This window comes from Lissotriton vulgaris, chromosome 6 (genome assembly GCF_964263255.1).
Source record: "Lissotriton vulgaris chromosome 6, aLisVul1.2, whole genome shotgun sequence".
Taxonomy (NCBI): Eukaryota; Metazoa; Chordata; class Amphibia; order Caudata; family Salamandridae; genus Lissotriton; species Lissotriton vulgaris.
Window position 1 is genome coordinate 1,506,949,030 of NC_141694.1, and position 144,179 is coordinate 1,507,093,208.

The window sequence follows — 144,179 nt, forward strand, 5'->3', positions numbered from 1 at the left end:
TGTTGTGGGACCCACGAGGTAGGGAACAGATGGCAGTTACCCATGGCCAGACCCATCCTGCCCTTTGATCCATAGAAAGATGTCAAAGGGGAACAGATCCAGGCGATCCTTTTGAAGTCGAAGGTTCACACAGACACCAAGAGCCTTGCTCTGTCGGGGATATACTATGTGGATGATGGGAAGGTGTGCAGTTGCTTTTCATCAAGATGGGGCTGGAGGGGTCGGTTTTGAGCAGAGCTTGGAAGAAAGGAGAGTGGAATACAACCACCATTTGGAAAAGAGTGGACCTATGGTCTTGTGGGCGGGATCCTACCATGAATCTTAAGAATGAATCAGAGTGTTTGAAAAGAATTCAGGAATTGCGCAGGAATTGTGATATGATTTGTTCAGGGTGTTCATGCAATCACTGGCGAATCAGTCCTATCAAATGTTGCACTCATCACGGTCACATTAGACTGCTGCTGGGACTGAAGAGACATTATTAAATCAGAGAGGCTAATTGGAAGGAGGTTGAGGAGGGATTTACCTTGTTCCTGATGTCGTGTCACTACGTGCTCTGCGCTTGAACTGTAATAGAGACAGACCTGTGTTAGACCTACTGAGTCCATCATGTTAGTTTCTTGCAGAGAGACATTTCTTTTCATTGCATCGACTCGCAATTGCATTTACTTCCCGCTTACTAAAACCAGCTCTCGTAGGTTTCATGAGGGATTCGCTTTTGCCTTTTGCCCTATATATCAGGAGGAGGAAGACAGGGCTTCCCACAGAAGGGAGACCCCTGTGGACTATAATTGTACATGGATCTCATTCTGGAAATTTAGACCTCCACGAGAAGTGCTGATGAAACTGCGGCGGTCAGGCTGCAAGGGGATTCAGAAGAGATACACACAGCAAGGTAGAGCTGCAGGGCTTCCGCTTATCTGTAAAAATGGCAGAGGAGAAGCAGGCAGGCTCCCCAGACATCTGTTATGTGTTTTTCCTCGTCGGTAACCAGATACAGGGCATGCTGGACACAAATAATGGCACTGGAGGATTCTGTAAATATGTACCTTTGGCTGAAGAAGCATATACGAATGATATTTCCAATGAGCAAAAATATTTTTAATTTTTGCTTCGTGTAACTCCCCGCCTTTTAGCACAAATGTGATAAGTCTGCTATTTAAAACCCTTCTTTTTTAAGCGGATTGCCGCACAATGACACCAAGACACCGTACCCAGACAAAATGGCAGTGTAACAGGCACGCAGCTGGGATTGATTTCTGTTCCTCACCCACTTCCAGGCCATGAACGTCATCTCTGCCTCCTGATGGAGCAGCGCCCCCGGGGTTCCACTTGGCAGCAACGCGTGCGCGAGTCCTGCCGGCGTCAGGCTGCGCTCTGCTGTCGAGTGGAAACTCAGAACGGATAAATATCATGTTCTGCCGTCGCGGTGTAATTCATAAGACTTCATTATCAGAGACTGGAAAGAGAGAAGCAAACGAAGATGGCCTCGTGGTTGGATGTGTTTCCGGAGTCTCGTAGACTCCCACTTATGACTGGTGATAGCACATCGTTTTCCGAGGGGCATCGCGGAGCTGGCCGACCGCCTGAGAGCGTCTTGAACAACAACAAACAGCAATAATGAATTTTTGTTCCTTGGCAGGAGGAAATGAGAGGGATCATTTCCAGGCTCGGTTATTACTCAGTTTCACAAGCTCCTCGCTGTATTTAAAATTCCCATGATTACACCGTTCCCTGAACAATTCATTTTGTAGCTCAGTTTACTTTAGGAGAGGCAGTAAATGTCTAAAATATTAATACATGTTTACCATTGCTCAGTAGGCAAGCCTCCGCTATGGATGCTTGTCATTACATTGCATATGTGCCTAAGACCGAATGTTTGTGCAAGCACTGAAAAGGGCTATAATTGTGCATATGACACAGCAGCATAGCAAAATAAAGAACCCATTGAGTGCTATCACCCCCCACTGGGATGAAGGACTATTAGCTCTGGGGAAAGCCTGTCAGCCATGAAGGTGATACATAACGCAGCCCCCACTGGTGCTAGAAGGAAAGCACTTCACGAGTGTGGTGTGATTAAATCACAAAAGTATATGGAATTGTCGCTATTGAACAAAAGTGCAGGAATTGTGGCGTAATATGACATTATGCCAAGTTTAGCCGCAAAAAGAATTTTAAAGTGGAGAGTGTTCACAATATTAAAAGTTCTAGTAGTAGCGAGAATGAGGAGGATAATGATAAACAAGGAAGTGTGATAAATCTTCAAGAAAGGAAGTTTGTAATCAACATTGATGATAAAAGCACAAAAGAAAAACCTGAATACAACATGTCTATTGGTGGTGTTAGGATCATTTTAGGTCGGGCATTCAGTACCTCTTGTATATTAGTATATACTTATATGTGTATGTCCGGAGATTAGCCCTAGGACTTGTCTGCTTCTGCTTAGGGACTTTTTTTCTGCTCAACTGCCTCTATAACTGTCTTGATAGAAAACGACCAGTAGAGGTCAGTAAAATACCAGAATTGCTTTCTGCTTGTTCAACTGCGCCTATTTAACTGTCTTGATAGAAAACAACCAGTAGAGGTCAGTTAAATACCAGAATTGCTTTCTGCTGAGGGACTTTTTAAAAAAAAATTCTTGCAACTGCTTCTATTCAACTTTCTGGATAGAAAACGACCAGCAGAGGTCAGTAAAACACCAGAATCATGTTAGCATTCTCTAGATTCCTGTCCATAGAAATTGTCTTCCACGAGCACCCGTAGACAATTTTTTTTCAAATCTTTTATTTTCAGTGATATGACCACCGACAGCCCTGCTTTTATATTAAAAACAGAGCTTTGTAGTATACCTTTTCCCGCTGAAAGGCAATATTTCTCTCCATGTGTTCCCATACCTGGCATGTCACACAGTTTGGTGCTTACTTTCCCTCCATGTAAAACAAAAGTAGATGTTTCAGCACGCAGGTCCAAGTGCTGCATAGCTAAATACATAAAAGGTCCCAAAGGCGAGACCGATTGCATTGCAAATGCTTGTTGTTTATTTGCTGCGGAAGGGAGAGCCACTTGCCAACGCCATATCCTGTGGTGTCATTACATCTGAATGTGGTGGCCATCTTAGGAGAGTAAGAAACCACAACACATTAAACTGTGTTGTACCGGCTGTGCTGCTGCTGGCACACACTGAATGATATGCCTATGCAATTTTTTCAGCAGCAATCAACTTTGCTTCCTGTTGGAGCTTGTGGTGCCACAGCAGAGGTGCTTGTTGACAAGGAGAGGAGTAGCTTTATTTCCTCTGGGGAGTCAGCAATAACAATGTTCATGTGGGAATGTGGGAACAGGTTTGGGGTGTGGGTACCATGGTTATTAGGGGTCACTGGGCTCCACTTGTGAAAGATGGAGCTTTTCACCTCTGGTGCTTTTGAGACACTTTACTATTGGATTCAAACTGAGAATGAAAAACACTTCAGTTATTGCAGGCTTCCTCAGGGAGGTGATGTATGTTCAAAACTGAGAATTACGTGAAGCAGACAATAACATTAAATATATTAATGCCCAGTATCTGTTTAACTGTTAAAAAGAAAAAAATACCTTCCTCTTATTCAACTCAAAACCAATCATAAAATTACAAATGTACAAACTGAAAACCAAGGCTCAGTTGCCCCATGTGAAGTAGAGATTTGTGCAAGCTGGTCTCCCAGCGTTAAACAAGGAAAAGTCTCTGCGTATTTGATCTGTCATGGAGTTTACAATGTAAACCCCTTCCTGTTGTATTTGTCAAGGTTCACAATATAAAAGTATTCCTAGTGCATTTGCCAGGTTTAAAGCAAACAAAGCCACTTCCTACTCTATTTGATTTTTGGCCTGTGTTAATGTCTCTGTCAGTTACGAGAAATGGCATACAGGACATATATACAGGGGGTTTGCGGCACAGGAGCATCACTTTTTACGACGCTCTGGTGGCACAATGCCCTTCTCCATATTTACGAGGTGGCGTATTGTAAGCAGGGACACGCAGACAGGGTTGCTTGTTTAATCTTCTTCTTTATTTGATAGTAGCAAGTAGTACAGCAACATGAGCACAGGACCTCCTCCGCCTTCCCCTCCAGTAACTGACTCCCACCTGCATTCTACAAACAACCTTCCACACACTCCACACTCGCACGCTATACACGCTCTACACTCGCATGCCATACACGCGCCACACACACACACGCGCCACACACACGAGACACACACGCACGATACATGCACGAATACCACACACCCTCCTCCTCAAAAAGCTAAGGAACCATCGGAAGAATCACCCTAACTTAAAATCCAAAAACCTAGCTGGCATCTTCCTTACTCTATCGCCACGGCGAAGACATTCACCACTAATATCAACATTAGAGCGAGATGATCCGACACCCTCAACATCTATAACATCTCTAGCACCAGAAGGACCAACGTCACCAACGTCAACAACATCTCTAGGCTCACACATACCTGCATTGCCAGTCAGCCTCAAATCCTTAACCAAACCAAAATCATCGCCTAACAAGTAACCACTACAAGACCCACCATCAGAATGTACACCAACCACACCCCTCCTCTCATTACAAAAACTCAATTGACGAAAATTCCACCTTTTGCCATCTTCCAATTCAACAGCACTACCAAAAACCTTAATTACCTTTAAAGGTTTGGACCATACACTTTCACCTTTCAATACCTTCCTAGGGTTCTTCACCCTAACCATCTGACCTATCTTAACTAGAGGCCAGTTACATCTGTTTCCATGATACTGCTGATTGCGGTCTTGATACCTTTTAACTTCAGATCTGACTTCTTCATCAACGTTCTTGGTGTTACATTGCATTTTATTATTTCTCTTCCTTAACCACCAGGGAACCAACCCCGTAAATGGCTTTCTGCCTCTCAACATTTCGAAAGGTGTCTTCCCAGTAGCTGAGTGGGGAGTTACACGATAGGCGGTCAACCTCTCTTGCAAAGCCTTCCTCCAGGGTAACCCTGCACTCAATGCTAATTCAATCACTTCCTTGACCACCCTGTTGAAGCGCTCAACCTGGCCATTTCCCTCTGGGTGGTACAGTGATGACTTAATGTGCTTAATGCCCATTACCAATAAAAACTCTTCCATTTTTTGTGAAACAAATTGGGGACCATTATCCGAAACCAACATTTCAGGTACACCCTCTCTCGAAAATACATCCTCTAAAAACTCAATGACAACATCCGTAGTCATTCCATTCACCATTCTTACCTCGGGCCATTTCGAATAATAATCCACTAATACAATGGCATAGCAATCTGTAGAAGACAAAGCTGAAAATGGTCCCATAAAGTCGATAGCTACTTTCTGCCACGGGTATTCAGGTAGCTCCACCATGGTCAATGGCACACTCAACGGCTTAGCCACTTTATCACTGCTGTTACAGATTTTGCAATCCCTTACTAATTTGTCCACCATGGAGTCCACACCTGGCCACCAGAACCACTCCTTAACTCTTCTCTTTGAACTGGACATACCACCATGTCCAAAATGGCTTCTCTCAGCAATGTCTTTCCTTAAACCAACTGGAGGCACAATCCTGTCACCTCTTAAGATGATACCATTGACAATACATAAATCATCCTTAATCTTAGAAAAGGCAATAGATTCACCACGTAAATATGACTCTCTAGGCCATCCTTCAACTATGAATCGTTTAATTTCTTTTAGGACCACATCCTTCTCCATCTCACTCACCCAAGATGCTTCAGAAATACTGCTAACAACATTCTCAGCGTCTATAAGAAATACATCCTTAGCAGTAAATGCCACTTCACAATCAGTGTTGGTCTTTGCATCAGACAAATCTGCATTGGGTAATCTAGATAGGCCATCAGCAACAACATTGTCTTTACCGGGAATGTATTCAATGTCAAAACTAAACATTTGCAGCTTTGAAGCCAAACAAGCTAATCTTGGCGTTAAGTTCTTCCCGCCCTCAGGCCTCAAAATGTTCACTAATGGTTTGTGGTCAGTACAAATTTTAAACTTCCTTCCCCATATATACATTCGAAATCTTTCAGCTGCCCATGAAGCGGCTAACAGTTCCTTTTCTATAACGGAGTAGTTCCGTTCCGCTTTGGTCAAGGTACGTGAAGCATACGCTACTACCCACTTTTCAGACTTGACCCGTTGGGAAAACACAGCGCCAATCTCATACCCAGACGCATCCACAGATAGAACCCATTCAGCCGTTGGTAAAAAAGGTTTCAAACAAGGCGTAGTAACTATTTCCTTCTTCACTTTCTCAAAACAAGTTCTCTGTTGATCACCCCATGAAAATGTTACACCTCTCTTTAGTAAGGATCTTAGCGGTTCAACTTTTGAAGCATAGTTCTCAATAAAGCGTGAATAAAATTCTGTCAGTCCAAGAAATGACATTAATTGTTCTTTGCTTGTAGGTTCTGGAACAGCTAAAATAGCATCCACGTGGCTAATTTTGGGTCGAATACCATCCTTAGATATGACATGACCTAAGTATTCTACCTCAGATTTCCCAAATACACATTTCTCATTTTTAATAGTTAGTCCACTTTTCCTTAATGCTTCTAGAACTGCAAACAAGCCTTTATCATGACACTCTTTGTTCTTCCCAAATATTAAAATGTCATCCTGAAACACTTTAGCATTTTCAATCCCCTGTAAGACCCTGCACATTTCCCTTTGGAACACTGCAGATGCACTAGCGAGCCCAAAAGGCATACGCTTATACCTAAACATTCCTTCTGTGGTGATAAAAGCAGTGCAGTGTTTAGAATCGTCCTCTAACACAATTTGATGGTATGCACTAGTTAGGTCTATCTTGGAAAACCAAGAAGAACCACCCACAGATGATGTCAATTCTTGCAAATTTGGAAGAGGGAATGTGTCAACCCAGATAGCCTCGTTTAAACATCTTAGGTCTACACACAGGCGCAAATCGCCATTGGATTTAAGCGAAATAACCACTGGAGAAACCCAATCAGAACTTTCAACTGGTTCAACAATACCATCACTACACAGTTTTTTAAGTATCTCACCCAATTTTTCTCTATAACTAATTGGAACATTTCTAAGTTTTTGCCGAATAGGGCATGCGCCTTCCCTTAATATTATTCTGTGCTTGAATCCAACCATTTTGCCAATCCCACTTGAGAATACATCAGGAAATTTCTCTGGAAGATTTGAGTAAGCATCCTTTTCAACGCACTCATCCTGAATAGAATAAACTGGGCATTCCAGTCTAGGGTCAATTTTCATGCCTAAATCATAAATGTGTGGCCACCCCAGGATAGTCGCACCCTTATTGGCCACATAAATTTTTCCCTGACAAGAGTTGCACCCAAAACTTATTTTGGCTATTATAAAACCTTCTAAAGGTATTCTGTGTCCGGTGTAACTCCCAGGATGTATATCAGGACCTAATAATGGCCTGCTGGGCCACAGAGATTTGAATGAATCCATACCCATAATAGTATACCAGGCACAAGAATCAACCATGACCTTTACTTCTAACCCATCGATATTAACAAGGCAAGATGGTAACTTTTTAACCCTACTTGCCCCTTTAGCCACTTCGTCGTGAATACTGCATATGTCACCCACTACATGGAAAACATCATCTTGATTCTCACCCTGGACACAATTAATGTCATCCTGCACGTCATCTTGCAAATAATTAACTTTAGCTTTGAAATTTCGACACACTCTGGTAAAATGTCCTTTTTTTTACAGTTGGTACAAATTTTATCAAGGGCAGGGCACCATTTATAATTTGCTAAATGAGTAGAAGACCCACATCTAAAACATGCAAATTTTTTCGGGTCATTATTTCTTTCGAAACTCTTTTCATTTCCTATCTTACTGGGATAAGATGAATAATTTGTCATCTTATTATCACTCTTGAATTTGGACTTGTCACCCTTATTTACAACATTAATGGAATTAGAATCAGAATCACTCTTTTCATTCCTGACCTCACGAATGCATTGGTCGGAAATTTCTACACCCCTAGCTACTTCAATAGCATTTTTTAAGGAAGTGCTTCCAGATGACCATAGTTTCTCTTGGATTTTCTTCGATTTGGTCTTCATAAGAATCTGATCACGCAAGACTTGGTCATACGTCATGCTTTCAAATTCACATGTGACAGCTAAGCCTCTTAGAGCTGATACATATTGATCAATAGATTCATCACTTTTTTGAGCCCTTGAATAAAACTTAAACCTTTCCATCACTACATTAATTTTCCTCCCAAATCTTTCTTGCATTTGTTTAACAGCACATTGGTAAACCCCCATGTCGCCAGCATTCTCAATTTTAGGAAGGTTTTTAAACTCCCTTAATCCTACAGCACCTAATCTATGTTTAAGCAATGACACCTTTCTTTCTTGTGAAGACTCTTCTTCAGCTAAAACTTCCACATAGGCTTCAAACATATCTAACCATAAGTCCCATGCAATAGGAGGTTCACCAGATTCTGCTAAAAAAAATGGCGGTGGATGAATTGAAGACATTTCAATAAAAGTACAAGTTACACCATACAGAAGAAAAGAAAAAAAAATATTTAAAAAAATTCCTTTGTAAATACTTGCGCAAAAAGTTCACCAGAGTTCAAAATGGTATGGTAATACCTAACCTCCTTATAATTATGTTGCTCAAACAGTTGCAAATGCTTGCGCAAATAGTTCACCAGAGTTCAAAATAATATGGTAATACTTAACTTCTTATAATTATGTTGCTCAACAGTTCACCAAGGTTTAAATAATATTAAAAATGGTAATTCACAGTTAAAACGGCAACCGGCGTTGGAATCAGCATCCGGCAATTAGTATTTGTTGAAAATCTTTTGTAGACGCGTTATTTCCTTAACGCATTGTGAAGTTGACGCGTTGCTCCGTTAGCGCGTTGCTAGGATACATAGAACAACAAAAATGGCCGCTGTGCGTGAAGAGGATATCACTGAAGCGTGAGCGTGGTGACGATAAGATGGAGTCACGTGATGACGCTCAGCGTAGTGACGACACTCTGGAGTTCCACGCTTGAGAAATAACAGCTTGCGCGTGCCGATGCTGGTTAGGAGGACAACTTGAAAAATGCACTATGTCAAATAGTGTATTTGGAGGTAAAAAATTTTTTTTAAAACGTACCAAATTGCCGAGGAGATCGCCGCTCGTTGGGTAGTTACCGTTCTGAAGTTAGTTGAGCATAATTTCATGAATCATGTAAAAATTTAAGAAATCCAAAAAAAATTCGTGCTCAATGTTGCTGTCGCTGTAGATCCCGCTCGTCGCCATGTATTGTAAGCAGGGACACGCAGACAGGGTTGCTTGTTTAATCTTCTTCTTTATTTGATAGTAGCAAGTAGTACAGCAACATGAGCACAGGACCTCCTGCGCCTTCCCCTCCAGTAACTGACTCCCACCTGCATTCTACAAACAACCTTCCACGCACTCCACACTCGCACGCCATACACGCTCTACACTTGCATGCCATACACGCGCCACACACACGCACGCGCCACACACACGAGACACACACGCACGATACATGCACGAATACCACATGGCGCTAAGCCACTTTGCGTACCTTAATGCCGCCTTGTAAATATGGTTCCCTTTGATGTAGTTTTCCACGTCAAAGGGGCATGCAATGGGTGTTGCTGTGGGCGTACCCAGAACAACACTGAAACTACAACAGAAACAACAACGCGTCCTCCATTAATTGCGGCCACAGTTGCGTCAACGGCGTTTCAACCTTTGTTATAAATACACGGTCATCATCAGGACATAAAATTTAGCTGAGCATCCCAAAAAATAATTTCCAGTCACATGATAGAACAAGCATAGCAATTACCAATGCGTGGGGGAAAATCTTAATGAAATGATGGGTAGTTGAAGACAATTTATTTAACACCTGACGCTATATTGCCCCCGTGGCTGCTTTGAAAAAATCCAGCAAAATTAGCCATGGGATAGGAGAACAATTCTCCTCTATGCTTCCATCAAGCGTGCGGGTGAAATCGTCCCTTTATGTGGCAAAAAAGTTCAGAAGCTTCTGTTCTATTATAACAAAGGTTGAAACGCCGTCGACGCAACTGTGGCCGCAATTAATGGAGGACGCATTGTCGTGTTTGTTGTAGTTTCAGTGTTGTTCTGAAACTCTCTCTATTATGTAATCCCTTCTGTCCGCCACCTGTCTGGTCTTGTATTTTATGATCAAATGTTATGTGTACCAGTCTATACCTCTGAGCTCTATGATATAAATGTATTTTTATTGAATACATTTTGTATGTTTTTCCAGATATTTCCTATATGGGCCTTTTTTCTTTATTTTTCACTTTTTCATGTGTCCACTGATGCTTTTTGTCTCAAATAATTGTTTATTGCGAGTGTTTGTTTGTGCAATTGTAATTCCTTAAATACTGTTAACCATTGTTTGGATTAAATATTGATTGCCCCTGGTTCAGGTGTACAGGGCTGCCCCTGTGGTGGTTAATGTGGCTTAGTGGAGGCACACATATTTGGTTTGTTAGGTCATTATCTGTAGTTATGGCAAGGAGGAGGAGAAGGTCCCAAGACATATGTTGAAGTTGGGTATATGAATGGCTTGGAAATTTGAAGATATTATCGTTCGTAAACTGTAGTTGTTTGTGCTAGGTCCTTATGCAAGATCCACTAAGCATCATCACTCTCCACCATTAATGGTACTTTTCCTAAATTTTTGATGATATGTGATAATGGTTGTATTTTTTGATAATATGTTATAGGGACTGTGGGATTGTGTTATCCATAGCACAGTCATGTTCTGCTTTGAGATAGCATGTAGAGAATTTAAGAGCAACAGGGCAGGGCCCAAGCAGATGCTAAAGTTAGAGGTAGGTTGACATGTATTTCAGAAGCCATTACCTATTCATCTATCTTCCTGTCACAGTGCTAGGAATATGAGGCAGCACATCTCTTGAAACAGCTATCCGGTTCAAATATTACCAAGCACTGGCAAAGCCAATGGGTTGTGCCTGTGACAGAGAGGATGTAGCCTTACGGCTAGAGAGGTCGACCTCAAAGCTAGGGAACCAGGTTTGTGTCTTAGCAATGACGCTCAACAACTTGTGATTCTGGGCAAATCACTTAATCTCCCAGTGCCTAAGAAAAATGAATGTGTCCATCTGTAACGAAACTGGTGCTCATGTAAAGCGCTCTGGTACCTGATATCCTTAGGTCTAGTTCGTCCTAGATAAAACTCTAAAAAAAAAATAACTATTGGCTTCGTCAATAATTTTTAGACAGGTTGCAGAGCATCACAGGCTGCTCTACAACATGGTTTAAAGTAAAGACAAAAAAGTGCTATGATGCGGCCAGCACTGACACCGCCATAGCGCTTTTTAGGGCTCGTCCCTTTTCTATTTCGCAGAAATAGAACAGGGGGAGCCCTTATGTCACTGATCTGCTTCTTTCCCCAAAGGCTCTCTTCAGGCAGCTGATTGGCTGTCCTCAAGGAGGATTCCCAACAGTTCACAAGCTCGTGGATGAGCTTGCCCGATCCTTCCCCCTGCCAGCAACATTTGGCACATCTAAGGCTTCGCTGCCCCGCCCCCCGCTGTCCCTTATTCACGGCCGCAGGCTGTGCCTCCCTGTGTGTTCGTGTGCGGGAAAAACTGGCTTGGGCACTTGGCACATCAAAGGCTTTGCTGCCCCGCCCCCGCCTTCACTTATTCACGGCCGCAGGCCGTGCCTCCCTGTGTGTTCGTGTGCGGGAAAAACTGGCTTGGGCGGGCGCCCACAATCACACACACACACTCTCAAAGCGCATCGCGCTTCGCACACAGTCACTAACTCACATGAGCAGAAGGCAGCCATAAAGCAAGGTCTGGCATCCATCAATGGCCTGGCTTGAAGAGACACGGGGCCCGCATTTCAAAAGGTAGGCAAACTGAGGCCGACACCAGCCTCTGCCTCAGGCCATGCCAGGCCCAGCCGGCCCATGCGTATTTATTTTATTGTATTTTATTTATGCCTGTTTATATAAATTCACACCGTTCACGCTCCCTCGTATTTTTCTTTATTTATGCAATGTTATATAGCGCAGACTTTACCCGAAGGTGTCAGAGAAAAGTAACGTCAAGAGCATAAAGCAAGGTCTGGCATCCATCAATGGCCTGGCTTGAAGAGACACGGGGCCCGCATTTCAAAAGGTAGGCAAACTGAGGCCGACACCAGCCTCTGCCTCAGGCCATGCCAGACCCAGCCGGCCCATGCGTATTTATTGTATTGTATTTTATTTATGCCCGTTTATATAAATTCACACAGTTCACGCTCCCTCGTATTTTTCTTTATTTATGCGATGTTATATAGCGCGGACTTTACCCGAAGATGTCAGAGAAAAGTAACGTCAAGAGAAAACCTCAAGTCTCCGCTGCCAGAGATTTAATAGGTTGAGAAATGCGCTTTTTCTCTGCTTTGACTGCAGTTAAACAAAGTACCAGCAGGAAACCGCTAGCAGCACCGCCCGCCATAGCGGAGAGAATGACACTCCTTCTAATCATACAACCTGTTCTTTACATCAGGCATTTACCACGGCGCGCTCAAAAGAACATTTCTGTAGGCGTTTGTTGTCGCCCATTTGAACCTGTGCTCATTTCATTAATGTTTTAGGATGAAAGGCTCACCTAGATATTCAGCAGTGCAATGTGTAGGCAACCAGCGCTCAACGCACTGAGTTTTAATAGCACACTTATAAAGGGTTTTAATGCTCAGATCTCGCAAACAAGAGACCTGAATAAAAAGGTATTCGAGTTGTATAAACACATTCATCTACGTGGTCAGACTGCTGTCCGTGGTAACTCTCACTTCTTGCTTCTGTTGCATATGTTTAAACTTGCTGTTATATCGGCCCTTGTGTAGCACAAGCAACGGATTAAAAATGCTATAGGTGTCACATTTCCACAAGTTAACACTATTAGCATTGTAAATGACAAAGTTATTAATTTCCAAAATTTCAAAACAAAAACATAAATATTAAATTTGCCATTTACAATACTAATCCCTCAAACTTTACTAATGCGAGCCCTATTGCATTGCAAATGCTTGTTTTCTGTTAAGCCATGTTGCACAGAATCTGCTGTTCAATATTTCAAAAAAATGCAGAGGGGAAAGCAACACAAGAAAGATGCTGGGGAGGAGGAAGGGAGCAGCAGTAGACAGTGTGGAGGATGGCATGGGTGGGGAAAAGCAACATGAGGAAGGTGCGGGGATCAGGGAGGGCGCAACAACCGACAACACGAGGGGTTGGGGGAAAGCAACGCAATGGAGGTGAAGGAGAGGTGAGTGAAAGCAGCAATGGGCAGCGGGAGGAGGGCATGCAGAAAGCAACATGAGTGAGGTGCAGGCTAGGAGGGAGGGACTAACAATAGACAGTGGGAGAAGGCCATGAGGGAAAGCAACACAAGAGAAGTCTAAACAAGGAGGTAGGGAACAGCAAGGGACCGCAGAGGAGGGCATGGGGAAAAGCAACATAAGGGTGGCGCGGGGATGATGGAGAAAGCAGCAGCAACGGACAACGGCAGGAGTGAGACAAGCACTACGATGAAGGGAGATGGAATGTAAGTTCCATGCACTCCGATAAATGAAGGACATTGCCTGTAAACAGGAAGCTGTACTAGGTTTACGTTCTATGGCAGAAATAAAGCTGAAGCCCCAGGCGGAAGCAGGAGGCGAGCAGGGTGCACTGAACAATATTAATATATTAAGCAAGGAAATGAGAGTAACATGGAAGCCAACTAAATGGTTATGAATGGGCGGGCTCTAAGCTTGTTTTAAGCTTTTGTTTTCCTAACGAAAGATTTTGATGACAGTGCTTGCACGCTGTCTACGGCAAAACCCAAATAAAAGGAGTATTTCTTTTGTTTTTATCCTAGCCCTCCCACCCCTTTCACATATCCTCTCATCGCATTTTCATTACTACTTACAGGTACCAAGCCTCTAGATGTGTCAAAGAAAATGAATGTTAAAGGGACTGTGATGGGCAGACTATAGTTCAGTGTAATGAAGATTACCTGAAAGTAATAGGTTCATTATGTTGTTATTACAGTTGCCACTTGTGCTTCACCTTCTATGCTTCATTCCTTTACAGACATCATTGCGATTTTTCCTTGTAATATGTACAGAAGGATACTCTTTTATTAATTTATTTAGATTTTTTTTCTTTATTCTAGCCTCCGTGTCTTTCATAAAATACAGATTCTCTCATCAGTGCTCTTGGCGAATCTATGTTTTATGCCAAGACATTAGGCTATCATAATGCATGATCAAAGCTTCCTAATGAAGCACAAGACACATGTTTAATCAGTTTTAGATAGAAGTTAGCAAGAACAGGCACCAGATCAATCTGCAGCTTGCAGAGGATCCTCCAAACAGTCACCCTCTAGAAATATTTTTGTTGCTATTGCCCGTCCAACTGGAAGGGCTTTACGTTTTGACATAAAATTGTAATTTGTATTTGTAAGTGCAAACATATCACCCCTCAAGGGTTTCAAGGCACTGGGGAGCCACTAGGGAGATTAAGTGAGGTATTGCCCAGAGTCACATGATGCTGAGCTGAATGGCGCCAGTGATCGAAGCATGGTCCACGCACTCCGGAGTCAGCCACTCTGGCCTCTGCGCCACACCTTTCCATCCCATGCCCACCCCGACTCACACCTCACCATACATTGCCAACTCGCTATTGTAGAGATCAGCACTGCTTTAAAAGTTAAAAAATATGTAATAATTGATTCTCACAATGCAATCGGTTTTCATCCATCCTAATCTCTTACTGTCTCAAACAAGACACCACAAACAATTTATGATGTGTTTTGCAGCAAGGGTAGAAAATTGAAGATGACATAATCTTTGATCTCTTTGTAATTTGAAAACAAACTTGTCCTGGAACATAAGTCTTATTATTTACCTCTAATGGCCGAAAATCTGACACCCTCCTAAAAGACATCAAACAAAGCAACGTTGCATGTTTTTTACTTAATTGCATTACACAAAAATACTTATTGGACCCTCCATTCTGAAAATAACTCCATACCAAATTCACATCCCAAAGAAAGTCATACTTCGCCTTCGGCAGCTTTTTTAACCTTATGCCCTTCATCAGTCTGTCAATCACAGAATTCTCTTTAGTTGACTTTCTATCTACTAAATGATGGCCAGAAGCTATTGCTGCTCTGTATACTTTTTTGAAAGGCTTGAAAGTCTACCAACAAGACTGGTTTGGGGAAACATAGCCCCAGTTTGAGTGGGATACTCCTAAAATGCCATAAAACAGGGAAAGATTAGAGGTTTCTGATGTCAAATGATATTACCGTGCCACCCAATCACACACTGCATTATACTGGTGTGACACACAATGCTAGATGCCACATTTACTGATAGAAAGAGACCAGATCACATGCAAACTAATATCACCCTGCAGCTACCAAGATCACTTAGTCTAGTCTAGAAAATATACTGCACCAACCGGTTCTTTTAAGGTATGGCCAGGGCAAGTGACCTGGCACAGATATACTGTCCAGCTATTCCCCCTGATATATTGCCTCCAACAAATGAAGGTTAAAATCTACAACTACGCAGATGACATGCAACTGATCTTTTTAATTGACATGACACAGGACTCCAAGGTAATCTTTCAAAACACTATGTTATTCATCAACGATTGGATGAATAACAACCATTTAAAACTGAACTCTGACAAAACAGAAAGTTATCTCCAACAACAGATTAAACCATTGGACTCGAACATACTGGCCCAAAACACTAGGCACTCCACCCATACCTAAGAGCGCTGTAAAGAGTCTTGGCATTCCAAATCGACTCTAACCTTTCCATGCAATCTCACATAAGCACGTTCATGTCATCCGGCTTTTACCAACTTAGATTTTTTACCAAGGAGGGCAGCACGTTAATCATAATGGCCATGGTCATGTCCAGAATTGATTATGCCAATGCCATTTACCTAGATCTTCCCATTAATCAAACCTATAAACTTCAGTTGATCCAAAATCAGGCAGCCAGAATCATCTTCCAACAACCCAGGCACTGTCATATGAAGCCACTGATGAAGGAGCTTCACTGACTTCCTGTAGCGCAGCGATCTATGTTCAAAACTGTTTGTATGATCTTTAAAGCAATTGGAAACAGAGGCCCCAAATTCCTTTCTATGAGGATCCACCCAAACCTCCCAAAACAGAACTTTAGATCTGCACAAATGAACTTACTGACAGTCCCCAGTTTCAAACACAGAAGAATGGGCGGTTCACTCTTCTCCATGTTGGGACCCCAACTTTGGAACTCCATGCTGATCGCCATTAGACAGACAACTGATTAAATGTATTTCATAAAAAATCTGAGAACCTGGCTCTTCTCTCAAGTGAAGGAAGTGACCCGTTTAGGGTCACCTTGGCCACTAATGACCACCTCTCAGCCTTCCATACCAAATGAAGAGTCGGTCAGACAGTAGAGAATACAAACCAATAACTGTTTATTCATATACACTCAGAGTGGCACCTGATCTGCCGGTCGCTAGGAGTGCTGCAGAGGGGAACTGAAATCAACAATCATATGTACGTTTCGTAAGTGGGCGAAAACACACCACAGTGGAGTTTTCCAAGCAGGTGCAGCTAAACAGCAAAATACAGAAAACACAGTCTCATCACTCATATCTTTACACAAAGTAACAGAATCCAAGGTCGTTCCATCCGGAGCCCGCCACAAGACAAGAGGGAGAGGGTCTCTAGTGAGAAAGGAATGCTCTAATATGAACAGTGCACTCATTACTGAAACAGAACATGAATGAAGAAGTGAAACTCTAAGGGAAGCATTTCTCGGAATTGTACTACAGTTTCGAACAGCCTAAAATGGCGCCCAAATACAAAATGGTGCAGCGAATGCTAACCTAATTAAAACAACGCAAGCATAAACGATTTCTTATTTAACACAAGCCTGCAGCTAGGTACAACATCAGTAGTGGCTTTAAACTCGACACCAAGAGACCTGCTGGTGTACGTGTGCTTTACAAAGCTCCCACAACATAACATGACATAACATGCAACTCCTCAACAACCCAGCCCTACCACCCACACTGGATAAAGGGGTGCAGACCAGACTGGAGATAGAAGGCCTCATTAGGCTGAGGTAATTATACAGAGATAACAAGTTTATATCCCCAGAGCAGTTTATAGAGGGTAGAGAGGGAGCACTCATAGCCATGCTTGACTATTTAAGAATTTGACAGACAGTGTCTATTAGATGGTTGTTGTTCCCACCGGAAAACAAGGAGTTTACCTCATTCAAAGAAATTTTTCAAAATGCTTGTAGAAGAGGCTGGATTGCAACCGATTCCTTCCAAATTACTAATAACAGGATACTGGAGAGGAGAGAACATAATATAGTGGAGGACACTAGCACCGCAATGTGGAAGTATTGCTGTAGCCAGACAAAGAAGGAATCTGTCACCTACCACCACAAACTGATTCACATTATGTTCTTGACCAGGCTGCACTGCTCCCCTAGCTTCCTTAATAAAAGAGACCAGGACAAACCCTCTTGTTGTGCACGCTGTAACTGTGACCCAACCAGCTGCTTTCATTTGGCATGAGAATGCCCCAGATTGCTGTTTACTGGCATGAGGTCACCCAGTTACACCAGCCAAAACATACCCAGAATAATTATTCTAGGATATGTCAAAGACTTCATGAAATCTGCACATAATGGTTTACATAACAAACTGCTGAAATATTGTCCATGCTTAAAAGGAGTGGCCATTTCTCCAGTTTCTTTGAAAAGCTCTGGGTCGCAAAAGAGCTGTTTTTAACTATAGATAATTTATATGGTCTAATCCTTTCTCCGTGTCCACTAGATGGATTGCATCCAAATCAACTACATACTTCGGACATAAACCAAAAATGGCTCACCTATTTCATGCTTCCTAACTGTCTAAACACCAAACCAATTCCTGTCTTGTTGGTCTATTTTAGACACCAAACCTCCTTTTCAACCTCCTTTCCGAAAGTGGTCCCCTTTCATTCAATGAACTTTGATAATCAGAATATCCAAATTCTGAGACACCATTCTTAATTAATACTTATCCCTGCTGAACAAACAATTTATCTCTGATGTTATCATTTTCACCTTCTTCTTTAGAAGGGCCAGTGTAGATTGCAAGATATGTATTTGAAACCCTAAAAACTCCAAAGATCTGATTGGCATAATTATTGATTTCTCCCATTTTATCAGAAGTCCTGAATTCTCTATCAAATCTACAATCATTTTGAAATCGTTCTACAACTCCTTTCAGTCCAGTCACATAATTAAAAAACCATCTAAATATATAATCAAGCATACCCCTCTTCCTGTCAATTTAGAACTTTCAAGAAATACCACTGTGCTGATGCTAGATCAAAAGGAAGACAATGACATTGGTATAAATTTCCTCTCCACTGGAACTGAAGGAAACTTTGTCTATCCTTCTCCACACGAACTGTGAAATAAAAGTCTTTAAAATCTAGTTCTACTAGCCAGTTTTCCTCTTGGAGAATATCTCTCAAAGATGTATTCCTTCCATCTTGAATTGCTGTTATGGTACACATTTGTTCAGATCCCTCATATCTATCATAAGATTCCACCCTTTGTTCTTCTAATCCACCAGGAAAAGCAAACTTACAACATTCCTTGATGATTCTTCCTGAATATGAACAATGGCCTTTTGTCTAGCATCTGAGACATCCCCAAATGCTGCACTGCTACCCCTTTTGGTGTTGCAGTCCCACCGCCATTCTCCCCAAAGTGGCCTAAGGAGGGCAGGACCTGCTGCTTCCTTTGCACTTTGTGTGCAGAAAATAACTCTGCAGTCCTAGTAGCCCGCAACTTTCTGTTGCATTTCTTAACTCTCAGCAGCTGGCCTGCCTGTGCAGTTCTCTCCATCAGCTCTCCTCTCCTCTCCCTTGGGGTAATCAAAGTTGGTCTTGGTGGATTTCTGGATCTTATTCACAGAATTTCTCTGGTAAGAGACAATAATTTCCCCAATCCAAGATGGCAGCCACAATTTATTCACAAAGGCTTTCCCAAGACAAGGAGCTTTCACATGATCTTACTTCACTTCCTGTCTCTGGCCTATTTAAGTGGAGGAACCATACTACTCTTTGCATCGCAATGCTTTGAGTGATTTCTGTCATGTTTCTCGCTCCTCGCACTATCCTGGTGTTGTCTCCTGTATGTTGCCTATTTGTCATGCCTTTCACTGTTTTCATTCAGTTTTGTAATGGTCTTCCAACTCCTTCTGTCTGCCAGACCTCTGTATCTTCCTGTACTCTGGACCATCAGTCCATGTCTTATGTCCACCACTGCCAAGCACTCTTCACCTCCATATACTTGTTTTAGAGAGTTTTGAGCCTTATTTAAGACTGTAAAGGTGAAGGCATATTTTCTACAGTTTTAAGCAGTCCATGTCCCTTATTCTTACAAATTAACCTAGGCTACGATTTCTAAAATCCAGTCTCCACATTGCTTCAGTGCTCTCACCAAATCTTTCCCGAGATCCATTCCTGCTTTAATAAAAATACTGATTGGAATCCAAATCTGGTGTCAAACAAGCTTTATTATTTACCACCGTCTAGAGTGATCAGCCTTCATTACATTCCTAACATCTCAATCAATAGGCCTCCTCATTCAGTAAGCTAGAAAGTCACTCACTTAATCCAATTGTCACAAATCCTCACTTCGCGGATGTCTAATCACACTCAGGTTAAACTTTTAGTCACCTTCCGGATCTCTCAAATCATTCTTGTCCATGGAACTATCCTTCATAACCCTCAAATTTCCTTCCAAACTTTCATTCCATCCTTCACATACTATCCAAAAGATATTCATCAACCTCATCCATAAAATGTTTCCAGTCAGTATAGCAAGGATCTTGAAATATCTACCCAGGATCTCCCTGATTGTCATTGATGCTGCAAAGGACACCTTAATTTGTGCAGCTAAGAGTAAGAACACCATTGTGCTAAACTGATCCATTTCTTGTACGCCCTAACTCCCCTCAATGTGTTTCTCCATCCTCAATGTTTTAATCTTCAGTATCACCTTTTATTTAGGGACCAGTATTACTCATCAGTAAGCATCTCTGCTCTCCTTTGGTTCAAAATGGAGCAGAATGCCTCTTTAACTGACTGCTTCACTTGTCTTCCTATTATTTTTTTAAAAATTATCTCCTCTTGGTATTTTTCACTAGCCATAGCAGATGAACCTACTCGAGCCTCAAACTTTGTGGACTCAGTAGAAATTACCGAAATCCTCATCCTTACTTTCACAATGCCAGCTGTGTGTACCTCAGAGTTGTTCCCACAGCGTGCACTCCATGCACAAAATGCCAACATATCCTTAATATATTCCATTTAGGAACCTCCCAACTTAAAATGGTGCAAAAATCATTCCAGATTTCAAATGTTGTTCAGCCTACAAATTCAATAACTTAATTGACTTTTCCCCAATTCTAAATTGCTCTCAATTCTTGCAATAATTGCGAACTTGCGTCTGCTGACTGAGTTCCGAAAGAAACACGTTGGATTGCCTTTACCAGCATCATTGCATAATGCATCCCCATTTAAATACAGGCTTTTGCATTACTTGTAATTTCTAAATAAAAAATATGGGCCCTTATATTTTTTCCATTTAAAAGTTTGGCTAAAATATATTTATCCACTAGAATTGATTAATTTTAAATGTGATTGCTTTTCAACAGAACACACCCTTACTCAAAATGACCAGTTTTCAAACAAATGCACTCTCTAATTAGAGCATTGGACTGTTGCGAGCTCCATGGAGCACAGTAGCGGCTTCTGGAGGGAGTGCTGCGGACGGTGAGGCAGGGTGGGGGAGGGGTAGGGTGAGGGAGTAGTAAACTCCGGCATATGGCCGATCGGAGTTAGGTAATGAAATAAATAAATAAAACAAATTACATTTCTTTACCTAACTCCGATCGGCCGTAAGCCAAAGTTTACTATCCCCCCACCCTGCCCTTTCCCCGCCTGCCCCACCTCCCCGCAGCACTCCCTCTAGGAGCAGCTACTGATTGAACACAATGGAGTAGCTCCGGTCCTCTAATGGCTGAGCCTTCTGCTCCAACATTCCAATGTTTGTTTTTATGTTTCTATCTTTTTATTTAGAATATTCTACCCTTTGTGATTGAAATGTTCTATAGTCTTATGAAACTTCTGCCTCAGGCTTTACCAATTGTTAAAGGCCCTCTCCCTTGTTATAGGCCCTTGCCTGCCTCTCAGGCCTATAACTAAGGTCCAGGGCTTTTAACAACTGGTATAGCACTCGGAAGCAGGCCATAAGGCTGGATCACTGACAAAATATCGACCTACAAAATATCGACCTACAGGAATATCGATGCAGAAATATCGAAGGCAAAAATATCGACATCCTATCTACAACATGGTAAGTACAAAAATATCGAAAATAACATATAGATGTTAAAAATATCGATGTTAAAAATATTGTTTTTTTTCTGTAAAAATCTAAATGTAAAATAAAGTAAATAACACTAATAAATAAAATCAACATAGTTAAAAATATCTAATAATGTTTAAAATTAATAAATAATACATATATAATAATAATACATTAATTAAACATATACAGAAAATATATATTATATATGTACTTAACAATAAGCTGCAATAATTATTTTAATAATTTATAAATTAATAAAAAATGTTATGAATTACAAATACATTTACAAACATAAAACATTAATAGAAAGTAAAGAATTATGTTTAATAAATTAAAAAAATTAAATATACTTTTAATATTTTATATAAAACGTTGGATAGCGTAGGGGTAATAATTACTATTCCAACTCCAAAAAGTGCAACAGTAGGGAAAGCGTTGGATAGCGTAGGGGTAAAAATTACTATTCCAACTCCAGAGAGTGCAACAGTAGGAAAAGCGTTGGATAGCGTACGGGTAAAAATTACTATTCCAACTCCAGAGAGTGCAACAGTAGGCAAAACGTTGGATAGCGTAGAGATAAAAATTACTATTCCCACTCCAGAGAGTGCAACAGTAGGGAAAACGTTGGATAGCGTAGGGGTAAAAATTACGATTCCAACTCCAAACAGTGCTACAGTAGGGAAAGCGTTGGATAGCGTAGGGGTAAAAATTACTATTCCAACTCCAGAGAGTGCAATAGTAGGGAAAGCGTTGGATAGCGTAGGGGTAAAAATTACTATTCCCACTCCAGAGAATGCAACAGTAAGGAAAGCGTTGGATAGTTTCGGGGTAAAAATTACTATTCCCACTCCAGAGAGAGCAACAGTAAGGAAAGCGTTGGATAGCGTAGGGGTAAAAATTACTATTCCCACTCCAGAGAGTGCAACAGTAGGGAAAGCGTTGGATAGCGTAGGGGTAAAAATGACTATTCCCACTCCAGAGAGTGCAACAGTAGGGAAAACGTTGGATAGCGTAGGGGTAAAAATGACGATTCCCACTCCAGAGAGTGCAACAGTAGGGAAAGCGTTGGATAGCGTAGGGGTAAAAATTACTATTCCCACTCCAGAGAGTGCAACAGTAGGGAAAGCATTGGATAGTGTAGAATTTAAATATAACATACTTATAAATAATTGTTGTAAATAAAATAATTACAATTTTAAATTTTTAAATAACTACATCATTTGCAAATCCCCAATAATGATTACTAAAAACATAATTACAATTAAATAATTAATTAACAATAAATTAACAATAAATACCAATAAATATTAATTAATACATATAAATAACCAAATAATATTGAACACTAAAATATTTTTCAAAACAAAAAACATATTAATAATTAAACATTGATTAACAACTAAAAAATGGTAAACAGTAAATTTATTTTTGAGTAAAAAATATTTTTCATAAAACATTAATTACCAATTATTAAAATAAATTTCCAATTAATAGAAATTAATTAACAATAAAAAATATTATTTACCAATTTAAAAAAATTCATTACCAATTAAAAAAGTTAATTGCCAATTAAAAATGTAATTACCAATTACAAACCTTAATTACCAATAAAAAAATTAACTACCAATTAAAATAATTATTTACCAATTAATTAATTAGAAATAAAATAATTATCAATACCAATCAAAAATAAATAATTACTTAATTACAATTAAATTACTTACCACCCAATTCCCCTATAAACCCACAACCCGCTACAGAACTTAAACGCAAAAATAATTAAAATTAATTTACAATCACAAAAAATGTATAATTAATTTACTATAATTAAATTACTTCCCACCCTATTCCCTTATAAACCCACAACCCGCTCCTGTAGTAAAACATAAAATTTAATAAAAAATAAAATGTTTAATATATAAAAAATAGTACACATATGATTTAAAACAAATAAAATACTTAACAAAAACATATAACACATACATATAAAATACATAATAAAATACATAACAACAAACACATATCGATATTAGTAACATCGAAATTAGTAACATCGATATAATTGATATCGATATTACTAACTTCGATATTACTTACATCGATATAAAAAAAATCGATATTACTTACTTTAGGGTCGATATTCTGTCCAACGATATTCTTGACCTCGATATTATTCACCTTCGATATTTACAACTCGATATTACTGTAGGTCGATAATAGGGAATCGATATTTTGACTGTGCACCCATAAGGCTATCATATACACTACAACCACAATATATTAAATAAAGAAATCACATTGAAAAACATTGTTAACAGTAAAAAGTTCACAACTTAGAAGTAACTGACATATATCCACACTCCCGATATAATTCTGTATCACAAAGATTAAAGATATAAAGGTACTTATCTGTCAAGGGGCAGCGATATGAAGAACGACTGCTTTAGTTGGGAGCGTGTATGTGTTACAGTGGCTCTATTGTTCTTTGTGAGCTTTTAGTTGGAGTAGTAATAGAGAGTCTTCATGTATAATGACCGCCTTGACATAAAATACTTCCCCATCTGTTTGGTGAGCGAGATATTACTGCGCTGCTGATACTCATGTAGAAACTTCTCTGGCAAAGAGGTAAGCTTACATTGCTGATGCCCATGTTTTAGTTTTACTTGTCTGCATGTGGTAGAGCAGCTTGCATTGTTTACGCTAAACCATATGCTCACTTACTCACTCATTCATGCATTCATGCACTCAGACGCATCCTTGCACATACTCTTTGATACACTTCATCATTCCAAGAACTCACTACTGCATCTACTTCCTAGCTATTCATCTGCTCTGATACTTATACTCACGAGCACACGCACAGATACTCTACAATCAAAGAAGTCATACCTATTGGCGTTGTGAATCCTTGCCTTTCTAATGTTTTTATATTTATTGAAGCTAATGTTTGACAACTTTGGAGGTTGTTTCACTGATAAAAAAGTAAACGATAACCCTTCTTTATAAAAGATAAAATAATCTATGTTGAATACTGATTGTCTTTTTATGTTTGCATCGATAATATTCTTTCAAGAAACAACCCTCCACCCTCTTAAGTAAAATATATGGAGGGTACGCGCCTCTCCTGATGACTTAAACTATTTCTTGTGAAATGCCACTTTCAGCTGGAATACCCTAGAGTTGAGATTGCAAAAAAAGTAATTCCAAACCCTGTGTGTTTTCAAAAAAGAAGAAACAAAACTGTAGGAGCACATCTTCATCAAAGACATCAATTAAAGGTAGACAAGGCTAGAATAGATATCCTTGGATTGCCTTTTGATGCCCGTAACACTGGCGCTGCTATACCTGTTCTTACTGGTTCTAAAAAAAAGATCAGGAACCGAAGGTGAAATAGTCTTTTTCCACTCTGGTTCCATCCCTTGCTCAACATTAGTAAAAAAAGAGCAAATAGGAGGGCAAGGGGGGCAACTTTTGATTTCATCGCAGCCACATGGTCTGTGATGTCACTTCTGCTTCCTCGGCATTTTGTTAAATAGACTTAAATAGTGTTCATAAATTCACAGTCTCCCTCACTTATGGTCCTTCCAGTAATCCCGTGATAATAATCAGAAATTAACACATAGTTTAATATTTAATTATCACTCTCGGAGACTATGCGCATCGTAGCACTGGTCTTTTTCAGACAAAGCTTTTCATTATTGATCAGGCGTATGTGTTCATTTAAACTGAATGTCACATGAATATTCAAAAGCTCATTTTGGGAGTTTGATTTTAAATATTTACGTCCTTTGCCTCCTTTACAAATTGATATTTAACTCGTTGTGGCTAACATGTCAGTGTGAATACGAGAACAACCTCTCAGAATATCGATTTCTGGCTTTGGTTATAGTCTCAGGGTCATTTGAAAAGTGAGCATGCTCTGTGATGGTGGCGCCGAAGAAGTTCTGGAATCATTGATCGTTTTACACTTATTGTAGACATTGCATTACCGTTGCCTCATTGGAGATTTAACAACTGAGAAAAACAAAAATGTGGTCTTACTCATAAAGATAACTTTGATCCTAAACGTACATTTACAACCAAATGTACTTGTAATATGCCTGCCAGAATTTCGAGGGACTCCTTGTAGGAGTAAATCAATTTACAAGTGCATAGATGTCCACAATAAGGGGCCCATTATGAGCACAGGCGGATCCACACCGCCGGCCCGGCAGTGGCGACCTGCCCCCAAAATGACCCATTTTCAACCCCCGCCACATTAGTATGGCGACGGGCACCGCGGCGTACAGAAAGACCATCCGCCGCTTTTCCGCCGGTCGGTTTGCCGGCCGGGCAGAAAAAGGCACAGGTAATGGTGGCGGTGCCTCGCAGGCACCGCCATTCATATAAGAATGTATGCCTTTCCATGGCGGAGACTCCGCCATGGAAAGGCATGTGGGAATTCACCTTGGGGGTCCATTGCAGGCCCCTCGGGGTGGGGATTGTGGGTGGTGGCACTGGGGGGACTCATGGTACCCCCATCATTGCCATGCACAAGGTCGCAGACACCGTGCGGTGCCAATCACGTTGTGCATGGCAATGCACAACATGGGCTTTAACATTGCGGCAGGTGCTGCTTGCAGCACCGCCCGCCCCAATGTTAAAGTGGAGGATGCGCCTGCCAGTGTGGCGGGCACATCCTAATTTGTCTGGCGGGACCACCGCAACTTCGGCGGTCAATCCCGTGCTATGTTGTGGTGGTGGGCCGACTTTGTAATAGGCCCCTAAGTGTGTAGTTTGCTGCACCCATAAATACCACATGAAGAATGGGAATGAGTGTTCCAAAGTAGTTTAACCATGGAAGGTTGTGAACACTGACAAAAAAGTATTCTTGTGGTTATTTAGAAACATCTCTCATTCCACTTTCCAACATACAAATGGTAAGATTTTTACTTCAGCACGATGCTGGTGTAAATTCCTTTGCAGGGTGGTAAGGGGAATGTCCCACCCCCAGATTTGGTGTGGGTGTAAAGGAAATCTTTCATACATTGAAATATTTTTAATAATTTCTTTTTAAAAAAAACGTTATTAAATTTCCCAATAGATTCCCAGTGAAGGAGATCCACTAAGAGGTTAAAAGTTACTGGTGGTAACTTTACACTTGTAAATTCTCTTGTATGCTCCCACCCTTATTTGAGGGAATGGAGACATGAAAATCTACACATAGGTGTAAATCTCCACTCAGAAATGGTCAAAAAGAAAAAAAGTGGCCAATTACAACCAGATTTAGTAGGATTTCTGCAGGTGAGAAAATATAAGGTATAACCAGAGGGGGGAGAGAGAGAGTCAGTGGATTCAGTCTCCCTTGGCAATGCGATTAAACAAAATGGAATCCACTCGTGGAGTGGTGGTGGTCCTTAAAGTGATGGGGAACACACAGTGTTGTTTAAATGCCCCTCACACACCAACAGGCCCCTTGGTGTCATGCTTCATCATCGGGGCCTTTGCACCCCTCTACATGATGCGGCGTGCTACGACTCACGACTACGTAGGAGCACTAAGTAGTGAGCTATGTGAGGGAGTGTGTTTCTAAAAGAGAGTGTGAGTGAAGTGAGGTGAAAAAAGTGAGTAACTTAAAAAATACCTGGCACGTAGGAAAAAATTATTTTATTAAGTCCTCGGCTGATATTATTAAAAAGGTGCAGAGTGGGGTTGTAGGTATACGTATTAGGGTATTACAACCACTTTAGAGTGTCAACATGTTTCGGAGCGCAGGGGCTCCTTCTTCAGGACAAGGATAAGCAAAAGCACGTATCCTCACCTTACTCACATGAAATTTTAAAGTGTTTAAAAAAATTTACAAAAATTACAAAAATGTGTAATGTGCCTAACAATGTTATTGTATAGGTGGGTTCAGTTGCGCCCAATAGGCGTTGATGAGAACCTGTGAAGAAAAGACACAGTAAACACAATAGTCTAAAGTTCAAGAACTAAGGAAAAATAATACTCTTAGTACAAGAGGGTAAATAGTGGAACCCAAAATGAGGTTCAAAAACCTGAAAAAAAGACATTAAAAAAATGGAGAATATTTAAAAAGGACATACACATCGACATACAGACATACAGTCACAGTGTAAAAGCTCTCCCTGGTAAGGTGGAAAAGAGGGAGAGGGTGACAGGTTAAAGGCTTACTTATTGTTCTCAGTCTGATAACCTCATGAGCCTATGCGTGGTATTGGGGGGATCCTTCCATACTTCTCAGTTAAGCAACCTAAAAGGTATTTAATAGTGGGTTTTAGTTTGAGGCAAAAGCCGTATAAAGTACTAAGGTAGTACTAATTGTTCCAACCCTACTCACGGTTACTGCATTGCAAGTCGCCTGCCCTCCCCCAAACGCCGCTCCGATGAAGTGAGCGGTTGGTTGTGGCGGTCTCCTATTTATACTCTTCTAATTGAAAATTAGTGAAGAAGATTGAATAATTACACTCGGAAACTTGCCCAAATCTGGAGTTATTTTGGCTTCTAGATCCGGAATTGCGCGACCGACTGAATGTTGTGTTGGTGAGAGCCGGGCATGCATGCGTAGAGCAGTCACAGTGGTGTTACTGCGCATGTGCGAAACCGGATGTAAACGCGCATGCGCGAAGCTAATACGCTACTCGCAGGCGCTGTTCATGGAGGGGAGTGTTGCCTCCGGTTAAGAAGATAATAGGAATATAGGCTATATTGCGGGCAAAAGATAGTATGGATATACTGAGTTGTAATGAACGCTCAGAACAGGGAATAAATAAATCAAAGGGCCTACTCTTTAGTAGGAAGGTTCTCGTTGAGAGCGATGTGTCCAAGGATAATTATGGAGGAGTCCCCAATGATAACAGTGACACGAGGCATATCAGAGGCCAAATGTAATTATGGGAGAGTCCCCAATGATAACAGTGACAAGAGGCACATCAGAGGCCAGATAAGTAGGCCCAGTTCATATACCACAGACTGTCAGTATCTATAAGAGATGACATGGTTTTATTCATCGTAAAAGGTTCCATGGAATAGAGTCATTGAGGCCGGTAGTGTCGGTCCCAAGGCGGAACACCCACCGTTGCTCTTTTTCCAATAGTCCTACCTCTGAAGGTAACTCTTCGATCACCGTCCACTGCAGCTCATTGACACAGTGTTGGTGGTCAAGAAAGTGGGCTGACATTTTTGTTGTTGACTTCTTGCACCTGATGTTACTTTTGTGCTCGTTAATTCTTACTTTTACTGGTCTTGTTTTCATTCCCACGTACTCTTTTCCGCATGGACATTTGATCAAATACACAACATTCTTGCTGTTGCAATTGGTAAATGTACGTTGTTCCCAGTTTTTGCCATTTGAAAAGGTAAGAGTGTGACTTTTTTTGGTAAGATGGCAGCTGTTGCAGTTACCACATGGATGGTGGCCCTGTATCCCTTGTAGTCTTGGCTGTTTTTCTCTGACTGGGGGGGGTCTTGTATGGACAAGCATGTCTTTTAAGTTCCTACCCCGTCTGTGTGCAAACATGGGTTTTTCCAGCGACAGAGTACCACTTGTAAGTATGCGCCAATGTTTGTTGACTAGTTTGGCGACCTGGTTGGTTACTGGGCTGTATGTGGTAACACAAACTGTTCTGCCTGCTTGGTTGTCTTTAGATGGGTTATCTTCCAAAAGGGCCTCTCGGTTGTTATTCCTGGCTCTCTTCATGGCTTTTTGGATCACCTGGTTAGGGTATTTTCTTTGTCTCAGTTTTTCGCTGAGATCCTTCGCCTGACTTTTATATTTCGCAACGTCACTACAATTCCGACGAAGGCAAAGAAACTGCCCGTACAGTAGGTTCTCTCTCAGGTGACGTGGGTGAAAACTGTCAAACCTGAGGAGACAATTTCTGGCCATGGGTTTAAAATGGGTCTCTGTTTTTAAGAAGCCGGCCTCATGATAAATGTTCAGGTCCAGGAAAACCATGGTACTGTTTGACATTTGTTGGGTGAATTTCAGGAATGCGTTCTGGTCGTTAAGCCAATGCATGAACTCAGAGATCGAGTTTTCATCACCTTCCCATATCACCAAGATGTCGTCGATATATCTTCGCCATGTATGGATCCTGCCTCTGAAGGGATTGTTCGGGTGTAGGATCTTGGAAGACTCTAGGTGATGGACATAGAGTCCCGCCAGGCTAGGGGCAAAAGTGCTTCCCATGCTGGTCCCATGGCTCTGCCAAAACAGAGTGCCCTCATACTCAAAAAAGTTTTCTGTGAGCGCTAGTGAGATACACTCCATCACTACACTGCGAGGAGTGTGGTATCTCCAGTTGGTGGAATGGAGTACTTCCTCAATAATTTGTAGTGTCTCATCATGTGGGAGGCTCGTGTAGAGGCTCTCTACATCCAGGCTTAGAAGCATTTGTGAGGTTGGATCAAATGTCTGGTTCTGTAACAGTTGTAATACCGCTTTGGTATCTCTCAGATATGTGTCGGTGGCCTGTACCAGAGGTCTCAGAAAGGCATTGGCGAACTTAGACAACGGTTCCAGAATTGATGAGATGCCGGACACAATCGGGCGTCCTGGTGGGTTCTCCAGGTTTTTATGCACTTTTGGTATTGTGTAGAAATATGGAATACGGGGATTTTTTTGAACCAAGAATTCTGATTCTTTCTTAGTTAACCAGTCATGCGCAAGTGCCTCCTCAATCATACCACCAATTTGTACTCGTAAGGATTCTGTAGGGTCTTCAACTAGGACCTGGTAGTTTCTACTGTCCAAGAGGAGTCTTCTACATTCTCTGTCATAGGCTGTGGTGGTTTGAATAACTACTGCTCCACCTTTATCTGCAGGTTTTATGGTAAGGTTTTTATTGAGTCTCAGTTCCCTTACTGCCTCATTCTCCATTCTACTCATATTTTGGAACACCCTCTGCTTAGTTTCCAAATTCTTAAGTTCCTGCATGACAGCTTTTTCAAAAGCCAACACCTCCACCGGAAGTTGGTTATCCAGTGGTGTGAAAGTCGACGTAGGTTTTAGCCCTGTGTCTGAGTTCTCCAAAGGGGGTTTCTTATCTTTGAAGAAAGCCCTCAATTTGATGGTTCTAATGAAGTCCTGCATTTCCTTATGCAGTAGAAAGATGTCAGGTTTGTTGGTAGGGACGTATCCCAAGCCTTTGTTGAGTACCTTTTGTTGTAACTCAGTGAGGGGCCATGGGGTTATGTTGATTACTAGGTCCCCCTCTTGCTCATAGAAGCTTGATTCGCCGTCATGCTCCTCGTCAGGACCCTCGGATCTGTTTCCTCTGTGGGTTGCCAGTTGACATTGTTGCCCTTCTTGTTCCTCCCTCTGCGGGGTCCCTGCCCCAGGATAAAAAAGGTTGGGCATTCTGGGGTACACTGGTTTGTTCCGGAACCCACTGGGGGTACATTTGTCCCATTTGTGGGGGGACAAACTGGTACTGTGGAAACTGGAAAGGGTTCTGATAGGGATTGAATTGAGGTCCTTGAAAACCTCGCCAGCCTCTCTGGCGGGGGAACTGAGATCTTTGCTGTCGAAACCCTCCCCTTTGTTTCTTTTGTTGGAAACCTCCTGAATTGGTACTTGAAGTGCTGCCATCAGAGCTCACACTGTCCGTGTCACTTGTGTTCTCTTTCATCACATAGTCTGCTCGTGTATATGGGTAAGCTCTTTCAGGGGTAAACCGGTCCTTATCCTTTTTTAATTTGTTGAATTTACTTTGTTTCAAAGTTGCCTCAAACTCCTTCATTTGTTGATTCAGTTCTTCCAAACCTTTCTTTATGTCTGCTGGTGAAATGAAAGCTTTTAACTGGACTCTACTTTAAGTTCCAAAGATTTTCTTGTGGCAGTTTGGACTATCAGCGCCAGCCAATCCCTGGTGCAATGCCACGAGATAAGTGACCAAGCTTTTTTAAAAACTAGGTCATCCTGGAAAATGAAAGGTTCAGTTTTAACCAATAAACCCTGCGGGGCTATTTTGTTTCTTAGGTATTCCCTCATCAAAAGGCCATGTAGGGCTGTTCTTATTTGGGTCTTTGCGGTATTCATTAGCTCATCCCAGTCTGCTACCGCTGGGCCTGGGTCACTGTTGCTAAGGCCTTCAAAGGGATTGACATCAGCGAGAATTCGGTCGATGTCATCCTCACTGAAGGTCAGTCCATGTTCATCCTCCATGGTGATATTAGGAGGGTAGGAAGGTTCAGAATGATATGATGTTGTGTATGAAAAATGTCTGTGTATGTCCTAAAAGGGTTAACATTAATGGGAAGGGGCTCCCACGGCTGTGCGCTGTCTAAAACTAAGGTATAACCAGAGGGGGGAGAGAGAGAGTCAGTGGATTCAGTCTCCCTTGGCAATGCGATTAAACAAAGTGGAATCCACTCGTGGAGTGGTGGTGGTCCCTAAAGTGATGGGGAACACACAGTGTTGTTTAAATGCCCCTCACACACCAACAGGCCCCTTGGTGTCATGCTTCATCATCGGAGTCTTTATACGGCTTTTGCCTCAAACTAAAACCCACTATTAAATACCTTTTAGGTTGCTTAACTGAGCAGTATGGAAGGATCCCCCCAATACCACGCATAGGCTCATGAGGTTATCAGACTGAGAACAATAAGTAAGCCTTTAACCTGTCACCCTCTCCCTCTTTTCCACCTTACCAGGGAGAGCTTTTACACTGTGACTGTATGTCTGTATGTCGATGTGTATGTCCTTTTTAAATATTCTCCATTTTTTTAATGTCTTTTTTTCAGGTTTTTGAACCTCATTTTGCGTTCCACTATTTACCCTCTTGTACTAAGAGTATTATTTTTCCTTAGTTCTTGAACTTTAGACTATTGTGTTTACTGTGTCTTTTCTTCACAGGTTCTCTTCAACGCCTATTGGGCGCAACTGAACCCACCTATACAATAACATTGTTAGGCACATTACACATTTTTGTAATTTTTGTAAATTTTTTTAAACACTTTAAAATTTCATGTGAGTAAGGTGAGGATACGTGCTTTTGCTTATCCTTGTCCTGAAGAAGGAGCCCCTGCGCTCCGAAACATGTTGACACTCTAAAGTGGTTGTAATACCCTAATACGTATACCTACAACCCCACTCTGCACCTTTTTAATAATACCAGCCGAGGACTTAATAAAAGAATTTTTTCCTACGTGCCAGGTATTTTTTAAGTTACTCACTTTTTTCACCTCACTTCACTCACACTCTCTTTTAGAAACACACTCCCTCACATAGCTCACTACTTAGTGCTCCTACGTAGTCGCGAGTCGTAGCACGCCGCATCCCGTAGAGGGGTGCGAAGGCCCCGATGATGAAGCATGACACCAAGGGGCCTGTTGGTGTGTGAGGGGCATTTAAACAACACTGTGTGTTCCCCATCACTTTAGGGACCACCACCACTCGGTGAGTAAATATATGCATGTATATCAATCTGTGAGAAATGGGTTCTAAGAGTGCAGATTTATCACTTTCTTTTTTGTGTTTGCCATTTTTCTTGTTCCTGCAACACAAAAGACACATAATTTCAATCAATCAATCAATCAATCAATCATAACACTTGTATAGCGCACTACTCACCCGGAAGGGTCTCAAGGCGCTTGGGGGAAGGGTTCCGTTACTGCTCGAACAGCCAGGTCTTGAGTTGTCTCCTGAAGGCGAGATGGTCCTGGGTCAGCCGAAGGTGGATGGGGAGGGAGTTCCATGTCTTGGCCGCCAGGTAGGAGAAGGATCTGCCTGCGGCGGTGGCTCTTCGGATGCGTGGTATGGCGGCGAGGGTAAGGCTAGTGGATCGTAGCTGGCGGGTGGGCGTGTAGAAGGTCAGGCGGTCATTGAGGTACTTGGGGCCCAGGTCGTGGAGAGACTTGTGTGCGTGGGTGAGGAGCCTGAACGTGATCCTCTTGTTGACGGGGAGCCAGTGCAGGTCCCTCAGGTGGCCAGAGATGTGGCTGCGTCAGGGGATGTCCAGGATGAGTCGGGCGGAGGCGTTCTGGATACGTTGGAGTCTTTTTTGTAGCTTGGCTGTGGTTCCGGCGTAGAGGGTGTTTCCGTAGTCCAGTCAGCTGGTGACGAGTGCCTGGGTGACCGTCTTCCTGGTTTCGGTCGGGATCCATCGGAAGATCTTGCGGAGCATGCGAAGGGTGTGAAAGCATGATGAGGAGACGGCATTGACTTGTTTGGTCATCGAGAGGGAGGAGTCCAGGATGAAGCCCAGGTTGCGTGCGTGGTCTGTCGGCTTGGGGGCGGTGCCCAGGGCTGGGGGCCACCAGGAGTCGTCCCAGGCAGAGGGCGATGGTCCCAGGATGAGGACTTCCGTCTTGTCTGAGTTCAGTTCAGGCGGCTGTTCTTCATCCACTCGGCGACGTCTTTCATCCCTTCGTGTAGGCTGGTTCTGGCGGCGTCGGGGTCTCTGGTGAGGGAGAGGATCAGCTGGGTGTCGTCGGCGTAGGTGATGATATTGAGGTTGTGTTGGCGTGCGATGGCTGCAAGAGGTCTCATGTAGACGTTGAAGAGGGTGGGGCTGAGTGATGATCCTTGCGGTACGCCGCAGATGACTTCGGTGGCCTCGGATCGAAACGGGGGGAGGCGGACTCTCTGGGTTCTTCCAGCGAGGAACGAGATGATCCACTCCAGTGCCATCTCTTGGATGCCGATGTTGCTGAGGCGTTGAACTAGGGTGCGGTGGCAGACAGTGTCGAATGCTGCAGAGAGGTCTCGGAGGATGAGTGCCGCTGTTTCCCCGTTGTCGAGCAGGGCTCGGATGTCGTCGGTGGCTGCGTTGAGGGCGGTCTCGGTGCTGCGGTTGGCTCTGAAACCGGACTGTGAGGGGTTGAGGGATCCGTTCATCTCAAGGAAGGCGGCAAGCTGACTGTTGACGGTCTTCTCGATGACTTTGGCAGGAAAAGGGAGGAGCGAGATGGGGCTGAAGTTCTTGAGGTCGGTGGGGTCCGCTGTTGGTTTCTTCACTAGGGCGCTGAGCTCGACATGCTTCCAGCTCTCCGGGAAGGTGGCGGTGTTGAAGGATGTGTTGATGATGTTCCGGAGTTGGGGTACGATGGTGGAGTCGGCCTTGTTTTTTTTTTTTTTTTTTTTTAAAACCTTTATTGAACATTTGCAACCAAATACAGACAAGGGCCTACAACCCCAGGGGCTGCCCGCTAAGCATAGGATACGCATCGGTTGCAAAGGTAATACAATTTAAACACAGGATAGGAGGTTTTCATTTTTAAATATTAAGTCGAAAGAGCCAGGTATCGCACAGTGTCTCGGATCACAAAGGGGGCGAGCAAAGAAACAACGTATCCAAAAGAAACTCGTCATCAACTAAGTCAAAGGAGTCAAGATGTAAGTCATCAGGATAAACTAGCACATTTTGTTCGTCTACTCCCTCAGTATTGTCCGCCCCAGAGCACCAAAACCTCAGAAAGTCAAGGTACAGTTATAGAGTCAAGGATGTAAGAAAGCCGAACCCACTACACTAACCCGGAAAAGGAAAAGAGAAGAAGACAAGGGAAGAGAAGGAAGAAAAGAGGCCATAGAACAAAATAAAAACGAAAACCCATCTCCACACCCCCCACCCTGCACCCCTGCTGATGACTACGGCCACCCCCCTCGCAGCGTGCCTGTCACCCAGTAATCAGAACCCGAAATATAGAAGAAAGAGAAAGATAGAAAAGGCAAAGAACCCCACTCGGTGAGGGAAATCGGAGGAGGGCATATTTCTACGGACTCCCGGTCTCCTTTCCCCGTCATAACCAACCCCGCCCCGGACTCCGTTAGATCAAGAAAACAAACCCGTTATACCTTGTGCACTATCAGAGACCCAGATAACAATGCACCGTTCTGATTGTCGGGCCAGTTCGAGCCTGCTCCGCCAGCTGCCTTTCTTCCTCCAACATGGTGGTCCCCACGGAGTGACGCCTTCTCCGGGGCAACATTAGACTGAGCAGGAGTAAGCCATGAGGGACTGATGGTTAGCAAGCAATAGTACACAGCGAGGTACCGACCCGGATGGGTCGACAATGTGAATGTCGAACCCCCGGTCAGGGACCCCCGCGACACATCGCCGTGCGTCACTCGTCGCCTCACCTACTGTAGGGCACCAGGCAGTTGGTGGTAGCAGTCCAATCAAAAGTCCGAACGTTCCGGAGAGCGGACCCGATCACCTTCAGCAGTCCGTTGTTATTCAACTCGGACCCGGCAGAGCCCGCACTCGGGACCCCGGCGTCTCTGCTGGGTTAGGCCTCAGACGACCATCGATGTAACTCCTCTCCACAACGGCGGAGAAACTCCGGGATTGCACCCCTGGAAAGCAGGTCAGATCACACACACGGATCCGGTGCGGGTAACCAGGATAGGCGACAGGATAATAGGTCGGAAGACGGAGGTCAGCGGAGCCGGGAGACTATGCGGCCATCTTGGTTGGTGTCGTAGCTCCTCCTCCCGGAGTCGGCCTTGTTGAAGACGTGGTGGGGCAGGGGTCGGTTGGAGATCCGGAGTGGATGGTGTTCATCGTGAGGGCTGTGTCTTCGGTGGTCACCGCGGTCCAGGTGCGGAGGGTGGCGGTGGGGGGCGTTGGTTCGATGGTTGGGTGCGTGGGAGGTGCGCCGAAGCTGTAGTGGATGTCGGCGATCTTCCGGTGGAAGAATGAGGCGAGAGAGTCGCAGAGATCTTGTGAAGGAGTGATGTCGTTGTTGCCGGTGGTGGGGTTGGAGAACTTCTTGACAATGCTGTCGTGGGCGTTGTTGTCCAGTCGTTCCTTCAGAGATTTCTTCTTGGTGGTGCGGATAAGCTGGTGGTGCTTGCGGGTGGCGTGTTTGAGGGCGATCATGTTGTCAGTGGTCTGGTCGAGGAGTCAGGCTTTCTCGAGGGTGCGGCAGGTCTTCTTGGAGTCCTTGAGTTCGTCTTGCTTCTGGGTCTGCTGGGAGGGTTCTTCAGTTGTGCGAGGTCATTGGTGCAGGCGGTAAGCCACTGCGTGAAGTTGCGAGCAGCTTCGTTGGGGTCTGTTGTGCTGGCGGGAGGGTTCTGGCTGAGGGAGGTGAGCTGGTCGGCGGTGACCTTGCTCCAGCTCCTGTGAGGAACCTGTTGCGGGTGGTGGTGGGTCGTCGTTCTTCTGAAGCTGAAGTGGACGCAGCTTTGGTCGGTCCAGTGGAGTCCGATGGAGTGGCTGAAGGTGATGTGCTTGCTGGATGAGAAGACGGGATCAAGCATGTGGCCGGCGGAGTGGGTGGGGGTGTTGACCAGTTGCTTGAGTCAGAGGTTGGCGAGGTTGTCCAGCAGGGCGGCGGTGTTGCTGTCCTTGTTGTCCTCCAGGTGGAAGTTGAGGTCCCCTAGGAGGATGTAGTCGGTGGAGGGGAGGGCGTGCGGGCTGATGAAGTCCGTGATGTCCTCACTGAATTGTGTGCATGGTCCCGGGGGTCTGTAGACGAGGGTGCCTCTGAGGGTCGTCTTTGGGTTGGTGTGTATCTGGAAGTGGAGGTGCTCCGCGGCGGTGAAGGTGTTGTCGGAGTCGGTCGTGATGCGGATGGTGTTCTTGTGGACGATGGCGATGCCTCCTCCGGTCTGGTTGACGCAGTCCCTCCTGATGATCTTATACCCATCCAGGATGGCGATGGCGATGTCGGGGGCTGAGGAGGCGTTCATCCAGGTTTCCGTGAGGAAGGCGATGTCTGGTGATGTTGTGTCGAGGAGGTTTCAGAGATCCACGGCGTGTCTGTGGACGGAGCGGGTGTTGAGCAGGATGCACTTGAGGTGATTGCTGCTGGTGCTTGGCTTGGCGGGTGCGGTGCAGGTTCAGAGGCAGGTGAACTTACAGGTTTTGCAGGTGAAGGGTCCGTGGATGCGGACAGGCGCAGACGGGCTTGCCTTCGGCGCACTATCGGCGCACCCGCTGCGCGTGACCGCTGGGCTTCATAAGAAGGAGCCGGGAGGGAGGAGCAGCTGGGTGGCGGGAGCGGGCAGCGAATGGGCAGGAGGGGTGCGGGGGCCGCAGGGAGGCAGCGGCGGGAAAGGAGGACAGGGGGCGGCTCAGCGGCGGCTGGGTCGCCCTGTGGAAAACGAATTAAAAACGAAGGCAGCAAAAGAAGGGTAAACGAGGGCACAGCTGATGGAAAACAAAGGCAAGTGAGGCAGTAGCAGGGGTGTGTGGGGGCGACCGCGCCTGGTTACAGGCTCAGCGGTCGCTCCCACTTATTATTGACCTGTGATAATTGTGATACAATTGAGGACAACCCCAACTTTTTTTTCTTATTTGGTTTAGATTGGATTTTTCTTGAGTTGTGTTTTAACTTAGTATACTGCTTGAGTCATACATAAATAGTTACGCCTTGTCTCCAAAGCTAAGACTGTCTGCTGTGTGCCATAACTACCAGTGAATTGGGCTCAGGTTTATTTAGTGCAGGTGTCTCCAACGAGTAGCTCGTTAGCTACCATTAGCTCTCAACCTACCTGTGAGTAGCTCTTCTGTGTGCAGCTGACTAATATAAAATCTTTTATTTGGTTGAATTATTATTTGTGTACCAGAATTCAAAAGCATATATTCGAGATGAAAATATGCAAATTTTTAGAACTCATAAGCTGATCTTTGGAGAAACATGGTTACATTTTCAAAATAAATTCAAAGCTATTTGAATTTGAGAGATGTATTGCTCATAATATTACCTTGGTGGCAGGGGAATTGAGGCTATGCCCATTTATGTATTACCCATGAAGATCCATTCAAAATTGACAGTACTTTTAAAACTTTACTGCTGGCAACCCTGGTTAATACACTGATGTGATCACTGTTGACAATCCTGGATGAGGTAGTCACTATCCCATCACTAACATTAGTAGCTCAGGCTGATTGTCATTCAACCTAAGTAGTTCCAATTATCATAGAAAAGGTTGGAGACCCCCTGACTTAGTGACTGTTGTTGTTCACAAGGACAGTAATTATTATTCCTGTTGGATTCTCACCTCCCTCAATTAATAACTCAATTTCCTACAGACACGATACCATTTCCACTTTTAGTGTTGGCAGCTGGTTTGTGTTGAATCGGACATCCCCACTAGTGGAACTCCTGGAGGCCAGACAATATTCTGCTGAACGTCCTTCTCTTTTTTCTTTTTTTTTTTTTTAAATATATTTTTATTTTTCATCTATGATACAGTGTCCAATCAGAAGAAGATTACTTAATTACAACAACCCCCCTCCCACCCCCCACCCATCGAGACCTGAAGAACCATTAATGTATAAAAATGGGCGCAAAAAACACTGCAAGTAGAACACAGACAGAACGAAAAAAGAGAAAGAATGGAAAATAAAGAAGAAGGCACATAAACGATGAGGAGCAGGATGAGAGGGGATTAAGCAAGTAGCGAAAGAAATTAGAAAATAATTCTTTAATACATTGCTAGCTATCTCCCCTGGTCATGTTGTCCTTGTTGCTCAATCCAGGTAGAGAATTTCCCCCATACCTCAGAACCTATCTTCCTCTTTCTTCGTCCTTTCTTAGTGTATATTGCCTTTTCAAAGTGGAATGTAGCAAACAGTCTGGCCAGCCATTGTGCAAAAGAGGGGGAGTCAGTGTCCAGCCAGCCGGAGGAAACACAAATCCTCCATATTGCCATTGCTATGAAAACCAGCCCTTCCTCTTTGATCCTGAGTGAATCGGATTGAGTCCCCAGAAGAATGGTCGTAGGGCTTAACACAATTGGTTGGTCATTTATTTCACTAAGTAAATTTTGTATTTTAAGCAAGGTTGGGGCTAGTTTAGGGCAGGTTGCAAAAATGTGCATTGAATCTGCCCCGACGTCGGAGCATCGCGGGCATAGTGTTCCTTTCCCGGATTCCCATTTAATAATTCTATTTGGTGTCATATAAAGAAAAAAAATTGTTTTAAAGTGTTGTGCTTGTAATTTGGCAGAAATTAATATCTGTTGTGATAGAAGCAAAGAATTATAAAAAAAACTTTGAGGCGACTCAAGTTTGACATGCCATTTCGTGGAGATGGATTCTAGGTCATCTGAGGTTTGCCTATTAAGCATTTGGTAAATGCTTCCGATGCGTGGGATGGTGATATTACGTAGAGCATGTAATAATTCAATTTCGGCAAACCCAGTGGTTCCACCCACCTTCCTGGATAGGTAGCCATGGATAGACAAATATTTAAATAGATCTCGACTTTTTAGTTTGAATTTGGATTGTAGATCTGTGAACGATTCAATCCCCCCAATTGTGATCAGGTCCCCAAGTTTTACTATTCCGGCCCTATGCCATTCACAGAGGTAAGAAGCCTGAAAATAGCTGGTAAATTATTGTTATTGATTATGGGAGAGTAAAAATTAAATCTGCCAATTCCAAATATTCTCCGGATATGGCGGAATACTTTAAATGAATTCATTAGATTATAGTACCCATATGTTGTTTCGCGAAGTAGACAGCCCCAGTATTGATCCCCTAGTAAGATCCGGAAAGGTGATGGTAGGGATGACCCGATTATTGGGTCGTGGGTAGATTCTCTAACTAGCACTGAGCTATATTGTAAGACTGCCGCCCAGTAGTATAAGGTTATATTAGGAAAAGACCAGCCCCCTCTTTCTTTTGACAGTGTAAGTTGTTTCAGTGCTCGTCTTGGCTGGGCATAGGCCCAGATGAACTGAGTGTAGATCTGCTGAAATTGGAGAAGGCTTTTTTTGCTAAATTCAAGGGATATACTACGAAAGAAATAGAGTAGTTTTGGAAAATATGTAATTTTAATGACATTGCATCTGCCCACTAGCGTTAAATGCAGGTTGTCAATCTGTTTTAGAGCCTTCTTGGTCTGAACGGCAAGGGGAGCCAGGTTATCTGTGACTATGTCCTCCAGTTTGGGTGAGATAGACACCCCCAAGTATTTAGCCTTGGGTACCACCCTGACGTCGGACCAAGTGATTTTGGTTTTGACTAAAATCTGAGGCTTATTTTTATTAAGGGCATAACCAGATAGCTTCCCAAATTTCTGGGCCTCACCTTCCAGTGCAAGTATGGTGTTAGCAGGGTCTGGAGAGGTGATGGCCAGGTCGTCGGCATAGGCTAAAATTTTGCAACTATTGTAAAAATAAGTTGCTGGGGTGATGTTGTCATTTTTCTCTATCTGCTTAATGAAAGGATTCAGATAGAGGGCAAACAGTAGAGGCGAGCAGGGGCAGCCCTGCCTGGTGCCCCGAGAGATGTTAAAGGGGTCGGTGAGATGTCCATTTATGGTGACACTGGCTGTTGGATTTGAATAGAGTGCCTGGGTTGCCAATATGAGTTTATCACCGAACCCCATTCTGTACATTACCCCCCACAGGAATTGCCATGAGACCCGGTCGAATGCTTTTTCAGCGTCGAGTAGCGTAAGCGACATCGGGTCTCCAGCAGCTTGTGCAGCATCAAACAGGGTGATAACTCTCCTGATATGTTCCGTGGTCCCTTTTTTGGGTATGAAACCATGCTGCCATTCCGAGACAAGAGATTCCACTACTCGGGAGATTCTGTATGCTAGCACCTTGGAGAATATTTTAGAGTCGCAATTAATGAGAGTTATGGGTCTGTAGGAGCTCATTTCCAAAGGGGACTTCTCCTTTTTTAGAAAGATCGAAATTCTAGCTCTAGACCAGGAAGCCGGAGGGGGGTCCCGTTGAACATAGATGTTATAACCTCAGTGAGTATGGTTTTAATTTGGGGAGTAAAGACTTGAATTCCATCAGGGCCTGATGCCTTCCCGTTCGGAAGGCTAGTGAGGGCATCCAGGATTTCTTCCCACGTGGGAGTAAGATCTAAAAGCTTACTATCTTCTGGGCTAAGTTGCCTTAGTTCGATCTCGCTGAGATAGTTGGAGATTTCCCCGTCTAGAACTTCTCTATTAGAGTTTTCTTCCATGGACAATTTGGCATAGTACTCCTGAAATTCCTTCCGTATATGACTAGGGTCTGTGATCTCAGAGCCAGAGGGTAGTCTGATTGAGTGAATTTCGCTGTTGGTAACCTGTTGTCGTGTCCTAACAGCTAGGTGATGGCCGATGTTATCGCTACACTCGTAGTTTTTTTCCCTCGCTGCTGCCCACTTTGCCGCGATTTTTTCCAAAAAGATAGCTCCTATTTCGGCTCTAACCAAGACTGCTTCTTGTTGGATACCCTGGCAGTCTAATCCTGCATGGATAGTTTGGGTTAACTTGATTTCTATGTTCCTTAGCTTTTTTTGTAGATCCCCGATTAAAGTTTTTTCCCTTTTGTTTTTCTGGATAGAGAACCTTAGGGTCTCACCTCTAATCCCTGCCTTCAATGTGTCCCAGACTATCATTTGAGAAGCAGATCCAATATTTATCTCCAGGAATTCTTGAATCCATCCCTGCATATGAGTTACGTAACTGCTATCGTGCAGTAGGGCTTTTTCAAAACTCCACTTAGAAGCCTCTTTAGGTTGTCCAAGCCCCTTAAAGGTGATAATGAGAGGATTGTGGTCAGATAAGAAGCGAGGTGCGATATCGATTGTGTAATTGCTGGTGAGCGAAGCAGAGATAAAAAAGTAGTCTAATCTAACTAAGATTTGATGCGGGGCAGAGTAAAAAGTGTAGCTGGGTTGTGAAGGCTTTTTAGTCCATCCATGGGTCTGAATAAGATTTGTTAAAGCCTGAAAGACTAAGGGCTTCCTGCCTTTATATCTCCACACTGTATTAGTCGCCCAATCACAAGGTAGATGTATATTGAAATATCCGCAGAGCACTATGGGAGTGGGCCAATGTACTAGCTCGTTGGAAACTTGATTAATAGCCCCAGGGTCGTCGGTGTTGCTCCCATATATTGAGCAAAGGGTAATAGAAGAATTGTTGGGGAATTGAATCTGAGTAATAACCCACCGCCCTAATGGGTCAGATTTAGTCCATGGGTTGCTAGTAACAAATCTTCTGTCGGCTAAAACACCCACTCCCTTTGTTTTAGCCCCCTGCGTGGTAGCACCCACTACTTTAAACCCAAGGGTATTCAGTAGATGTTTTTGTGACTGTTCTACGTGGGTTTCTTGTAGGCATATGATGTTCCCCCCAAGTGTTCGTAAACCCAGAGACACTTTCTGCCTTTTAGATGCATCATTTAATCCGCATATATTAGCTGAAACAATTCGTAATGAATCTATCTTAGCCATCTAATCTGTGTAAAGATAAAGGCAAATAGAAAATCAATATGATTGTTTTTACAGAAATTATCAATTTTTTCAAGAGAGTGTCGTGAGTGTTTTGCGCCCAAGTGTAATATCTGTGTACCATCCCACCCTTCCCGCCCCTCTCCCCAGCCTCCCCCCCCTCCACCCTCCCCACCCACCCCCTTACGTGAGCAATCAGGCCAAGCCTGAATGATGGAAGTCATACATGACCCTCGGCTGCTGGTCACGCCAGCCAGAAACATAGATAACTTTAATCTTATGATCTTGTGATCGGCTGCTAGGCCTGCCCAGTGCTGTACTAAGATTAAGTGCAGGATGTTTTTAGATAGAAGTGTGTAAGTGTTTAGGTGCATGATTTTTTTCCCCCATTATTACCCTCTTTTCCCACCTTTCTGTCAAGGCTCACCCCAGCTTATGCACCCCCCGGACATGTAGGAAAGATTGCAAGCGTACTAAGGATTTAATTTTGACGGTAAGGTTGCTCCCCACTGGTTAGAGAAGTTAGTTGCTAGCAAATAGTTGCAGAACATGAGAGAAAAAGAGAGAGGAGAGCGGCAGCAACCCCCTTTTATTTCTCTGTCTCTTTTCCCCAGTCTTAGGCTTTGTGTCCCTTCTTAAGCTTTACTTCTTCCAGGTATTCTTTGGCTTTGATCTCAGACAAGAAGACCTTGGTAGTACTGTGCAGAATAACCTTTAGCCTTGCCGGGTTCATAAGGTATACCTCCGCGCCTAGCTGCTGGAAGGGGGAGATCAGTTGTCGTAGGTGCCACCTTCGCTCCACAGTCTGGTGGCAAAAATCTGGTTTGGCGAAGAAGGAAATTCCGTTGGCCCCTTTTTTAGAGTTGGGGCGAGCTTGGTCATACACCAACTGTCATAGAAGGAAGTTGCCAAAATACACAAGGAATACCCGAGGCTGCCCTTCAGTAGGTTTTCCATTGTTATATTGGCGTTTCAAGAAAAAGGGGAAGCGATGAGCTCGCTGCACTTCGCGGTTCCAGTCCCAACCTGGATGCTCCGGAAAGGAGTCTTGTAGTAACTTGACTATAAATTGTCTCGGATCTTCCCCCTCCTTCCCTTCCGGAATACCAAGCAGGCAGAGGTTGTTCCTGCGTTGTCGGTTTTCTTGTTCTTCCATTTTGGTCATAAGGTCTGTGAGGCATGCAGAGTTGGACTCAGTCAATTGTTTAGTAGCTACTGCCTCAGTTTCCAAATGCTCTGTCCTAGCCTCGACCATTCCAACCCGGTCGCTAATGTCTGTGCAGATTTTGTTCAGTCTTCTAAGCCCATACTGTAGTTTTTTAGCTGCGTTTTTAGCAGTCCGATTATCTTCTCTAACCTCCTCTTGGAAGTCTTTAATGGAGGTGAGTATAGCCGCCAATGAGGGTTCCTTTGTCTCGGTTGTTTTACTCTGTGGTTTTTTCGGGCTGTGCCATTGTGATTGGGTTGGCTCGTCTTCCTCCAGATGGTAAGACATCTGCGAGTCTGAATAGTCCCATTTGAGTTGACTTCGTCGTTTAGTCTTATTTCTTGCTTTTTTAGGGCGCACGACTGTCTCTGGGTTAAAGCGGGAGACCTCGCTGCTCTCTTCGCTAATACTGTTAGCGTTGTCCTCTTCCTATGTCCCCCCTTCCGCAGAGGAGCTCGGGGTGCTGTCAGATACAGAGTAGAAATCTTCATGCCCAATTTCTGGGGTCCAAGGAATTGGGATCCCAGATGGAATTTCCAGGTTTTGAATAGCGACTTCTGTCCCTGTTGATTGTGCCCTATAGTTAAGACTCTCTAAGGATGTATAAGCCCCGTCGCTGGTGGTTCTTTCCACTATTTCCGGTTGTCCTGGTGCAGTGAGTGGGGTGACTGGCAGGGTATCCGGGAGTATAGGGAGATCTAGAGTATTCGGGGGCCCCTTGATTGCGATGGTCTGATCATGACTTTCAATGGGGGTATGTGCGGTGAGAGTGAGCTCCGACTGACAGCTTAAAAGACAGGGGGGGGGTGGAGATATCTATGTTGTTTGTAGTGAATTGAGCCCCTTCAGCAATGGCATTATCCTGCTGTGTAAAAGCATCAGGTGTAGAGGAGGGTGGATTCCCTGTGCTATTCTTGGCGTTGGCAGCCTGGTTTTTAGCAACCAGAAAGATCTTGGCAGGGAGGGGCTGTGCGGAGTCTTTGCAGTCTTTGCTGGGGGCCCCTACCCCTGTCTTCCCAATATCCGTTTTTTTCACCCCACTCACCCCACTGACCTGTTCAGTTTTGGTCTTCCCGGATCCGTCCGCTGCCGAGGGGTCTTTGCCTAGGATGAGCATCTTCTGTCTGAGCCCTTTCTTGGCTCCACGAGAATTCATCCTTGTGATCAACGAGGTGCCAAAAGTAGTTCTTTTTGGGGTCAGGGGGCAGCTTGAGGGCCCGTGCGGAAAGGTCAATGCTGCAGCGGCCAGGAACAGAGAGCTCAGCTTCCAGCAGCGCCTGTCAATGCTTTCGTCAGGTGTCTCCCTTTCGTGCACGCAAGCTGCGTGAAGGGAGAAAAGTTCCGTTTCTGAGTCGAGTCCGGCGAAGCAATTGCAAGCAGATGTCAGCCGTCTCAACCCTCTCCAGAGAAATCCGGAAATCGCTTCGTGCAATCCCGCACCTCTTGAAAGCGTCCTCCGTGTTTTCGCGGGTGTTAGCTGCTGCTGCCGGTGCCTGTGTGATCGAAGACCGGACATCACTGGTGAGCGCGCAGGCCGGCTGGCTGGTCATCGCAGCGTCCAGTGGCTGACTGGCGTGAGCAGCCGAGCAGCGCGGGACTCACGCTGACTCCATCTTGCCTCTGGAGTCCAGAACTTCTTAGCCCTTCTCTTTTTTCTTAATGAAAATAAATATGTGCTATTCTTGCTTTATTTTGCAAGTTGAGTCAACTCAAGGGAAGAGAATGTGAATGTCGGCAGTGTTTTAAAAAAAAGTATCATCTTTTTGGTAGTGCTACTATTCCTGGAGAGGAAGGGCAAAGAAGTTTAATCCAACTATGCTTTGTTCAATGTGTGCAGTCTTGGCCCATTCGATTGTGATAAAAACATTACTCTCAGTTCCCCGAACAATCTTTGAGGAGGATGCTTTAATTATCAAGTGTATTTTTTCCAAGTTTGTTATTTTCTGGTGGTGATGGCACAAGGCCTGGAGAGTGAGAGACAGAGCTTGAAGTTAGAATCATATATCATTTATCCGTTGGGTTCTGGCTATTCACTCCCTTCATTTAAACATTCTTCCTGTTTTTCTACATTTGTTTGGATGAAGCATGGTTGAAATAAGCGAACTGCTATGCTCAGTGGGCACTCACATTATGTTCTCCTTTACTTGATGGTGACCTGAGGAAGTGGCAATGTGAAAAGAGTAGGAAGCCTAGGAGCTTGTAGTCAATTGTCTTGTTTAACTTGTTATATGTGACACGTTTCTTTAACCAAAAAAACTTTTTTAATTTTTCTTACAATTGTAGTGGGATAAGTTGTGCTCAAAATATTTTACATCAAAATTACTGCTGGAGGAGATACAAGTCACAAAGAGCTGGAGAAGGAATATGTATATACTCTACCCATAGAGGAATCGGACTAAGCTCAATGTTGTTGAAGTCACTTGAAGTGACCTTGGCTAAACCCAGCCTTCTTTCATCATGCACTTGAAGTGACTCTGGCAGAACCCAGCCAATTTTCATCATAAACTTGAAGTGATTTAAAGTGACTTAGACCGAGCCCAACCGTCTTTCATCATGCAGTTGAAGTGACTTAGGCCGAGCCCACCTGTTTTTCATCATGTACTTGAAATTATGGTGACCTTGGCCGCGCTGGGCCATCTTTCATCATGTTCTTGACCGCTGCAGAACTGAGCTACTTATCCCTACATGTAAGTGTGCTTCACATAAGTTAAAATGATAGGAAAGACAAGGGTAAGGGGGCTGCTGCCTTGCATTTTGAGCGTTGGTCAATCAAATGTTTCTAATATGCACTTCAGTATCACATAATTGGACCAGGCAGGTCCTCACTTCAAAATACATTTATAAATTGATTTATATGTTGCCCATCATTTACAGTGTATGTTTATTGCTGAATCCTGAGTGCATTTGTACTTATACAGCCTGCAAGTAGAACAGTCAAAAAAAAAATATTCAGAGAAGTAACACATCTTTAACTGCAATAACGTGATGCTTTAAAAATTAAGGTTTACCTATTCATTTTAAAAGTTTTATAAAGCGCAAACATGACCCAAAAAGGGTATCAGAGTGCTGTACAAAGGAGGGTACATGGCAAGAGGTTTGAAACAAGGGTACAGTACAAAACAGAACATAAAATGTACCTAACAAAGTTACAGCAGGCAATACATCATAAAGGCCCTGTGAAGAGAAACATAACAAATTTAGAGCAACAGGTAAAAAGACTGTCAAACTGGTGATGGAAGTGGATTAAAGATGGCATCAGGGCTCTTGCTGTAGATGGTCATTCAGTATTAGGCCATTGACATGTTTTTTGAAAGCGCTAGTCGATGGGTTGGATCTGATCTCGGGAGGAGCAGCATTCCAAATTCTTGGAGCCAGATCAGAGAAGGCATTGTTGTAGGTACCTTTCTTCTTGAATTTGGGTGGCTTCAAAGCAGAGTACTAGAGCTTCTTAAGTTCTGACACAAGACCGATAGCTCAAGTTTTTTTGCTAGGTAGACGGGGATGTTGTAATGAATAGCTTTATGCATCAGGCAAGCTATCTTGAAACGGATCCTTGCTTCAATGAATAGCCTGTTAAGCTGAATTCGGTCCAGAGTGATATGGTTATCTTTCTGGAGCCTGTGATGAGTCTGGCTGACGCATTAGGAGTAGCTCTAAGCTGAGCCAAACTAGCTTTAGGAAGGCCAGCTAGGGTCCTCAAACCATATTCCAAGCGTGAGATAACTAGGGATTGGACGGTTGATTGGATGTCCTCATGAGGCAAGAATTGCTTGACTTTCCTTAGGGTGCTGAGCTGATGATTGGTATCCCTAATAGTGGTACTGATGTGACCTTGCATGTTTATGTATTTGTCCATGGTGATGCCTAACGATCTAGTACAGTCAACAACATGAGGGGTGCAGTTGAGTGCAGAGAGTTGTTCGATCCAGTCTTGGGTAGGAGCCGAGTGGTTGCGGGGGGAGATCAGAAGGAATTCTGTTTTGAGGGTATTTAACAACAGAAGAATATTTGTTAGCCACGCGTTTTCCGAAGTGCATCATTTAGAGTTTTTATGTCAACACGAGAGGAGATCTTGAAATGTAGTTGCGTGTCATCAGCATACATATGGTATTGAATGTTAGAGCTGTTCAGAATATTGGAAAGAAGTTCCATGAAAAGGTTGAAGAATATGGGCGACAGTGCAGAACCTTGAGGTACTCCAATAGTGATCAGGATACTGGCAGCAAGTGATTGGTTAACTTTGATTCTTTTAACACGGTTATGTAAGAAAGAAGCAAAACAATTTAAGACAAGGCACAATAACCCCATCCTATGTTGAAGAATAGCAATCAAGTTTTCATGTTTAATAGTGTCAAATGCTAAGGATAAGTCTAGAAGGATCAGAAGACAAGGGCCATTTTGATCAAGGGATCTAAAGGCGTCATCAATGATGTGGGTTAGTGCAGTTTCAGTACGGTGCTCTGCTCTGAAACCAGACTGGTAAAGGTCAAGGAGCTGAAATTTCTCAATGTTGTTGCAGAGCTGTGTGTGGATGCATTTCTCAAGTAATTTCACTAAAGTCACAATGCTAGTGATCTGACGGAAATTATTGGGATCCGCCAAGTCGGCATTAGGCTTCTTGGGGATGGGAGCGACTTGCCCCATCTTGAGGCAGTCAGGAATCCTCCCTTGTACAAGAGATTCTTGTATGATTCTGGCCCAGAGTTTAGGAATGGCTGAATTGAGATCTTTGAGAAGCTTAGCGGGAAAAGGATCGCTGAAGTGGTTAGAGGGTTTTTGAGATGGCAGGGAGAGTGCCAACTCTGAATCATCAGGGAGCATAAAAGAATTCCTAGAAGTATTGTTTTTAGGAGACCAGACTATGGGGTGCGAAAATGCAATCTCTGCCTTAGGTGCACCACATGCAGGGAAACTCAAGGACCGCTGGTTTGGTGTGGCATTTTGCAGTTCAAGTTCAATTTTCCTTGCCTTCTCCGAGAAGTGAACTGAGAAATCCTCCTTACTGGGGTGGGAGGTCATGAGTGCCAATATATGCTTTGTGGTATGAGTGGCTTGTTGTTTAATGATTTCAAACAGTTTCTTGTGTCTGTTTTTAGCGCTGTCAAGCTGGGGCCTGACGTGATCTGATTTCACACTGTGAATGTGGCTTTTCTATGTGCTTCTCATCCTTCTTAACAGATTGAGGCTTTTAGTGAAGAGAAAGTTACTCCATAGTCTGCGAGGATTCTCTTGTGAGTTGCTTGGAAGCAAGAGAGTCAACTATACTTGACATGGAATTAATGTAGTTATCTGTTAGGTCGTTCGAGTTAGACATGTTAGGTGGCGGCTGAAGCATATTCTTGCTAATGGTAGTTAGATTACTGATGTCGATGTCTCTCAGATTGCGAACCAGCTGTTTGGCTTTAAGCGGGTGACCTTGTCTGATCAGGACTTTTTCCAAAATGTGAAAGGAGATTTGGTGATAATCCGACCAATCACAGGGTATAATGTCATCAAGAAGTTTAAAGTTGTCTCTAGCTATGATAAGGTCCAGGGTGGGGCCTAAAATATCGGTTTCAGAGAAGATCACTAATGTTGCTCAGTTTAGATGTCCTGGCACAAAACTTTCTGAATTATTTGATAGTTAAAAAAGCAGAACATTGTTCATCCACCACCAGCACAAGAACTAACAATTGTAAAACACTTAAAGTGAGGAGTCACTAAATTAACAAAAAATATCTGTGATTACTGCCAAATCTAGTTTAAGCGACATAATAGAGTCACCACAAACAACACTCTAAGATGTACAAGAAGAAATAAATAGTGATGGTGCCGAAAGGGAGTCCTTCATCACCATCCCCCCGTTCAGCTGATGATGATAGTAATTCCATGTGGGCCTCTATGGGACATTGGACATTTAAGAAAGGGATTTTACAAGAAAGCCCAGTTGTCACTATTGGTGCAGCTCAATGGTTGACCACACTTTACACGACACAGATATGTTACAGACACTTAAGAGACACAAGGTGTGAAAGTGCACTTAGCACATGTTTCATTGTATGGGTCAATGAACCAATATAGGTGTTGCACTCAACACTATTAAAGAGTGCCGTCCGTGTAGGATTAGAGAATATACTCTTATAAATGTGTTTTACCATAGCTGAGTATGAAAATAAGACCGTCCCATTTAGTAGATAATGTACTCACTATACGGAAGACATTTAATTTTTCTAATGTATGTGCTGCATCACATAAATAACATTTATTGATTTGAAGCCCAAATAGAAACCATCCTTACTTATGTAGAATGTGATTTTAGGTGAAACGATAACAAGTGTACATAATGTGTACATTAATATTCAATATATTTGATTTAATGTAGTTCTTAGACATACTTGAAGCTGATTACTTTAATGACTTACTAAACGTAGCGTGAACCCTAATGCATTAGAAACGTATATTCATTTGTCTTTAAATGTGCACACACATAATAAATGTGCACCATTGAACATTTAAGCTGTCATATGTAGGCCTATATTTCACTATGCTGCATAAAGCTGATTTCAATTTTCTGCTAACTCGACATTTCTTGCAGGTATTCACATGCATTGTTAGTTTTTGAATAGATACATTACTGAGCTAAAGATAGGGAAATGAGCCTGAGAAGAAGATCTTGACAGAGGAACATGGAGACAAGAATGTCAACTGAAAGACGCATTGAGTAATTGTTACTAAGTGATGTGGACATGAAAAAACAACGTCGTTCCCTGGTCTAGTGTGTGATTTTCTGCTGATGTATCTATCTGCTACCCAAGAACTGCACTGAAACGATGGACCCCTGAAGAGGCATGTACCGGGTGTTACCCAGTGGTCTTAGGTGTTATAATATAGTTTTCCACTGTTAGACCTCAGATCTCTTCAGAACCCTTTTTTCTAGAGTTGTTGTAGGAGCTCTCTTTCGAACCTTCTCTACCCTTATTGAGGTTTAAATCTCTATTCCTATCTGACACCTTCGTAAGTGTGGCTTAGTCTAACACTTTCCTTTTGATGCATAGAAGACTATTGACCTAGCTTCTGAAATGCTGACTCCCAAATTTAATTTTCGTTGCTCAATTCTGATTTCCTTTATGCAATTCCCTGCTGTTTTGGACTTCTTAGATAATTAGAACCATCCTGTTTGCCTGAACCTAAATTGCTGTAATTCTAGGTTTACCTATGCATAGACAGCAAAACTTGAGAGTTTTCTCTGAGCATCAATTGCTGTTATTAATAGTCTGTATCGCAGTGACTGAATTTCTTGGATGTTTAATTTTGATGTTCCTAAACGTCTTCAGGAGGTCGGGCTTTCAAGTGGGTATTCTGTATCTTTATAGCGGGGGGCTGCGAGTAGTGTATTTGAACGTAATTCTGAATTTGTAACAAATCTTCTTAACCCAAGTTACTGATTCCTGGTCCTCAGTGTGTAACCAAATGGGATGCACTCTGTATCAGTAGCGACTGACATGCTCTTCCTGGCCCTGTGTATGTGACTGAATGTGCATCAGATCAATAGGACTCTACAATGTAGAAAGCATCTCAAGTGTCTATATGTATAATTTCTTCCCAAAATACGAAATCAAGCCATACCTCTAAGAAAGTAGGGTTACATGCACAGTGACAACAAACACAGCAATTTAAACAATATTGCATTGTATGCTCATTGTATATCAGTACTATCAACAAAATACCAAGTGCAGTTACATAGGTTTCCACTATCAGAAAGGCAACATGATTGGTTTTGAATGTTATCATCTTTGGCAAGAGCAATAAACACATTGCTGTACATACAATAGGCAATGGATCTGTTTGAGGCAACTGCAGTAAACGTATACTGAAGTAAAATTGAGTCACTTTAATAGCAAGCATAAAGAGGAATGTGGCCAAACTTTATTATGCGAAAAAATGTGACAGGTGTTGTACAGAGGTCTTGACCAGCAAAGAATATGATGTAGAAATTGGCAAAAATCTCATAATACCAAACCCTATCATGCCGCAACTTTAAGGTAGCCCAAAGATCTTAGCCGTGTTTTTTCCTGGCTTTTGGAGGGTTTTTCTTTCACATCTATAATTTTACAGAGTTTTATATAGCGCAAACTTTACCCAAATCGGGTATCAGAGCGCTTTACATAGCACATGTTACAGTACATCAGGACACATTAATTTTTCTGTCAGGCACGGGGAGATTAAGTGATTTGCCCAGAATCACAGGACGTTCAGCGTCATTACGAGACTCAAACCCACCTATCCAGGTTCAAGGTCGACCGCTCTAGCCGTTAGGCCAACTCCTCCCCCAATTACATCTCACAATATCGAGGCCAGCAATATCAATTTAGACATATATACATATACATATATGGAATCCAGAATATTGACTACCAATGTATCATCAATGTAAGTATGTAAAGGAGGAGTCACTGTTCTTAACTCCATGTATACAATAAATAGGACATGTAGTCATCACCCTTCTAGAAACTTGTCAGAAATCAATAACACATAGTATAGAACTTAGCTTTTAGATTAAGTACTGCTTAATATATTCAAGCAAATTTGATTATCATGTTGCACCAAGAAATAACATAACCTAAATCTGCATTCTATACTAATCGCAGATACTCACTTTTGATTGACTAGAACATGCCACTCAAGAAGGGAAGTAACTAGACATAATAGTCATAACATTCTCGCTATTTGAGACTCGCAAATAGGGATGTATGTACAAAATCGCAACGTTTTAGCGATTTCTTAGTTTTCCTTAATTGCGATTAGCAAATTGCGAATCGCAATTAAGGAATACTTTCCTATTCATTTCTATGGGCCAGGAGGCCCATAGGAATGAATGGGAAGTTATTCTCAATTTGCGATTCGCAATTTGAGAATCGCAAATTGAGAATAATTTCAAGGGTGCAGGGGTGTCCAAAGGACACCCTGTTGCACCCCTGAAATAAGCATGGGTGCACATGGGTGCACATGTGGTGCACATACATGCCCTAAGGGCATGTATGTGCTTCACATTGCACTTTGAATAATGTGAAAAAGTGAACTTTTCAAGGAATTCGCAAATTACAAACAACTTGAAGTTGGTGGTAATTTGCGATTCCTTAAGGCCAATTTGCATTTTTTTTATGCTTCTTACATTGCATTTAAGGAATCGCAAAATTTGCGATTCCTTAAATGCAATCGCAAAATAAGGAATCGCAAATTTTGCAATTCCTTATTTTGCACGCAGATTTCTTTCATACATACCATTTAGCACTAATGCGTTCGCAAACGCCGAAATTCAGCGAATTTCGGCGTTTGCGAACACATTAGTGCTTAAAACATATGGCCCTCAGAGAATAAATCTAGGCACAGCAGTGTAACTGAAGAAATTAAGGTATTTTCGCTTTACTCATCTGACACTAAATTACTGAAAATTACGCGGTTACGCCTGTATGCGTACATTGGAATAGTTTGGGGGAAATAATGCCTACTCAAGAGTAGAGGAACAGTGCGTGAGCAGCTGCTGGCTGCTGTTCCTGTTCTTTTGCATTTAGCGCCATTTTCGTTAGGAAAGTAGCACTAAATACATGGTTACACTTGTCACTTAATTCAAAGTAATTTTGTAATTACACATAACTGAAAATTACGCCATTAATGTCCACCCTTAATTATAATCATTTTCTTAATATTGCAGCTGGGTGCAAACTTATATATCAGAAAAAAAGTAAAAAGATAAATACTGTACCCTTTATGATCTTTTTGTGATGTCCAAAAATGAAAGAACAGTTACTTGCACATCGTGATGCACGTTTGTCATGGATACTTTCTCCCCGATGTTGGAGTCAACATGAATCTTCCAAGGAATTCAGAGGTTGAAGTCACAAATTGTAAGGAAACCATAGATGATGATGAAGGTTCTATAGTAGCCTGTGGAACAAGCACCAGCTGAGCTTGACAGCATGTTTTGTTGTTGCCATCAAAGACTGGGTGTTCACATGTTGAAGCGCAGCATCAATGGAATCTAAGTACGCAGGCACTGAATGATGGCTGTTCTTGTATATGATGCCTCTTTCTTTAGACTTTGACCTTGGTGTTCAAGTCTGTTAGACCTGTAAACCTTAGGATGGTCTTCCTCCAAACATTTTGCCTTTCTCCTGAATTTTTGCTGATCTTGTTTTTGCTGCCCTTAGAACTCTGTGCACTTTACCACTGCTAACCAGTTCTAAAGTGCATGGGCTCACTCCTTAAAGAATGGTAACATTGGCTTATTCCCAATTGCCATATTTAATTTACTTATAAGTCACTAGTAAAGTTTTACTACGTGTACCCAGGGCATGTAAATTAAATGCTACTAGTGGGCCTGCAGCACTGATTATGCCACCCAATTTCGTATCATCTTTAAAAATGTCTGAGGCCTGCCATTGCAGCATGTGTGTGCAGTTTTAAACTACCATTTCAACCTGGCAAAACAAAACTTTTGCCAGTCCCAAAACTTCTTTTTTAAAACATAAGTCACCCCTAAGGTAGGACTTGAACAGCATTTAAAAAGTTGGACATGTACTTTTAAGGTTTACATGTCCTGATAGTGAGAAACTTACATTCATTGTTCACTATTTCAAGGCATACCTCTCCTATAGGATAACAGTAGTTACCATGTTTACATTTAATAAGCTGTAATTTCTAAATGGCAGCAGGTAACCAGTTCATGTTTGTTGTCTTTGGAATTGTAATGAGAAATCTCCTCTTATTGTGAATTTGGATTTTAAATACAGTTTTGTAAATGCCACTTGTAGAAAGTTTACAGCAGAGAAAGTACCCACGCCTGAATGAATTTAATGCAAATAGTTTATGACATGATCAATAATTTTATTAGCATGATTACATTGATTTAATCAACATTTACTGTTATCTTATTCATCAGTTTTTCTTCACAAATGGATCTTTTGGATATCATATACACTAAAATATAAGCGAACATTGACAATGGTCTTTTTATAACACTAACATTGTTTATGCAAAACCTATACCACTAAGAACACACATTTGAAATTTCAGTGAGAAAACATCACAACATAAATATTGTCCAGTTAAATTTATTTAACATGACCGCGGACAAGGAGTGAATGTATTGTGTGTACTGCCTGTTCTCTGTTATTAAACAAAGAACCAGGTGTTGAAACAAGTCCTTTCACGTGGGAGAGATCAGAATTTTCAAGGGTTGACTCCACATAAGAATTATTTCATTGAACTCCCTAGTTAGGGATGCAGACACTTTTCGACCCACTTGATTTTAGAGTCTCTTCAGGACATAGAACTAGGGAAAGCTGAGAAATAATGGAATTGAAAATGAATATCAGCATTTATGAATTTTGTGGGGAGAATGAATCTTAATAGCACCCTTCCAGTCACTTTTATTTTTGTTTTCATAAAAATATCAGAGCAGAGTTTTTTGAACTAGTGCGCAGCTCTGAAAACCGATTTTGCCATAGTGAACCTTGAATGAGACAAAAAAAGGGTAAGAGAAGAGGCAGAAATTTAAAACTAGCAACTGCAAATATTATTTTGCAAGTCACAGTTACGACACAGATTTTAGGATCGAAATAATCTGACTGAATCCCAAGACTGCAGCTTATATTTAAGCATTTTTTATACAGCTGTGGCAAGGCTTACATCTTGGAGCTCTTATGGCGATCTCTTGCACAGTTTTTGAGGGCTCTTCCACAAATGCCAGCATCTAAATGTTCTTAGTTCCCGGTGGGTCCTTTCAAACCAATATCAGGCTGAAGGCATGTGATTCACTTCCTTCAATGTTCTCCATCATGGGGACATGCCCTGGAAGTGCCTACTTAGCACATGCACTAAAATCACCATGGCACATGGGAACTTTCAGATTGAACAATTTAATATCAACAAGTCTTGAAGGCATATGCATCTTCAATTGTATGCCTAATTCCAAATCTTTTGTTAATGCATTATCTTCATGTATTTGTGCAAAAAATTGAAATAAATCAATATAGGAATGTTCTGTTCGAACAGAAGATGTATTGTCAGAAATTCTGAAGTTGAAACAGTTCATCGATTCTCGTAATCACTGTATTAAATCACAAGATTAAATGTGCCTTCCTCTTGATTACATTTCGTTCAAAGTCACCACCTCTAAGGTCAGGTTAGATAACTGATTAAATGGCCTATTTAGAATCATTCTCTGAGTGTTTATGGTTGTGAAAATGATTGACAAGTGGGCTGACAGGACTTTTTTTTAAGAATCCTGGATCTATGCTGTGTAATTCACTGGTGAGCTCCCTGTTTAGTTTTTCCCACACATCATTTTTGTCTTGGGCATACCATGCCATAGACACAATTCTTTGTTTTACAATTTGAAGAGGATATGTTTCCATTTAATATTATCCACTGTGAATTCAAGACCTTCAATTGTATGATCATACGCTACACATGTCCCACATTTGTGGTGCCCTTGTAAAGGGGCTTAAATTGAAATGGTCTCTCAGTGCGATTTTTGCAATTTTGAAAATGTAACATTTAGAGAGTTGGCCTTTTCCTGCTTTCACCATTTACTGCCTGCCTATGGGTCACATGACTGGGAGCAGCTGGTAGTAGGGCTTTGTGTGTTGCTCCTAGACGGCCACACTTGATAGAGAGCGTAGGTGTGCCTGCTGCATAGCCCCTGTAGTTAGTCTGGAGCCAGGACAGGGAAGGCAGGAAACCTGTGCACGTCAGAACGAAAACTCTAGACGCTTCTAAAGATTGGATCTCAGACATCAAATCTTCAGTACATTTCTGGACCCGTGGAGACTCTGTCAGGAAAATGGACAGTCGTGCTGCTTGAAGGACTACTACTTTCCTGCCCTTTTGGACTTCTGCCTTGCTGGACTACTGCCTTGCTGGACTGCTGCCTTGCTGTCCTCCTCCCTGAGTCAGAGGGATTGGACCTGCACTTAAACACAGGACTTCTAGAGAGGCTCCAAGAGCTATTTACATGGCCCTGCTCACACACGTAGCCCGACAGTACGACCTCAACATAATCTCCAATGCCGACCACACTCAGCTTATCCTCTCCCTCACCATGGACCCCATCACCGCCTAAGCCAACCTCCACAAAGGAATGAAGGCAGTCGCCGACTGAATGAAGACCAGATGTCTGAAGCGGAAGTCGGACAAGACTGAGGTCCTCATCCTCTGCTCCAACCCTTAAGCCTGGGACGACTCGTGGTGGCGGACGGCACTGGAGGCAGCACCAACACCCACGACCACGCACGCAACCTGGGAATCATCCTCGACTCAAGGCTCTCCATGACCAAGCAAGTCAACACCGACTCCGACTCCTGCTTCAACACCCTCCACATGCTCCACAAGATCTACAAATGGATCCTGACAGATACAAGAAAGATAGTCACCCAGGCCCTCGTCAGCAGCAGACTCGACTACGGAAACGCCCTCTACGCGGGTGCCCCCACCAAGCTCATCAAACGACTACAACGCATCCAAAACGCCTCAGCATGACTGATCCTCGACGTACCACGCCAAGGCCACTTCACCCCCCACATGAGAAACCTGCACTGGCTCCCCGTCAACAAGAGGATATGTTTCAAGCTCCTCACCCACTTACACAAGGCACTCCACAAGACCGGCCCAGGCTACCTCAACAGACAGCTCTCCTTCTACATCCACAACCGCCAGCTATGCTCCGCCTACCTCTCACTCCCCACCGTCCCGCGCATCCGAAGAACAACCACCAGTGGGAGATCCTTCTCCCAGCTCGCCGCCTAGACATGGAACACCCTCCCACTGAGCCTACGACAGACCCAAGACCTGCTGACCTTCAGGAGGATACTCAAGACCTGGCTGTTCGATCAGTAGTGCCCCCCGCGGGTATGTAGTGGGCTTTGCAAATGATTGATTGATTGATTGATTGATTCCGTTGACCTCCTGTTCAGTGCTCCCAATCAATTGAACCACGGCCAGATCCAGGTGGACAACCCCTGACCCCTGAATGGTTCCACTCAGGTGCTGGACCCTAGGTGTGTCCTCAGATAGGTTGAATTGAATTCATTTGCACAGCCCACCAACACGAAGTTCTGTCAGCCTGACCTTTTGCCTTACAGCATCAAACGTTCATGCATAGCACCATGGCAAAGCACCGGCCCGACGGTTCATGCCAACAACAGACCTATGCCCTATAGCGGCACCAGTCCATGATGCAAGGCCTGCTCTGCGCGCTATATCGACAACCATTTGTGATGTGTCCCTGCGCCTTGCAGCCCCCTCCACCATGAAGGGAACTCTTTGTGCTGGACTAACCTCATCCTTGGTTATGACGCATGCTTCATTGTGGGTGGCCAAAATGTTTGACTTTCTCCCTGTTTTGCATGATCGAAGAGCCGTAAGTGTTGCTTTTGGCTTTTTGGCACTATTTTCTCATAACTATTTAAAATTGCATATCTCCAGATCTACCAAAGGGTTGAGCATAGGTTACTTTGAGGTTTGCTTGTGACTTCACTCTGACCAGTATTGTGGTTCCGGCTTGAGTAGGGATTTACCCCCTACAACCACTAACCCAACAACTAACAAAGTTAAATTGTTAGGGTTAAATACAGCACTCTCGTTTATGAGCTGACATAGCATATTATTAGATTTAAAAATTCGTAATGCCCAATTTAATTATGTAATAGCTTGCATCTGAGCCTGTCCTTGTTGGAAAAGACTCAAGTCTTCTTTTAGAAGATTGGGCGCAGATGAAATCATAGTGGAAATGGTGTACACTCATTTTGAGAGTGTTTGGAAGCTATTAGTTATACCCTTAACCATGGTCTGCATTATTTATTTCTCTGTTAGTTTCCTAATTGTTTGTGAAGCTTCATTTTCTGAATACACCTGCTCTTGTCTAATAATTGTGTATATGAAAGTGTGTACAAATATGTTATTTTTTTACAGAATGTGGATCTAGAAGATAGCCATCCATGTCATAACTAGGGCCTAATTACAGGTTTGGTTTTCCTATTCCTGTCATTTTCTGAGGCAGTAGAGCAGGAGCTGAGAAGACATGGGACACCGCCTCAAGGTTGTCTCTTGATTGATTGAGCCTGAGCCACACGTTCTGTCAGATGCGCTCTTGGAGCTCGGAGCATGGAGCGGAGCAGGAAGCAGTTGGAAACATCCTCTGTGTTTCCGTGCCTCCTTGCAAAGGGGAGCCAGCAGACCTTAACGCTTCTCAAATACGTTGCCCACCTCAAATCCCCCCACCGGCCTTATCGGCTCCATCGGCCCCATCGGCTCTGTTGGGGTGGAATCCCAGGGCCCACAGCTCACAACATTGACATCATTCCGCCTCGCTGTGTGAAAGCCAGTTGGAGTGCTGGCACCGACTACATCAGACCAGGAGCTGCGGTGGCAGAGGTGGTTGAAGCCTGGCCAGCAGGCCCGGACTGGCCGTTGCAGGCACCGGGCAATCCCCCGGTGGGCCGCAGGGGTGGGGGCCGGTTTGGGGCCCCTGGGGGCCGTTTTTGTTACAGGGCCGTTTTTGCAGCATAGCTGAAAAACGGCTCTGTAACAAAATCGGCCGAAAACCGGCCCTGGCAGAGAGCGCGGCCGCCCCCCCTCCCCCCGGGAGGTGGGGAGGGGGGCCGGCCGAGCACTTTGCCAGGGCCGGTTTTGGTTCCCAGTCCGGCCCTGCTGGCCAGTCAACCAGATTGACAGGTACAGGGATCTGGGGTGTACAGTGACTGCAGGGAAGTGGGCAGGTGGGAGATCACGCTGCCAGCTCGAGCGTGGCTAGTGGTGCCTGCCTTCACCTGCCTGCTTCCTCACCTTTCCCTCGCCACTACTTTATACAACTCTTGACCTGCTTCCTGCAATTCCCAATCACCACAAAACCCTCCTCCCCAGTGCAGCGAGGGGGAGTCCAAACCGAGCGCAGCAGCCCCCAACCTAGAAAGGAAGTCTGGCCGAGACCCAATTAATTCTAGTATAACGGATGGACGTAAGAGGGAAAGGAGCACAGCACAGCAGAGCCAGAGACGTTACTGAAGGCTCAGCTCTATGGCCAGGAAACAAGCATGGCGGTGGTAGCCACCAACCACCAAGAGTGAACCCGGGCCCCTGCCAAAGTGGCCCAGCTAGATCTGGGTGCAGCTAGCAGGAGGCCTGCTGTGTTTCTGCTCGACTTATTTACCAGACCAACTGCATCATATCAACAGACAGAACCAGCTCGCTGGTAGATGTGGAATGCCAAACCTCTGAAAAGTGACCTAAGTACGGCAAAGTGGGCACCGGCATTAGTAACACCTGTGTGGGTATACTAGCACAGCCCAAACCAACTCCAGCAACAAACATACATTTCGAATATTAGAAGACCCTGCAGGCATATCTACGCAATTCAATTGAGTATCAAAACACACAACCAGAAAAATGAGATCTGGAAGGGTTAGAAAAAAAACAACACGAACAACATCAAGTAAAAGGAAAATAACAAAAAGCGCAAAAACCCTCTATAAAAAAATCTAACAAAATCTTTTAAAAACCCAGGTGCGACCCTCGTATCTCCCATTCATTCAATATTTGCAGCAATGAATCTCACGGGAACATTTACCTTCCTAAAGGACCCAACAAGGGCTTTCTATGCAACAACAGATAAAATAAGGGATCTCCCAAAACCACTGACACCGCAAAACCTCGACATTCCATTAGAAGAGGATCTAATTTTAAACATAGACCAGAATTCAATCGCAATAGAAAAGGACTCAAATCCCAATAAAAATGATAGCCTAATAGAAATAGCTACTCAGATTGAGGAATCAAACACACTTTATTTTGCTAGCAACAGGCAAGTGATACACACCCACGAGCACACCAGGATGTTAGTTTATTCTACACCAAGATTGGGGGTATTGAAAAGTGGTATACAACAGGATAATTCAAACTTGGACAAAGCAAATGATTCATGGCTTGAATCAATCTCAATGACAAATAACCGTGGATTTAATGCAGGTACTTGAAATTACTACGAGGAATCCAATTGTCATCAAAAACCAGTAAGATTTCTAAAGAACAACTGGAAACCCAACAACAAACAATAATTGAGATATCAAGCTTACTGGAACAAAGAAGCAGTGACGATTTGAATTAAAAAACACAAAAACCAAGCAAAAAACGGACAACAAAATAATTACATCCAAATATGTAGCAGCGAGAACTCGCCAGCTAGCATAAGGTCACCAAAGGTGATAATTAGGAATAAAGAACCAATCAATACAACAATGACAAAGATAAAAGAGGACAAGCCGGAAATAAAAGTGGAGGACCTTTTAAGTATGCACACCTTACTAATAAACTCCTTGCAAACTTCAATCACTGTGCTTAACATGCAGTCGGATAAACTGGATATCCAGATTAATTTAATGGACACAGTAGCGGCATACATCATTGGTATAAACTCAAAACCTGAAATGCTGACGGACCTTATAATACAGAAAAACAAAATTGCTGCCATCTTAACAGAAGCTCATTGTGTATGTGGTCCTATAGTTGACAAATTTAGTGCTGTACCAACCATTCTATTGAGCATACCGAGTGAAAACAACAAGAGGAATCATACACCCGCACTAAACGGTACACCGAAGCAGGACTCAGTAATTGTGAAAAAAACCAACTATGTCTCAGGAAACATGCACATTGCTAAATAAACCCACACCAGGGATCACTATCTTTTCACCTGTCAAAAATGACAAAAATATATGTCAATAAGAAAACCCTTCACGGTTACCTAACATTTCAGCTAACATCAATACAGACTCATCTGAGCAATCAGTTAATCAGCAAAATATTAAAAATAAATCCCGGCCTTCTACCAAACAAATAGACAAAGTAAACGTGCCTGGAAGGCCAGAAAAAAACTACAACACGAAGGAAATGTTGGCTCCCCGGAAATAAATTATACTTAATATTTGCTGCAATACCTGAGGAGCAAGACCTAGCAAATCAAGAACTTGAGGAAGACCAAAAATATATTCATGAGATTTGATCACTAATTGACTCTTCAGATTTATCAACTAAAGAAACCACGGGGCTATAAAGTGTACATGAACTACTGGACAAGCCCATATGACCAACTACAAAGAATATGCCAACAGAAGCAAAGAACTGCACAGAACAAAAGAAGCTGCTCCTTAAAATTGAAGTGAACTCTGAAGGGGGGAATAGGATATAAAACCATATAGGTCTGGTTGCAACTGATCGAGAAGCAACGCACACAACAAAGGAAGAAATCGATTACCACAAAACACCAGATATACGTTTATCATTTAATTACCAAAATAATGCATCTAACAACAATCGACGAGAAGTGGCCTTACAGAAAGGAAATAAAACAAACAGAGACCAAAGTGATTGAATATTTATAAACATAAATTCATACCATGCCAAAATGATGCAACAAACATCAAGACAATAGCCAGTAAAAACTGAGCCCTGTATGTATCCTCTATCTCTGTCAAAAACTGAGGCACAAGCACAACATGTAAATCACTAGATCATACTAACACCACTACATATCCCAGGGCCCTCAGGATTACTTGAACAGAGGAAATGTCCTAAGTTCAATGGCAGTAATACCAACTTTAAGCCATCTCTCCACAACTGATATACCATCTATTGAGTTTATCAATCAGGGAGACATCAATCAAAACTAACAACCTCTGTTCACCTAGAAGCCCCCAGAGACATCCTCATTAATCCTAAATTCATGTCAACAGTTCGAAGATTGGGGTATAACACTTTCTAAGCCCTTTTGGCGATTCTACCCTTTACCCGTATTATGACAGCACAACAATAGATCCTACACATGCAGCATAACATCAGTTTATTCTGTATTACAAAATGCAAGCAGTGACTCGAGAAGTATTGAGGGGTATGCAGTTCCTAACAGGGGGACAAGGGAAAGGGGAGGTCTTTCTTTGTGATGTCCTCACGCACCCCGAAGATTGTCATGCTTTATCATTTGGCTCTGCGCCTCTTCGGGCCGGCGCTACAATGCCCGACGGGCTCCCGTAAACAGGGCTCTATGGTGGAGATCTTCTAAAGAAGCTGTGGGTGTGTGCAGGTATGAGGGCAAGGATAGAGTAGTGCATGGGTAGTGGGTTTTAAAATAAGTCTGGAGCAGTCCTCTTCAGAAATGATTTATTTATTAAGGTAATTCCAGCTTAGTTAAAAATGTATAGGAGCCTTGCGTGGATGCAATGTTCTTAGAAGGCTACCGCAGAGTAATGGGTCAACATTTTTTGTGCCTTTATTGCCCCTAACAAGTCATGTGGCGCTTCATCAGGACCTAAGTGAGTGTTTGGTGCACTACTAAAGGTTTGGTTCCCTAGATATGGTATGGTATCCAGACACAATAGAGTGAAACCCTATTAGACTTATATTGGGCTGTGTAGGCCCCCAGTATTGAGTCTACGGCCTTACAGGGGAGTTCAGTGCACGTTGCTGCTCTGATGGGCTGTGTGGCAGGCAACTAGCACAAATCCTACAATTCCTCCGGCCCCCGGTGCAAGGGTAGGATTCGTGCTAGTTGCCTACCACCCAGTAAGGTACTCTCTTGTAAGTTCGTAGACTTCCATACAGTGACATAAAATCAGGGTCAAACATTGGCACTTCGTAGAGCATCTCATACAGGGTATGACTACCTAATACTCCTCCAGGCAAGTTATTTAATGCTCTTTGAGCCCCATATAGATTATATATCTAACTAATTCCTGTATCCAATAACCAAGCAATCAAAGCTTGTTTAAATACCATTGTTGTGTTCTCTGGCCCCATTTGATTTTAGGCAGAAAGGGTGTGAATATAGCAATCATACTCCCAGAGAAGACATATCATTCATAAATACCTTAACAATGAATGCAGAACAATTTTCTGAATGAAAGGTATGAACTGCTCCCATTGCACTGCAAGTCATTGCTAATTGCCCGAGCAGGGCAGTCTTTTGTGGCCAAACCCTACAAACATGAATTGACCATAAACAATATATATTTATACTGGTTAACACCGAGGATTAGCCCCAAACGGTTGAAGAAAATTATCCAAAAGTGTTTACCAGATGTAGTAAAGGAAGTGTGTGCTGGTCTTCTAACAGTAGAGGGTTTTATCTTGTGACAAATTATGCACTTACACTCATATTTGTGTAAGCTTTGGTAAATAGGGCCACCAATACTATTGCTGTAGCATAAATACAGTAGCACTAATGTCAGCATGTGCAGATGCTATCCCCTTATGAGCCTGCTCAGGCGAAATATGTCTATATACTACTCAGGATATATATACCATAGGGAAATTACCTTTAGTAAGGGTGTAGGAGTATGTAGAAGGAATACCAGCACAGCTTTCTCTCTCACTTTTGTGTTTTTCTTTGAGATGCCGTTTAGCAGCCCATGAACCTAAGGTATCATAATCCAGAGAGGTATAAAGATATGAAATAATCTTTGGAAGTTAACATTTATGATCTTGAGGGGAATGGCTGCCAACCCCTGGTGCACTGTTGGAACTGCAATTTACTGAGAACATTACTCAAAATGATCAAGGAGCCTGTCTAAAAATAATCTATTAATTTCATCCCTAAATCAAGATCAAAAGCAGGTCCATGTCCATATTTTACTTGTTTCAATACCACTGGTAACACACCAAGAAGGGTGTGCCATGGCAGTAGCAGTTTACCAAGTACTGTTCCCCAAGGTCGTACCATCCCAAAGGAAAGGACACATAGTTAATTTTATTTTCCTGTTCTAGGGTGATGTATGAAGCTAGATCACTTCCAGTTATTTGATCTTGCGAGAAATCCAGAATAGAATTTCATATTGCTTTGTGGGTGCTGTGTCGATGGGAGGGTTAAAAGTCTGTGGATTGATTGCCTTCACTGTGGCATGCACACATGAAGTGTAGGATCAGGAGCAACTGCTTCCATAGCAGTCGTTTGTAAGGCATACTGACTTCTGCATATGAATTTACAACAAATGTTACCCTATGCCCCACTCCGTTTTAGGGACACTCTTAGCCAGCAGAATTTGTGTGACTGATGCCCTGAAATTAACCCTATTGGAAGAGGAGCTTGCACCATTTGCAATGAACTGGGTGAATAAACATGAAATTCATTGAACAGAACTTAAAACTGGGGACTAATCTTTTATAAGTAAAGCCCCTGCCTACCCTGCAACATTTGGAAAGACCTATATAAGTTAAAGGAGGAAGCCAATATTACAGTGGATATCTCAGCCTACTGAAATACTTGGGGGCATATTACCCAGGCAGGCGAAATTAAATTATCGCCGCTTTTGCCGCCATTTTCGGCCGCAAAGCGGCAATAATTTCATCGCCCTATTAGCAAGCTGTCGCTAACATCAGTTAGCGACAGCTTTTAGGTGATAGCGAGCGGTTTGGGGCCCGCTTTGCATGTCAGCGATATTTATCGCTAATGACATGCAAAGTGGGCGTACCCAACCTGTTAGCGTCTGAAAGCAGTCGCTAACATCACTATTGCCTATTATCAATGCAGGCGTAGCGATTAAAATATTCGCGTTAAGCGCGAATATCGCAAAATCCTAATGCCTGCTCATACTACTTCTTAGACTGTATATCCAATGGAAGGTGGATATTCAGGTCCCTATTAGCAATAATGCCTGAATATCGCTGAATTTCCAGTGATATTCATGCATTTCGCCGCTATCGCTGGATATTTTATTGCTTTGGAGATAAACGTTGCTAATAGCACGTTATCTCTGCTATAAAGTCCGGCGATGCGCGTCGATAAAAAAAATGTCGCTAAGCTTATTTAGCAATAAATATCGCTAGTTGTTGATAATATACCCTTTGGTTTCTTGAGTGTGCCATCCAAAATTAATCAAAGATCTATAATATTCATGCACCACACCCGAGCGCCACTGATACATTTTCTATATCGCTCTAGAACACACATAGCAGTTTTTCGACCTTCCTGACACTAAACAGTCAGGCCATATGTCAAACGGAAACAGAGAAACAGAAAACCAACTGCAACAACTACATAACCCAATGAATCATATTTGAGTGAGATGTGTTTCAGGTAACAACCAATTCCATGAGGCAATACAGTTATAGTTAGTGGAACCCCAAACTGTCTTTAATTAAGGAATAATACATTCAATACCTCTACAAGACAATTCATTTGGAATGTTTATTTTAAAATTAAAACTCTGCACCAAGCCTTTCACTCAAATAGCAAAATGAAAAGGTTACTTCTATCACAAAACCACCCATGTGATTCTGTTACATCTGAAAAGAAAGCTGGCCGTAGAGCTTACCTGAGACTACACATGTTCAGAAGAAGATGGACCACTCCTCACGCTGTAAGGCAGCATTCTGCTGAATTCTCAGCATGTGGATAAGTTCCCCCTGCACGCGTACTTCAACGCTCATGGTCAGCAGAACAGGTATTCCAATAACTGTACAGAAAATCAGGCATTAAGAGTGGTATTGGGACTGTGTAGTTCATTGCTGGGAAACAATGTCAAAGTAGGGCTTCTTCTTTGTGTGATACGCCAATGCCACGAGTTTCAGAAAAGGGGTGTAGACAAGCCTTGTTAATGCCCTTTCCATGATGGTAGTAGCCTGTCCATAGAATGTTAAACAAGGTTCTCAATATAGCATGAAGTAGAATCTCTTCCTGTTATGTCAGTGCTATTTAATTCAAGGACACATTTTCAACTGATAGATGTGATTAAATGCATTTGTGCCAGGACTGGGGATTTAGACAGCAGGTCTTCAATGTCAATTCTAAACCTCTCCTTAATATAACTCAGAAATGGAAATGGAAACCAAGGCGGTGTGGTGAGCAGGCTGAGGGCGTTGATCCATAATATTGATGGCAGAATACTGATAATACTTACTATTGAAGCTATGACAATGTGGGTGAGTATATTGTTCTTCTTTTTTACCAATAATATTTTTTTAAATATCTATTACTTTAATGTTGTGGTTTTCTGAGGGGTGTGACTTCGACCCCATCTAAGATTGCTACCTGAATCAGGAGCTCTGTCAGAGGGGAGGACTAACAACTCTTTTCTGGAGTCTTATGAACCTCTTCATGGAGGTTTCATCCTCCAAACAACTGTGGAACATTAGAGGATACCTGGATTTCGTTCTTTATTCTGGTGAAGCATTTCCTGCTTTTCTTTTACCTCACCCCAGCTGCTAAGTTACTCATGGCAGCCAACTTGAAAAAGTGGTGGCTCCTGGAGGGCGTGCTGCGGGCGGTTGGGCGGGGCGGTGGAGGGCAAGGGAGGGGGGTAGTAAACTCTGGCATACACTAAACCGAGTTAAGCACATAAATAAATAAATAAAACAAATTACATTGCGTGCGCTGCACCGCCGATTGGTTGCAGCGCCCGCAATGTAATTCCTTTTATTTATTTATGTGCTTAACTCGGATTGGCCGTATGGCGAAGTTTACTACCCCCACCCTGCCCCTCCCCTGCCCCTTCACCACGCAGCACTCCCTCGAGGAGCCACCACTGATTTTGAACTCACCTCAGTTGCAACTAGCAAATTATTGCACTATGGCTTGAAGGGCATGTGTTGACTGTACATGTGTTTGCTACCTACTACTTGGCTATGCTGGAATTTCTTCTAAATACTACTAGTTTTAACTCTAGTGTCTCTGCCCTTTGGAATTGACTGGCACTGGAGGATGTAATTAATGCACCTTTTGCATGCTGATTGCTCCTTGCTGCATTGAATTCTTTCCTTCATACTACATGCTACATAATACTCTGCTGCATGTCTTTTCTTATCGAGTAATATGACCTTTTGAACCTGATTCTTCTGGCTGTTCCTCTCATTCTTCTAGATTGCACTTCGATATTAGGAGACCATCAATGTTTCTTTTTCTTCACTAACTTTTCTATGAGCTACTGTTGGAAAATATTATGTTTATGGCTCCTTTGTAATCTCTCTGAAGCATAAGGAGCTCCATTTCTGCTGAGGGTCACGAAAAGCTTACAGTACCTATTTATCTACCTTTTTGTAAGTGATTATTTTTGTTGTTCATCTCATTAACTTCATGTGGAATTGCTTGGTTTCCTAGTCCTTTGCACGGGCATGGCTAGACTAAAGAAACTAGTATTACAATAAGAAGGTGAACCCGGTAGTCAAGGGACCTGGGAAGTTATGTGTTATATAAGAAGTGGTCCTAGACCTAATAGAGTTAATTACACATTTACAAAATTCATTAAACCAAATCTTTTTAGAAACACTATTGTTTATTCAGAATAGTGTATATACGTATTTACTGTATTTTTCTTTTTTAGTGCATATATACATATAATGGATCAAAACGTATCAAAACGAAAGGGGGGGAAAAAGGGGGTGCAGTGTAGGAAAGGTGTAGGTAGGTATAAATGACAGAACAAATCAATTGTAAATTATTACTAACAATTGAAGGGGGTGGCTTCACAAGGGAGCCTAAACAGAATTAATCTCAAAGCTCAAAATCAACATTATTGCCGCATCACAGAATGACAGGTGTCCATTAATCACACTCAAATCATGTGCTGTAGCTGGTAGTCAGTCGATGTTTCGACCCTAATTGTAGGGATATTACCCCTTACGTGGCGGGCCTTCTTCAGGACAGGGGGAGGATGGGAGGTGGGCGGTTCCTGGGTCCAGCGATTGGATTGTTCTATAAAAGAACGGTCCTTAGTCAGATGATACCTGATAACCAGTCCTGACATGGGTCATTTCCATAGTTAAGCCGATCTCAGTATGGTGGCCGGGATATCTCGTGGGCTGATAATCTGCAGTCGGGCTTACTGATCGAAACACGGGGGTAAAACTCAGTTTGTAATGGGTCGCTGCAGTCGGGCTTACTGATCGAAACACGGGGGTAGAACTCCGTTTGTATTGGGTCGCTATGGGCATCGGTCTGAATCCTCCATGCACCAGCTCCAACAATGTCCGTGTAGCGCGTAAGTCGACTGACTACCAGCTACAGCACATGATTTGAGTGTGATTAATGGACACCTGTCATTCTGTGATGCGGCAATAATGTTGATTTTGAGCTTTGAGATTAATTCTGTTTAGGCTCCCTTGTGAAGCCACCCCTTTCAATTGTTAGTAATAATTTACAATTGATTTGTTCTGTCACTTATACCTACCTACACCTTCCCTACACTGCACCCCCTTTTCCCCCCCTTTCCCTTGTACAGTGGGCACTGTTATAATACGTTTTGATCCATTATATGTATATATGCACTAAAAAAGAAAAATACAGTAAATACGTATATACACTATTCTGAATAAACAATAGTGTTTCTAAAAAGATTTGGTTTAATGAATTTTGTAAATGTGTAATTAACTCTATTAGGTCTAGACTAAAGAAACAGCACCTTGTCACCAAATCAAGGGTTCAGCCTTCCTCCTTTTCAAGTTCGTGCTCCGCCTCTTGCCATTTATTGATGGATAAGGTCCTTACTACTGGTGAAATGGCGAATTCTGCTCTTCCTAGTACTTCGTCCCTACATATTTCTTCAAACAAAGTTCAATCGGCCTCTTCTGCTACCAAACGTCTAAAACAGGATCCTTCTTAACCTGAAAAGTCTCTATCTCCCATTTCTTACGAAATACGGTTAGTGGAAATTTGGGCACTTCGACCTTTTGTTGAGGAGACTAACATACGTATTCAGATTCGCAACGACAAATGGACGCAACAGAGTGTGCACATAACTTTTTGCAGGTAGACGTGGATCAAATATATATCGAGGACTATAAAAAGGGAAGGGTTCTCAGTCTGTACTTGCATCACAAAGATATATGATTTGGTATAAATAACACAATTAAGGTTAAAATCAAGCGTGAGGTAAGGCTTCAGTAGCTGTTTAAGACATGATACATTTATTGCTAAACAACGGACAATGAAATGGCCACTGAATTTATACTTTGATTGCTAGAACTATGTAGAGCACAAACAATAGTTTGTGGAAAATGGGATTCCACAAATATTTTTCATGTCTGCATCACTGAGTAAAGAGTCTTAATTTGTCTTGATCCTATTAAAATCTTTGCTTCTGTCACATTTCAGAATTTCAAAAAAGTGCTTGGTTAGTTCTTCTGTAACTGCTGATAATTTGAACACACATTTAGAAGTATTTAAATGTTGGTGTATGTTAGAAAAAAATTACATCCTGCAGCCTTTCTTTCACATTAGCAAGACTGTCAATTAGTTCACTTTGCAAAATCCTCGCAATTTGGAGTGTGAGAAAAAAACACCATTCTCTTTGTTTAAAGAATAAGCAGCAGTTTGTCAGAAAACAAAGCCTGAGATTTGAACTGTGACTTTGAATGCACAGCAAATATGACAAGATAAAAACATTTAAAGGCATCTGTATTGTTCCTTCACCTTCAGAAATCAAGCATGGATATTTTTGGGGTGCTACAGCACCACTTTTTCCTGCGCCCATGACTTTGTGATTGCCTCAACAGAATACCATATAGCATGGATGTTTAATGCATGAAACTGGTTATAAATGTTTTTCAGCCAGGGACCCTTATTACACTCAAGAACAGAATTGTTATGTTTCCTACCCTGTATACATAATAAATATTTCAGCGACTTAAATGTGTCCTAGTCCTCCTCTTTAGGTTCGGACACACTACTCTGCCCAGGGCATCGACAAATGTACATGATGTCCTAACACAAATCTGGCATTCCTTCACTTCCATCATTCTGTTCTTCTTTCTTTCTTTCCTTCCTCCCTTCCACCCTTCCTTCTTCTCTTCAATCCTTCTTTATTTACTTATTCCTTTCCTCCCTTCCACCCTTCCTTCTTCTCTTCAATCCTTCTTTCCTTCCTTCTTCCTTTCCTCCCATCCACCCTTCCTTCTTCTCTTCAATCCTTCTTTCCTTCCTTATTCCCCTCCTCCCTTCCACCCTTCCTTCTTCTCTTCAATCCTTCTTTCCTTCCTTCTTCCTTTCCTCCCTTCCTTCCATTCAAACCCTCTTTCCTTCCTTCTTCCTCTCCTCCCTTCCACCCTCCCTTCCTTCCTCCTTTCCTCCCTTCCACGCTCCCTTCCTTCCTTCCTTCCTCCCTTCTTCCTTTCCTCCCTTCCTCCCTCCCTCCCTACCTCCCTTCCTTCCTTCCTTCCTTCCTCCCTTCCTCCCTTCTTTCCTTCCTTCCTTCCTTCCTTTCTCCCTTCCTTCCTTCCTTCTTTCCTTCCTTTCCTTCCTTCTTTCTTTCCTTCCTTCCTCCCTTCTTTCCTTCATTCCTTCCTTCCTTCCTTCCTTCCTTCCTTCCTTCCTTCCTTCCTTCCTTCCTTCCTTCCTTCCTTCCTTCCTTCCTTCCTTCCTTCCTTCCTTCCTTCCTTCTTCCTTTCCTCCTTTCCTTCCTTCCTTCTCAAACATTTATGTTATTCTAAGCTGTGTGAAAAGATAGTAAACCTTTCAATTTGTTCGACCTGGTAATTTGAGAGTAGCCCCTAACAGACACTCTTTCTTGCTCACTGCCCCTTTCTTTAGAAAGGCAGGAACCCTATAGGATACATTGAATACAGGCAGCTTCTGTTTACAATTTCAGTGGCTGAGATAATGCAATTTCTTCTTGTGTGGGATTTTTCTGATCAAGACTCATTAGTCCTTATGTGATTTCACCCATGCACTTTGATCCCATTGACGTGCTGTCTTTATATAGCTTAGTTCTTGAGGTGTTACTTAGAAGAATGTTAAATGAAGGACTCGTTTACAGTTAGAAGCTCATGGCCTATGTGGGAGGAAAGCAGGCTGGTGGGTGCAGTAGACATCTGGAGTGTGTGTGCGTGCAAGAGGTGTGATCAGATTTGCATTTGTTGAAAGAACAAATACATGCTCACTTGTTTGGAGTGTTTACAGTATTTCAGGATGTGAAGAGTTTGAATACATTTGATCTGTATATTAGAGCTGATAATGTATGAATACTCTTTATTTCTATTATTTCAGTGATATGTAAGGTTACATGTGGGGCCTCCTGCCTTAATAGTGAAATTTTCAATTAAAGCAAATAGGAGGTATAATGCAGCCCTCTTTATGCATAGTCACAGAAATATCTGAGTAATATCAGCTTTCCCCACGGTCTGGGGAGATGGGAGCCAATTTGAAATGCCACGAGAGTAAAGCGTTCTACCAGTGTGCTATTTATTTTTCATACTTATTTACAGAAAATTATGTTTTATTTGTCTTGTAACTATGCGATTAAATGTTGTTATTCTTACTTGATGTCGATATTGCATTTTGTCCTTCCTTCCATCCGTTTGTAAAGCGCTCTGATATACTTCGGGATCTTGTTCGCGCTATATAAAACTTTATAAATAAATAAATAAATAAATTTAAAAATGGCTATAACACAGCGTAAGTAGTGCACACAAAAAGGTAAAGGCATAATTTAAAGTAAAAACAAAAATGGTTGTATTCACAAACTAAAAGGTAAGAGGTCAATTCACAAAGGCAGTTACGGGAAATAGTAGTACAGGTGTACTACTTCAGAAGGCATTTATTAGTATGTGAGTTAGTACTGCAGGTGTAATACTTCATGTACTAATAAATGCCTTTTTGATTTTGGTCCCAAAATGTTCAACTCCTTATTAGTTAAACTACAAAGAGTCCCTTTCATTTGTACTAATTCTACATGAATATTCCCTGGGAATTCCAATTTGTATTATAATTTGAGATGGTTTGGGAACAATTGACATAGGCATGTAGGAGTACACGAATTAATGCTACAGAGTTGCTACTTTACATACTCATAAATGCCTTTGTGAATGGGCCTCTAACATTATATATATGCATTTGTATAAGTACACACTTATGTCTCTGCTTAAGGATGCATGTTACTACCACCGATCTAGAATTCATGCAGATTTTCTGACATTCACCTATAAGAGTACTATCAGAATCTATTCAAGTAAAATTCTAGCAAAGATATCCACACAAAACAATGGACATGGATTTCTTCAGTAGAAATCCACATGCTTAGATTTTCTCTGCTCAAAATGACATCAATATCAACATAAATGCATAAAAAGTGGCAAATCGTAGGTTGGCAGATAAATCAGTTGATCAGTTTTCCAGTGAGTCATATTGCACAAACATTTTGTGAATTGGAGCAATCACTCAAACACCAAATTAGCAAGGAGCCAGTCTTCTTCCTCTCATTAGGCCAGATGTACAAAATGTAGGGCTTGCGATTTCCTAATGTAAGAAAACGTACCACCCTGAAATAGCGATTCCTAGTGGGTTGTAGATCCACTTACCTCATAAATATCAATGAAGTAGGTTGCAGATTTAGACCCATTAGGAATAATAGCTGCTTATTGTCTACGATTCCTGCGAATTAAGTAGGACTGTGTAACTGGACAACTTAAATGTCATAATATGGAGACTGAGTCCATCCATTCCACCAGAGTATGTTGCCCCAACTCCTTGCTAGCTCACAGTGCGCTATCTGGACCTTACATGGTACTGGATGGTATCTGCAACCTCAGAACATGACCACTCTAATTCCCCCACAGAAATCGTGGAAACATATCTACCCTTTTACCCATTACTTAGGTATGCCCAAAAGTAGTGTCAAACATTTATTGAAGCAATTGTATTCTTGTATAAAAACATGAGCTGCAATTATTAGCAGGAGGAGACAAAGCATTGTTACCAGCCTTACAAGAATGGTGAAAAAGATAAATCGTTTAACCATGATGACAACATTGTGTGATTATAGGATTAAATGATAATGCATATATGAAAACTCCTACCCTAATCCTACCTACACTATCAAGAACACAGTGAGAGTGCTGACTGCCAGATCTCTTGGGCAACCCAACTCCCCATACCTGTGAATGGTGTATCAGGAAGTCAGTCTGGTGTAGAACAGGCCGCCGTCCTTTGCAGGCTAAGGATTGAAAGCAGGCGGGTTGCATCTCAGTCACAGCACTGAGGACAATTAATTGAAGTGCTCCTAAGAGGAACTTAACTAAGAGGCATTGTATATAATTAAAGCCTGGTTCCATTCACACAGTGTCCGACGTGGAATGCTAATGTGATTGCTTGTCTTTCAGATTCAGTGCTGTCTCCAACCAGACAAAAAAAACAAGGGTAACGTGCTAAGTGTTCCTTAGTTTTGGACAAAGTGTTCAAATGTCATGATAAAATGCTTACCAAGAAATATGCTGCAAGCAGGACTTAATGATGTATGTCTAAAGCACGTAAAAAGTTACTGTTTACTAAGATGTCAATGTGCATTGCAAATGGAGACTTTTGTTCAGGGGCCCTGTTGGTCCCCACAACACTGGTTTCCTTAAAAAACAATAAGATTTGTTTAAAAAACTGGAAAATTATACTTTTAAGTTGCATTTTCTTCTCAAGGTCTGTTTATTATTTTCAGCAAACAATAAACAGACAACAAACAATAGGCATTACAACACACCTGAAAGGCTCGTGGCCACAATGGGTTGCCAAGGTAGTGTCTCATAGTGGCCCAGTAATACTCTAAGAGATGAGGACATGCTAGCCCCCACCTTTCCAACGGGAGCATTAACAATGTATTGGACATGCGGGGTCGTTTGCCGTTCCAGATAAAAGTATGCATAATGCGTTGCAGGATCGCGTCTTGGGGAATTGGCGTTGGCAGCGTTTGAAAGAGATGTTATTTTTCATGACATTCACACGTCCCAGCCAAGACACTTGCAGGGGTTTCCATCTCTGGAGGTCAGACAAGATTGAGCAGGGTAGAGATGGCCGATTTGCCTGCGTCCAGCTTGAGAGCATGGGTATGATGGTGAGGCCGAAATACTTGATCGAGCCAGGGGACCACTGAAAGGGGGCTAAGCATTGTAATGCCAGAAGAACCTGGGGGTATGGTCAAGTTTACTACAGATGATTTAGTCATATTTATCCTGAAGCCTGATGCTTCCTCAAAAGTTCGGAGGCAGTTCACCACCCCGGGAGGTAAATTTCTAACTGGGTGAGAGAGAGGAGAAGGTCATCTGCGAATAGGCTAATCTTGTGTTAGAGACCTCCAAAAGGGACACCTTTCACAGCATCAGCGGTGCAGACCTTTATAGCTAGGGGTTGCACTGCCCGCGCAAACAGCACTGTGGGTCAAGGGGCACCTTAGCCGCGTGCCAAATCTTATAGTGATAGGGTCCGTCAGATGCCCATTGACCCAGATTCCTGCCACTGGAGCTGTGTAGGAGGCCATTATCTTCTAGGCCATTTCTTGGCAGAAAGCACCAGTTAACTCTCTCATTCGCCTCTTCTGCATCTAGGGAGAGAAGGCACGCTGGGAAGTTATGGCGGTTTGCTTTTTATACTAAATGTGCTATTCTGCTGACTATGACCACTCCCTGACTGTGTCGGATGAAGCCGACCTAGTCCGGCTCTATAAGGCCAGAGACAAAGGGTCCAGCCGCAGCACCAACACTTTAGTGAACACCTTAGCATTTGTTTTGAGTAGCGCAATGGGGCGCTAGGAAGAGCAAGAGGCAGGGTCCTTGCCAGCTTTGTGAATGAGAGAGATTTCGGCTAAGGCCATCGTGGGCGTAAGTCTTGACTCTTGGGTTAAGGAATTAAACAGCCAAACAAAGTGGTCTTGTAAGTCGGGCATAAATAGCCGATAAAAGGCAACGGGAAGGCCATCACACCAGGTGTCTTGCCTAGGGGAAGAGCACTCACTGCTTTTTTCAGATCCTCAATGGTGAACGGCTCATCCAGGAGAATGGCGTGGCCATGCGGCAGCAGCTCCCACTCACAGAAGTCTAAGTAGGACTTGATTGTGTCGGGTTCGTGTTCCTCCCGTGAGTAGAGCCCCTGGTAGTATTTATAGAATCTCCTACTCTGGTGTCCCTCCACTGTCGTCCAGCTGCCATCTTCTGACCTCAGCTTAGCGATATGGGCCTTAGCGTGCCGCTGACAGAGCCTCCTGACAAGGAGCCTACCTAACTTGTCGCCACCCTCGTTGTAGCGCTGCTTTAACGCCAAAAGTGTCTATTCAGCCTTCCACGTTCTGTGTGCACAGAGTTGGCCCCTTAGCACGGCCTGCTGCCATTTAATGCAACAGGAGCGGTTGGCCTTATCTTGTTGCTCCAGTGGCTTGATTTTGGCAGCGAGGTTGGACTCTACTATCTTGGACTCTCTCCTCTGTGCGATTGCAATCGACGTGATTCTGCCTCGGGGGGTGGCTTTGAAGCCATCCCATAGAGAGTGCAGCCAGAGATCGGGAAGGTAATTGAGCAAGAACCAGTCGGCGATGCTTTTGCAGATTTTAGTAACATGAACGGGGTCCCGTAGTTGGTGCAGTGGTAGATGCCAGGGCGGCAGGGTGGCAGCTGGATGGTCGGTGTCCTCCCAGATCAGTTCCACATGCACATGGTAAGAGATGGAGATGTCGGATATGTCCACAGTGAGAACGTGGTGAAGGAGGGAGTGAGTTGCATAAATGTGGTCTATGCGGGAATAGGAGGAGTGAACATGAGAGAAAAAGGAGTATTCCCTAACATCGGGGTGTTTGTAATACCAAACGTCGACTAAACCCAGATTCCCCACATCGTGCTTGAGTTGTTGTGTCATGGCTCCTGTGTTTTGGTATGTAGTCCCGCTTCAATCAAGGGCGGGGTCCCACAACAGGTTGAAATCTCCTCCCACCAGAATGTCTCCATCCACTCCCTCCAACTTCCTTCTCAAGACCCCCTGAGGTAAATGTCCTGTTAGGCGTTAGGGGCGTAAATGTTGAGTAGGGTCAGTTTCAGCTGTCCCATGAGGAGGTGGAGCATCAAGTATCGTCCTTCCCTGTCTCGCACTACCTTAGTAAAAGAAGAGTAAAAGCCTGCCTTGCACAGAATGCCCTCTCCTAAAGTCTTTAATGTCCTGTATGCCCAGAAGCGTTTTGGATAACGCAGGTGCACCATGCCGTGACAGTCTGCTTGCGGCAGGTGTGTCTCCTGTAGAAGGAGTACATCTGGGTCATGTTGTCATATTTATTGCTTGCGTTTGTTGGGGGAATCGAAACCCCGAACATTCAGGGATATCAATTTAGATTCCCCCGACATTGATGTGGGTGCCCAGGGGAGGTGTCAAGTGGGCTAAGGCATTGCTCACTGTACCCATGACCCTGATTCCCACCTGTGGTGCTAATGTACAGTGGTGGTGCCCACCTGTGGGTGAGATTGACCTTTGAGAACAGAGAAAGGCGAGAGAAATAAGACAGGTAAAAGAAGCAAAGAAGAAGCAGAGAACAGCTAAAGTAAACAATGGGCCAATCGGGCCCCCACAACTTGAGCAGGCTGGCATATGGTGTGCCCAGCCTGCTAAAGGGGTCATCCTACTGGAGTAGTGGTCATCGGGGAGTGGCCATTTGTGAGTGGTCCTGTCACTTCAAGGTAAGCTGGAGTGTGGTCTCTCTCCAAGGCTCTGGGGTCCACTGCCACCGCCATACTTCAAGGGAGCCTCAGGGCGGAATGATACTGGGATTAGTCACTGGCCACAAGGGGAAGCAGGAGCCAATTCACAGGGGGCTGGTGACGGATCGTGACGAGGCCCCTCCAAGATCACGGAGGTGGTGGATGATTTCCTGTTTGGTTTCCTGTGAGGGGCGATGTGGCCAGACCCTGGTCCAGATTGGTCGCAGGTTTTTCCCAGGAGGGTCCCATGTCTGTGAAAAAGCAGGATTGCCATCTTCGTCAGGAAAGCCCATCGGGTGCTTGGCCTCAGAGAGGGATCTGAGAAATTGAAGCTTGCCTTCCTACTGGAACAGAAGGGCGGTGGGGTGGCCTCATTGATAGCGAATCCCCAACTCACGGAGCTTATCGGTGACCGGCTTGAATTCTCATTGCTTCCATAGTGTTAAGTCCTGAAAAGGTTGCACCGTGTGACCACGGAACGTAAGCACTGCTTTAACTCTAGCAGCCAGGAGGGTCGCCTCTTTTTCTGCAAAGAAGTGTACATTTGTCAAGATATCTGGGACTGAGTCCTTTTGTACTGGGCCCACAGCAACTCGATGTGCTGCATCGATGGTTAGAGGGGAGGTGTTTTCATCCTCCCTGATTTCATGGGGGAGATCTGCTGTGTAGGACAACATGTTGTTGCCTTCAGCACCTCTAGGGACTCCCCGTATGGGCATGTTGTTGCGGCTGCTTCTGTTCTTCAAGTCTTCCTGTTTAGATTGGATCTCTATGTTCTGTTCCTCCATGGCTGCCACCCACCTCTATAGCATTTTTTGGTCCTCAGTGCGAGCATCAACCGTACGTTCCAGGTCATCCACTGTCTCCCCTATGTCTGTGACTTTTTTTCGCATGTCCTTAAGGCAGGATTTAAACTCGTCCTTGAGGGACCCGATATCCACGCAGATTTCTGGCAAGAAGCGGTCCATATAGGCCTGCATGATCGGGGCCTGAGAAATTGAAGCTCCATTGTTGGTGTTCATGGAGAGGCTAGTGGCTCAGACTTGGGGAGGCACGCTTTGGACCAGAGGGAGGTCACTGGGTTATCCTTTGCTGCTTTGGAGAGTGGCATATCCACTCTGCTTTGCTTGGAGGATGGTCAAATTAACAGTGTGTCTGGATGCGATCCACTCCTCAACCTACAGGGCTTGTGACAGTACAGACGAGGCTCTGGCACCCTGGGATGCTGACCGGTAGAGTCGGGGAGGCCCGCAGTGCAGTTTGATACGCTACAAGGCCTGCACCCTCCTGGGGCGTATGACAATGTGCAGGTGTGGGCAGTTAAGCACCGGGCGCCCGTCGTAGTTGGTCGCTCGCTATGTTGCAACCGAGCCGGGTGATGCTTTGTTGCCTACTTCGCAGGCCAACCAGCCACCTGCTGACTCAAGCTTCTGCCTTCAGGGAGTTGCGACTGACCAGGCCCCAAGACTGAGATCAGGTGGGCACCTGCAGTTCCCCCCATCTCCCTGGGCCCAGGCAGCAAAGTCTCAGTGGGCCAGGCAGGAAGGGTGAGATCAGTAGATTCTAAGGTCCCTGTGCCCGGATGGGTGCCTCCCCACCAGCGCCACAATGCAAGAGCCAGACAATGGTTCAGAGGCTCCCCCAGCGAGACCGGGAGCCCCTCGCAGGACCGTAGGTAGGTGCACTGGCAGTGCCAGGTGGCAGGAGAGGAGGGCGCGCCATTTTCCTGCTCCTCACTTCAGTCAATCCGGGCCGATGCGCTGGACTCTCAAACAGCCACCAGGGGCAAGCAGGGCAGTTGGGATCAAGGGCCGCCGTCTCAAGCTTCTGGCTCTAGGGAGCTGCAACTGATTGGGCCTCAAGGCTGTGCTCAGGGGAAGGCTAGATCCACGACTTGGTTTGTTTCATTAAAAAAAAAAAAAAGAGGTTCACCAGGCCCAGGCAGCAGAGTCTCAAAGGGTCCAGGCAGAATGGGTGAAATCAGTAGATTCTGGGCTACCCCCGCTGGGTTGCCATTCTGCAGGCTCCAGGCATGACACGTTGGGGTTAGCCTCCCGGGTCAAGAGCCAGATGATGAGCCAGTGAGTTAGCGGTTCCCCCAAAGAGACTGTTAGCCCCACTCAGGGCTGCAAGCAGGTGCTCCGGCAGTGTCAAGTGGCAGGGGAGGTGGGCACACAGTTGTAAGCATTTCTCTGCCCCTCACCTTAGTCAATCTGGGCCGATGTGCTGGACTCTTCCCTCAGCCTATGGGGGCCAGCAGGGCAGGTGGGGGTCAAGGGCCGCAGGCCTGCCACCGCTGCGGCATCGGCCGACGCTGTCTCCTGCTTTAGAGTAGGCAGTGGTCCATGTGATCACCACCTGCTCTTAAGAAATATTTGTATTTATAGTCTCAAAGAGGAAGGGTCTCTTTCTTGGGCAACCCCTGCCCATCTGCAAATGGTTACCACTACCTTTTAGCGGTCTGTAAAAAATTTATGTTTTGGAACTGAAATTTGGTCCCAAAGCATTAATATATACCACTGTGATTCAATAGTTGGAAGGGACACCCTAAACTCACCCCTTCCAAATACCAAATCGCAAAATCAAGTTGTGATTTGGTAACAAGCTACTGAATCACAATTTGGCATTTGTACTTTAAAAAATGCTTTTTTTAAAGTCACAAATAGGCCAAACCTATCATTCAGCCCTTTTGCCACCTCAAAAAAGTTTTGTATATATGGCCTTAGCATGTTTCCTTCTCTGCCATCTAAAGATCAAATACCAACAATCACTCGCCAACCAGCACTCCAAAGTGCTTGTAAAGCATTAGCAATTCATCACATATACCATGGAAAGCATTTCTCTCACAAATTGACTATCTGGAATCACTTTATGTTAACTTAAATTAGGTTACATTATGTTTTTTTATAGCTCATTCCCAGCGTTTGTATGATCCCAAAGAGTTTACAGTTTCTGAGTGTGCTTTGAGGTTCTGGTCTTCTGGCTGACTTCAGCCCAACTAGTCTGTTAATATTATTTTTGCATGTGCTCGTATTGTCTGTAGGTGAGTTGCACTCAACAGAAGTGTATAAGGCAGGACTAGATGAAGATATTTCTTTTTTAATTAATTATAAAGGGTTGTTTCTGGTTAGAAACCGTTAGTGCTCCTTGTGGCGCTTTCTGTTTATTGAGGTATGTACTGAAGGACATTGCCACATGTTTCATTCTACTGTATAAACCTCATTATGCATTTCTGGGTACTAGATCTGTATTACAACTCCTACAGTCTGTGCAACAGGATATTTGACATCTGAACTACTGTTCTGGGCTTCGTATTCTGAAATTTATATGGGGGAACAACTTCCAGACTTCACATCGGTCCTCACTATGTGTATCCCATTGCTTCTGCATGTCTCATCTATGACTTAAAGAAATAAGATCACATCACTTGCATCCTAATTGAACTTCACTGGTTCCACTTGATGATCCATGCCATTTTGAAAAACCTACTGCATCATCTGGAAAGCCATCATAACCTTCCCCCTACTTATCTTGAAGAGCTTGGCACACTTAAGACACCATCAGACTGGAGACCAAGAAGTGTAAAAAAACAAAAATAACGAAGGAGGCCTTCTCCATCTATATACCCAGAAAATGGAACAGCATCTCCATAACCATCAGTAATGCCCAGCCCTGCTTCAATTTCAGAAAGGGTTGAACACACACCTCATTAAAGTACATTACATCATAATGTAGTAACAGTACACTTTTGCTCCTAACCATCGCTCTAATCACTCATTCACTGTTTTATTTCCTTTGACTGTGTGCAGCTCTCCCCTGCCTTTTGTCCAGGTTTTCCTTGTATCAATACCATACACACATAAATACATACATACACTCATAGTTACATGAACAGTGTTACATGAGTATAACTGAAGTTTAAATGTTTTTCCATGCATTTCCATTGGTAATGTGCTCTGACACTCATGCATCATCAAACAGTTGAGGTACAGCAGGCTCTTTGGAGAAGAAGTTAAAGGGCCTGCAGGCATCCGATGGATGGTAAGAGGACCTGCCACTTGAAAAATCATCTTAATGCTACAGATGAAGAAGATACATCCCAATTAGCAGACTGTTTCGGCCTTGCTTGGTAAGAGTGGGAAGCTGTGTAGTCCTCCCTACCAACATTCTTGACATGATCTATTCTGACCTCAGCTGATTCAAACTTCCATTACAATGGCGAACGACCTTTACAACACAATACATTTACATCACGGTCATTACAATGCAGGTCGTTACAGCGACTTGCGCTGGATGGCGGTCTACACTAAGGAATAGTATGATTTACTATTCCAACACTTTCCCTACTGTTACACACACTGAAGTTGGAATAGTAAGTCATACTATCCCTAAGTCCAACACCTCTAGCGCAAGTCGTTGTAACGACTTGCATTGTAATAACCGCAATGTAACATACCACGATCTAAATGATCGCGTTGTAACATCACATATTCATTCCAACACATGGTGTTATTAATACCTACCCAGTTGATGACAGCTTCTATGACTGTGGACAATACCAACCCATCATTATCGCTCCAGAAGAACTGCCGAGCCCTCGAGAAAGCCTGGAGAAAGGAACCGACACCGGACAACAGGACCTCCTTCAAACTTGCCACCCGGAAACACCACCAGCTGATCCGCGCCGCCAAGAAAACAGCATTCAAGGACTGGTTGGACAACAACGCACACAACTGCAAGGAACTCTTCAACATCGTGAAAGAGCTTTCCAACCCCAGCGCAGGAAACAACGACATCACCCCATCGCAAGACCTCTGCAACTCCCTCGCTTCATACTTCCACAACAAGATCGCGGACATACACAACAGCTTCTACAACCAACCAACGCACACCATGACCGAACAACCACCCCCCACCACCACCCTCCACGCCTGGACCCCGATCAGCACCGAAGACACCATCCGCACGATGAACTCGATCCACTCCGGATCACCGACCGACCCCTGCCCTAACCACGTCTTCAACAAGGCCGACGCTGTCATCGCACCCCACCTGCGAGACATCATCAACACATCCTTCGACACCACCATCTTCCCTGAGAGCTGGAAACACGCCGAACTCAGCGCTCTACTCAAGAAACCAACTGCGGACCCCACCGACCTCAAGAACTACCGCCCCATCTCGCTCCTCCCGTTTCCAGCCAAAGTCATCGAGAAGACCGTCAACAAGCAGATGGCCGCCTTCCTCGAGACGAACGGATCCCTCGACCCCTCACAGTCCGGCTTCCGAGCCAATCACAGCACCGAGACCGCCCTCATCGCCGCCACCGATGACATCCGAGCCCTGATGGACAATGAAGAAACAGCGGCCCTCATCCTCCTAGACCTCTCCGCGGCATTCGACACGGTCTGCCACCGCACCCTAGTACGGCGCCTCAGCAACATCGGAATCCAGGACAAGGCGCTGGAATGGATCATCTCCTTCCTCGACGGAAGAACACAGAGAGTCCGCCTACCACCGTACAAGTCAGAGGCCTCCGAAGTCATCTGCGGCGTCCCTCAAGGATCATCTCTGAGCCCCACCCTCTTCAACGTCTACATGAGCCCCCTCGCGGCCATCGTACGCAAACTCAACCTCAGCATAATCTCCTACGCCGACGACACCCAGCTGATCCTATCCCTGACCAACGACCCCACCGCCGCCAGAGCCAACCTGCACGAAGGGATGAAAGAGGTAGCCGAGTGGATGACGACCAGCCGCCTGAAACTGAACTCGGACAAGACGGAGGTCCTCATCCTGGGCCCCTCACCCTCCGCCTGGGACGACTCCTGTTGGCCTCCCGCCCTGGGCACCGCACCCAAACCGACAGACCATGCACGCAACCTGGGCTTCATCCTGGACTCCTCCCTCTCCATGACCAGGCAAGTCAACAACGTCTCCTCGGCGTGCTTCAACATCCTACGCATGCTACGGAAGATCTTCTGGTGGATCCCCACCGAGACAAGGAAGACCGTCACCCAGGCCCTCGTCACCAGCCGACTGGACTACGGCAACGCCCTCTACGCCGGTACCACCCCCAAGCTCCAGAAGAGACTCCAGCGGATCCAGAACGCCTCAGCCAGACTCATCCTCGACATCCCACGAACCAGCCACATCTCCGGACATCTGAGAGACCTTCACTGGCTCCCCGTCAACAAAAGAATCACCTTCCGCCTCCTCACCCACGCACACAAAGCCCTACATGACCAAGGCCCGAGCTACCTCAACAGCCGAGTCAACTTCAACGCTCCCAAACGCCACCTCCGATCAGCCAACCACGCCCTCGCCGCCGTCCCCCGCATCCGAAGAGCGACTACAGGAGGAAGGTCCTTCTCCTACCTGGCCGCCAAGACCTGGAACTCCCTCCCGACCGACCTGCGCCTGACCCAAGACCACCTCTCCTTCAGGAAGAAGCTGAAGACCTGGCTGTTCGAGCAGTAGCGGCACCCCCCCCCCCCCCAGCGCCTTGAGACCCTACGGGTATGTAGCGCGCTTTATAAGTGTCATTGATTGATTGATTGATTGAGAAGGCAGAGGTGCCCCATTTTCGAAGGCACTCCCCTGCTGCACAAGACTGTGCCATCATGAATGCTGGTCTAGCCATGCACCACACCACAGTGCCAATAATCTGCTGCACAACACTGTGCCATCACGAATGCTGGTCTAGCCGTGCACCACACCACAGTGCCACCAATAGGTGCTGGTCCAGGGGATTATGGTTAAATGTTCACCAACCAGAGGGTGTGCAGGAGCCCCCCCTCCCACAGCAGAAGGCTGTGAAGGCTGGGGTGACAGTATGGTACAAAGAAATGTGGAGTTGAACAAAGATAATTAAGAGGCTAAATGTGTTAGTTTCTGCTTCCTGTTGGCGGCTTATAAACAGAACCATATAGAATGGAAGATGGGCATGTTGAGGCAGCACCATGATGTTTAGAACTCTTCCTGCAATCATGCCCAAACTTTCAGAATATCACATAGCATTCCTGCACCAGCAGAAGCATTGCCATACAGCAGCCCTGTCTCCGCCACCACACTGGAGTCATTAGTTGCTTAGGATGCTCCTCTCAGCGAATGCTTCCTCTCTAAATGGCAGTGACAGGAGGAAATGTCTAAATGAGTAGTAGTAGTAATAATTCGCTTTTTTAAGTTAGAGAAATTAAATCAAATGAAAAAAGGATTTATAAAGCACAAACAATTACCCAAAGGTGCCTTGGCGCTAGCTCGTCGAGCACTATGCAATGAAGTTTGACTAGATAGATCAAGAATTAAACAGTAAGGTTTTTAAGACTTTCCTAAAAGCTAACAGTTGAGTTTGACTTTTTAAGGTTAAGGGAAGAGAGTTCCAAAGTCTGGCAGTACCCACCAGAAAGCTTCTTCCTCCCCAGGTAGTTTTCCAGAACCTGGGGATCACCAAATTGTGAGCATGGGCAGAAAGTAGCTGTCGGGTGGGAACAAATCATTGAAAATTCTGTTTAAAAAAGATGGGTCCTATATCATGTACTGCTATGAACGTTATGCAGAGAGCTTTAAACTCAATGCGTCTTTTTACTGGGAAACAGTGTAATTGTCTTAATGCCGCAGCAGCGGATTTATGCTTGGGAATGTCCATCAAAATACGCGCTGCAGCATTTTGTACCATCTGTAGTTTTGTTAGACATTTTGTCCTTAGATTAATAAAAAGACTATTACAATAATCGGCTCTGGACAGGACCAGGGGTGAGATGACAAGTTTGCGAAGATTAGCAGGTATAAAGGGAAATATATTTCTGTGCCGTTTTAATGTATAGAAGGAAGCAGAGGTGACATTATTCACGTGCCCTTCAAAAGATCGCTATTGACTGGGCAGACTTGTTTCCTGTGGGCCGGGCTTTGCTCCGCTCATTCCTTTTGGCCGGGCTTGGCTCCGCCGAGCCCCTTCTTCGCTGACAGCACCTGTGGGCCGGGTTTGGCTCCGCTCTCCCTCTTGGCCGGTCTTGTCTCCGCCGAGTCCCCTCTATTGGAATACATTTCCCAGCTGCAGCGCCAGCGGCAAGGATGCCGTATTCGTCATCGCGTGGCGCCAGGAGGCGCATAAAGGGCATCCCGGGGCCGAGACCCCTTCGTGATCGCTATTGACTGGGCAGACTTGTTTCCTGCGGGCCGGGCTTTGCTCCGCTCATTCCTTTTGGCCGGGCTTGGCTCCGCCGAGCCCCTTCTTCGCTGACAGTGCCTGTGGTCCGGGCTTGGCTCCACTCTCCTCTTGGCCGGGCTTGGCTCCGCCGAGTCCCCTCCATTGGACTACATTTCCCAGCTGCCCCGCCAGCGGCAAGGACACCGCATTTGTCATCGCGTGGCCTCAAGAGGCGCATAAAGGGCATCCCGGAATCTCGCCCCGCGGGAGCGCGCCAGGAGAAGCCCGGGACAAGGGCAGGGCCGTCCTAGGCCAGACGAGGCCAGGCCGGGCCACATCCCTTGTCTCCACGAACCACAAAACCAGTTTCTAAAGTAAGAGACTTAGTCCTGGATACTGAAAATCAATTCCACTGCACTTCCCCTGCTTAAATTATATTTCCTACACTATAAGTCGTTAGAATAATAAGAGAAAGAAATGTCTAAAGGCCAAACCAAAAATAGGAACTCATTGGCGGGCGGGCCCATTAGAGGAACAATTGATCATTTCCTAAAGGTGGCCGTAAATAAGCTAGATCATGAGATCGCAGCTGCAGAACACCGCATGTCCCTAGAACTTCACTCAAACAAACACTCGTCTTTGGGCTCCATTCAAACTGCAATCTCCCCGCCCACTCAGTTTATAGGAACTAACCCCACATATGACCCAGGGACCCCCTTACTCCTACAGGATCGCTTGGTAACAACACAACTCTCCAAGGGGGAAGATACTGACACAGTTAACCTGGACTCCTCCTCAGATTCTACTCAGGGCAAGTCTTCCTCTTCCCCGGTAATCAATCCTAAAGGAACGTAAAAGAACAATCGGGTTTTGCACCCACACCCAGACCAGGGGGCCACACTAAAGGGAAAGCGGGGCAGGGTACGCCATACAGGCAGACAAGCAAAGACACTTAGACCACGCATGATCCCCACAAAGAAGCAAGGAACCCATGGTTCTCACACTGTGAATAAGACACCTCCCCCCATAATCACTCTAAACGAAGGGGTATTAGAGAGTATGGAACAGCTGGTAAAATCCCTCTTGTTACCACTCATAGAGAGAATCAGGAGGTTGGGTGATCAAATGTCCTTACTACTGGAAGCTACCCATTCCAATAGTGAGACCCTCAAGAAATTGACACCACACTACCCTCCAAATGTGCCCTGTGGCTTGCCACCCACAGTGACTAATATCATAAGGGATTCCCCATTACAAACAGCAGAGGCAACACTAGCGCCCGTCAATAAAGAGAACGCTCCTAAATCACCTAGGGAGTCGGGAACAGGGGGACCCACGAATGTATCTAAAATCAATAATGCTCCAACAACGAGGGCATGTTTCCCAGAAAATGGTACAAATAGAACTGGCCAAAACATATATTTACCACCAGAGGCAGCCCCTTACGTTATTATTCTCACCGGGGTCCCAGAGTTGGGAGAAGGGAGGATCGAAGGCTACAGTGATCTAAAAAATAAAGTAATACATTGGTTAACTAATAATAGACCTCTGCCCCCTAATATAAACGGGGAAATAGCCTTCATGAGGAGACTATCATGGGTGGGACCTAGACCCAAAGATATTCAGGGAGATGTAGTTTAGAGATCGGAGGGCAGCCACCCATATAGTCGATTGGTATCTGGAGAGAGGAGAGGGAGGTATATCAACCCACGACTTGAGCTACTTCTATCCCCGATCCCTTTTGGCCTCCTCAAACCCATTACCTACCCCTGACATTCGCAACACCTTAAATACTCTTAGTTGTAAATCTAGATTCTATACATCCAGACCCCCCTATCTTAGGGCACCCTCATACCAACCACAACCAGGTACAGCCAGACCACTATTCTATCATCCTGACAGACAACAACAGGCAACGTATAACCCACACTGGTCAATCCCTCTAGGAAATCGTTATGAATCCTTAGCAGGCATGGATGATCTAGACTGACAGAAGACGGTTGCCCAAGTGGGGAAGTCGCAAAAAATAGTCCTTAAGCCCTCGGTATACCAGATTAGTACTCAGAGTAACCCACTTTCAGATAGAGTGCGGGGAAAAAAGACAGATAGGGAACTGATGGACAAGAGGGTCTTAAACCACTTGACCGAGAAGGAAATAGTCAAACCATGACTGGACTTTAATGCACTAACCGAACATCAATCAAGGAAAGCCTTCCCTTCTACTAGGACTGTGGTAGATAGGGAAATTGATAAAAACACTACCCCTAAGTTGATCAAATCAACTCATAAATTTCTCTATTGGAACATAGCAGGCCTGGCAAACAAAGTGTTTCAACAACCATGGCTCGATCTAGCTGCCAAATACAGCATCCCCTGTTTCCAAGAAACCTGAACATTAGATTAAATCAATTTACTGGGGTTTCAGACTTTCCATACACCTGCACAAATAACCTCCCAGGGAAGAAACAAAGAAGGTTTGTCTACGTATGTCTCTGATATGGGTGGGCTTAAAGCACTTAGGAATCTGTCTACTGAACATTATCAGATCTTAACAATCAAATGGGGTAATGCCAAGAACATGATTTTAATTAATTTTTATAATAATGTGTCTACACACACCTCGGAAAAGGTCATCAATAACTTGATGCATAGTGTCACCACCATTAAGGAACAGATATGAGGGGAGACGTTTTTGATTTGGGCAGGTGATTTTAATTGTACCGTCTGTCCTAACAGCTCGAAGGGCATATGCGGCCTAGGTGAGCACAAGGACGACAACCCAACCCATTTCACTCTCTCCATACCGGGCAACATATTCAACAATATGATTTTTTATTTTAATTTATCCTATATTAATGAGTTATGCTCCCCAACCATCCAGTTCCAGCCAACATTTCATGGGAGGAGGTGTAACTCTATAATAAATTTTACTCTTTTATCAAAAACCCATGCCCGGATAGTAACGTCATGGGAAACATTGGATGTCACCCATGGCGATCACTACCCGATCTCCTTTTGCGTAAAACTAGATGGGCAAGAACAGACCCGGGGGGACAAATGGGATAAGGTGGATCCAGCGGGATTGCTAATAAATTTAGTATCGACATAAAATTTAGTATCGACATCTAGGGAAGAAATCTACACTTGTCTGTATCTTACAGAAACTCCATCAAAAATGTTGGGCTCTTTCCTAAAAATACAAATAGAAATAAAAAAGCTTCTGACCAGGGAGTACCGTTCTGCATCAAACCGACCTAATGGTTGGTTCGACAATAACTGTACCAAAGCACTTAAAGCTCTAAAAAAGGCATTGCATATATCCCCGAGATCTCAGGTGGAGATCCGCCTAGCCAGAAAGCTATATTACACAGCAGTTAAACCAGGAAAAAATCCTTGAAGCGAGAGGCATGGTCAGCTCTGATTAGAACCTAAAAAAACAGGGATACGACCGCCTTTTGGAAGGCGGTCAATGCCCCCTATCTGCAGAACAAACAGACAGACACAATAGAAATTGTCATTAATGGTGAAACTTGGGTAAACCTTTTCAAACGTCTTTATGACAATATAAATCCCCTTGACTTCGTAGATTCCACATCAGTAACAACGTTAGAAGAATATGATAATAACTCCCTGGGCGTATTACCGCTGGGCATTACCTTTACCTGTGAAGAGGTCACTGCTGCAATTAAAGAAAGCCCCTCAGGTAAAGCTCCTGGCCCGGACGGGGTCCCAATTGATGTTTTTAAAACTGAGATTAATCTTTGGGCACCCATGTTAACCAATGTCCTGAATAGCGCAAACTTCCATGGCCTTATACCTACTTGGACCGAAGCAATAGTTGTTCCCATCTTTAAAAAAGGAGACAGGAACGACCCCACCTGCTATCGGCCAATTTTGCTTCTTGATGCCTTAATGAAGGTAGCAGGCCGTATAATTTTAAACTGAATCCAAATATGGGCGGAGGAGGGTGATATTATTTCTAGCCTTCAGTATGGATTTAGAACAGGCAAAGGCACAGTTGAGCAGGGATTAAACCTGGCCCTTGTTATATCAAAGTATACTCAAGCTAAGAAGGGTAATCTTTACATCACTTTTGTTGACTTGAGTTCAGCCTTTGATTGTGTGGACCACAATAACCTATGGTCCAAACTATCTGACATGGGCATTGATGATCAAATTCTCACATTTATCAAGGAACTATATAGGGGTGCTGAAGCCAGGGTAAGGTACGGCCAAGTTCCCCATCAGGAAGGGTGTGAGACAGGGGTGCATATTAGCACCCCAACTCTTCACCCTATATATTAACTCCATTGGCAAACACCTTATAGAGTCACAGTACGACTATCCATCGATCAAGGGGCAGCCGGTGCCAATACTCCTTTACGCAGACGACGCTGCCATTATGTCCCGAACCAAGGTAGGCTTACAGAGGGCCGTCTTCAAATTCTCCAACTACATGAAAGATAAGGGCTTAAAAGTTAACATCACGAAAACTTTCACTATGGCCTGTGGGCCTGGCTCTAAGAAAGCATCCTGCCCAATATTCTTCGAGGGCAGGAGGATTGAGACTATCGACCAATTCTCTTACCTAGGAATACATTTTGATAGGAAATTGGCACACTGCCGTGAAGGCAAGACATTTAGCTTTCTTTCGGGCAGTAGGAGCCCTAAACAACTTTGCGGCTAAAATAGGGGGCAGACCCGTGAAGGAACTGACCCTAATTTACAAGGCCAAATGCATCTCCACGGCCACATACGGATCAGGAAACTGGGGAATCGAAAATGCATCATCGATTCAACTAACTGAGAACCAGTACCTCAGATACTTGCACAAGGTTTGGTTTACTCCGGAGACATCTCTAAACCGCAATTTAATCTCTGATTGCTTGACCCTTGATGGAGTTAGTACCATCAAATGGCTGGCTTATGTTAAAACAATGATGACTTAGATTGGCCACCCAGAGTACTTCACAAGACCATCTAGCATGGAGGTGGTCACAAGAAAGTCACTGGAAAAAACGGCTCTGGACTATTTAGCTAATAAGAGATGGGACTTGGAAAAAGCTAAAAACTCAGTCACGGATTAACAGCAAATTACAGTCAACAAAGGGCCTCAATTGTATCTTATAAGCGATTTAAACTGGTATTCTAGAAGGCTACTGACCCGTTTTAGGTTTGGTACCTTTTTTCGTTTAATCATCTTTCCAGTCTGTAATAACTGGTCAAGGGAGACACTTACTTGCCCATGTGATGATACCTCCGCCCAATCAAACATTCATTGTATTCTTTTTTGTCAATTTTATTCCGCTCCTAAGGTGGCTTTCCTGAAACCAATCCTGTGGGCATGGGGCCACCGCACTTGTAGAACTACTTTTATCAGGTTGCAACAGTTAGAAAATGTTATCGTTGCACACACTGTATCTAGTTTTTTTAAATTACTGATCAAATTCAGGAATTCATTGTAAAGAATTATGTAAATTAACTGTATTTTAGACTTTTTTGTACTTCTTGGTAGAACCAGATTTTAATGCAGGTGAACGAAAAAACCCCTACATTTTGTAACTTATGTTTAGGCACCTTTTAAATGTATGCTTTTATGACTTCAATTGTGAATTTCGAATAAAGCTTTTTTGAACTTGAATTTGAAAAAGCTTGAAATCAAAGGTGACTCCTAGATTTTCCACTTTATTTGTGGGGAGTGTAGGGGGGGGGGGCAGATAACCCAGTTCCGTTAGCCAGAAGGCTAAACACCAAAAAGTGGCGTTGCTACCAAAAAGTAGGACATCTGTTTTATTGGAGTTTAGTTTTAAAAAGTTAGCGGCCATCCACTGTTGGACTTGAAGAAGACAAGCATGAAACTGTAAGCCTGTATCAGTAAGGGTGCTTGTCACAGATGCAATAATTTGGGTATCGTCAGCATAAGAACTTGCTGAGAAACCCAAAGATCGAATCAACTGAGCCAAAGGGGCAACGTAAATATTAAAAAGGGTAGGGCTCCATGACGAGCCCTGTGGTACCCCGCCAGGTAGTGTAAAATTGGGTGATTTTATTTCATAGAGAGCAACAAACTGTTCTCGATCAGACAGAAATGACCCAAGTAAGGCCAAAGCTTTTCCTTTGAGGCCTAGGAGAACGATAAACACTGTAACACATGCAAGACAAACACACAATATAAAATACAACATAATGTCCAAAAGACAGAAAACAGTTAATTAGACATAATATATAGATTACAAGAAACAAATTATAAACTAAATAACTTACAAAAAGTGCTCTTCATCAAGCAACCTTGAGTGCAAGCATACGACAGCCCTCAACAGCTCAAGTCGGCGAGGAAGACAGCATTTGTAAATATGAAAAAGGCCAATCTGTAATTAGTGAATTTATCTTGCACTAAAGTGGAACAGGCTACTTGATTCGTTCCAGTTTATATACATGACAAAAAAGCATTAAATGTACCATTGTTTGAATAATTACTTTATCACAGGGGCCAATTTTTGTTGTATTAACTGCTTCCTATTTCACACAAAATGATGACAAATGGTGAACAATTTAATTCCTAACCTAGTTAAGAGATTCTGTTTGTTAATGTTAACAACCAAGTTCAAATAGGGCAGCAAATCAGAAATGTATTTATTCAACATAAAAGACCAGACTGTAGACTTGACAAGCTCAATAGTTTTCCTGGATACAGCTTTTCTTCCTAAAAATGTTCCTTCTACCTAGGATTTATCCTATTTCATGATGTTCAATAAGCAAATTAACAGCTCAGAGCGACCTAAATCAAAGGAGATATTTCAAATATAATTTAACCATACAAACTTACCAGCCGGCTCCAACTTAATACAGTCACAAATACATTTTCAGGATAGCCACTGGATTAGTCCAGACTGACTACCATAGCAGAATGAGTGGAAATTTGATAACATCCTCCATGCAATTAAGGGCCTGAGTTATATCTTGGCGGACGAGTTAAACCCGTCCGCCGAAATATAAATTCCATAGGATATAATGGGATTTATATTTTAGCGGATGGGATATCTGCCACTGTTGTGACAGAGTAACCCATTCTCAAATATCTAAACCAGGCTCTAAGTCTTAGGGGCGGATTACGATAGTGGTCGGACGAGCATCTGAGTGCCATCATTCCAGGGTCGGGACCACCCGAAATGCAGGCAGCTGTTCCAACCTCCGCATTACAATCTGGCCGCCGCGAAGGCAGTCGGAAACATGCCTTTTTGCATTAAGGCTTGTGCTGAGGCCCATAAAAAGGCTGTTTCACAAACCTCAAAGCAAAAAGTCATGTTTAGAAACATCCCTGCACCATGTGCCACCAGCATGAGGTGCCTGAATGTTTTGGCAGAACCACTGGTGCCCCCAGGACCCTATAACAGAGGCCCAGGGTCGATGGAGGCCCTGCTAGGGGCCCCCTATATTGCTTTGCATCTGCCTGAGAGAAAAAGAACATTGTAATCCTGATGGCGGTGCCTGCGCAGGCACCGCTGCCATTCAGGGATTACCTATCGACAAGCCTCTCCAAAGGGATCGCTGATCCTGCCAGAGGGTGCAGTCTACTCCCCACCCGCAGGGCTTCAACCACCGGCATCATAATCCTGCAGTCTGACCAAGGCCCTGAATGTCGGGGTACCCCCACCACTGGCCTGTCAGTGGCGATCCGTACAACATAGTAATTGGGGCCTTAATTCCTTGTGATAGAGGAAAGTAGAGGTGCTCTGGGGAAGACTCAAAAGGCACCTAAAAACCTGTTTTACTCAATTTGCATTCTCAATATATTTAAGTTATGCCCCTGACAACTGCTCTATTGAAGGCAACTAATACACATTTAGTAAATAAGTGTGTCCATTCAAACAAGATTGATGGAAATGGGATAGATAGAGCTTGAATGGGTGGGCACAAAATTACACAAAATAAATTAAATGGGAGAAATTATATAAGATGTACAAGAGAAAATGAGTACCAATATGTAAGAAATTGGGGTACTGGTTGAGTGGATGAAACCCTACTCAAGAAGCAACCTCAATCTTTGTCAGGATGAAGTCACAATCGCAGCCCGAATTAACCTGTGCCTAACCCTTTGGCAGCTTAGCACAAAAGCAATCAGGCTTAAGTTACAGGTAATGTGTAAAGTATTTATGCAGCACATCAAACAATAATAAAGGGAAACCCAACATAAGAAATATGCCACACTAATTTAGGAAAATTGATTCAAATTTAATACATAATTTAAGACCAAAACACCCAAATCAAATCTGTAAAACCGGAGATATGCAATTTTAAAGTTTTAAATGAATATAGCTCCAAAAAGCACAAAGCACAAACTGATGTTATCTGGTCACGTCAGACCAAGACAAAGTAACGAGTTTAGGCTGACCGCGATAGAGCACAGGCTCTATACAGGGACCCAGTTAAGCTGTCTGAACACAGTACCTTAAATGCTAGTTGCAGAGTGATACAGAGTCCTGCTTTGAGGATGTATCACATAGCCAAAGTGATGCGCGGTCCCGGAGAGGAGGTGAGTTGTGCAGTGACGGTTGTAGGAAGCTGCGAGGCTGTGTAGCGAGGTCATGCATTGTCATCGAGAATGCTGTCAATGAGGGGCTTGTACATTCAGACACTACTATATCTAGTGCAGGAGTGCACTGTTCAAACTTGCTCTGGTGCGAAATTTTCAACCTCTCTTTCAAGTCATTTATCTCAATGTAAACATATAAAATCAAACCTTCATTGATTCAATTATACCATTATTACTATGATGAAGAATAAAAAAAGTATTCAACATTCTTGGAGTTCGTTGTTTGTTTACTATTGATTTTCAACAGTGCATAATTTTTAGCTCTGTTTAGCTTTTTTTTTACAAACATATTAACAATCGATTTTCATTGAAAATAAGATTCCAATGTCCCCGACAAAATGTCTAACTAATACAAAAACAAGACATCAATTTCATCTGCATTTGCGACGACTCCCAATGCATTTCGATGCCTCAGCATCTTCGTCAGGGGATTTACTGTGTGAAAAGAATAATTATTTAGAAGAACGTAACAATGTATACATCTGTTGTCACATGTCAGTTTATGCACATATATTACGCAAGAAAATAAACATAATACTTCTATTTTCTATTTCAACTACGTTCTCTTGTTGTGTCCAAGCATACCAGCTACCCAAGCAATTATGTAGTTGTTCCTACTGTGGTTTGCCCTATACATGCCATCAAGTTAAGACAAGTGCAGCCAACGTATGTGTCACATGAGCCATAAATATAAGTGTGATACATAAAAAATAAATAAACATACCCTCCACTCGGGTACTGAGCTGCTTATACCCAAGTTCCGTTAAATGAACGACTGGTCCTGCAAACAAAACAAGGAGCTAGCGTGAATCCATCTACCCGTGAACAATACCACTCGTCTCTTACATAAACCTGTCAACAATGACTACTTACTTCCTGCTTTCGATGTATTAGACTCAAACCTTCTGTAGTTCAACTTCTCTGCCTACGAAACAGAAACAACGAACCTTACTATATACACACAAGTCTTCTAGTTGTTAAAGTGCATCAAAATCCGGTGACCGTAATCCTAATCGCCCTATGTAGTACCTTAGAGATCTTTCCGCCTTGTAGACGCTGTCTTCTACCTTTGCTCAAGTACGCGAAGAACCGCCGAACTTCGGCGTGGCGTGCCGGGAAGTAATTTAAAGCCCGTCATCGACATCGGACAGGTGTCCCCGCCCCCTTATTCTCGACCTCTACACCTAATATCTTCGGTGTTTCTAATCACTTCTAGGTATCTCTTCGAGGATATGGTTTGCAAATATAAAAAGTTCGAATATGGGAAATGTATGCTTATTTTATATTCCCAAAATAAACCACGTTATCTAGTAAACAAAGAACAGTGTTCATAGAGAGAGGACTATCGTGTTTACAATCACAAACCCGACGAGGGCAACCATGATTCTAAACCACCACACTACTCTAGCCCCTAATAACTGTTGAAGTGTGTAGAGAATAACCCATGGTGAAAACCATATCTGTGAGATGAAAACTGCATGTAGCAAAAACGTGAAGAGTCCTAAAAATGTGTACAGAAGCAACAACCTATCAGAGTCAAAAAATAATGATAAAAATTAATAAAAATTACTCAAAATGTCATGTGCACAAGAGTTGATGGCGCTTAATCAAAACTTAATCCTGTATTAACAACTGCTTATTACCACAGAAACACAGATATAAATTTAGACATTGTACTTTCATAAATAACACGAAAATTCAATTTTATCGTTCAGCCCACCCGGTTTAACGGTATTCAGGTATCTCATCCAAAATGTCTCTCTTTGAGCTATTCTTGTGTTGGGATCCACATGGGGCTCGACCAACACCTGCTCGAGTACAGTAAATCTTAATTGGGGGATGGTATGCTGCCTATCTCTCCAATGTTGTGCCAAACTTGATTTCTCATTCCCTAGTCTTATGTTTGACTTATGTTCCGTGATCCTAATCTTAATTTTCCTTGTGGTGTGGCCTACTAGGCCACACGGACATTTGATGGCATATATCACTGAACTTGTATTACAATCAGAAGTATGTCTGAGTTTAATATGCTTTCCTGTATGTGGATGTGCAAATGTGTCTCCCATCAGTACATTTCCACAGTGTCCGCAGTTAAAACATTTGCGCATCCCTTTAGCCTTCTCTTGTATTGCCTTTGTTCCTTTTTGTTTCAACAGTTCCTTAAGATTTTTGGATCTTGACAGTGCAAATATTGGTGTATCAACAAACAGTGTTCTGAAGTCTTCTTCCTGCTCAATTAGCTCCCATCTTCTCAATATGCATTTCTTTATCTTAGATGTGAGCGTAGATTGCTTCAACACACAAACTTCTCTCTTTGTTGGTGTTTTCTGGACTTTCTGCAGTAAGACTTCTCGTGTTCTTGATGAGACTTTCATTTTTGCTTCAGTTAATATACTGTCTGGGTATCCTCTGTTACGATATTGTTGCGCCATTTCTTCTATGTCTTCCATGGCCTGTGATTCATCACTGTTGATCCTCTTGATTCTGATGAACTGTGAAAATGGCAAATGATTCTTCAAATGCAAGGCATTGTTTCTATCGGTTGGTTTCTTGAATAATTTCGTTGTGACTTGATTTCCCAACTTTGTTATAGTGATGTCCAAAAAGTTGATGGCGTTCTGATCAATGTTGTTGGTGAATTTGATCCTGGGATGACATTCGTTCAAAACTACAATGGCCTCTTCCAGCTGTGCTTTGGTTCCTTGCCAAACTATCAAAATGTCATCTATATAACGGACATCCAGTTTTAAGTGTTCAGTCCAATTCGAATTTTCCAAGATGTGGGAGTGTTCAAAAATGAGGGGCTTGTACCATGAAGACCTGTGTCAAGGATCCTTAACTCAGCAGTGGTACGGAGAAGGCTGCGGGCTGTGATGTGAAGTCCTGTAGAGGGATGTGTCGTGCATCAGTTCCGATGTGGAGTTTGGTGAGATGATGCGCCATGCAATGGCTTCAATGCAGAGTTTTTCGGAGGTGATGTGTCTTATCACATTAAGAACGCGACTGCACTCATGTCCATGTCCTAGTGTAAATGTATTTGGAAGCTGATAACATCTGTTTTCCCAATAAAAAGATAACATCTGTTGTTACAATACACACCTATTTCAAAGGAGAAAGAGCTTTGTTGAAGTGTGTGTGAGCATAGTAAAACATAGCTACAAATGACAAGAGGTTCAACAAGAACAACAGGGAAGAAGAGGAAAATGAAAGTAGTACTACAGTCACACAGTGATCAGTGGAAGGACAGCAATCAAGCTGAAACAGTTAGTTCTTGGTCCAAGCTCCAGCCGAAAGAAGAGGAAGTGAAGGCAGCAGGCACAAGCCAATTAGAAAGCAGAAAATAAGAGTGACAATGAAGCCAATAAATTGTAAGTAACTGGCGGGCTGCAAGCCTTTTGTATACAATATCTCCCACAAGTGAGAGCACATGTAGTGCATGTGTTGTCACAGGTGGGTCCTAAAAAGGGTCATAGAAAGACACCAGCAGCGAAGGAGACTACAAAAATGACTGCTTAAAAATAGCCCTTCTTAGTTCACCCATGCTGAAATTAGGACAGTCAGGCATTGCCACTTTCAGCATACATTTTATGCCTAAAAAGCAACACAAACAACATGGTTACTCATTTGACGCACAGTACTGAAAGGGGAAGTATAACTTGATAGTGGAAATAAAATTTCTGCTGTCCTTCACCTCTTGACTTAATGTTGAAGAACACAAAATGAAGATCATTTAGCCAACTTGTATCGCTCGTATTTGAGTATTTTTCCCATGTGGTAAAATCCAATATTTTGCTGGTGTCATTGCTGCGCGCCCTTTCCATTCCCTTCTGCAGTTGTATCATTCCTTTGATGTGGCAAAGCCACATTAGATTTACCGGTTTTTCTACAACGCAAGAAATCTGTGTGGAAAAACATGTACTGAGAGGGGTTCCATACTTTCATTTGCATGCCACTTGAAATGGATGCATAGATTTGACACTACCCGAGGTTGGACGCGCCACGTGCTTCTATTTCGATAAAAGGTTTACCGTATATGGAAACCGCCAGAATGAACATACCCTCTATATATATGAAGGGGTGAATCAATAAGAAAATAGAACATCGAGCATTAAGGTTAATGCGGATGTCAGACACGTTACAGCTATAAAGAATACTACAGATTCATATCAAGAAGGAGAACTGCATTTCAACAGTGGGGGTATGAACCATTGAAGCTATTGCCCATATTTTGAAAAATAAAGACCCGTATCAGCTGATCACTGCAACTGAAGAACCAGGGTCATATACACATTTTTTTATCCAACACAGCCCTAAAAGATCTCTGCAGGTTAAATACACTATGTACTTGCTGCACCATACCGGAGGGACGATATTTTAGAGATGATTGAAATAATCTTTTTTAATGTCCTATATGAAAAAAGAGACATTCAACTACTTTGGTCTTGATAAAGGTGGTGCGTAGCAAGCAATACACCGAAACGCGTCGACGCTTCTACTGTAATAAATTCAAGGACTATCTTTTGGGATTGATGACATTAGCCCAATAGTACCTATAGATCCTGATGAATTAATAACCTAGGTTGTTTTCGCATGAATCACCAAAAAATGTCTCTTTTGTGATTATTTTAATGTTTTTATGAATTGTTGGCGGATTGTTTGTGTGATTTATGTATATGCTTATGTTCAAATATTTTTTTATATCTAACTACGAAAATAAAATTGTACGTTTTCCTAATACTGGGACCTTTATTTTGTACTTGTATCCACAGCTGGAAGGGGAACGTATTTTTGGTATGGAGATGAATGCATGGTAGATGATGACCATGGGTGAGATATAACCCAAGGGAATTTTTTATTACACTAGATTCGAAAAGGACAGGTAAGTAAGAAACATTTTGAAAGCCTCACCAAATCAATGGCAGGAACAAAAGTATTGCTTTAGGAATCACCAGTAACATTTTTCACAGTTTCCTTTGCTGCAAAAAAAGATGGATAGTAATCAAGGAAACAGAATTTTTGTGAGAAAAAATATCAGATAATACTCAAAGAGGCTACCTGCGATCTGTAGCAGAATTTACCATGTTAGCCCATGCACATTCAGCCATTTGCAATAACGTCTTCAGGTTTGTGATTTTAACAAAAAGTCACATAAATTGCTCAAGATCTTAATTTAAACAATCCATTTGCCTATTAATTTGAGGATGGTAATCAAATGATAATAAATTCCAAGTTTGAAACAGCATTACAAAACATATTTGAGAGTCGTGATTTGATTTCAATGATAATAAACGTTTTCATAGGAAAAACCTGTGCCTCTTTGTTGGAAAGTGGGTTACTTGTATGTTCAAATGTAGGTCTGCCACTGGCAATAAGGCCACTAACAAATGGTAGGACCCAGCAAAAGTATTCCTATGCTCAACCCTTGGTAACGTGGCTGCAAGAAGACAGACTTAACTTCAAAGACAGGTATGTAAAGCATTTAAAAATACCATTTCAGTGAATAATTAAGACACAACACAAAATAAAAATCCAGCACCAATTTATAGAAATAAGTAATATGTTCATCTTTTAAATGTCACCAAAACGAAAAATAATCCACTGTAGGGAACCAGAGATATGATTTTTTAAAGATTAGTCACTTTCTAGAGCTTAGCAACCAACAGTGCCACTTTTAGTCTTTTTGTTTTCTCTGACAGGGACACCTTTAAAAATGGTTCTGGAGAATCTCACCAAATGTGCCGCCTTCCCCAGCAGGCGGGTCCAGTTATAACTCCTTCTTGAAGTTCTGCTTGCGGGTTCCAAAGTATCCAACACACAACCAATGGTTCTGGAATCTCCAAGAGGGTCCTTGAAAGTGTGAAACTTCAATTCCGCAATGAACTTGAACAAAACCCTGACAAATCCACTGGTACTCCAGGCTGGGAATTCTTTGTGGGGATGTCCAGGGGAGCTCTGTTAACCTGTAGCTTGCAGGGAGTCCTTTAGTCCTTTTGAAGCAAGGTAATCCACAGGGCTGCAGATGTTCCAGCAAGGAGGTAAGAACTGGATAAACACCCCCCCCTGGGATGGCTTATTTCTATGGAGTCTCACCCTATCATCTGCACATACCTTCCTTAAGCCAAGCCCTGCCTCTGGGTCAAGAGTGTCAAAGTGAAACTGAAACCTAGGCCTCCCCTCTGCCTTGAAGATCATGGTTTACAACTCCACCCCCTGGCCTGGCATTCCTATAGACCAGCACACTTCCCTCCCAGCAGAGTTGTTAACCCCAGGGGTTCTTAATCACCTCTTCAAAGCAGCCTGGCCAATCCACTTAACTCTGACCAATCAGGGCAGACCACTGGAAGGCTGAATTTGGACTTACAAACAAGAAAGTCCTATAACCTCTGGTATGTACACTTTAGGAGAAATCCAACAATATTATATTGTTGGATTTACTATTACCATTCTGAGGGGAAGTCTTTGAATGGCCTGGCTAGTCCTCTCCTATCAACAGTTATTAAATGGTAACTTTCTACCATGTTAACCTATGGGCCATGGGATTTGCAATGGGGAAAATGACTTAGGCCAGTTTTCTAGCACCAGGGCTCATAAAAACATATTTTATAAGTATTTCCCTAATTTCTACAGGACCCCCTCCCCTGGGGAGACTTTAGGGGTTCTGAATCTGCAGGAATATTGCAGATCCTCCTTACCCAGTTCTCCTAGCATCAAAGTTGAATTTGAGCAGCACTTTAGCACAATGTGGGGAGTGAAATGTGAAATTCCACTTTAACCAGGCGTAGAAAAACTCATTGTATAAGGGTGTACCTTATAGCTAACTGACCCCCCCACCTATGGGATACCTAGGGGAGACCCTGGGTCGCTAATATGCCGAAACATTATAGGTTTTCCATTTGTAAGTGCCCCTACCACCAAAGTCGAGTTTGGGCACAATTGACTGTTTAAATGCAGTCCTGGCACCCAGTGCTGCTTTTAAATTGACCTCAGGCTTCAGCAGTGCACACATGCCTAGTGCAGAAAATCTGCTGGCCTCTAAACTGCCATGCCTCAGGGTACTGGGGACTTCTAGGTAGTTTCAATCCCCTGCCCTATTATATACCAGGGGCCTATGGGGTAGGTCATGCCAATTACCCCACCATACCATAGTGTACCCTAGTGTATGTTGGATGTTTTAACTGTATTCTAATGTGTTTCTTTCATCAGTTACCACCAGCACCAGTCAGCAAAAAGTTAGGGGGTGCCCAGGGTACAGGATGATTTTACAACACTCTTCATGAGCTGAGAAAACCTTCTCATGGCTAAAACATGTGCCCGCTTAGAAAAATTACAACTGTCAAACAATGGAAGTTACACAATTGAGGGCCATATGTATCAAGATACCCATTTGCGATTCTCAAATAGCGATTTTTAAGGAATCGCTATTTGAGAATCGCAAATGCAAATGTATGAACAAAATCTCATTTTTTTTACGATTCCTTAGAATTCCTTAATTGCGATTAGCAAATTGCGAATCGCAATTAAGGAATACTTTCCCATTCATTTCTATGGGCCAGGAGGCCCATAGGAATGAATGGGAAATAATTCTCAATTTGCGATTCGCAATTTGCGAATCGCAAATTGAGAATAATTTCAAGGGTGCAGGGGTGTCCAAAGGACACCCTGTTGCACCCCTGAAATATGCATGGGTGCACATGTGGTGCAAATACATGCCCTAAGGGCATGTATGTGCGTCACATGGCACTTTGAAAAATACAAAAATGTGCATTTTTAAAGGAATTCCCAACTTACCACCAACTGGAAGTTGGTGGTAATTCGCGATTCCTTAAGGCCAATTTGCGAATTTTTTTGGCTTCTTACATTGCATTTAAGGAATCGCAAAATTTGTGATTCTTTAAATGCAATCGCAAAATAAGGAATCACAAATTTAGCGATTCCTTATTTTTAAAGCACATTTCCTTCATACTTACCATTTGTCCAAATTGCATTTGCAAACGCCGAAATTCTGCGAATTTCGGCGTTTGCGAAATCAATTTGGATTGATACATATGGCCCTAAATCTATTAAACGATTATGCTGTGTGTGAGAAGTTGGCCTGGTATATAATGCTCACTAATTCTAGTGATCACTTTGTACCATGCCAAGCAACCCTTATGATGATGGTTGTAATTCAACCTTGTAGACCAGTTATCCTAGTGGTAACGTGGACAAAGCAGTCTTAGGCTAAACTCTGAAAGGCATGTGAAGCCAGCTGTTATACCATACACAACCCCCTTGAATACCAAATGAAAGGGACACCACACAGATATATATTGAAAATATATATTGATTTATTAACTATTAAAATCCCCTGGACTCTATATGAGCACAGAAGCACAAGCGTTAAACCACAAGACAGTTTAAAATACACAAAAGTTGCACTATATGGATGAGCCCTAGGGGCCACCTAAACCATATACTAAGAAAGTGGTATAAGAGATACCAGGAGGAAAGTGAAGAGGCCTAGGGCCTTGGGAATCGCTGGAGCTATTCGAGACTGGAGTTAACTAAGTCGGGAAAGGCCCACGGGACTCGGGTGCAGTGTTCAAAGTGCACGCACTTCTCAATACAAAGTCTATGGTGCGTAAAAAGCACAAAGTTAGAAAGTTAGGAACCTTCCGAGTGACCTACGGAGCTGAAACTTAAAACACAGGCCCTTGGGATGTGTACCAGTGCAGGAGCACCGGCGGAGCTGAGTTACCTCACCCACAGGAAGCGGGTGCACAGGGTCGAAGTTGTGTCGGGTTTCGTCACGCTGGTCGATGGTGCTTGGAGCTGAAGATGCTGCAGGCGGCTCGATGAGAAGAGTTCCGGTGGATCCAAGGGTGGATCTGAAGATGTGAAGACCTGAAAGCAGAGGGGACAGTGTTCAAAGTCACTAGCCAGTGACTACCGTGGAACCAGATTGGAACCAGGCGATGTCGGGTGCAAACAGGCGTTGTCAGGTAGCTTCTTTCTGCAGCCACGTGGATACCCGGGGTCGAGGACGTCCAGGAGTCGGTCACGAGCTGTCCCACGTAGGCTTCTCGCTGTTGGCGGTGTCGGCGACCTGATCGGAGCAAACAGGCCTTGGCAAATGCAAGCCACGCAGAAGTTGAAAGATGCTGTTCACTCGGACCAGCAAGGTCAGAGCGGGTGCTCCTTTTCACAGGAGCTTGGGTAGGTCTGGAGCAACCAGACCTGCTGTTTAAATCTTCGGGTTCGTCGCCAAGATGGCCGCTGACCACGTGGCTAGTGGCCGGGATGGCGCGTCGAGTGGCACAATGCAAAAGGGCCCCACGCAGATCGTGGAGATGCTGGAGGGCTGATCTTCGGTGCAAGGGCTGCTCGGTGGTGGGGGTTCTCAGTCCCCAAAGCACAACGTCGAGGATGCCTCAGAAGCTGCGCAGTCAGCTTTTCGAGTGTCTTTCAAGAGGTCCGGTCCCACGTCACTCGGTGCCTCCACGGGTCCCTTCTTCGCAGGGACTGTGGATCGGGCTCTGAGAGGTCTGGGAGTCTGGTTCTTGTCGGGCTCTGGGCTCGGTCTCCGGCGGGAGGCGGCGGCAAAGCAGACGTCGAGTTGCTGGTTGGTACCTGTGTTCACAGGGTGGCCACTCCTAGGCCACAAGGGAGATTCTCTTCAGTCTTCTGTGCAGCAGAATGTCGAAGTCCTGTCTTCTTCTTGTTTAAAGTTGATTTCGGGATGATCTGCTGTGCAATGGCACTGCTCCCCCTCTTATTCCCAAACTGGGGGTGGATCACCTACTAGGTCCCTCCTCTGGGAGGAACCAGGAAGGGGGGCGGTTACACCCCCTTTCCTTTGTCCAGCTCCGCGCCAGGACTGGGGCTGGAAGGCCCCAGAACCGGTTTGGACTGGCCTATGCACGGGGACACCTTGTGTGCCCCGGGCATGTCTGATTCTATTCAGCCCTGTCCTACCCAATACACAAAATCCTGTCTGGGGTGGTGCTCGCACCTCCCAAGGCAGGAAACCCTTTGTCCAGGCCACCATCTGCCGAGTTTCGGTCAGCAGCAGGAGGCCAGACTTGTGTCTGTGGTGGCAGCGTCCATTTTGTGAAGCTGAGGCTCTGTTTAACTTTAACCGGGGTTAAGGCTACGCACATGTTGTGTCCCTCTAGAAGGGTGGAATGCTATCCCCGTCGCCAGAATTGGCGAGGGGATAGTATTCCAATTCGTATGACACCTTACTCGACATGTTTTGATAAAGCCAAACCAAAGATAGCATTTAACCGCGAGGATTATAATGCACTTAAGAGTATATGGTATGGCAATATCCCGGAACAGCTTAGGGAGTTGTTCCCGACAGCGGCAGACAGGCCCAGCTCATGCCAGAGCACCCTCTCACATATTTCCACGCACTCTGCCTCCAGGATTGATGAGGCCTTCCATAGGAGTGGCTGATAGGAACATATGTGTCCAGTTTAGGGTTAGGCACAGACATACTGTACCTAAGTAAGAGGTGGTTACACCGACTTACCCCAGCTGAGTGATCAGCCAGTTGTGTCAAATAGGGAGGCCAGGCCAGGGGTGGCACAATACGTGCTGCAGCCCCTGGTAGGCCTTGGATACACCTATGCCCTGGGCACCTAGGGTGCACTATTACAGGGGCTCATAAGGTGAACCAGTTCCAATTCGTAATGCACCTAAAGTGCATTGGCATCAATTTAGAGAGAGAACAGCAGGCTGTGGGTCTGATTAGCAGGCCCACAGCCACATTAAGTCAGAAACCAGTGAAGCAAAAAGCAAAAATTTGGGGTGACCATAGGATAGCAGACCCTACTCTCCTACATAACCCCCCCCAAACGCAGGGACATTAGACTAACCTTGACCAGTTGTGTCTTCATGTTCTAAGTGGAAGTACCTGGAGAGACCATCTGCGTTGCCATGGTCAGTCCCTGGGCGGTGCTCCACTGTAAAGTCCATCCCCTGTAGGGAAATGGACCACCTGAGTAGTTTGGGGTTTTCACCCTTCATCTGATTAAGCCATAGGAGGGGCTTATGGTCGGTCTGAATCTTGAAGTGAGTGCCAAATAAGTATGGTCTCAACTTCTTCAGGGCCCACACCACAGCAAAGGCCTCCCTCTCTATAGCTGACCAACGTTTCTCTCTGGGGGTCAGCCTTCTGCTAATGAAAGCAATGGGCTGGTCCTGGCCATCTACATTAAGCTGTGAAAGCACTGCTCCCACTCCCAACTCAGAAGCATCTGTTTGGACAATGAACTCTCTTGAGTAGTCAGGACTCTTCAGGATAGGTGCAGAGCACATGGCCTTCTTCAGGTCATCAAATGCCTTTTGACAGATTTCTGTCCACTGAAACTTTTTGGGCATCTTCTTGGATGTCAGATCATTAAGAGGAGTCACAATGGACCCATAGTTCTTAACAAACTTCCTGTAGTACCCAGTCAGGCCCAAGAAAGCTCTGACCTGAGTCTGGGTAGTTGGAGGGGACCAGTCCTTGATGGTCTGGATCTTACTCTCCAGTGGTTGAACTTGGCCTCCACCTACAAGGTGGCCCAGGTATACAACCTTGCTCTGCCCTATCTGGCACTTTGTTGCCTTGATAGTGAGGCCTGCCTTCTGCAGAGCCTCAAGCACTTCCTTCAGGTGGACCAGGTGATCCTCCCAGGTGGAGCTAAAGACAGCAATATCGTCCAGATAAGCTGCACAAAAGTCATCCAACCCAGTGAGGACTTGATTCACCAACCTTTGGAAGGTGGCAGGTGCATTTTTCAAACCAAAGGGCATCACCACAAACTGATAATGCCCACTAGGGGTAGAAAATGCTGTCTTGGCTTTAGACTCCTCAGCTAACCTGATTTGCCAGTAGCCAGCTGTCAAGTCAAATGTGCTCAAATATTTGGCAGAAGCCAATTTGTCAATGAGCTCATCTGCCCTTGGAATAGGGTGTGCATCTGTCCTGGTGACAGCATTGAGTCCTCTGTAATTCACACAGAACCTCATCTCTCTCTTGCCATCTTTGGTGTGAGGTTTGGGGACCAGAACCACTGGGCTAGCCCAGGGGCTCTCTGAAGGCTCAATGACACCTAATTCCAGCATCTTTTGCACCTCAGTCTTTATACAGTCCCTGACGTGGTCAGGTTGCCTGTAAATTTTGCTCTTTACAGGAAGACTGTCACCAGTGTCCACCACATGTGTACACCAGTTAGTCTGACTGGGTGTCAATGAGAACATATGCCTGTATGCCTGTAGAACTTGTCTGCAGTCATGTTGCTGATGTTCAGTGAGGCTGCCACCTAAGGCCACACCATCAACTGAGCCATCCTCAGGGTTCTGAGTGAGCAGGTCTGGGAGAGGGTCACTCTCTTCCTCCTGTCCCTCATCTGTAGCCATGAGCAAGCCCATGTCTGCCCTGCTGACATATGCCTTCAATCTGTTCACATGGAGCACCCTGTGGGGGCTCCTGGGAGTTCCTAGGTCCACCAAGTAGGTAACCTCTCCCTTCTTTTCCAGAATTGTATGGGGTCCAGACCATTTGTCTTGGAGTGCTGCTGGGGCCACTGGCTCCAACACCCATACCTTCTGTCCAGGCTGAAATTCAACAAGGACAGCCTTTTGGTCATGCCAAGCTTTTTGTAATTCTTGGCTAGCCTCAAGGTTTTTGGATGCCTTTTCCATGTACTCTGCCATCCTGGAGCGGAGACCAAGTACATAGTCCACTATGTCCTGTTTAGGCTTTTTGAGAGGTAACTCCCATCCTTCCTTCACAAGACACAGGGGTCCTCTTACAGGGTGCCCAAACAACAATTCAAAGGGGCTGAAGCCAACCCCCTTTTGAGGGACCTCTCTGTAAGCGAACAAAAGGCAGGGCAGAAGGATGTCCCATCTTCGCCTGAGCTTTTCAGGTAATCCTTTAATCATGCCCTTTAGGGTCTTGTTAAATCTCTCAACAAGCCCATTGCATTGTGGGTGATAAGGGGTGGTGAACTTGTAGTTTACACCACATTCCTTCCACATAGCTGTCAAATATCCAGACATGAAGTTGGCACCTCTATCTGATATTACCTCCTTAGGAAACCCCACTCTGGAGAAAACTCCAAGTAAGGCCCTGGCCACAACAGGAGCTGTTGTGGTCCTAAGGGGAATTGCCTCTGGGTACCTGGTGGCATGATGCACTACCACCAGTATGAATCTGTGCCCAGATGCTGTAGGGGGATCCATTGGACCAACAATATCAATCCCCACTCTCTCAAAGGGAACCCCCACCACAGGTAGTGGTATCAGGGGGGCCTTTGTTGTTCCACCTGCTTTACCACTGGCTTGGCAGGTTTCACAGGAGCGACAAAACTCCTTGGTGTCTTCAGACATGTGAGGCCAGTGGAAGTGAGGGACAAGCCTGTCCCAAGTCTTGTTCTGGCCTAGGTGTCCTGCTAAAGGAATATCATGGGCCAAGGTGAGTAGGAAGCCCCTAAATTGCAGAGGTATAACCAACCTCCTGGTAGCACCAGGCTTGGGGTCTCTAGCCTCTGAATAAAGGAGTCCATCGTCCCAATATACTTTATGGGCACCTTGAGCATTCCCAGCAGCCTCAGCAGCAGCCTGCTGTCTGAGGGGTTCAAGAGAAGGACAGGTTAACTGAGCCTGCCCCAAGTCTGCCCTAGAAGGTCCCCCTGTCCCCAGGAACTCAACCTGATCAGGTTCAAGTTCTTCAGGGACAGTTCCTTCAGGGGTCTCAAGATCAGTTTCCTGTGAAGCCTGATCCTCACTTGTAGGCAGTTGGGAAGGCGCAGCCTTAACCCTCCTGTTCTTCTTCTTGGGAGGTACTTGGTCCATTGTTCCAGGATCCAAGACCTGAGGTTCAGAGAGGCACTTTTTGGCCTGTGACCTGGTCACAGCAAGGACATGTGATGATATCCCTAACATCTCTGCATGAGTCCTGTACTCAACTTCTGACCATAGAGAGTTCTCCAGGTCATTGCCCAACAAACATTCTACTGGGAGATCAGCACTAACCACAACTTTCTTTAGGCCAGTTACCCCTCCCCAGGAAAAGTTAACAAGTGCCACACTATGTGTAGTAGTGACATTGCTGGCATTGGTCACCAGGTAATCATCGCCTGGCATGTATTGTCCAGGGTCCACAAAGTTAGGTGTCACCATAGTGACACTGGCACATGTGTCCCTGTAAGCTTGAGCCACTTTGTTGTTAATCAAAGGTGTCTGTCTGTATTTGCCCAGGTTACTGGGACTTATGTCAGGGGTCAAATCTATGTCCCCTTCACAAACCAGAACAGCCTGTGTAAGAGTTCTGACTAGGTCAGAATCTCCTTCAGTTCCCAAAGTGATTCCCACTAATCCCTTGGCTTGAGGACCAGCACTGCTAACTGTACTAGTGGGTGCAGGTGCCTTAGGGGCTGCAGTGCTGGGGGCTCCACCCTTTTTACACTCACTTGTCCAGTGAGAGGTGTTCTTACAAGTTTTACACCAGGGTTTCTTCTGACCTTCTTTCTTCTTCTTCTTGGAAGTTTGGGACCCACCCTCTGTCTCAGTTTGGGGCCCTGTTGAAGACTTCTGGTCTTTAGTTTTCTGCTCTCCACCCTTCTGGTCTGTTTTCTTCTGGTCACCACCCTGGTTCTGGTTCTGGTTCTTTTGCTTAACTCTGGTTCTTACCCATTTATCTGCCCTCTTTCCCAATTCTTGGGGAGAGGTCAAATCTGAGTCAACCAAATGTTGATGCAACTGCTGGTTCTGACAATTATTTAAAATTTGTTCTCTCATCAGCAAATTATACAATCCTTCATAGTCTGTAACCTTGCTTCCCAGCAACCATCCCTCCAGAGCCTTAGTGGCACACTCAACAAATTCAGACCAGTCCTGAGTCTGTGTCTTCTGGGTATCTCTGAACATTAACCTGTACTGTTCAGTGGTTAAGCCTAACCCATCAATCAGAGCACTCTTCAGGACCAGGTAGTTTCTAGAATCCCCATCACTAACTGTGAGGAGTCTGTCTCGGCCTCTACCTTCAAAGGAGAGCCACAAGATTGCTGCCCACTGCTCCTGAGGGATCTGCTGTACTCTGCAAGCTCTCTCCATTGCAGTAATCCATTTATGGATATCATCCCCAGCTTTGTAGGGGGGCACAATCTTACTCAGGTTTCTATTATCAAAAGACCTGTCTTTATCCTTGTGGATATTGCTGCCACCAGTGGGTTCTATTACCCCACTCTCTCTAGGCTGTCTTGCTCTAGCAAGTTTCTCTTGGGCCAGGGCAATCTCTAACTCTTGTCTCTGGACTCTCAATTCAGCCTCTCTAATTTGAGATTCTCTCAATTTGGTCTCATGTTCCCTTCTCTGAGGGCTAGTCATCCTCCTTCTGGAGTGACCATGAGAACCTCTAGAAGCATAGGAGTTGTCAGAGTCACCTGAGTGAATCCTTCTCCTCCTAGGCTCCTGGTTAAGTCCACCTGGGGGTCTGAATGGGTTGTTACCTGATTCATTCCCAAGTTGACTTAAGTTAGCCTGGTTCAGTCTACTGACCAGCACCTGACTATCTCTGTCATCATCTGACTCACTGCTTTCCACCTCCTCCTCCTCTTCTTCTTCCTCTACATCTATCTGAGGAGCTCCAGTGGTGGAGGCTTCCTCATCTACCAGGATGATAGGGGCAGGGGGGTCTACAGTGTCATCCTCTGAAGGATGGCCTCCTTCAGCATTCCCTGTGGGGTTTGCTTTAGAGGTCTTTAGAGCCTCAGACTGATCCAAGAGCTCTCTTAGGTGGTCTGTAGTAGGGGAAGGCCCTGTCTTCAGACCCCTTAAGACACAAAGCTGTCTTAATTCCTTAAAGGGAAAAATAGCAAACTGGGATGGTGCCCTTGGAGGGTCACTCTCAACAGGAGTAAGTCCACTGGACCCCTCTGTTCCAGACATTGCTCTAGTGTGGGTGGATGTGTTGCAATCTACCTACACTGGTGTTTACCTACTAAACCTATCTAGTAGTTGTAGCTAGGGTGTGCTACTCCCTTTGCTCTACAACAACTAAGTTCAGTAGAACTTAAGTATACTAGTCTTGTTTTATATGTACCTAGCAGGTACCTGTATGATCTTTCAAATGATAATCTCAAAGATTGTAATGGTAAAACAACAGCAAGCTCAGATCCCAATCCGCTGCTCACCAATGTGAGAAGTTGGCCTGGTATATAATGCTCACTAATTCTAGTGATCACTTTGTACCATGCCAAGCAACCCTTATGATGATGGTTGTAATTCAACCTTGTAGACCAGTTATCCTAGTGGTAACGTGGACAAAGCAGTCTTAGGCTAAACTCTGAAAGGCATGTGAAGCCAGCTGTTATACCATACACAACCCCCTTGAATACCAAATGAAAGGGACACCACACAGATATATATTGAAAATATATATTGATTTATTAACTATTAAAATCCCCTGGACTCTTTATGAGCACAGAAGCACAAGCGTTAAACCACAAGACAGTTTAAAATACACAAAAGTTGCACTATATGGATGAGCCCTAGGGGCCACCTAAACCATATACTAAGAAAGTGGTATAAGAGATACCAGGAGGAAAGTGAAGAGGCCTAGGGCCTTGGGAATCGCTGGAGCTATTCGAGACTGGAGTTAACTAAGTCGGGAAAGGCCCACGGGACTCGGGTGCAGTGTTCAAAGTGCACGCACTTCTCAATACAAAGTCTATGGTGCGTAAAAAGCACAAAGTTAGAAAGTTAGGAACCTTCCGAGTGACCTACGGAGCTGAAACTTAAAACACAGGCCCTTGGGATGTGTACCAGTGCAGGAGCACCGGCGGAGCTGAGTTACCTCACCCACAGGAAGCGGGTGCACAGGGTCGAAGTTGTGTCGGGTTTCGTCACGCTGGTCGATGGTGCTTGGAGCTGAAGATGCTGCAGGCGGCTCGATGAGAAGAGTTCCGGTGGATCCAAGGGTGGATCTGAAAATGTGAAGACCTGAAAGCAGAGGGGACAGTGTTCAAAGTCACTAGCCAGTGACTACCGTGGAACCAGATTGGAACCAGGCGATGTCGGGTGCAAACAGGCGTTGTCGGGTAGCTTCTTTCTGCAGCCACGTGGATACCCGGGGTCGAGGACGTCCAGGAGTCGGTCACGAGCTGTCCCACGTAGGCTTCTCGCTGTTGGCGGTGTCGGCGACCTGATCGGAACAAACAGGCCTTGGCAAATGCAAGCCACGCAGAAGTTGAAAGATGCTGTTCACTCGGACCAGCAAGGTCAGAGCGGGTGCTCCTTTTCACAGGATCTTGGGTAGGTCTGGAGCAACCAGACCTGCTGTTTAAATCTTCGGGTTCGTCGCCAAGATGGCCGCTGACCACGTGGCTAGTGGCCGGGATGGCGCGTCGAGTGGCACAATGCAAAAGGGCCCCACGCAGATCGTGGAGATGCTGGAGGGCTGATCTTCGGTGCAAGGGCTGCTCGGTGGTGGGGGTTCTCAGTCCCCAAAGCACAACGTCGAGGATGCCTCAGAAGCTGCGCAGTCAGCTTTTCGAGTGTCTTTCAAGAGGTCCGGTCCCACGTCACTCGGTGCCTCCACGGGTCCCTTCTTCGCAGGGACTGTGGATCGGGCTCTGAGAGGTCTGGGAGTCTGGTTCTTGTTGGGCTCTGGGCTCGGTCTCCGGCGGGAGGCGGCGGCAAAGCAGACGTCGAGTTGCTGGTTGGTACCTGTGTTCACAGGGTGGCCACTCCTAGGCCACAAGGGAGATTCTCTTCAGTCTTCTGTGCAGCAGAATGTCGAAGTCCTGTCTTCTTCTTGTTTAAAGTTGATTTCGGGATGATCTGCTGTGCAATGGCACTGCTCCCCCTCTTATTCCCAAACTGGGGGTGGATCACCTACTAGGTCCCTCCTCTGGGAGGAACCAGGAAGGGGGGCGGTTACACCCCCTTTCCTTTGTCCAGCTCCGCGCCAGGACTGGGGCTGGAAGGCCCCAGAACCGGTTTGGACTGGCCTATGCACGGGGACACCTTGTGTGCCCCGGGCATGTCTGATTCTATTCAGCCCTGTCCTACCCAATACACAAAATCCTGTCTGGGGTGGTGCTCGCACCTCCCAAGGCAGGAAACCCTTTGTCCAGGCCACCATCTGCCGAGTTTCGGTCAGCAGCAGGAGGCCAGACTTGTGTCTGTGGTGGCAGCGTCCATTTTGTGAAGCTGAGGCTCTGTTTAACTTTAACCGGGGTTAAGGCTACGCACATGTCGTGTCCCTCTAGAACGGTGGAATGCTATCCCCGTCACCAGAATTGGCGAGGGGATAGTATTCCAATTCGTATGACACCTTACTCGACATGTTTTGATAAAGCCAAACCAAAGATAGCATTTAACCGCGAGGATTATAATGCACTTAAGAGTATATGGTATGGCAATATCCCGGAACAGCTTAGGGAGTTGTTCCCGACAGCGGCAGACAGGCCCAGCTCATGCCAGAGCACCCTCTCACATATTTCCACGCACTCTGCCTCCAGGATTGATGAGGCCTTCCATAGGAGTGGCTGATAGGAACATATGTGTCCAGTTTAGGGTTAGGCACAGACATACTGCACCTAAGTAAGAGGTGGTTACACCGACTTACCCCAGCTGAGTGATCAGCCAGTTGTGTCAAATAGGGAGGCCAGGCCAGGGGTGGCACAATACGTGCTGCAGCCCCTGGTAGGCCTTGGATACACCTATGCCCTGGGCACCTAGGGTGCACTATTACAGGGGCTCATAAGGTGAACCAGTTCCAATTCGTAATGCACCTAAAGTGCATTGGCATCAATTTAGAGAGAGAACAGCAGGCTGTGGGTCTGATTAGCAGGCCCACAGCCACATTAAGTCAGAAACTAGTGAAGCAAAAAGCAAAAATTTGGGGTGACCATAGGATAGCAGACCCTACTCTCCTACACTGTGGTCCTGTGGCTATAGCAAGGGTTAAAACACTCCCTTCCAGAGGACAAATTTCAACAAAAGATATTACCACAGCATTTAACGTAGGCCATCAAAACATTTATAAGACTCATCCAGTGTTTTCTGGGCCCACTTGCTTACCAATGGTCCTCTGGTGGACTTTTCTGTCCATCTGCAAGGTTTTGGGATTTAGCATTAAAAAATCAGTCAGATTGCAATTCACAGTACAACCCATTTGGCAACACAAATTGGTAGCCAAGTTCAAAAGGTTTTATTACAAGTTAATAATCAAATTCAAGTAAACAACTCATAATACCATACTGTAGAGATACAGAATGACAACAGGGATCCCCAGATGCTAGAAAAAATTAAAGCAAATTAGTAACAAACAAACAAGTAATTCTGTGATGGCTATACGGTACAGCAGAATCAGAATATGATGCTAAGAGAATAATCTAGAGAATTATCCAGAATCTCAAAGTCCAGAGGATGGTTTGGGAAACAGTAGTTCTAACAAATCAGGGAAACTGCAACAACCATATTAGGTCAGGAAAAAATAAATCAAATAAGAATGCTTTAGCACCTCAGAAGCTCAGTAAAGAGTCTTCTGGGGGTCATGCATGAGTGTCAGCCTAAGCCACATGCTCAGATGTGAGTCCCTTGCTCACTGCACCATCAGGATTCAAGCAAGCCGGGCCGAAGAAAGCTGTAATGCCAGAAACCGGTCCCCGGAAGCTTGTTTCCTTTCCAGTAAAAGAATTGGCTAGGTAGTTTGGTCTGCCCTGTTCCCATGATGCACTGGGCCAGGGACAGACTAATTTGCATGTAGCCAGGTTCTGAGCTGGGATGGTGCAGTGAGCTAAAAAACGGTGATGGATCAAGCCCTGATCTGTTGACTGGGTAGGAGTGTTCTGCTTAATTCAGATACTCTGTCCATCACCACCCCCTTTTCTGAATCGTTTTGTCCACCATAAGCGTGGAAGGGTATGCTCAGATGTGAGTCCCTTGCTCACTGCACCATCAGGATTCAAGCAAGCCGGGCCAAAGACGGCTGTAATGCCAGAAACTGGTCCCCGGAAGCTTGTTTCCTTTCCAGTAAAAGAATTGGCTTGGTAGTTTGGTCTGCCCTGTTCCCATGATGCACTGGGCCAGGGACAGACTAAGTTGCATGTAGCCAGGTTCTTAGCTGGGATGGTGCAGTGAGCTAAAAAACGGTGATGGATCAAGCCCTGATCTGTTGACTGGGTAGGAGTGTTCTGCTTAATTCAGATACTCTGTCCATCACCACCCCCTTTTCTGAATCGTTTTGTCCACCATAAGCGTGGAAGGGTATGCTCAGATGTGAGTCCCTTGCTCACTGCACCATCAGGATTCAAGCAAGCCGGGCCGAAGACGGCTGTAATGCCAGAAACCGGTCCCCGGAAGCTTGTTTCCTTTCCAGTAAAAGAATTGGCTTGGTAGTTTGGTCTGCCCTGTTCCCATGATGCACTGGGCCAGGGACAGACTAATTTGCATGTAGCCAGGTTCTGAGCTGGGATGGTGCAGCGAGCGAAAAAACGGTGATGGATCAAGCCCTGATCTGTTGACTGGGTAGGAGTGTTCTGCTTAATTTAGATACTCTGTCCATCACCACCCCCTTTTCTGAATCGTTTTGTCCACCATAAGCGTGGAAGGGTAGGCTCAGATGTGAGTCCCTTGCTCACTGCACCATCAGGATTCAAGCAAGCCGGGCCGAAGACGGCTGTAATGCCAGAAACCGGTCCCCGGAAGCTTGTTTCCTTTCCAGTAAAAGAATTGGCTTGGTAGTTTGGTCTGCCCTGTTCCCATGATGCACTGGGCCAGGGACAGACTAATTTGCATGTAGCCAGGTTCTGAGCTGGGATGGTGCAGTGAGCTAAAAAATGGTGATGGATCAAGCCCTGATCTGTTGACTGGGTAGGAGTGTTCTGCTTAATTCAGATACTTGTTCATCACCACCCCCTTTTCTGAATACATTCTGCTATTGGCACACCACACATCAGTGACAAAAACTTTCAGCCATCAATCTGAATCTGAGATTAAACCATGTTTGCCTAAAGCGGCACACCATGGATTCCCTTCCTACATGTGCAGGTCCGTGATAATGTTTCGCCAATGGAGATAACAAGCTATCTGGCTGTAAAGTTATTCCATCTCCTGAAATGCAAATATCATCTTCAGCTCTTTTGACATAACCTGCTCTGACCCAACCTTCCTGTTCTGCTTCGGGCACTTCTTGTAATCTCTGAACTTCCTCCCAAGTATTAACTGTAGACAGCATTGGATTGCAATTTGTCGCATCTGAATTTTCATTGATGTATTCCCCATTAAAGGTGCACGAATTTAGTGTGCAGTTCCTAGCTGAATCATCTGAATAGTTGTTACCCACAGTCATATAGTTGTTGCCTTGCTTAAGAGCAACACATTTTACCACTCCAAGTTGGGCAGGCAGTTGCAAAGCCTGAAGCAAGTTCTTTCATTATGGATTGGTGACCCCAAAGAGGTCATGAATCTGTGTTGGGACCACAACTCCCCAAAGTCATGCACCACACCACATCTGTACTATCATTGAACATTTTCACTCTCAGCTGGTCTGAGACACAGCATGCTCTAGTAGGAGCAATCAATTCCATCACTTGTGTAGACAACACTCCTTGAAGCCAGGAAGCTTCAACCACGCCTGAGACAGTACAAACTTCATAGGCAAATAGCTCATAATCTGATTCAGGTAGTGGCCCATCTGGTATGTCAGGTCTTGGTTTGGTGCATAGTTCAGTAACATAAAGACAATTATGTTCTCGCTCAACACCAGTAATGTAGCGGGGTTCAGGACAGTACAACTTCTAAATGTAAGAATTTTAGTTACAATAATGACTTGCTTATACTTGGCAAGCCGACTGTTGGCGAGGGACTGTGTTTGGGTGTGAGTTAACATCCCTTCAACTGAGTGGGGAGCAAAACAGTAAAGGGGGACTCATAACAATTATTTTGCACTGCTCTATGTTTACTTTACTAGAGGCTGTCATTAGAAATAATTGTTCTGGCATTCTATCTGTTGTTTCAATAAATCATCATTCACTCACTCTAATATATGTTTCAGTCCGTGCAACAAGGTTTGATCAACTTTTATATCAGTATTCCTTTATTGTTTGTCTAACCTGATATATTTATTCATGCAATACATTGAAGATTAATATGACACAAAGAAGATCAGCTATTCATTACAAAATATTGTTGAAAATAAAGCACTACTTTTTAAAAACATTTTTATATCAAATTTCAATAGGGTCAAACAAAGTGAGAAGTGTACTATTCGATTTTTGATTAAAAATAATTTTTACCATATCCTTTGCAATAGGGAATCGCAAATTTTGCGATTAATTATTTTGCGAGTAGGTTTTTCTTTCCTACATTGCGCACAGCTAAATTGCAATCGCAATTTAGCTTGATACATCTGGCCCCTAATGTCTATTCTCAGCTAAGTGGTTCAAGAGAGCAATTGTGTCTCTTTTGCAAGCCTCCTTCATATTTAATGCCAATAGGTCATCAATGTACTGGACAGAGGACTGAGGGATAGGGCATCACTAAAGACTCTAAATTATTTTTGAGTATCTAGTTAAAGATAGATGGTCTCTCCGTATACCCTTGTGGGACTCAGCACCATGCCAAAACACTGCTATCGAAACTGGGTCCACTGTCTGCCTTCATAGTGTGCTAGTGCCTCCCGAGTGATTACAAAGGAGGACAGGAGGGACATGGCTGCTGACCATTTTGTCTAGCCAGGTATTTGGACCTGCAATCCTTAGCAGCTTGTAGGGCCTGGGTAACGTTATGTTCAGTTTGCTGTGGGCAAACAGCCAGTCCACTGCACTGTTTCGTCCAAGTAAGTGCTTTAGCAGTTTGAGCTCATGCTTCCCCACCTCGGAGCCAACCTATAGATCACTGTAGTGGCACAGCTGCATCATACCATTCGTAATGTGGGACCGAAGGCCCCCTTCCTGAAGCAAAAATTTCATCTTAGTCAGCGCCACTCTCTTTCTTTTGTCTCCCAAAATCAGGTCATCTAGCATTGTGTGCAAGCCCACAACAAAAGGACATTTCAAAACTACACTGGGATGGCTGAGAAAAGATAAAGTAGCTTGGGAAGGACCAACATCTTGGCTATTGCCACATGGCACAGTAGACAAGGGAAGATCACACCAGGAAGAGAGGGCACCTCTCATGGCCCACAGGACACTCCTGAAGTTACAGTCAAGAAGATCCTTTTCTGCATGGTAGGCTTGCATTCCCAAGTATAGAAAGGTGTCAGCCTTCCATGTCAGCTGCCTCCCTGGTTCAGACTCAATGTCACCTCCTGCTCAGGGCCATCTGCCAGTGGGGCCACCAAGCTTATGCAGGCATCGCCTCCCAGGCCCAGTATGCCTCTTCTCTCCCTGCCAGGGACCTGCGGCATTGCTTCCTGAGCAGCGCACCACTCCTGTCTACCAGTGCAGCCCGGCAAGTGCACCCTTCATGGCACAGCAGCCCCTTCTGTTAAGCAGAGGAATCCAGGCCTACAGGAGTGTCTGCAGCTCTGCTCTTCAGGTGCCAGCAGCTGTGAACCTGCTTACATCCTGTCGGGTCGCACTTCTGCTTTCAGCAATCCATAACCAGGGGGATACACTCTCAGCTGCTCAAGGGGACCACAATGACCACAGAGTACCCCCCCCCCCCTTGATGTCTCAGTGTGGTGGGATAAAATGTAGGATTATGGATTCAGATCAGCCAGGCCACAGCAGAGCATCGCAAAAAAGCGTCTGTTACGTTCTTCTTTATCATGTCCTATCTCTCTGTTTCTCTCTTTCCTCCATCTTTATTACATCATCTCCTTGCTAGCCTACCTTGGCATGCGCTCCGATATTTTTCTGCCTGCATTCCACATTCTGCATAGTTCTACTTTTATTAGATTCTTTACTGTTATCCAGTTGCCTCTGAAGCTGAACATGGATGGACTGACATTGCTGTGCTGACAATAAAGCTTAACAACATCCTAGCTTTTTGGCAATAGATCTCACATTGCTTTTTTTCCAGGTTGTCCAGCAATTATTGGAGAATGCAAAAATTGTGGTAGAATAGGACATTTTAGTAGTGTGTCCAGAGATAATAGACACCATACCAATCAAGCACGTTGGGCAGTGTCATATATAGTAGATAGAAATGATACCATCAAAGCTAGTGATGTAACTGGATATGACAAGGGTATTGTGGTATCCATTATTGACGGTGTACCAGAGAATTTGATGAAGTCTCCAAAAAGTGAATTTCAAGTTTAAGAGTAAATCTCATGCTCATGGTAGATTCTGGTTCTCCGTGGACTATAATCACACACCAATACTACCAAGAGACCTTAGCTCAGACTATTTTATATGACAATTTACTACCGTTTGACATAATAGCAGAGAGTTATGACAGCACAAAAATCGATATTGATGTTTTTTTCCGGGTAGAATTACATTTCAAAAGCAGGTGTGCAGATGTGAAGTTATACATTACACAAAACGAAGTTAATGTCTTAGGTTGGCGTGACCAATGGAAACTGGGCTTAAAATTGATTCTGAGGTCTAGCGAACCTGTGTCCTTATGTGATGATCAACTATTAAAAAAAATTGCAGTGGTTAGTACAGAAGACAAAGTAAGTTGTAGAGAAAAAACATTAATTGGTATGTATGACAAAGTATTTTGCAATAAGTTGGGAAAGTTAAAGAATTTCTCACATAAAATTGTATTAGAAGATAAGGTTCTTCCTGTAAAGCAAAAAATAAGAGGAGTGTCAATTAATATTAGGGAGGAGTAAAAAGAGATGTTGAAGGAATTATCAGATGAGGGTATTATTGAAGCTATTGAAACCTCTGAATGGGTTTCACTGATTGTTCTTGTTTAAAAACCAGACCAAAAACTGAGAGTCTGTGTGGACTTGAGAACTAAACTCAAACATTATAGTTGACTGTCACCCTCTACCGAATATTAACAAGGTGGTCTCTGTGTTATAAGGTGCCCACATTTTTTCCACGCTAGATTTACGTTCTGCGTACCACCAAATAGAATTAATGGAAGAATCAAAGAAATACACTGCCTTCATTACGCCATTTGGTTTGTATCAATATACAAGAATGCCCTTTGGAGTGGCGTCAGCTGAGTCAGTCTTCCAGAGGGTTATGTTCCATATATTCAGGGATGTAGATGAATATGCTGAGTGCTTTCAAGACGATATTTTAATATTTTCAAGAAATGAGTCTGAGCATATGATGCATCTTAATGAAGTTTGTAAAAGGTTAGAGAACCATGGTCTCACTCTCAAAGCATAGAAATGCAAATTGTTTAAACATTCAGTTGAGTATCTGGGACATACGTTTTCTGGAGATGGTGTTATTCCTAAAAAAACTAATGTGAATGCTATTATGAAAGCTCCTTAACCAACCAACAAGGAGCTACTTTTATCATTCGCAGGCATGTGCAAATGTTATAGTAAGTTTGTGGAAGGATTTACAACGAAAATGGAACCGTTGAGAGGTTTGTTGAGACATAATGTAAAATATGAATGGGCAGAGGAACAACAGAAAGCTTTTGAGTGTATAAAAAAAGATATTATAAATGCTCCCACTCTAAAACCTTTTCGCATGAAAAAGGAATGCATCATCATGGTAGACGCTTGTCTATATGGTCTGGGTGGAGTTCTTTCTCAAAGAGAAGGTAAAGATGAATGGAATGTTGCTTTTGCATCATGCACCCTACATGAGTGTGAGAGTAAATATGCAGTGATAGAAAAAGAACTACTTGCATGTATTTGGTCTGTTGAATATGACAGGCTGTATGTGTGGGGCTGAAAATTTACTCTTAGGATGGATCACAAACCGTTAGTTAAAATCTTATCACGGGTGGGGGTGGGAACTATACAGCTAGAATTGCAAGGTTAACCTCGAAGTTGCAAGAATATTATTTTAATACAGAATATGTTCCAGGAAAGAAAATCATAACAGCTGATTTTCTTTCTCGTTTACCTTGTGACCAGGATAAAGTAAATATCACCAAGGAATGTGATTTTGTTTTTACTATTGGTGATATTGTTCCTATCCAATTCCAAGAAATCACACAAGATAGTTGGAATAAATGTAAGCAACTAGACAACAGGTGGTGTGATTTATAATAAATTGTGTTAGGAGGATGGCCAAGGAGGTATATAGTAAGATCAGATCTATTATCATTCTTTAATGTATCAGGAGAACTAGAATTTGAAGGTAATTTACTTTTCAAATCAGGAAAGTGTGTTCCTCTAAAAGGTATGCAAGATATCATACTTAACATAGCCCATAAAACACATCCTGGCATTTCATCCACAAAGCGGTTGGTTAGAAGTTTATTTGGTGGCCAGGCATTGATAGATTTATTGATCGAGTTGTTAGCGAATGCAATGAATGTGTACCAAGTAAGAAAATGCTTAGATTGCATGTTCCACCATTGAAAGTTGTCAAGTGGCCTGAAGAACCATGGCAGAAAGTTGCCTTCGATATATATCGGGTTCATTGAACTTTTTGCCTGAGAATTCACGTTTCGCTTTAGTTATGATTGATTATCATTCCAAATGGCCAGAGGTTACATTTGTTTCCAAGGCCAGGACGAGTGCTGTAATTGTTTTTATTAAAGAAGTTTTTACACATGAAGGTTGTCCTTCCATGATAGTAACAGGCAATGGAGTGCAATTAACTTCTATGGAAATGGAGAGTTTTCTTAAAGAGTGTGGGATCAGACATAAACATACTTCACTTTACGAACCACACGAAAATGGACAGGTGGAACGCTTTAATAGAGTGCTCAAGAGTTTCATTACAGATTTCATTTTCGTGTGGTTTGTAAAGTGATATCAATCAATCAATCAATCAATCAATCAATCAATCAATCAATCAATCAATCAATCAGAGTACTTGTAAAGTGCGCTACTTACCCGTGAGGTTCCCAAGGTGCTGAGGGGAGGGGGGGGTGCTGCTACTGCTTGAAGAGCCAGGTCTTCTGAAGGTGAGTAGGTCTTGGGTCTGTCCTATGTGGGTAGGGAGGGTGTTCCAGGTCTTGGCGGCGAGGTAGGAGAAGGATCTGCCACCGGAGGTTGTTCGTTGGATGCGGGGGACAGTGGCGAGGGCGAGGCTGGCAGAGCAGAGCTGGCGGGTCGGGGTGTGGAAGCTGAGTCTGCTGTTCAGGTAGGCTGGTTCAGCATTGTGGAGTGCTTTGTGTGCATGGGTGAGGAGCTTGAAGGTGATCCTCTTGTCAATGGGGAGCCAGTGTAGGTCTCCCAGGTGGGGGGTGGACGATCAGTCGGGCAGAGACGTTTTGGATGCGTTGTAGTCGTCGTCGGTGTTTGGCTAGGATTCCTGCGTAGAGTGCGTTGCCGTAGTCCAGTCTGCTGCTGACTAGGGCCTGCGTCACAGTTCTTTTTGTTTCGGTCGGGATCCACTTGTATATCCTGTGGAGCATGCGGAGGGTGTTGTAGCAGGAGGAGGAGACGGTGTTGACCTGCTTAGACATGGAGAGGGAGGAGTCGAGGATGAATCCTAGATTGTGTGCATGGTCGGTGGGTGTTGCTGCTATTCCCAGTGTGGTCGGCCTCCAGGAGTCGTCCCAGGCAGAGGGGGTGGGTACGAGGATGAGGACCTCCGTCTTGTCCGAGTTCAGCTTCAGACGGTTGCTCCTCATCCACTCGGCGATGTCCTTCATTGCCTCGTGGAGGTTGGTTTTGGCGGTGTGCGGGTCCTTGGTGAGGGAGAGGATGAGCTGGGTGTCGTCAGCGTAGGAGATGATGTTGAGGTCGTGATGGCGGGCCACTTGTGCGAGGGGGGGCCATATAGACGTTGAACAGCTTTGGGCTGAGGGATGAGCCCTGGGGGACACCACAGATGATGTTGGCGGCTTCGGATCGGAAGGTTGGGAGGCGGATGCTCTGGGTTCTGCCGGAGAGGAAGGCGGTGGTCCAGTCAAGAGCCTTCTCTTGGATTCCGGCTTCTAGGAGGCGTGTCTTTAGAGTGCGATGGCAGACCATGTCGAAGGCGGCTGACAGGTCCAGGAGGATGAGGTCTGATGTTTCGACATTGTCTAGTTGGCCCCTGATGTCGTCTGTGGCGGCGATGAGGGCTGTCTCGGTGCTGTGGTTTCATCTGAATCCGGACTGGGACGGGTCGAAGATGTTGTCTTCGAGGTGGCGAGACAGTTGCATGTTGACGATTTACTCGATGACCTTTGCCGGGAACGGGAGCAGGGAGATGAGCCGGAAGTTCTTGAGGTCCTTGGGGTCCGCTTCGGGCTTCTTGAGGAGGGCGTTGATTTCGGCATGCTTCCAGCTTTCCAGGAATGATGCTGTTTTGAAGGAGATTTTGATGACCTTCCATAGTTGGGGTGCGATGGCTGCGTCTGCTTTGTTGAATACGTGGTGTGGGCACGGGTCAGACGGAGATTCTGAGTGAATGGAGTTCATGATCTTGCGTGTCTCGTCGTCGCTGACGTTGGACCAGGAGGTCAGGCGGTTGGCGCTGGTGGTGTTCACAGGGGAGGTAGAATCGGGCGGTCGTGGTGTTGAAGCTGTCTTGGATGTCAGTGATCTTGAGGTGGAAGAAGATGGCTAGTGAGTCGCACAGTTCTTGTGAGGGCGGTATGTCGTTGGCATTGGCGCTGGGGTTGGAGAGTTCCTTTACGATGCTGAAGAGCTCTTTGCTGTTGTGTGTGTTGTTATCCAAGCGATCTTTGAAGGAGAATCTCTTGGCTAATCTGATGAGGTGGTGGTGTCCTTGTGGGCTGCGTGGTTGTCCGGTGTGCGTTCGTGGAGCCATGTCTTCTCCAGTTTCTGGCATGCGCGTTTAGAGGTCTGGAGCTCATCGGTGAACCAGGTGGCTCTCTTGTTGGCGTGGCTGTTGGAGGGTTTCTTGAGTGGGCGAGGGTGTTGGCGCGGTCGTCGATCCACAGTCTGAGGTTTCGGGCTGCGGCGTCTGGGTTGGTGGGGTCGGTGGGTGGGTTCTTGGCAAGGGAGGTGATCAGCTGGTCTTCTGTGACTTTGCTCCAGCAGCGGCGAGGCAGCTGTTGGGTGCGGTGGTGCGTGGTTGGTTTCTTGAAAGTGAAATGGATGCAGCGTTGGTCGGCCCAGTTGAGTTCGGTGGTGTGGTCGAAGGCGATGGGGGAGCCTGTGGAAAAGACGGGATCCAGCGTGTGGCCAGCGGCGTGGGTGAGTGCGGTGATATAAGTTTATGATTGACTTATTTACCCTTACAACATTTGGCGACGATCTGGAAAGAATCTACGAGCACCATCTTATGGATTACAAATTTTGAATTATGACGAAACTACAGGGTAACTACAAGAAACTCTTAAATCTTTAAGCTACATATTTAAAAGCACACTGGCACCCTGAGGTAGAATGCTTTAACCCCTTCGATGCTGGTGACGCAACCATTCCGTCATCAGACACGGTTGAGCTGTGCTGATGACGGAATGGTTCCGTCACGACCACACCCATTATCATTGGGGCCCAGCACAGGGGGAAAATATCAACAGCAGCGATGAGGTTAATAGCGTGCCCAGGAGTTTTGTTACAGATTCCATAAGTTGGGTGCCAATTGGATAATTGCCTTAAGAGAACGTTTGTGGGTTTATTGTATTACACCTCATTCCACAACAGAAGTTAGCCCTTTTAAACTACTTAAAGGTAGGGACTTGTCATCTTGTGTATGCCCATGGTGGTTTAGGGACAAATGTTAATTTAAGTTTGCTGATAAGGTATTTGTGCATGATACAGCAAAAAGGGTTAAAATGAAGCAGAATAAAACTGTGAAATGGTATAATAACAGATGGCATACCTAGGTACACAGATTTCAAGTTGGTGATTGGGTCAGAGTTCTTAACCAGGTTTAATGAATAAAGGATCTAACACATTTGGTAAAGCCATTCAGATCAAGAAAGTTTTTAGTAATAGTGTAATTACCCGGGACGGAAAAGTTTGGAATGTGAAAAGATTAGCTAAGTGTCCTTGTAATGGGATAACTCAGAATGATATTTTCAGGAAAGCAAAAAAGTCAACTACAAATATGTGTGATGAACAAAATAAGGAGACTGTTGCTTCCAGAGTTAAATTATCTGATCACATAAAGACAATTGATAAAAAAAATGTTTAATGATTTTGTTTAGTCACTTTGCTTTCTTATCATTTACTTTGCTCATTGATAAGGGGGATGTGTTACATTCTTCTTTATCATGTTCTATCTCCCTGTTTCTCTCTTTCCTCCATCTTTATTACATCATCGCCTTGCTAGCCAACCCTGCCATGCGCTCTGCTTTTTTTCTGTCCGCATTCCACATTCTGCATAGTTCTCCTTGTATTATATTCTTTACTGTTATCCAGTTGCATCTGGAGCTGAACATGGATGGACTGACATTGCTGTGCTGACAATAAAGCTCAGCTTTTTTTCTGTCCGCATTCCACATTCTGCATAGTTCTCCTTGTATTAGATTCTTTACTGTTATCCAGTTGCATCTGGAGCTGAACATGGATGGACTGACATTGCTGTGCTGACAATAAAGCTTAACAACATCCTAGCTTTCTGCCATCTTGGCCAAGATCCACAATGGAAGCATTTCACATGTGGGCTGATACCACTATTGCAGTGACAACATTGCTTGAGGCTGTAGAGAAAGAAATACTCCTCTGCGATAACAGAGACTGGCCAAATGAACAAATGAGTAAAAGGGGCTGATGTAAAGCCCCTCTGTCTATATTATTTCTAATTATTCAAGGGGAAGACCTCTGCTAGATCTAAAATGCATTTCAGTTTCTTTATGTAAAACCAATATATTTGGGTGATTCCTATGATCTTTGGAATAATTTTAGTGTTGTTGTGGAAATACAATTTTACATATGATTTTAATATTGAAGTCCCTTGAACTCAAAAAGCTGTTAAAAGGTATTGTAAGAATTAATTTATTGTTAATAACTTTCTTTGTCAAACTAATGCCATGCTTTTTGAGAAACTACTACACTTGAGAGACAGTGCTGCTTTACTTCTTTCTCTTTTGTTATTTATGGTGTGAACTATATATTTCTTTAAATAACTGACTGCACCTTAAACTAAGTAGTCAGCACCGGGGAACAGCCTTTACGACGCGGCTGTTACATCGCCGTGCCGTTACAGCGCGGTCTTTTCAACGCAAGTCGTTACCACGACTTGCGCTGGAGGGCGCTGCAGGACAAGGAATTTTTTAATTTACTATCCAACACCTTCCCTACTGTACGTAGGCTGGTGTTGGAATAGTAAATTAAACAATTCCTAAGTCCACACCCCCTCCAACGCAAGTCGTGGTAACGACTTGCGTTGAAAAAAAACGCGTTGTAACGGCACGCGTTGTAAAAGTACGCGTCGTAAAGCCGTACATCCGTTAGCACCTGATACAAAGTTGGGTATTAATGTAAAACATCTCCTGTTTCTGATGAATGTGCTATCCAGTAGTTTCTTCATCAGTAAAATTTGTTCCACAAAATGGATAGCATAGTATAGTACTGTAGTGTAGTTCCTATATTCCCAATAGGCTCTGCGAATTGGAATATTATATACTATGGATTTGACATAGGACTGAGGTCAACTAGGTCTCTATCGAATATATTAGACTTAATTGTGAGTGCCAGCTAGCTCAGAGGTCACTAGAAACTTTCTTGAATAAACAAGAAGGGATTCGTTTCTGACAACCGCATAAACATGACAACTTTATTTCCCCAAGAATAAACTGATCTTCAGAGTCGCGAAAACAATAGATAGATATTTCACTCAGTCAATCGTGCATGCTTTGTTTCACCAGAGGTGCTGAGAAATAGATAGACGGGCGTTTTCAATAAAAGGTTTTATTGAACAGTCTTCTTTCTCATGCATAAGAAATAAACTGCTACAATCGTAAGACTGGTTGGAAAATATAATGCATACAGTAAAAAGAGTAGAATAAAATAATACTTTAAGAGCATTGTATGGTTCCTAAACCATAGCTAAATACATACATAAATAACAGAGGCTAAAAGTACTCAACTGGTGCTTCTAAAATACGCCTACCCCGATGCACCTAACCTAAGCTTGGTACGGGGGAAGAAGTAAGTGAGGTGTAGCATAAATGTAGTATTCCTTTGCCAAGAATCTGTCCAAGATTTCTCTTAGGGTCTAATCAGCTCCGTACCTTGATTTGGAATGAAGAAGGTCAGGCTCAGGACTCGATTTCCCAGCAACCCGCAAGGGTAGCTTGGGAACACTGGTGCTGGATTTCTCGGGAGGAGAAAAGAAAGCGTCTCTCTCAGTGCGTCTGCTGGAGGGTCGGCTTCCTTCGGCACTAGCAGTAGCAGTGTGCGTCGGGCAAGTAGATAGTCAAACTTGTCCAGACCACTGTGTGTTTGCTATGGCAAGTGTGGGCATATTTATACCTTGAAGGTACAGAGTTTGACGTAAAGGTGGACATAATAACGTCATCAAAGAGTCTCAGTTCTTTGAAAACTCCATGAGTTCTTGGACAAGTCAGTTTTCGAGCAAGGAGAAGTCCCTAGGTGCTGAAGCCGAGTTTTCCAAGAAATCGTTGTAGATTTTCAGAACTAGTGGAAGTAGCCCTGACGTATTTGGACTGCATGAGCTATGTCTAAATATGGTTATGACTCTTATGCCTATATAAGGATATGGTGATTTATGCCTATATAAGGGCATGAATCAGGAAAATTACAACAGGGTCCTAAAATGTTATACAACAGTAGATTCCACAGAGCCAGCATAGATATATCCATTTGGGCACTTTATGCAATCCTCCCCACCATCAGGAAATTATGCTTTATCCTGACTACTATTGTGCATAGAGGCAGCAAGTTATAATGGACAGATACAAATCGAATCCTAAATTTTGTCCTAAAATTCAGCACATAAACTGTGCAACATAATGCCACATCAAACAAAGGAGAAAAGGAAATAACAGTAAATTATTGTGTATATTTTTGTGTCTGAGTTTTGTGTCTTCATCCCCCACCTTTCACCTTCCAGCAGACACTACCGCAATGACACTCTATTCACGCAAAGCACGTACCTCTGCCATGCTTCATGTCTCCAGTATCTGTGTGGTAGAGAAGTCTCATTTTAATCGAGTCAGGCACGAGAGTAGCATGATTCAGAGAGGAAAGGATCCAGTGGTGGCTCGTACCTCAAATATTTGGTGAGGCAACCAGTCACTGACAAGCATGCCTTTGTGGTCAAACACCAAAGCTGTCAGTCATGGCTCGTTATAAACAGTGTTTATAACAAACCACGACTGGGAGCTTTGGCATTGAGACCGAAGGCAGTGCAAGTTACAGTGCTTGTCAGTGGGAAACACATAAAAAAAATGTACTTTCCCACTCTTCTGGCTCGCTTCCTCCAATCCTCTGCTTCAGTCCCCTGGCGTTGATCTGAACTTAAAGCAATTGCGTTCTCTGCACCAGTTCAGATGTTGCTTTAATGCTGCTGATAATGTTCAGCAGCAAGAGAGCAGCACCAGGATTGGCTGGAATGGGCAAGCTCTATGATCCTGCAGGCACTGGGTGCCTGTGCCTGCTCTCCACCCAGTTATCTGAGACAGCTGTGTGAATAGGTTTACACTGCGCATGTCAGGCTGGACGACGAAAGCCAGCCAGCTAAAGTGACATGGGCAGTGTAAACTGATGGAGTGCGCACTACTCCCCTAATGCCAGTCAGGAGCAGTGGCCCGCCCACAAACACTGGCTCGGTTTGGGGAATGGAAAAATTAAAATGGTAATAAATTAAATCTATTACCATTTTATTTTTCACCTTTTTGGTGCTGGCAGTGGGGGGCGGGGTGGGACGAGGGGAGTGACGCTCCTCTTCCCTAATGGAGGGACAGCTGCTAAAAGGATCAGAGCTGAAGTGAAAAAACAGCTGAGACAAAAATGTTGAAGCCAGTGCCATACTGCAGAAGGCTGCGACTGGAATGGGGTCATAGGACTTGTATCATAGCTGCCCATTGAGCCTTGAAATCAGAACCCTAGCCTGTAGCCCACTGGTAAAATCCCAGGGTGGCCCAATAACCTTGAGAGGATAGTCCAACAAACCTGTGTAGGGAAAGCAATGGTGATGCCTAAAAAAGTAAAGTGCAACATACAACAGTAAATTATGAAGTTTGTGAGGCACAATCCAATCAGACTACAACATAAGGGCCAATTAAGATGTCGGTCGTAAAACCTCCGTCTGACAGTGGGAAGCTTCCTAACCACGTCAGAGCCCTTCCAACCGACTCAGTCGGTTTACACTCCGACCACCGATTACGATGTTCGCTGTTGGATTGTACACCCGCCGGCCAGTCCGACTCATTCTGAAAGGCTCTCGGAGTATTCCTGTCGGTCGGAACTGCACTGTAGCCTCCTATGGACAGCGTTTCCACGATAGGGATTACAATGTTGTATTTTGACAACCTTTCTGTCATGGAAAGGCTGTCAGATAGTGACTTTGGGGGGTCCCTGGCAGGGCCCCCTTACGACCACAGCCTATGGTTAGTAGCCGAGGGAGTACCCCCCTGTTAAACTCTGCACTGTGTGGCAGGCACCATCTGGTGCCTGCCACAGGGTGCAGGGTTTTACACACACCTCCATTTCCCCATAGTAGTTGTGTTACGGACGGTTTACGACTACAACACAATCTCCCATAGGGAACAATTGGAATTTGACTGAACAGTGTTCGGTTGCATCATAATCCGGTGGTTGCAACCGCTGACCGCCTGTTGGATGGAGCCGAGTCCGAGATGGTGTTGGACGGAGGCTTTCCCACCAACATCGTAATGAGCCCTTTTGTGCATTAATTTAATGTATTATATTGCCTTTAGATTCATTAGAAACTGTAAGTCCACAACTTTTATCAGCATTTGCTCAACACTTGTAACTGTTAAGATTTAATCAAACCTTTTTGCTACTCAGGGTCAGTTGCCCTTCACCATCATTAGAGACTCTGGCACCAAATTCCATGGGCACATGGCAAAGGTTTCATTTGTACATCATTCATTAAAAAAGTATTATTTGAAGTTGCTGAATATATTTTTATTGTAAAAAAAATAACTACATACATTCATATCACCTGCAATCATACCAATATTGTAAAAAATACAATGAAACGTGTAATTTCATAGTAATTGCACATTAATTAATATTTGTGGGAAGTATGTGTACAATTGCCCTCCTAGAATAGAATCGCTTACACTAATGTATTGATTTGTTTGTCATGTCACGAATACAAATCTAACTCACAAAAACATATTTTTCTGAATGCTTGGTTAACTAACAAAAAAAACGAGTTCATACAACATTTTTTTTTCAAATTGATTTGTCCAGATGATGTACGCAATAAAGGACAAGCCGAAAAGCAACCAGAGGCATTGGTAGTGCTAAAAAGGCTGGCATATTTCAGACATATTTTTGGATGCTGGATGATATAAAAAAAACTGAAGAAGTAACTTGATGTCTCTGCCAGCTGTTCTGCCTCCCACTGCCAACCTAATACTAACATGCACAGATGGTGAGTCATGAATTCACAGGGACAGCACAAGCACTGGAGGACGTCATCCCACGCACGGCCTCGGCGATTCTTTGTCCACATTTAATGCACATTATTTATAAAAAAAAATCCAATGTAACCTACTCATCTTTCAAGGATTCATTAAGGTTAAGCATACGCAGAGCACTGAAAAAATGTATTTAGTGAATATATAACCTTTGAATCATCGAGGGACAACACTTAAAATATTAAATAGGCAACGTTACAGATAGTTAAAATGTATTAAAAAACATGCTTCTGGTAGGCAAATATTACGTGTTAAATGCTCCCAGGGGCTGCATTCAGCCTGTATAGGTGCATATTGAATCAGTACCTCACTGAGTAGCAAAATTATATTGCGATAAGAGATATATTCGGATATACACTGAAAACTTGAATACCTAAAATGCTTATTTGGAAAGTTTCCAAATTAGATACATTCTTTCCAATGGTATTTTGTCTGAATGGAGGAAGGACTCAGCTGATGAATTTCTCTAATTTGCGATTTTTTTAAAAATTCGAATTACTTAGGCCAGGATTCATGAAAACAGCTAAAGCCTTATCCAAGCATACATTACCGATAACATGCACGTTGGTTACACTTGTTTGTCTTATGCTTAAACCATTCCGACTTCCACAGCAATACCTTTTCAGTGATTTTTTTTAATGATACTACATTACATAGTAACTAAGCCAAGAGTAAGCAATGAAGACAAGGGTGAAGAAGGTGATATAATCAATGATGAGACACAAAGTAAACAACAATCACTAAAACTCATTTACTCGCGGATCCTAAAGTAACAAAAACAATCTTACAAATTGAAATGTTATTATGAAAAAAGACTGTGAAATATGAGAAAGAAGAGAAGCTGTTGCACCTGGTCCTTTTTACAGGGTCACCCACAGAATTTCTGTCTTCTGTTGCCGAACTCGCTTTTGTTGGCACTAACATTTTCCCCCTGTCAAACAGTGGTAAAGTTCTTTTGCTTTTTCCTTGAAACAATAACATTGACCTATGTCTAATTGTTAGCAGCGCCACACCACTCAGGAACACCATCACATCACTCAGGGACACCACCACATCACTCAGGGACACCGCCACATCACTCAGGGACACTACCACATCACTCAGGGACACCACCACATCACTCAGGGGCACCACCACATCACTCTGGGATACCATCACACATCACTCAGGGACACCTCCACACATGACTCAGGGACATCCCCACACATGACTCAGGGACACCACCACACATGACTCAGGGACACCACCACATCACTGAGGGATACCATCACACATCACTCAGGGACACCATCACACATCACTCAGGGACATCCCCACACATCACTCAGTGATATCCCCACACATGACTCAGGGACATCCCCACACATGACTCAGGGACATCCCCACACATGACTCAAGGACACCATCAAACAACTCAGGGACACCTCCACACATGACTCAGGGACATCACCACACATGACTCAGGGACACGACCACACCACTCAGGGACACCTCCACACTGCTCAGGGACACCACCACACCACTCAAGGACACCACCACATCATTCAAGGACACCACCACATCACTCAGGGACACCACCACATCCCTCAGGGAAACAACCACATGACTGCATGGTGGGAGGGAGACAAAGGGTGGAAGATAGAGGGATAGAGGGAAAAGGAAGGGGAGAAAGAGAGAACTGAAAAAGTGTGGAAAGTAAAAAAGGCACCTCACGGTTACAACACCAAGGGGGGACAACTGATTGGTACTCGCCAGCAAACCTCACTTCTCATCATCGGTTACATTTTTTCCAAAAAGAAAGGGAAGGGAAAATGTGTGTGCAATATAAAAAAGACATCACACCAATAAAACAAAAAACGAAACCAATGAATCAAAAAACTGAGAGAACCTAGATGTGATTCTACTTTCTACAAACAAATACACACATACAAGATCTCTCGCAACCCACAGGGACTGCTCTTGTGACACGCATGGTCATGTATACAGGGCACCAGGGGTGTACTCACTGCACACACTCTCATTCACCCTGTGTGGAGCGTGCAGAAGTGTGAACAAATGTATGCTTGAAGGAAGAGGTTGTATTCAGTGCAGTTCTTTTGCACCTGCTTGTGTCCTACAGGCCCATCGGGTGCTCGTGTGTGCCTGTGGCTCATGCAGAGCTGTCAGGTATGTGTGTGGTTAGTTCACACCTAATGATGACCTTGGTAAAGAGCGCTCGGATTTCTGACCTGCTTATCGCCCGCAGCTGCTCCCACACTCGTGGTTAGTTCGCACCTAATGATGACCTAGGTAAAGAGCGCTAGGATTTCTGACCTGCTTATCGCCCGCAGCTGCTCCCCCACTCATGGTTAGTTCGCACCTAATGATGACGTTGGTAAAGAGCGCTCGGATTTCTGGCCTGCTTTTCGCCCGCAGCTGCTCCCCCACACGTGGTTAGAACAGGTGTATCGTTGAAGGAAGAGGTTGTATTCAGTGCAGTTCTTTGGGGCCTGTTTGAGTCCTACAGGCCCATCGGGTGCTCGTGTGTGCCTTTGGCTCATGCAGGACTGTCAGATATGTGTGTGTTAGATTCAGCCAGATTACCTGTATGCGTGGTGGACAACATCCGGGAGCCTTGCACGCTCACCTGTGCAAGTGTTGTGAGCAGCGCAGGCCCTGTGGGTACCATTTGTGACTTTGGCACGGTGCCCACAGGGTGGACGAGAGTGCGTAGCCAGGGCTGGTGGTGAATAAGTTCTTGTCCGGTGCTTGGCCCCAAGATATGTGCGAGCAGGCGTGAGGGTGCGGGCCTTGAAAAGGTGTGGGGGGGGGGGAGGGGGTGGAGTGGCTTTAGCTCGGTGTGAGGACAGGAACGTGTGGGCACCTTGAATGTCTGCCCTGCTTAGCCCCTGACACAGGCGGGGAAAGAAGACATGCAATCTCTTCATTGATGCGCAAACAGTACCAACATATATAATATCCTACAGGCCCATGGGGCCCGTGTGTGCCTGTGGCTCATGCAGGGCTGTCAGGTATGTGTGTGTTAGAAACGGCCAGATTACCTGTATGCGTGGTGGATGGCATTCGGGAGCCTTGCACGCTCACCTGTGCAAGTTTTGTGCCCTGCTTTTTGCCCACAGCTGCTCCCCCACTCGTGGTTAGCTCGCACCTAATGATGACGTTGGTAAAGAGCGCACGGATTTCTGGCCTGCTTATCGTCCGCAGCTGCTCCCCCACACGTGGTTAGAACAGGTGTATCGTTGAAGGAAGAGGTTGTATTCAGTGCTGTTCTTTTGCGTCTGTTTGAGTCCTACAGGTCCATCGGGGCTCGTGTGCGCCTGTGGCTCATGCAGGGCTGTCAGGTGTGTGTGTGTTAGATACGGCCAGTTTACCTGTATGCGTGGTGGACGGCATTCGGGAGCCTTGCACGCTCACCTGTGCAAGTGTTGTGAGCAGCGCAGGCCCTGTGGGTACCATTTGTGACTTTTGCACAGTGCCCACAGGGTGGACGAGAGTGTGTGTCCCAACAGGGCTGGTGGTAAAACTGCCTGTCCGGTGCTTGGCCCCAAGATATGCGCAAGATTGCGGAGCTTTGAATGGTGGGGGGGCGAGTGTCGAGGGGCTTTAGCTCGGTGTGAGGACGGGAACGTGGGGGCACCAGGAATGTCTGCCCTGCTTATCGCCTGCTGCTGACACATGCGGTGAAAGAAGACATGCAATCTCTTCATTGATGCGCAAACAGTACCAACATATATAATATCCTACAGGCCCATGGGGGCTCGTGTTTGCCTGTGGCTCATGCAGGGCTGTCAGGTATGTGTGTGTTAGATACGGCCAGATTACCTCTATGCGTGGTGGACGGCATTCGGGAGCCTTGCACGCTCACCTGTGCAAGTGTTATGAGCAGCGCAGGCCCTGTGGGTACCATTTGTGACTTTGGCACGGTCCCCACAGGGTGGACGAGAGTGTGTGCCCCAACAGGCTGGTGGTGAATCTGCCTGTCCGGTGCTTGGCCCCCAGATATGCGCGAGCAGGCGCGAGGGTGCGGGCCTTAAGATGGTGGAGGGGGGGGGGGTTGGAGTGGCTTTAACTCAGTGTGAGGACAGGAACGTGGGGGCACCTGGAATGTCTGCCCTGCTTTTCGCCTGCCGCTGACAGATGCGGTGAAAGGAGACATGCAATCTCTGCATTAATGCACAAACAGTACCAACATATATAATGTCCTACAGGCCCATCGGGTGCTCGTGTGCGCCTGTGACTCATGCAGGGCTGTCAGGTATGTGTGTGTTAGATACGGCCAGATTACCTGTATGCGTGGTGGACGGCATTCGGGAGCTTTGCACGCTCACCTGTGCAAGTTTTCTGCCCTGTTATTTGCCCGCAGCTGCTCCCCCACTCGTGGTTAGTTCACACCTAATGATGACCTTGGTAAAGAGCGCTCGGATTTCTGACCTGCTTTTCGCCCGCAGCTGCTCCCCCACTCGTGGTTAGCTCGCACCTAATGATGACCTTGGTAAAGAACGCTCTACCCTTCCGACTATCCTACTAGTGCCAGTGCATGTGATACACGTGGCACGTGCAGGTGCTATGTGTGAACAGGTGTATCCTTGAAGAAAGAGGTTTTATTCAGTGCAGTTCTTTTGCGCCTGTTTGTACATCTTAGGAATACATGCAATTTGAAACACTTGGACAGATGTACCAGTATTCAGTTTAAATGTAGCAAAACAAAATAAAACACAAATTCTATATAGTCAAATATCAATCTTTGCAAAAACAGCCCATGCACATAGACTTACCTCTGCGGGGTATCCATTCCAAAGGTTTAAAGAAGAAAGTTACCTGGCTAGCAATAAACAATCTTGACCCCCAATATCCACATGTACTCAGTGGAGCTCAAGCACAGGATTTTAGTGGTAAGATGCCCTGCTACTTAAACAGATAGTCATGGGGTGGGGCATTACCTCCAATGATTCCATTGGCTAAAATACAGTAGGATTACACCTCCCTAGTGTTAACCCCTCCCTACAGAAAGGTGTAGCTAAAAGAATCAATGGAAGCAGGTCTCCACGCACCTGGCAGTCTGGAAAAATGCCAGACTTAGTCTACACTAAATTTGAATACTTCCTCAGCTCTGAACAGTTTGGTGCTTCCCAGATATCCACGATCCTTTCTTGCAGCATGGATTCTTCTATGGGGTAAGTGTATGAAACGTTGCTTCCATAATTAAAATATGAGATAGGAAATTATTGTTATGGTGCTCCTCGAAGACTTTGACATTTCCAGAATGTATTTCAGCTGATTTGCGAGGCAGACGGCATTCGGGAGCCTTGCACGCTCACATGTGCAATTTTCAGAGTGCGTGGGTGTACCGTCAGGGTGCACAAGTGGGTGTGCCAGGCGCAAATAATACCTGGATGCCTGTGAAGTGCAGGCCCTGTGGGTACCATTTGTGACTTTGGCACGGTGCCCACAGGGTGGACGAGAGTGTGTGCCCCAACAGGGCTGGTGGTGAAACTGCTGTCCGGTGCTTGGCCCCAAGATATGCGCGTGCAGGCATGAGCGTGCGAGCCTTGAAAAGGAGGGGGCGGGGGGGTCGAGGGGCTTTAGCTCGGTGTGAGGACGGGAACGTGGGGGCACCTGGAATGTCTGCCCTGCTTAGCCGCTGACAAACGCGGTGAAAGGAGACATGCAATCTCTTCATTGATGCGCAAACAGTACCAATATATATATATTGTCTCCAGGCCCATCGGGTGCCTGTGTGTGCCTGTGGCTCATGCAGGGCTGTCAGGTATGTGTGTGTTAGATATGGCCAGATTACCTGTATGCGTGGTGGACAGCATTCGGGTGCCTTGCTCGCTCACATGTGCAAGTTTTGTGCCCTGCTTTTTGCCCGCAGCTGCTCCCTCACTCGTGGTTAGTTCGCACCTAATGATGACCTAGGTAAAGAGTGCACGGATTTCTGGCCTGCTTTTCGCCCGCAGCTGCTCCCCCACTCGTGGTTAGAACAGGTGTATCGTTGAAGGAAGAGGTTGTATTCAGTGCAGTTCGAGCGCTCTTTACCAAGGTCATCATTAGGTGCGAACTAACCACAAGTGGGGGAGCAGCTGCGGGCGATAAGCAGGGCACAAAACTTGCACAGGTGAGCGTGCAAAGCTCCCGAATGCCGCCCACCAAGCATACAGGTAATCTGGCTGTATCTAACACACACATACCTGACAGCCCTGCATGAGCCACAGGCGCACACGAACCCCCGATGGGCCTGTAGAATACTATATATGTTGGTACTGTTTGCGCATCAATGAAGAGATTGCATTTCTCCTTTCACCACATGTGTTAGCGGCAGGCGATAAGCAGGACAGACATTCCAGGTGCCCCCACGTTCCTGTCCTCACACCGAGTTAAAGCCACTCCAACCAACCTTTCAAGGCCCGCACCCTCGCGCCTGCAAACGCATATCTTGGGGCCAAGCACCCGACAGGCAGTTTCACCACGAGCCCTGTTGGGGCACACACTCTCATCCACCCTGTGAGCACCGTGCCAAAGTCACAAATGGTACCCACAGGGCCTGCGCTGCTCACAACACTTGCACAGGTGAGCGTGCAAGGCTTCCGGATGCCGTCCACCACGCATACAGGTAATCTGGCCATATCTAACACACACATACCTGACAGCCCTGCATGAGCCACGGGCACACACGAGCCCCCGATGGGCCTGTAGGACACAAACATGCGCAAAAGAACTGCACTGTATACAACCTCTTCCTTCAAGGATACACCTGTTCACACATAGCACCTGCACGTGTATCACATGCACTGGCACAAGTAGCATAGTTGGAAGACTAAAGCGCTCTTTACCAAGGTCATCATTAGGTGCGAGCTAATTACGTGTTGGGGAGCAGCTGCGGGCGAAAAGCAGGTCAGAAATCTGAGCGCTCTTTACAAAGGTCATCATTAGGTGCGAGCTAACCACGAGTGGGGGGCAGCTGCTGGCGAAAAGCAGGTCAGAAATCCGAGCGCTCCTTACCAAGGTCATCATTAGGTGCTATCACACACATACCTGACAGCCCTGCATGAGCCACAGGAGCACACGTGCCCCCGATGGGCCTGTAGGACACAAACAGGCACAAACGAACTGCACTGAATACAACCTCTTCCTCCAAGGATACACCTGTTCACACATAGCACCTGCAGAGAGAGGCTGACAGAGGCTTACAGAGGGAGGGTGACAGAGGGAGACAGACGTAGGGAGACGGGGAGGGAGACAGGGGGGAGACAGAGACGGAGGGAGACAGAGGGTGGAAGATAGCGGGAAATGGAGGGAGACAGAGAAAAGGAGGGAGACATAAGGAGGGAGACAGAGATAGAGGGATTGAGAGAGAGAGGGATGGATTGACTGAAACATGCACAGATGATTGCCATCCACCACAAAAACATACAATCTGGCCGTATCTATCACACACATACCTGCCAGCGCTGCCTGAGCCGCAGGCACGCACGAGCACCCGATGGGCCTGTTGGACATTATATATGTTGGTACTGTTTGCACATCGATGCAGAGATTGCATGCCTCCTTTCACCGCCTGTGTCAGTGGCTAAGCAGGGCAGACATTCCAGGTGCCCCCATGTTCCTGTCCTCACACTGAGTTAAAGCCACTCTGCCCCCTGACCCCCCCACCGCCCCCACCTTTTCAAGGCCGGCACCCTCGCGCCTGCAAGCGCATATCTTGGGGCCAAACGGGCAGTTTCACCACCAGCCCTGTTGGGGCACACACTCTCGTCCACCCTGTGGGCACCGTGCCAAAGTCACAAATGGTACCCACAGGGCCAGTGCTGCTCACAAAACCTGCACAGGTGAGCGTGCAAGGCTCCCGAATGCCGTCCACCACGCATACAAGTAATATGGCTGAATCCATAACACACAAACCTGCCAGTGCTGCCTGAGCCACCTGTGCACACGAGCCCCCGAGCCGTCCACCACGCATACAAGTAATATGGCCGTATCTATCACAGACATACCTGCCAGCGCTGCCTGAGCCACCTGTGCACTCGAGCCCCCGAGCCGTCCACCACGCATACAAGTAATATGGCCGTATCTATCGCACACATACCTGCCAGAGCTGCCTGAGCCACCTGTGCACACGACCCCCCAATGCCGTCCACCACGCATACAAGTAATATGGCCGAATCCATCACACACATACCTACCAGCGCTGCCTGAGCCACCTGTGCACACGAACCCCCGAGCCATCCACCACGCATACAAGTAATATGGACGTATCTATCACAGACATACCTGCCAGCGCTGCCTGAGCCACCTGTGCACACGAGCCCCCAAGCCGTCCACCACGCATACAAGTAATATGGCCGAATCCATCACACACATACCTGCCAGAGCTGCCTGAGCCACCTGTGCACACGAGCCCCCGAGCCGTCCACTACGCATACAAGTAATATGGCCGAATCCATCACACACATACCTGCCAGAGCTGCCTGAGCCACCTGTGCACACGACCCCCCAATGCCGTCCACCACGCATACAAGTAATATGGCCGAATCCATCACACACATACCTGCCAGAGCTGCCTGGTAAAAGCACTCCCCCCAGCCCCACTGTAGGCCCGCACCCTCGGTATGAATGTGACCATACACCCCTGTGAGCATACACCCGAGGTAAAAGCACTTCCCCCGCCCCCACTGTAGGCCCGCACCCTCGGTGAGTGTCACCTCACCTGCACGTCCCTTGTGCCATGCCCCCGCTCCCTGTGACCATGCACCCGAGGTAAAAGCACTCCCCCCCGCCCCACTGTAGGCCCGCACCCTCGGTATGAATGTGACCATACACCCCTGTGAGCATACACTCAAGGTAAAAGCACTCCCCCCGCCCCACTGTAGGCACGCACGCTCGGTATGAATGTGACCATACACCCCTGTGAGCATACACCCGAGGTATAAGCACTCCCCCCGCCCCCACTGTAGGCCCGCACCCTCGGTATGAATGTGACCATATACCCCTGTGAGCATACACCCGAGGTATAAGCGCTCCCCCCGCCCCCACTGTAGGCCCGCACCCTCGGTATGAATGTGACCATATACCCCTGTGAGCATACACCCGAGGTATAAGCGCTCCCCCCGCCCCCACTGTAGGCCCGCACCCTCGGTATGAATGTGACCATACACCCCTGTGAGCATGCACTCGAGGTATAAGCACTCGCCCCGCCCCCACTGTAGGCCCGCACCCTCGGTATGAATGTGACTATACACCCGAGGTAAAAGCACTCCCCCCCGCCCCACTATAGGCCCGCACCCTCGGTATGAATGTGACCATACACCCCTGTGAGCATGCACTCGAGGTATAAGCACTCCCCCCGCCCCCACTGTAGGCCCGCACCCTCGGTATGAATGTGACCATACACCCCTGTGAAAAAACACGGGATTTTTACCTAAGCCTCTAAGAATTAATTAGAACAATTAATGTTTTCGAAGGATAAACATAACTTTATTTGTTTACCCAGATGCTTGATTTTATCCTTGATTTATAAACATTAGTTTTGTCTTTTTGCACACAGAAAACGACAATTGCTATCAACCTCACATATAGCCATATATGAATTACATTGCAACTGTGTGAATATTTACAAAAAGTGAATAAGACACAAAATATATGTGAAAACAAAAGTGCTCTTAATTAAACCAAAACATGGACAATGAATTAACCTTCAATTATGAACAAACACATCATTTATCAGTCCTGAGCCAGGGTAAAAACGCTTTTTGTGTGTGACCCCTAGCAAACTGTAGCCGATTGAATCAGGAAAGCTAAACAGTTCAGAAACAGTTCAGAAAACATCAATCGATTCCAATCTGCAAAAGGGTTGTCATTAAATATGAATTTATGTTCATATTGGGCCATGTAGAGTACCGCCAGCTCCGGCGCATAAGGACAGCCCATGGCTGTCCCTTTGATCTGGATAAAAAATTCATTCTCAAATTTAAAGTAGTTGTTTCGTAAAGTGATTTCTGCCAATGACACAATGAATGAGGTGGGCACTCGGTGAGGTCTTTCTCGCTGATCTAAGTATAGCTCAATCACCTCCTAAAGGTATGCCGCCTCCCGCCATGTTACCTAATGTTTTAAAAAAATGGCTCGAGGATCATTTTTTAATTACAACACAATCTCTCTTTCTTTTTAGAACTTGTTTTCATGGACTAGAATTATACTGCCCTGAGGAGAATCCTGTGAATCTGTAAACAGGATTCGAAACGCGTCGGCTTTCTAATTTTGTACATTTATTGTGAATTGAAGATTGGAATCGATTGATGTTTTCTGAACTGTTTCTGAACTGTTTAGCTTTCCTGATTCAATCGGCTACAGTTTGCTAGGGGTCACACACAAAAAGCGTTTTTACCCTGGCTCAGGACTGATAAATGATGTGTTTGTTCATAATTGAAGGTTAATTCATTGTCCATGTTTTGGTTTAATTAAGAGCACTTTTGTTTTCACATATATTTTGTGTCTTATTCACTTTTTGTAAATATTCACACAGTTGCAATGTAATTCATATATGGCTATATGTGAGGTTGATAGCAATTGTCGTTTTCTGTGTGCAAAAAGACAAAACTAATGTTTATAAATCAAGGATAAAATCAAGCATCTGGGTAAACAAATAAAGTTATGTTTATCCTTCGAAAACATTAATTGTTCTAATTAATTCTTAGAGGCTTAGGTAAAAATCCCGTGTTTTTTCATTATATTGGCCCTACCTACCCTCTTTCCCACAGGGCCCAACCACCCGTGTTTCATTACATACACCCCTGTGAGCATGCACTCGAGGTATAAGCACTCCCCCCGCCCCCACTGTAGGCCCGCACCCTCGGTATGAATGTGACCATACACCCCTGTGACCATACACCCGAGGTAAAAGCACTCCCCCCCACCCCACTGTAGGCCCGCACCCTCGGTATGAATGTGACCATACACCCCTGTGAGCATGCACTCGAGGTATAAGCACTCCCCCCGCCCCCACTGTAGGCCCGCACCCTCGGTATGAATGTGACCATACACCCCTGTGACCATACACCCGTGGTAAAAGCACTCCCCCCGCCCCCACTGTAGGCCCGCACCCTCGGTGAGTGTCACCTCACCTGCACGTCCCTTGTGCCATGCCCCCGCTCACCATACACCCCTGTGAGCATACACCCGAGGTAAAAGCACTCCCCCGCCCCACTGTAGGCCCGCACCCTCGGTATGAATGTGACCATACACCCCTGTGAGCATACACCCGAGGTAAAAGCACCCGCCCCCACTGTAGGCCCGCACCCTCGGTGAGTGTCACCTCACCTGCACGTCCCTTGTGCCATGCCCCCGCTCCCTGTGACCATGCACCCCTGTGAGCATACACCCGAGGTAAAAGCACTCCCCCCGCCCCCACTGTAGGCCCGCACCCTCCGTGAGTGTCACCTCACCTGCACGTCCCTTGTGCCATGCCCCCACTCACCATACACCCCTGTGAGCATACACCCGAAGTAAAAGCACTCCCCCCCGCCCCCACTGTAGGCCCACACCCTCCGCGAGTGTCACCTCACCTGCACGTCCCTTGTGCAATGCCCCCGCTCCCTGTGACCATGCACCCCTGTGAGCATACACCCAAGGTAAAAGCACTCCCCCCGCCCCCACTATAGGCCCGCACCCTCGGTTAGTGTCAGCTCACCTGCACGTCCCTTGTGCCATGCCCCCGCTCACCATACACCCCTGTGAGCATACACCCGAGGTAAAAGCACTCCCCCCGCCCCCACTGTAGGCCCGCACCCTCGGTGAGTGTCACCTCACCTGCACGTCCCTTGTGCCATGCCCCCGCTGCCTGTGACCATACACCCGAGGTAAAAGCACTCCCCCCCGCCCCCACTGTAGGCCCGCACCCTCGGTAGGAATGTCCAGCACCTGCACGTCTATTGTGCGCTACAAGTTAAAACTGCCACTGCCAATGGGCCTCCAGGTGCAAACGTGCTTGCCAATGGGCCTCCAGGTGCAAACGTGCTTGCCAATGGGCCTCCGGGTGCAAACGTGCTTGCCAATGGGCCTCCAGGTGCAAACGTGCTTGCCAATGGGCCTCCAGGTGCAAACGTGCCTGCCAATGGGCCTCCAGGTGCAAACGTGCTTGCCAATGGGCCTCCAGGTGCAAACGTGCTTGCCAATGGGCCTCCTGGCGCAAACGTCCTTGCCAACAGGCCTCCAGGTGCAAACGTGCTTGCCAACAGGCCTCCGGGTGTAAACGTGCTTGCCAATGGGCCTCCCGCAGCGTCTGTGAATGTGTCTCCTTGCAATCTGGACAATAGGAAGCATCTCCCTCACCTGGTCCCCCAGGTACCATCCCTGAGAGGGGGGTGGGGCTCCCATTGACCCCAATTTGCAAGGAGACACCTTTCTTTACAGTACACCGCCAGTGCAACAACAAGACAAAATTGGCGCTGGGCCCCTTGCTGGGGGCTGAGTGTGAGGCCATGGGCAGCTGCCCACACTGCCCATGCCTAGCGCCGGCCCTGTCTGTTATCACACCCGAGTTAAAAGCACTCCCCCCCGCCCCACTGTAGGCCCGCACCCTCGGTGAGTGTCACCTCACCTGCACGTCCCTTGTGCCATGCCCCCGCTCACCATACACCCCTGTGAGCATACACCCGAGGTAAAAGCACTCCCCCCCGCCCCCACTGTAGGCCCGCACCCTCGGTGAGTGTCACCTCACCTGCACGTCCCTTGTGCCATGCCCCCGCTCACCATACACCCCTGTGAGCATGCACCCGAGGTAAAAGCACTCCCCCCGCCCCCACTGTAGGCCCGCACCCTCGATGAGTGTCACCTCACCTGCACGTCCCTTGAGCCATGCCCCGGCTCCCTGTGACCATACACCCGAGGTAAAAGCACTCCCCCCGACCCACTGTAGGCCCGCACCCTCGATGAGTGTCACCTCACCTGCACGTCCCTTGAGCCATGCCCCCGCTCCCTGTGACCATACACCCGAGGTAAAAGCACTCCCCCCCGCCCCCACTGTAGGCCCGCACCCTCGATGAGTGTCACCTCACCCGCACGTCCCTTGAGCCATGCCCCCACTCCCTGTGACCATACACCCGAGGTAAAAGCACCCCCCCGCCCCACTGTAGGCCCGCACCCTCGATGAGTGTCACCTCACCTGTACGTCCCTTGAGCCATGCCCCCGCTCCCTGTGACCATACACCCGAGGTAAAAGCATTCCCCCCCGCCCCCACTGTAGGCCCGCACCCTCGATGAGTGTCACCTCACCTGCACGTCCCTTGAGCCATGCCCCCGCTCCCTGTGACCATACACCCCTGTGAGCATACACCCGAGGTAAAAGCACTCCCCCCCGACCCACTGTAGGCCCGCACCCTCGATGAGTGTCACCTCACCTGCACGTCCCTTGAGCCATGCCCCCGCTCCCTGTGACCATACACCCGAGGTAAAAGCACTCCCCCCCGCCCCCACTGTAGGCCCGCACCCTCGATGAGTGTCACCTCACCTGCACGACCCTTGAGTCATGCCCCCGCTCCCTGTGACCATACACCCGAGGTAAAAGCACTCCCCCCCACCCCACTGTAGGCCCGCACCCTCGATGAGTGTCACCTCACCTGCACGTCCCTTGTGCCATGCCCCCGCTCACCATACACCCCTGTGAGCATACACCGAGGTAAAAGCACTCCCCCCCGCCCCACTGTAGGCCCGCACCCTCGATGAGTGTCACCTCACCTGCACGTCTCTTGGTGCCAGCAACGGACAGGCCGTTTCAAACTTGCACAGGTAAGCGTGCAACGCTCCTGAATACCATCCACCACGTAAACATGCTTAAATAAATTCTGAACATGTCTATATATTTTCATTTTGGGGGCAACAATTTTAAAGTGCACCAAGTAAAACTCGCACGTAAAAAACGTAATTGGTTACAGCATTTCAATAATAAAAAAAAAAGAAGTTATAACAATTGAAAAAAAAACGAAAAGTTCCTGCAAAAATTATGTTTGGAAACAATTGGTTATTAGCTTCTTGTACTTAAACTTACCCCATAGAAGAATCCATGCTGCAAAAATGTATAGTGGAGATCTGGGAAGCACCAAACTGTCCTGAACACCTTTCTGTAAGTACTCTTCAGAGCTGGAAAAGTACTGAAGTTTAGTGCATACTAAGCCTGGCATTAACGCAGATTGCCAGTTGGCTGGAGACCTGCTTCCATTGATTCTATTGGCTACACCTTTCTAGTAGGAGGAGCTAACACTAGGGAGGTGTAATCCTACTGTACATTAGCCAATAAAATCACTGTAGGTAATATCCCACCACCTGACTATCTGTATAAGTAGCATCGCCCTTTCCCACTAAAATCCTGTCCTTGAGCGCTGCTGAGTACAGGTGAATACTGGTGGTCAAGATTGTTTGTTGCTGCCCAGATAACTTTCTTCGTTAAAACCTTTGCAATGGATACCCCTCTGAGGTAAGTCTAAATGCGTGTGCTGTTTTTCCATAGAATGATTTTTGACTACATTGAATTTGGCTTTTATTTTGTTTTGCTACATTTAA